Source organism: Ahaetulla prasina, chromosome 2, assembly GCF_028640845.1.
Source record: "Ahaetulla prasina isolate Xishuangbanna chromosome 2, ASM2864084v1, whole genome shotgun sequence".
NCBI classification, from domain to species: Eukaryota; Metazoa; Chordata; class Lepidosauria; order Squamata; family Colubridae; genus Ahaetulla; species Ahaetulla prasina.
The window spans coordinates 135,417,480-135,561,658 of record NC_080540.1 but is presented as its reverse complement, the minus strand read 5'-3'; the positions used below and the strand labels follow the sequence as shown (position 1 = coordinate 135,561,658).

Sequence of the window (144,179 nt, the reverse complement as noted above, 5' to 3'; positions counted from 1 at the left end):
CTAGAAGCTATATTGCTTAGCTTTGATTGGGTGATAAATGTGAAAATTAAGCATGGTTAACTTTGTTCTGTTCCTTCGTCATTATTTCAACTTCTAAAATATACCATCTGGCTTCCTCTTGTGGGCAAGCAACTCTTGAAAACTCCACCCACCTGGAACACAACTTCCTAATGTTTAGCAAACATATTCTGGACAAGGAAGGATGTTTAGCTAGCCAGTGTTTGTACAGTGGCATTCTGGGGAGAACCCAGACTTTTGCTTGCAATTGCCGTAGTGACAGTCCGAGTGCAGTTTTTTCTAGCTCTGGAATTAAGTGAAATGAATAAGGACTCTCTTGTGAGCCTGAAGGCAGACTGCCCTGCAAAACTGTCTGGTGCCTGTCACCCTAGCGCTGCTTAATCCTGGCAAGGCTGACTGGGAGGAATATGGCGAGGGCAGAGAGCAGTGAGAATGCCTGGAGGCTCAGCACCAGGACGGAGAAAGCTGGCACCTCACAGGTTAATTACATGAGCGGCCAGTTCCCTTATTGACAGGGTAGCTTAGAAAATGCTGAGGCAGGACATACACTGCAGAGTGTCAGAGCCGCGGGAGCTTCTGCTCCCAGATGCCTGCCTGCTTCTCTCTCTCTTTCTCTCTCCCTCCCTCTCTCTCTCTCTTTCCCTTATTCTTTCTCACACACACACATCCCCACAGCACATGCTCATACCTCCCCAGCAAGTCTGTCAACTTAACCTGCTTTTCCGTCAGCAGAGGTACCTCTTCTGTGATGGGAGCTAGCCAACCAGCCAGCCCTACTCCAGCTCTGTGACAAGAACAGGTTTGGGCTGTGCTTCTTGGCCTTTTCTCTCTAAGCATCGGGTATTTTGTGCTCAACCCTCCCTAATCTACTGATTGTTGCTCCCTTACTTTTCCTGGTCCACCTGGAACACTTCACTCCTACCGTCCCTCTCTGCAATCCCTGCACGAAGCTGGCACATCGGATACCCATGGCCGGCTCAGAGGCACAGAGCGGCCTGCAGCCTTTGTCCAGAAGGCTGTGCCTGTGAAAGGGGAAAACCCAGTCGGCATCCCAGGACAGAGGACCAGGGGTGGGGGAGATATCCAGCGACCTGAGACAGATCACCTCTCCGTGGCTCTGTGGACATCCTGGCTGTCAGCATGATGATGTATTTCTGGGTAGGTCCCTGTTTTGGGTTGGGTAAATCCCGGTTAAATTTTTGTGTGTGTTGTTGGTCGCTTTCAGAGTTTTGCAGACTGTTTGGTGGATGATGTTACCAAGTAGGAGCTTTTGTTCCGACTTATTCTTCTGGGTGGGTGTGGATCCCTGAATTTAGATTCTGCTTGCCTGTTCTAGATCATGTGAATTTAAGTGGGTTTACTGCTTGATTCCATTTGCCTGACTGATGATACTTTTGATGTTGTTGCCCAGAAGACATTCCTCCATTTTTTTCTCTTTTGGAAGAAAGTTAGCATCCTATTTTCTTCGTCTAATTTATTGTCATGGAAATAAATGGGAAAAAAAAACTTCCTAAGTTGATAGTATCTACAGAGTTATATTGCATTTACAGGCCATTATGGGCAGTTGGACATTTATGGTTCTGCCTGCTACTCGATCTCCTTGTTTCTCCATCCTGAGCTCACTGAACTTGCATGTGATGGCAGCTAAAGTAGTAAATCTCTGTCTTCAACGAGAAGAGCCAACTCCAGTTGCATCTATTAAGTTGAAGTGAAATACACTGGAATGACAGGTGCATCGTCATCTGGTATCCTAGATGGACGTGGTGTAAATGTAGATTGGAGTGATATGGAATCTTACCGTAGCCAATGGCTTCTCAGCCATTTTTGTGAGCATCATGTCTGAATTTGCAGCACTTAAATCCACATGCCATAGATTGCCAGGGCCAACTGGAAGCCTGTCTAGCCTTTGCCTTCTGCTGCACCATTTTCCTTGTGCAAAAAAGGTAAATGGTTAAAACTGGAAGAAAGGCACAGTGCAACGGGATTATGGATGACCAGTCTGAATCGTCATAATTCACTCTTCATAATTTTAACCTAGAAAATAGTACTGAATTTTAGGATGTAAAAAAGGGAAAGCATTCTGAAAGCAACCAGGAATATACTTCAAGCTTGAATGTGTGCATGGTGAAAGTGAATCAAGATGTTGCTGGAAATAGCGTCTTGCTTCAACTCATTCCAAAGATGCCATAATGTTTCCTAAGAAAACGAGTTCCAGGTGTTTTGCTTAGAACCAGTACTTCCCTCCCTACCCATATTTTACAACTTCATTTCAAACAACATTATACGGCCTTTCTTTTTTTCTTTCTTTCTTTCTTTCTTTCTTTCTTTCTTTCTTTCTTTCTTTCTTTCTTTCTTTCTTTCTTTCTTTCTTTCTTTCTTTCTTTCTTTCTTTCTTTCTTTCTTTCTTTCTTTCTTTCTCTCTCTCTCTCTCTTCCCCCCCCTCTCTTTCTTTTTGGATGAAAATTATCACCCTATATCTTCTTGTAATATATTATTGTGGAAAGTGTGGATTTCCTATTCTAAAAATTGATTGGGCCACCTTGGAACCCATAAACTTAACTAATGCCAGTTAATAGGAAGAGCCACAGTGAAATTTGCTAAATTTTCGGAGAAGCATGAATGATCACTATTGTAGAGTGGGTGATAATGTGACTTGGGAATAGTGAGTTACACAGATTCTCCGAACAAGTCTGCCATAAGAACACCCTGTGTTCTTTCTGGTACTAGCAAATTGACTAAGAATTGCTAAACTTTGAGTTTTCTTGTTTGAAAAGCAGACTGCAACAAGTCCTGAGTAATTCCCTCTTTAGAGAACAGATTTTACTGTTTTGTAATTATTGTTAGAGAAAAGGCATAGGCCTTTCTGTAATCTCTCTCCCACGTTGAATGCATGCGTACTTCTGCCATTTTGTGTGAGGAAAGGCTGCCAGTTTGGTCTAGTGGTTAAAGCACCAGGCTAGAAATCATGGGATCGTGAATTCAAGTTTTGCCTTAGTCAAGAAAGCCAGCTGAGTGATTTGGGCCAATCACTCTCTCTGTCAGTCCAACCCACCTCACAAGATTGTTGTTGTGGGGAAAATAGGAGGAGAAGGTATGTAGGATATGTTCACCACCTTCAGTTATTTGTAAAACTTATTATTATTATTGTGTTATTGCTTAACACAGTGTAAGCCGCCCTGAGTCTTCGGAGAAGGGCGGGATATAAATTCAAATTAAAAAAAAAATCTAATAAACGCAGGATACATATTAAATAAATAAGTAAATTACTGGATTGCACAACAGATGCAAGAGTTCTGAATATAGCCAGGGAATGCTTCTTCCACAAGTTGCTTGTATCTAGTTATGAGTCTCATAGGTCACTTCCTAGCCATTCTCAGTGGATTTTGTGTCTGTAGCACTGATTGTGAACCAATCACTATCTGTCTTTTTAAATGGTAATTTTATTAAACATTACAATTAAAATGATATAAACTAAGAAAAATAAAAGAATGAAAAGAAAAAATAGAAAGTTCAAAAAAATAGAAAGGAAAATAGAAAACAATGTATAAGAAGATAGAAGAAAAACGTATAAAGTGACTTTCCCCTTCATCACATATATAAACAATTTTAGTAATTTATCACCTTTAGAAATACAACAAATGATATCTTCTTCTCATATCTCATTTTTTATCTATAAACAAATCTCACTGTTTGGTCCTGATCTGCAAAAATCCATTATGGATTACCAGAGGTAGAAATCTATTTTAAATTTGACCAAATAAACCAACTTTAAATTCCTTTCTTTCACTTTTAATAAACTTTAATCCCTTCAAATGATGTGCTAGAGTCTGATTTCTTTCTTTTTTTTCTTCATCCCTTCCAACAAAGTTCTTCAAAACTATAACAGATCCCTTTTGTAAATCCAAGTTAAGAAAGTTATCCAAGACAGTCTTTCAATTTGTTATTTATATAACCATTTTATTTATTTATTAAAAAAATATGGCCACCCAACTCACTCAGTGATTCTGGGTGGCTTACAAAGATAAAAAACCAATATAAAACCAGTTAAAAAGCAACACCCACCCACCCCAAGCAAAAGCAATCAAATAAATAAATACAATTTAATTATGAAAACATCAGGCTGTTTCATTTTTGTATCTGGTGAAGCATCTTTTTCTATATCGTTGTTGTAGCCTGGTACTTTTAAATATATTTTCAAATCAGTCTCAGTCTTGTCCGGTAAAATGTGTTCCTCTTCCATAACATAATTTAAAGATAATCTATCTATAAAGATAGACATTCTTAAAATTCTTAAAAACTTCTGGATCCACTGTTCACAAATATATTTAAATACATCTTATGTTAAAATATGTTGTTCTATTTTATATTTATATACAATATAATATATTTTATATTAATAAAATAAGATAAAATATATTAGTAAATCAGATCTGTTCTTCTCCTTTAATTGTAATTTTCAGTTCACACTAGTGTCCAACCTTTAAAATCCAATCCTATTGTATGTGGGTTTTTTTAAAAAAAAATCAAAATAACAGCTTTTCTTATGGAAAGGATTCTTATAATTAATTTCAAAATTTTATTTCAAATATTTCTTGACCTTTATCCATGTATAACTTTCCAAAAACAATACTGTAAATTACTATTTTGCTGTTTATTCCAAAAAGAAGAAGGAAGAGAGGGAAAAGGAGGAGAATTTTTTAAAAATCCTTAAACTTGTATTGAAAACTTCTTTCAGTAAGGATTGAAGGAAACTCACCTATAAAATTTGTGCTATAAAGTTTGTTGCTCCAAAGTTTTCTAATACCTGAAAAGCAGTTAACAAGCAATTTCCAAAAGTGACTAGAAAAGGAAGTATGTGAATCCTGTGTCCATAAAAGCACCAACTGCTGTTTGGGCAAAAATGGCGTTCCCTTGTCTCCGGGAGCTCTAAACCCATCAGATACCACTGACTTGTGGTCTCCTCGCAAGGAGTGACTGGAGCACTTGTGAGCAATTCCAAGTCCTCTTCCTGTCCAGAGGGGAATCCTGAAGAGCTGATCCATTTGCCAGCTCTTCATTCCACTTTTAACAGAGCTGTCTTCTGTTCACTAGTCTTTCCCTGGAAATCCTACCCTATATCTGCCTTAAGGTTATTTGTGCTATTTGTGTGTATGTACGGAGGAAGAGGTGCATAAAATATAATCTCTCTCTTGATTTGGGAATAACAATGAAATATTTCTTAGGAATAGCTTTGTTCAAAAAAGAATAAGGACATCAACAATCCTAGGATTCCTTCTGGGGAACAGTGGTGGCGTCCAGCTTCCGCCTTCACTATGAGAATTTTGATGACATCACTTCCCTTCGGCTTCCTGGTTGACTAACTGTACTCTGGACTCGTTGCTCCTGTGAGTGCCCCCTGGTGGATCCGGAGGAAATTACAAGGATACTGTGCCTGCCTGAGGATTTTGTTTTTTTTTTTTTTTCCTTAATGGCAAAAGGTCAGAGACCAACTGCTGGAGAGATGGAGAGAATTTTGGAAAAGTTATCTAATATGGACAAGAAATTGGATGAAATAAGAGCAGAAATTGTGACTATCCAAAAGGATTTAAAGGATACTCAACAAGTTTCAGCAGAAAACAAGCAGAAAGTGGAAGGTTTGGAGGGTGAGATGCGGGCAGTGCAGAAAAGAGAGGAGACGACAGGCAATGCTGTGCTTGGACTACAGATGGATAAAATGTCTTATTTCCTTAGGTTTCAAAATTTGGAAGAAGTGGACCAAGAAGACTTGAGAGATGTTGTGACTAAATTGTTGGGAGAATTTCTTGGGAGAGGTGTTGATTTCATGAATTGGGATGTGGATCGAGTTTATAGAGTTAATTCGCAATATGCACGCACGCATGCAGTTCCCAGAGAGGTTCATGTCAAATTTGTGAGAAGAGAGACGAGAGATGAATTGGTTAGAAAACATAGGAGTGGGGCACTGATTTACAGGGGCAGGGAGATAGCCATTCTGAGGCAGATTCTCAGACAGGTACGTGAAAAAAGAAAGAAATATTATTTTTTGTCAAGCAAATTGTACCAGAAGGAGTGGGCTTCAGATGGCTGATGCCAGAGGGATTGATGATTTTCCGGGAGGGCATTACGAAAAAATCAGTACAATTATGGAGGCTACGGCCTATGTGGAGGAACACAAAGCCCTCCTGGAATCAGATGACCCAGGAATTGAAGAAGGGGAGGTTATAGATCATGGGGCGGAAGCGGCTGCCGCTGTTGCGGCCCTGGAGATGGGTCAGGCTGAACCCAGAGTTCTGAGATCCAAAACTAGGAAGTGATAAAGATATTTGGGATTGTGTTGGTTTTCCTTATTCTCTTTAGTACGATATTCTGTTTATTCTTGACCCTTCTTTATTACGTATTTAAAATTTGTAAACTTAGCTACTTCGTGTCACCTGCTTGCCATATGGCTGTTGTATGTGTTAAAAAATTTGAGTAAAATTCTTATTTTAGATAAGAAAAATGAAAATTTACCATACCTGATATGTATTTGTATAAACTTTTTTTTTGACTAATAAAAACTTTTTGAATAGGAAAAAAAAAAAAAAAAAAAAAACAAACAATCCTAGGATTCATTAATGCCTGATTTTGGAGTTACCTAAGTAACAGCCATAGCCAACCATCCCTCTTTCTGTTTCTTGGAAAAGCATATTCAGTATGCTGAGTAGGGCAATTAATTAACCGATTGATTAAATTGGCCCTGCAGTATTGCAGGACTCCTCCTACACATCAGAGTCCCAGGAACTAAATCTTAGAAATTGAAGCCAGGATCCAATTAGGAGCCAGGGGCACACAACTGGGGTAGCGGTTTTAGAGATGGACAGGAAGCAAGAACTATTGAAGACTTAATGTCATTTACCTCCAGGCTGTCTGCATATCCATTCAGATGAATTCTCCTTCTGAGGAAACAATAATTAATAAAGTAGCAGGGGTGGTGATAGTTTCTGCTTGGCTATATAAGAGATATGGAGGGAGGGTAAGATTTTTATTCCAATACCTAATGGCATCAGGTTGAAGAAATCTGTGTTGATGGATCTGCTTACAATGGAATGAATGTTTTTTTCCCATGGGGCTTGTATGCTTGGTCAAAAAAAACCCCACGAAGTTCTGGGTGCCCACCCTTTCTAGAAGACATCATGCCCTGAGATATCCAAGTTACATTTGACAGGGGGGAAAGATTGAGAAATGCCTCTGCCACCCATAATAATTACCAACTGTGTTACTGCACCATTTCAGAGATATGAGCTTGACTCACCCTTTTGTTGGGTAGATTGCTGAGATAATGAGTTTGGACAATAAACATGCGGTGTCAATTAAGAATAGTAATAGCGAATGTGTGAAGAGGTCTGGGAAGGGCAAAACCTCTTTGTCTTGGTGAGACACATAATGAATAGTGGCGGGTTTAGGAGAATGCTATTCACAGGTGGCAGGAAATCATTTTCTAAGAAAAAAGAGATTGGCACCCAATTTTTTTCCCTTGCCCATCATACACACCTGACTTTCCTCAAACCGGAGCTTGCACTGCCTAATGCTATCTTCCACTTTGTATTATCACAAGAGTTGAAACACTTAGAAAAAAATGATCTTGGAAATTGTTCTGAATCAGACAGCGTACTGTGTTCAAGAAATGATTTGTATATTTATTTATTCAATTTATATTGCTGCCTATTCGCCCATGGCAACTCAAGGCAGCTTACAGAATATAAAATCACATTTAAAACAATAAAAACTAACAAAGAATCAAATAAATTAATATAGTACAATATAACAAAATTGCCCCCCACCTCCCACCCCCCACTCTGGCGACAGCAGATCACACGAGCCATTTAATGAGCTCCATCCCGCTCTGGGTTCCCCAGGTCCACTGGCAGAACCAGGTCTTCAGCACCTTCCAGAATACTATTAGAATGGGGGCCATTCTAATCTCTGGGGGAATGATGTTCCAGAGAGAGGGAGCCACCACAGTGAAGGCCCTTCTTCTGGGTCCCACCAGGTGTATCTCCCTCAGGGATGGGACCCACAACATTTCCTTCCTCCCTGCTCTGATGGATTGGGTAGATGTGACTGTCAAGAGATGGTCCCTCAGATAACGTGGTCCCAAGCCATGAAGGGCTTTAAAGGTGACAACAAGCACCTTGAATTGCACCCGGAAGCAAATCGGCAACCAATGCAGCTCCCACAGGAGACGTGATACATGTGCACAACACTGTCTGCACAAAACCATGTGGGCCGCTGCAACTGGAGCTTCCAGATGCTCTTCAAGGGCAACCCCATGTAGAGCACGTTGCAATAGTCAAGATGGGAAGTGACTCGTGCATGAGTGACTGTAAGTAGGGACTGCTGGTCCAGGAAAGGGTGTAATTGGCACACAACCCGCAGTTCCGCAAGAAGACCCTCCTGGCCACGACCGCCGCCTGCTCTTTGAGTAGGAGTCGTGAGTCCAGAAAAACCCCTAGATTATGCACAGGGTCTGTTTGGGGTAGTGCCACCCCATCCAAGACCAAAGGTGGATATTTTCCCTGAGCCAACAAACCCCAAACCCAGAGCCACTCGGTCTTGCAAGGGTTTAGTTTCAACCCGTTGCTCCCCATCCAGCCCCTAACAGTTTCTAGGCACTGCAAGAGGGAGGACATGCATTCAACTTAACTCACCACGGGCCTTGTATTAAGTAGTTCGTTTCCATATTCCAGCTTAAAGTGTATGTTCTTAGCAGTGTGGTTAATTGTTTTTCTATCAGTCTTGTAAGTTGAACAGGAGAGAGAAAGCTAATTTTCAGTTACATTTTTTGCATAGGTGGTCTTGTATAGAAGTAGTGCATATTAAAAAATAGCCAGCACATTTGCTTTAGTATTTTCTTTAAGAAGCGCATACTTACTGGTGTCCATTTTTTAAAAAAAAAATAGTTGCTATGGCATTAATTTAAATCATGCTTGGCTGGATTTAAAAACCCCAGGATTTGCTTTAGTTTATTATGAAGTTTCATTGGCAACTTGAATTCCTGTCAGCTCTTTATCTCTATATTGAGATGATTTAATGATAAAATTCTAATTGTTGTGCTTAGGTTTAAATTCTTCAGAGCAATTAAAAGTGAACCATAGCTGTGAGCAGAGAGTAAGGCCTTTCTTTAGTTATCTAAATGGAGCTGGCCACGTACTTCGGAAAGCTGCATGAATAATTGCAATGAGGTATATAGCGTAATTCTGATCAAAATTTAAAATTTCTTCTATTTCCCTTGCATCGTTCTCTGACGCTGGGCCAGAATAAGAGGTACTATAATTGCTTCATCTGCTCAACAATCCCATGTCTGGTCAGGCCCTGGAGACCGATTTGGCAAAAACAAGGTTTAGAATTAAGCTATGACTATATTGTATTTTTTTTCCAAGCTGCAACAAGTGTTAGTTCAATTGGCTTACGTGTCCAAATAACTCTATATGCTATGGAAATCTCTTCCTTTTTAATATTTTTTAAAAACAAGCTAAATTTTCCCATCACCACCACTGCCAGTCAGGAAAAAAGATGAAGCCATCAGCCCCAAAGAAGCCCTCCTCTCCCATTTCAATTCTTAGAGAAGGAGGCCACCCACAGAAGTAGTTGAATTAGCAGACCGCATAAACATCACGTTGACTCCCATTTCTGAGCTGCTGATGGAATTTAACAATAGCAATAGCACTTATATATATACTGCCCCGTGGTGCTTTACAGCACTCTCTGGGCAGTTTACATCAGCATATCGCCCCCAGCAATCTTGGTCTTCAATTTAGTGACCTTGGAAGGATGGAAGGCTGAGTCAACCTTGAGCCCCCATCAGGATGGAATGTGGGCTAAGTTTGTCTGCAATACTGCATTTTAACTACTGTGCCACCAGGAAATTTCATGATTGGTGATTCTGAAGCAGTTGCTGTAGTCATGGTTGGATCCAGTGTAGAGGATTCCTGTAGCCTACTGGAAAAGATCAAGTCCATTTTACTGGCTTAACAGCTGAGAATAGAACATCTCCAGATAATGCCAGTTGTTTCCATGGTACGATCAGCAATAAAATATTGTTACTGTTGTTAGTTGCGAAGTCATTTTTGACCCATCGCGACCCCATGGACAACATTATTTCAGGCCTTCCTGTCCTCTACCATCCTCTGGAGTCCATTTAAGCTCACGCCTACTGCTTCAGTGACTCCATCCAGCCACCTCATTCTCTGTCGTCCCCTTCTTCTTTTGCCCTCAATCGTTCCCAGCATTAGGCTCTTCTAAAATTTTCTCTCCATAAAATATATGGAGAGAAAATAGACAGGTTGGAAGAGTTAGGACATGTTCTAAGCCTGAGTGACAGACAGTGTTTCATGTGGACCTGCCTCTTGTATCAAAATGTTTCTAAATAACTCAAAGTGAGGTGACTATGCATGACTCTTGTTGCAGCATTTCATCTCAGAAATAATGCAGCGTAGTACCATTATTTACCCCAGAACAATGTTGCAGAATTCCCGTCCTCTCGATCCACTTCTAGCAAGCATAATACTTCCCAATGTCTGTTTTGAAAGGCTGTGTATGGGTTGCTAAATAAATCATGTTTCTTGATAATCCTGTATTGGCCAGAGCTGGTTTCGAAGGTCAGCATTTTCTATTCTTTTTTCTTTCAAGCTTTTCTCACTTAAGAGCCTGTCCAGTTCCTGCAACGTGCAATACATTCTCATAGGTGGTTTAAGCCAAGCTGTCCTCATTTTACCACAGTGCTGAAGTTGAACATTGTTGAAGCAATTAGAGTCATGCTCTGTGCATAGCTAGCCTTTTATTTCTAGTGTAGAGTTATCCCTGGAGAAAAGAGCCTTGCCTTGCCTTTCCAAGAACACACCATGTTGCTCTGCTCTTAGTTGTGGGCTATACTGTTCAGTAAGATGTTATGTGGATGTGTCTTAATGGATAGTTAAATGAATTTGGATGGCTTCGTCTGTTATATACTTTAGGGACTTGATCGTGGGAAATAGTTTGCAATCAGACAGCAGTGCTTTAAATGAGATAGGCTTTTCTTTAATCAGGTGGCAACTGCTTCAAAATGTGGCTTTACGTGTAGCATTCCAGTAGCTGGCAATGTGGGTTCCCATGATTCATATTTTTCTACTCAGAAAAGTCCTGTTCAACTTTAAGTAAAAGCTTCCTCCTTCTAGCATTTTTTGCTAATGGTTTCCTTTTTTAAAAAACTATAATATGGCATGATTAATGCACAACAATATAGAAAATCATTTCTGGTTTTAAAGGGGATATTAGGACATTTATGTAGTTCAATTTCTGATTAACTCATGGTTTATTTTGCTATAGAGATGTGCAGTATTTGGATCCAAAGAGGACTTCATGTCCAGCTTGGGTAACATTGCTCTGCCCGTTAACTGTTCCTTAAAAGAGCTTTATCTTTTTCTGAGCTTATTTGGTAATTATGTGGGCTCATGAAAATATATACTTGAGTATAAAAGATAGTAAAGTATTGGCATACAGCCTCCCTCTTAATTTTCAACTGCCTTGGTAATTTACTCCTTCATAATGGAGAAAACAGCAATGAACACAGACTGTTTTAATATTTGGTGGAATTGATCTCTATACTACTAAAACTCTCCTACCTTTGTCTGCTTGTAACCTTCAGTTAGCCCAAACAGGGCGTCATTGTGCAAAAACGTTTGAATCAAGGTACTTCAAATCTGTTAATTTAAACAATGCATATGCAACCTGGGGCCCATTAATCCTATATTATTGCAGTTTCAAGGGTCTTCACACCAACTGTATTCGCAAAGTTGTGATGTTGCAGTGTTGCCACGGTTAGCGGTGGTCACATGATCAAGATCTCCAATGCTTCCTGCCTAATTCCCAGAAGCAAAATCAATGGGGAAGTCAGCTGGAAGTTGGAAGTCACTCCAGCTAATTTTTTGCCTGCGCATTTTGTCATTTTGCTTGAATAGATAAGAAAATATCTCTGAAGGAATGACCAAATGGGTAATGGGTTGCCTAGTAATATTCTAAATTTCAGATTGAACGAACATTTCAAGCTAAGGTGAGGAGCATTATTTCTGTGGAGCACCACATTTTTGAGAGAAAAAGTTAAGAGCAGGATGGTAGTGCAGGTTATGGAAATAGCCAGAAATGGCCTTTGGTCACCTGTCTTATCTCTGTGTCTTTCTGTCAATTTCTTCTCTTTATTTTCTCTTCCTGACGTCTGAAAGAGCTAACTAAATCAAGAACTCTTCCATCTCTATCTCGGGTACATTTCAACTCTGTCTTTTCTGGCACTCTGAATAAATGTTTTATTTTTTCCCCCTCTTTGTTATGGAAAGATGCTTTTCATATGTTACATGGCACAAAGTTTTATATCGTGAGGATGAATGAGAATTTTGTTTCATTTATGGCAGTCTAGTAACTTCATATAGGAATTGTGGTCTGAAGGCTTTATAGAGATAAGACTGATAACACAAACAACATATTAAGCAAACATTACAATATAGAGTTCTAAAGTTATCTAGTGTGGAGAATAAAAATTTAAGAGGCAAATTTCTTTTTCTTTTCTTTTGAAAAACAGCAAGGCAAGTTAAAATAGCCTATAAAGGAAGGCTCATTAAAGCTCTGGGATGTTACAGTTACAATTTGTCTCTTTGTTTTTATGGAAAAGATAACCTAAGTTAAAATCATTAGAAAAACACAGTGTGGAGAGTTTATTTTATGCAGATTGGTGTGACTTTATCTTCTTCTTGAAGAATTCAAATATTAAGCTCTTTACATCTAAAGAATTGCAGAAGCATTCAGAAAAACTAAGTGTATTTTTTAAAAAATATACACACACAAATACACTTTCTAAAGGGCAATTTGGCATATTTTTGATTAAGGATTGTATGCTGTGTGCTAGAAGAGTTTGGTGTATATATAATAAGACATATCTTAGAGTGCCAGCAGCCCTTGTTTCAAGTTGATGGGGTTCCTCTCTATGGACCCCAACTCATCATGATGGTTTACTTCAAATATGTTTCCAAACAAAACTTTTAATGTATAATAACTCCAATTTATTGATGTAATTTTACAAGGGGCCCAGAAGCTATCATCGTTCATTTGGAACTCTCCTATATTTTCCCCTTATCCCTTCCCTTATTTTTCTTCCCAGAGGAAATTAGTTGGGAGTGGGAAAAGGTACTGCTGAACAATTTCAATTAGTACCAATAAGAGTTCCCAATTTGAAAAAGAAATGTCCTCAGAGTAGTGAAGAGGAGACAGTAGATAACACAACTTCAGTTCCAAGATTGACAGAGCTGGCAGAGTAGGATTTGCTTCTCTTCTATCAAGAAGGCAAGACCAAAAAGAAGTTCCTTTGTGTATTTTGGATGAAGGTTTTGTTCTTCTTTCTCAAAGAGATCAGGTCTATCTTGTCAGCTGCAGTCTCTGGAACTAATTCACCAAAAAGTGGGAGGAAGAAGGAAGTGGGGGAGGGAAGAAGGGAAGAGAAAGTCAGGCTGCAGAAGAATGGTGAAAAGGTCAAGCAATAGACCTATTGCCCACTTCTCCCTGGCTTTATGGGCAGCCATTGAATATTAGGGGCTGACCTAGATGGGATCGGGATAGGGTCTTATGGCATCTACATAGTATTGATTCCTGGTGACTCTAAGGACTCTCAGGAGAACTCTCCTAACCTAAAATGTGCCAGAAACGGCAGCCAACAAGTGTTTCCAGCATCTCTTCAGCAACCACAGGCTGGCAATGGGAATTCTTGACATAAAGACAGCTTCTAATGGCAACCAGCAAAAGTAGGCCCATTGTCAGGGACAAAGAATCAGGATGACCAGTTAGGTTGCAGCAGAGATTTATTCAAGTCTACACCCAAGAATCTAGTCAACTAAAGTTCTGCATCAAATTGGCACCAGATAAGGGTCCGTGAAATTGAGGACGGGTTGGACTTAGAGTGCTTGCAGGAATGCAATGACTTTAAGCTAATGATGCATTTAACTTCATCTCCCAGGTCTGCCTTCTCTTCTGCTACATCCATAATTAACTCTCCTCCCCACATTCTAGTTATGGTGGGAAAAAGAATGGAGAATAATGAAGTATCTGGAGAAGGGAAGAAAAGCTAGTGTGGGGGAAATGAAGAGCAGAGGAGATGCAGAAATATCTGTTTTATTGTTCATAGAAAGGAAGTCATAGATGGGCCCTTCCCCGTCAAAGATTGGAAGAAGTCTAGCACCATACAATCTTTCATGAACAGAGCTCATATTTATGATGAACTGGCTTCTCTTTTTGGACAGCTGCTGATCAAAAGAAGGGGAGAAGGACACTTGTACCTCCATAGAGCTTTTTATTCTTAATTCTTCTCCTTTTACGTAGTATCTTGATTACTTGCTCCCTTCCCTCTCTTCTTCCTGATCTAGCAGAACAGAGGAGAGTAGATTCTCATGCTGGCACTTCAAGAAAGAAGAATAGATGAAAGAAAAGAGGCCTCAACAGCAATGGAGCTTGTTCTTGATTCACAAGAGAGATCCAGGACTCTTCATCCCAAATGGTGGCTTTAGCTCACTCTCTCAGTGACATAAAAAAAAATCATTCTCCCCTGACTGAAGCAGCCCCTGTCTCCCTCCCAAAACCATCAGCTTTTCAAGACAGTTGGTCACCAGATAGCTTTATCAGATGACTCAGCAAATCTTCCAGGGATAATTTAAAAGGCAGTGCATGAAGACTGAATCAGCAAAAATTCCAGAATTCTTGTGTGAACTGGACTGAAGAGGGGAGTCATAGCAAATATACTTCAAAGACATATGGATGTACTGGGTTTGGTTTTTCCTAGGTTTTTAAGGGGTAGCCCTTTCAAACTACAAGTATATCATTTCCTCAGGGATACCTTTCAGAGAATCATAAGGCTGGAAGGGACTTTGGAGATCAATTTATTAATCAGTCAAACAGCTTATCTCCAAACTTGTGGAGTGCTCCATCACTGGAAGTTTTTAAGAAGAGATTGAACAGCATTTGTCCAGAATGGTATAGAGCAGGAGTTGGCAACCTTAAACACTCTAAGATCCACAAAGGTCCTAACTGGAAGCCTCCTGTTCAATTCTGGAGCTGACCGGAAGTCTGGTTCCCCCACCATAGAGTCTCCTCCTAGCGCAGCGTCCTTTTTCCTCTGCCGGCCGGAATCTGGTTCCCCCCACCATAGAGTCTCCTCCTAGGACGGTGTCCTTTTTCCTCTACCTGTCCTAAATGAAAGCCCTATCAATTGTGGAGCTGACTGGCGACAAGAAGCCGCAGCAGAGAGATGAAAGAAAGAGCCACATGCTGCTCCAGAGCCGCAGGTTGCTGACTCCTGGTATAGAGTCTGCTTGAGCAGGAGGTTGAATTAAAAGACCTCCAAGGTCCCTTCCAGCTCTGTTGTTCTGTAGTCTAACCCCCCCACCTAAGGCAGTAGTTCTTATACCATGCTGGACAAATGGATGTCCAATCTTTTCTTGGAAACCTCCAGCAATGGAGCACCCACAACTCTGGGAGGTTAATCAATCTCACTGTCAGGAAATTCCTCCTTATTTCCAAATTGGGTTTCCCTCTGATGTCCTGTCCCCAGGTGCCATGGAAAATAAATAGAAACCCTCTTCCCTGTGATAGCCCTTCAAGTATTGGGAAGACTGCTATCATGTCTCCACTAAGCCTTCTCTTAGTTAGGCTAAACATGCCTTGTTTCCTTAGCTGCTCATAGTACTATTTAGCCTCCACACCTCTTATAATCTTTGTTGCTCTTCTCTGCACTCTTTCTAGGGCCTTCTCCATCTACCGTGTGCTGTTTCTTTACTTTAGATGTAAGCCTTCATCCATACCATTTGAAGCATCAGGCAGATCTCAAATACGATTTTTCCGTGGTAGTCAACATTCCCAGTATGCCTAACCTTAGCAGGAAGAGTAGAGGAATTGGTTATACAGTCTGTAGGTATAACCAATGTTGTGTGTTTTCAGTTAGACAAGACAGTCTACAAAATGGACTGCACTAGTTAAACTTTTACAGATTACAGGAGATCCCCTTAATTGATTTCTATCTAAATCCATCTAACCTCATGTAATGTACTTGGTATTATTTGGATGTTTAGGATCTACCTGAAATATATGCTAGATTTGCATCAATTGTACCATTAGTTTCCTTTCTTTCCTATCAGCAAAGGGATCAGGGAAAAGGTATATTTAATGCAGCCATTAGCCTATGGGCAGAGAATTTATCACACTGGCACATTCCAGCAGTGCCAAGCAAACTCTTAGTTGCACCAGGTCCCCTAAGGTAAGGAAAGCAATGCTCTAGCATGGCAGTGACCCTGACTGCCATCTGGAAGACAGCAAAGTTCATTAGCATTACATATTAAAAATAGACAAATCCACTTCTGTGGATGAATCTGATACTTCAATTCTGTGGGTATTAGAGGTGGTCATGGCCTGCCCATGGATACTGCTACTACTAGAGAATATTCCCTGCTGTCATCTCCAGCAGTCCAAGAAAAATAGTTAGACTTCTAAAGTAGCCATCTGTCACTCGATAATAGACGTAATAATTCCACTCAAACTACTGTATCATACAGAACCAAAGTATGTAAAGGGGAACATTTATACAGTGCCTGCCTAATGATGGGAATACATTTCTCCTTGATTTATTTATTTTATTTATTCATTAGACTTACTTGCTGCCCATCTCACCAAGAGGCAACATTTACAGTATCTTAGTGTATCCATTTAAACTGGTTTCGATGTTGTGATTCTTGGGCACAAGTGAAGCTGAAGTCAGTTCCCCATGAAGGACGACTGCTTCCTTGCAACGGACAAAAAAGAAGTTATTGTTCACTCTGCCTTCTCTTTCGAAAAGCAGTTAACCCTCTTCTGTTGGAACTCTACCATCTGGTGACCAAAAGGCGAGGTAAAATACATTCTCCACAACCTGGCTTTGTTATCTGACTTCCTCTAGCTCAGCTCTCCCTATCAAACACATGCAGACACCTACACACACAGAGTCTACAGATGTTGTTCAGTCTTTCTTTGATCTTGGAGTTATGGGGTCTCTGCGAAACTCTCTATATCTCACTAGACGGTTGGCGTCAGCTATCCGTTGAACAAGCAACAGCAGGAAGCAATCTTCAATATGTATTGATGATTTTCAAGCCATTTGTGGAAGCCCCAAGTGCTGCTGCTAGATAGACACAAGTCAAAATAAGCAGTCATCTGAAAATCCTGAAACAACATCTAATTAAGTTTTGTCTATGCTCTTCCCAAGAGCACAGTGATTAAGAATAGAAAGAAGATAGCCCCGTTGAAAGCAATCATGGAGTCATTTGCAGGCTTGAAGTTAAAACTGTCAGTCACAGTTTCTGTGTCTCCTGCCTGTCTTTTTCATTATGAATAGCTTGAAGACACTTCCAAGGGTTTCAGAAATGTATGAAATTGGCCTACAAAAAAGTGCAGAAATGAATCTCCAAAGATTTCTGAAAACTCATTGCCATTTTGTAACCAGGTTCCCTGGTATTCCCAGGCAGCACTAATATCCTTCCTTGGGGCTATTGGTCTTAAATTCCTGTTTTGGTAACATTATTGTTGATATTGCATTGCCGTTTTAGACTAACTAGCATTCCAGTTGTATATTACTTTTAAAAAAAATCACTTCGAATCAGATCTGATGAAAAATAAAACTAAAAAAACCCTGGGAGACAAAATACACATGGCTCAGCAGCAATCTCATCATTTTTAAAAAGTTTAATGCAAAGGACTAGGGGTGACATGATAGCAGTATTCCAATATCTAAGGAGCTGCCACAGAGATGAGTGGGTCAACTTATTTTCCAAAGCACCTGAAGGTAGCACAAGAAGCAATGGATTGAAACTCATCAAGGAGAGAAACAATCTAGAACTAAGGGCAAATTTCCTGACAGTGAGAACAATTAATCAGTGGAATGACTTGCCTCCAGAAGTTGTGGGTGTTCCAACACTGGAGGTTTTTAAGAAGAGATTGGACAACAATTTGTCTGAAATGATATAGGGTTTCCTGTCTGGGAAGAGGGTTAGACTAGAACAGAGGTCTCCCAGCTTGGTCCCTTTAAGAATTGTGGACTTCAACTCCCAGAGTTCCTCAGCCAGCTTTGCTGGCTGAAGGACTCTGGGAGTTGAAGTCCACAAGTCTTAAAGGGACCAAGCTTGGAGACCCCTGGACTAGAAGACTTCCAATGTCCCTTCCAATTCTGGTATTCTGTATTCTATATTCTGAATGAAGATGGCACTTCAAGGCAAAAATAGTGTGGCAATAACTATTGTTTTCTACCATGCTGAGCAGGTATATCAAAGCACCTTTTTGAAATAGCAAAATTCTGTATATTTGTATTCTTCAGAAGCAATAATATTTGGCATTTTATTATTTATTTATTTTATTTATTTATTTTGTCACAACAATATATGTAAGTATCATACAGAAAGGTTATATAGTATATAAACATATATATGAGTAAATATTAAGAGGTATAAGCATACATATATATAGGAAGAAGAAAAGAAAAACAATAGGACAGGAACGGTAGGCACGTTTGTGCGCTTATGCACGCCCCTTATGGTTCCCTTGTTATGCATTGAGAAGACTACTGCTTTGGCTCAGTCCTCAGTGACCTAGCTAAGAAGTTTCTCAACTGACTCTAAGAAGGCAGTATTTTACCTTCTTCAATAGATTAAACATTTTTTTCCTCCGATTGATTCAAATCCTAAAACCTGTGCCCTCAGGTTTTCCTGGTAAAACTCCACATATGAAAAGTTATACAATGTCAGCATGTGTATAAGTTAAAGTTTTATTATAGTTGTATGCCAACATAGAAGAAGATATTCAGATAGCACTTTAAAAAAAAAGCGCGCTCCAAAAAGTAGGTAGATTCCCAACATGAGGAAAGCCAACTATATGTCAACCAGATCCCTGGGAGGCAGAGTGTGAAGCCCCGGAAAATCTGCTGCCTTTTTACTGTCTTTAACCATCAACAGGCTGCCAAGTTCAAAAGCAAAACTGAGCTTTGCATGATTTAATTGAAAAGGACAGAATACAATTATTCATATGAACTGACTAATATCTCTCCTTTCTCATCTCCTGCAGACTCAGATAAAACTTTCTACAAAACTCATAGCTATTTACTGGCTGCTTCAATGCTGGCAATAAGCTGCTAAACTGAGTATTTTTATCTATTTATTTAATTTTATTACCAAAGATCAAAGAACTCTGCTGATTGTATCATAGGGTCTTTTCCATATTATTTAGTGCAAAGAAAGAGGGAGGAAATAGGGAAAAAATCCACTGGTTACAGTTGTTAAAGATCTTATCAGAATATCACAGCTGTTTTGCCTTTATTGCAGGTAATTAAGACACTCTTCTAAAATATAAGTTTTTTAAAGAAATACTTTATTTTCTCAACACTTGAACCCATATTGTATAATAATAATAATAATAATAATAATAATAATAATAATAATAATAATAATAATAATAATAATAATAATAATAATAATAATAATAATAATAATAATATATCAGAGTTGGAAGGGACCTTGGAGGTCTTCTAGTCCAACCCCCTGCCCAGGCAGGAAACCCTACACCATTTCAGACAAATGGCTATCCAACATTTTCTTAAAAATTTCCAGTGTTGGAGCATTCACAACTTCTGCAGGCAAGTTGTTCCACTTATTGATTGTTCTAACTGTCAGGAAATTTCTCCTTAGTTCCAGGTTGCTTCTCTCCTTGATCAGTTTCCACCCATTGCTTCTTGTTCTACCCTCAGGTGCTTTGGAGAACAGCCTGACTCCCTCTTCTTTGTGGCAGCCCCTGAGATATTGAAATACTGCTATGATGTCTCCCCTAGTCCTTCTTTTCATTAAACCAGACATATCCAGTTCCTGCAACCGTTCTTCATATGTTTAGCCTCCAGTCCCCTAATCATCCTTGTTGCTCTTCTCTGCACTTTTTCTAGAGTCTCAACATCCTTTTTACATCATGGCGACCAAACCTGAATGCAATATTCCAAGTGTGGCCTTACCAAGGCATTATAAAGTGGTATTAACACTTCACTTCATTAACACATTAACACTTCATTAATATATTCTGCATTAGAGTTGTGAGTGTGTTGCAGCTGGTAGTGGTAAAGCATTTTCTTTTCTTTTTTCATTGAATATTATTTTATCTATATAAAAAATGTAAAGAAAAATAGAAAATAAGAAATTAGGGAAAGGAAAAAGAGAAAGGGAAAGGAAGTGTACAGTACAGAGGAAACAAGAAAAAAGGCGTTGATTTCTGACTCTGGCTAATATAGTACAAGATAAAAACATTCCAGCCTCAACTTTTTGTTTTTACACAGTAGTACATAACTAGCCGTTTCTCTAAAGACAAATCTATCTAATCGACAAAACCAAAGTCAATGTTTTAGGTTTTTTTTCATCAAAAGCACAAAATCCAGAAGTGATGCCTAAATGAAAAATGTACTTAAATATATTCTCCTCTTTGAATAGTCAAATTAACCATTTCTGCTTTATCTCCCTTGCTGTGGAAATAATGTTTTTCTATTTGCACTTAATAATCTTTATGAACTTTCACCGTTTACATTAAGCATCCTCAGTTCCTCAAGGGCATTCAGGTGGGGCTCAGAATGAAATGATGGGTGACTATGCAGTCAAAGCCCTGCCCTTTTTAACATGCATTGCTCAATTGTAAAAAGGGATGGTACTCTGGCTGCACCACCATCTTGGCTTTTTTTAACCCTGTGCAGATGGCCCTGTTTTTTACTTGGTTTTCTGCCTTGACCATCTCACCTGCTTGCTTGCTTCCTTTTCTGCTCTACCTCCACTCTTGGTGCCATTGCGACTTTCCACACAGCTAATGTCTGCATTTTTGAGGGAAAATGTACCTATGGGTAGGCCCTAGATTGATGAAATCACACATGTTCCTCATCAATAGTCAATAGTCATTATTTAAGATTGTGTCTCATAAATTGAAGGACCGATTCAGTGCTGATTCAAATTGATTCACTAAATATGGTTATTTTTAATGCATTGTTTTTAAAATTATTGCTTTTACTGCACAATGACACAATCAATATTAAGCAACATCTTGTTATTTCTGTTCAGTTGGCCAACTCTTGCCTTGACATTAAATTCTTCATGTTTCTGTACAATGTCCTCTGTATTCCTTCTTGTTTCTGTTCTCTGGTTCTTTTATCCTAATAGGAGCCATGAAATTTTGTACCCACTTAGCTAATATCATAGGAGATAGTGGAACATTACTATATATATTGCATGTGAAAATTTAGGCTGTAATGTTGAAAAACCATGAAGACCTAAAGAAAGAAATAGGATAAGTGAGGAATGACACTGGAGAACTCAAAGAGAAGATGAAATCAATGGATGGGAAATTCGAATATTTTCCACAACAAATTTTGAAGAATAAACAAAAACTACAAGAGATGGAGAAGAGAATGGGAAAGGAGGAAAAGAGAGTAGATGAAATGAATGAAAGATTGATACAAGCAAATAAATAGTTAGAAACGATGGTCATCTTCCTCGAAACAGAAAAGACAGCCCACTACCTACGCTTTCAAAATGTGAGAGAAGACAAAGGTGAGAATCTGCCGAAAATGATGGTAGACCTATTAGCAAGAGCCTTAGGAATCAGAAAAGAAGAGATGATTAACGAGATGGACAACATTTACAGAATTCACACTAACTATGCGAGAAGGCATAATTTATCCAAAGAAGTTCATATCAGATTTGTTAAGAAATCAATTTGGGACGAGATACTACACAGAACTAGAAATGATACATTAGAATATAGAGAAAGACAATTGGTAGTACTTAAGCAGGTGCCCAGAAGGGTGAGAGATTTAAGAAGACTTTATCAACACTTAATTTCCAAATTGACCAGACAAAACATCAATTTCAGGTGGTTGACGCCGGAAGGAATTATGGTGTCATGGCAAGAAAAAAGATTTAGATTGGACACGATAGATAAAGCAAAAGCATTCTACAGGCAAAACTTTGGCAGTGAGGAAGAGTTAGAAGAAAGATAAGAGAAAAAGGTGAAACAAGAATACAAGCAATAGAAACAAAAGAACCCCAAATTAGAGAGAAGGAAGGTGGGAGAGGAGAAAAAGAAGATAATGGAAAGCATGATGAAGGTAGATTCAAAGAATTCAAAGAGGCTAGACCAAGAAGGGCAATGAGATCTAGATATAGATAGAGGCCCACAGGAAGAAATAGCAATTCTATCTCTAAATGTCAATGGTTTAAACTCCCCATTAAAGAGGAAAAGATTTTTTTAATAAACTTAACAAGATGAATTTAGACATAATAATACTACAAGAAACACATATAAAGAGGCAGCATCAAGATTTATTAAATTACCCCAAGTTAGGGAATATGTTTATATCACTAGCTCAACAGAAGAGAGGGGAAATTGTGATATATATTAAGGAGGAAATTGTGGCAAAATAAATCTACAAAGACGAGAAGGGTAGGATACTAATAATGGAAGTAATTCTGAACAAAAAAAAGTGGTTCTTGTGGGATTATATGCCCCGAATGAGGGACAAAAGCAATTTTATAAGAAGCTACACAATATTATTGGAGAAAATGAAAATGATAATATTTGCATATTGGGCAATTTTAACTCAATAGTAGACAGAGATTTAGACCACAGAAGTGATAAAAAAAGGAAAGGAATCAGAATAATACTACCTAACACCTTCTTTAAAATGGCGGAGGAACTGAGCATGCCAGATAGTTGGAGAGATAGAAATTTTAAAAAAACCCAATACACATACTATTCGGGTCGATATCTATCATGGTCTAGAATTGACATGGTTTGGTTGTCAATAGAACTACATTTGGAAGTTGAGGAAATTATAATTGATACAAATTATTGGGCAGACCACAATCCTATTAAAATCAAATGGAAAGGACAGAAGAAAAAAAACTTTAAAAAGAGCAATTCTGAATCATAAAGAATTTAAATTAAAGATGGAAGAATAAATGAATCTGTTCTTGCAGGACAACAAGAAAGAAAATACAAACAATCAGAATTTATGGGACACGGCAAAAGCCTTTATGAGAGGGATTGCAATAGCCTATATGGCCAAGGAAAACAAACAAAAAAAGCAACGATTGAAGAGCTTAGAAGAAGAACTTAGTAAATCTGAGATAGAACTTCAAAAGGAACCACAAAGATGGGATTTGAAACAACAAATAGACGTAATTATGGTAAACATAAATTGAACATTATTGAGAAGGAAAACCTGGCACAGCAAATAAAAAGTACTAAATATTTTTTTTAAAAAATGCGAACAAACCGGGGCATTGGTTGGTGTATAGATTGAAAAAACAAAAAGATAGAAGATGGATTAGCAGTTTATGTACACCAGAACAAAGGGAAGAGAAATGTGATATACGAGTTCTTTAAAAATGTGTACAAAGAAGACGAATATATAGGTGAAGACAAGATTTTACAATACCTTCAGAAAGCAAGACTGCCCAAAGTTTCAGAAGATTTTAAAGATTTGCTGAACAAGGACCTAACACCCTTAGAACTAACGATGGCAATCAAAAAACAAAAAATTAACAAAGTTTCATGGTAGTCCTAATGGACTACCATCAGAAATATACAAAAATCATCAAGAGACATTAGGCCCCAAATTGTTAGAGGTATTTAATGAAGTGTTGCAAGACGCAAAGATCCTAGCTTCATGGAGAGAAGCAACAATTACACTGATACTGAAGAAAAACTCCGACCTGACACTGATCAAAAATTATAGGCCCATATCACTACTGAATTCAGATTACAAAATATTTACGACGATAATGGCTGAAAGACTTAAGAAATTTTTGGAATAATTAATTTATACCGATCAAAATGGATTTTTGCCCAAAAGGCAAATAAGAAACAATCTCGGGACCATTTTAGATATCTTAAGAGTATTACAAGGAAGCAAATGGTATTAATATTTGCTGACGCACAAAAAGCATTCGATAATGTTAAATGGGAGTTTATGCTGAATCAGCTATGTCATATGGATTTTGGTGTAAATTTTACAAATATGCATAGAGAAATTTATTCTAAACAGGAAGCTAAAGTATTAATTAATGGTGAATTAACTAAAAACTTTCAAATTCAAAAAGGCACAAGACAAGGTTGTCCACTATTGCCGCTATTGTTTATACTATCACTAGAAATTTTGACCAGAATAATTCAAAAGACAAACAAATAAAAGGGTTAGAAATCAAGAAAGAAATTTTTCAGGCACAGGCTTTCGAAGATGACCTTGTCTTTATCATAGAAGAGTCCTTATAGTCTGGAGTAAGGCTAGTGGAAGTACTGGGGGAATATGGGGAAGATAAATAACGATAAAATGAAAATGTTAACAAAAAATATGACTAAATTGCAAGAAAAGGAATTGGCTGAGAAAATAAACATTCAGACAACAACAAAAAATAAGGTATCTAGGAAATGACTGCAAGATGTAGTACACTCAAAGGGGGTAATTACAACAAATTAATTGAACAAATTAAAATTGATTTAGATAGGTGGAAAAGCTTGCAACTCTCCTTCATGGGAAGAATGGTGACAATCAAGATGAGTATTCTACCCAAAATACTCTTTTTATTTCAATGTATTCCAATTAGATTAAAAAAAGAATTTTTTTACAAACTTGAATAAAATCATATCAAAATTCATTTGCAAGGTAAAAAACCGAGAATTAAATTAAAATTATTACAGGATGCTAAGAAAAGAGGGGGGTTGGGCCTTCCAGACTGGGAAAAATATTATAAAGCCGCAACTCTTGTATGGGTGAGTGATTGGATACATCTAAAAAATAGGAGGTAGCTATGTTGGAAGGCCAAGATATGCAGATTGAGTGGCACGCTATTCTCTGGGAAGAGAAATACAAGGTTCACAAGTACTTCCAGAAGCACTTTATCAGACGGGCACTCTTGGATGTTTGGATCAAAATTAAGCAATGTACTTATATGGAAGTTCCGAATTGGATATCGAAATTGGAGATGTTCACACATCCAAATTTTATCAAGTTAGGAAGAGTTATTACATATAAAGATTTGTTAAATGAGAGAGGAGAGTTGAAATCCAGGAAAAATTTAAATGAGGAAGGAATTGAACTCAAATGGTGGGCATATCTCCATGTACAATCAAAATATACAAATGATAAAAAAGATTGGGGCATAAAAACAGAGTTAACAGAATTAGATAAAATTTTATTAAGAACAGAGGAAAAGGCAATAAAGAAAATATATCATCATTTATTGGAACAAGATATGTTAGAAGAACAAATAAAAGAAACTATGTTTATTTGGAGCAAATATTTTGGCTATAGCATCGATCTAGATAAGTGGCAGGATCTTTGGGAAAGAAACATAAAAATTACCTTAACTACTACATACAAAGAAAATTTATACAAGATGTTCTATAGGTGGTAAGCAAAAAACATTTGTCAGTGTTGGAAGTGTGAGGCAGTGCCAGGGACCTTTTAGCACATGTGATAGGAATGCCCAAAAGCCACAAAATTTTGGCACCAGATAAGACAATGGATAGAAGAGATACTAATGCAAAATATAGAAGCAAAACTGGAATTCTTTCTACTGTATATTATAGAGGGCAAATACAACAAGAGCGCAATTTACCTAACGTTACATATTCTAACAGCAGCAAGATTGGCTTTTGCACAAAAATGGAAAAACAAAGACCTTCACAGAAGAAGTGTTAGCTAAAATATTAATTTGTGCGGAAATGGACAGACTGACTTTGGAACTTAAAGATAAGAACGAATCAGAGTATTATGAAATCTGGAACAAATTTTACTATTGGCTGGAAAGGAGGAGGATTGCTGGGATAAAGGATCACTGACAAGTAAAACGTTCAGAAGTTTTTATGTTAATTTGTAATGATAGATACGATTGAATTAGCTATCAATGTAACCTATATGAATGAAAGGATGTATATATCTGAAATGTGATAATTAGTGTAGATATGTATAGAGATAAGGAAGTGTATCAATTATATGACAAAATTTGATGAAAATGTTTAAACCGGAGATGTCACGCTCTGTCCAGAGTTTTTAATTTGCATTATAAATAAAAAACTTTTAAAAAAATAATAAGAAAGCAAACAACGTGGCAGTTTGGACACCATCCCATCCAGTACTTTGTAACACTTCCTTTGGCAGAAATAACAGCTTCCAAACATTTCCTGTAGCCATATAAAAGTCCTTCTGTTTTGCTTGTGTGAGTCTTTTTTTCTCACTCTTTCTTGCAGAACTAGAGTAATTGAGCGTAGGTCTCTTTTCATGTCTAGATGTTTAGTAACACTCAGAGTATTCATGGTTCTGGGAACTGTGAAGATCATATCAAGACCTTTATCTTTCTTTCACTAAGTATTTCATGGTTAATTTGGAGGCAAGTTTCAAATCGTCTTACTGAAATGGCCAACTTATTTTCAGCTTTAATTTCTTCCCTGACTATGAGACATTAGCTCCTAGGATCGATTGATTAGTGGACTCCATTCTTCCTTCACTGAGACTGTATTTCCTGTACACTGGCTGTATCCAAAGCATAATTTTCTGTGAAAAACAGTTAGCAAGGTGTTCTTTTCTTCAGCTGCTTTTCCCTCTCTTCTAATGTATTATTGTGTGGATTGTGGATGAACAGCTCAATTTTTGTTTCATCACTCTAAAGCAGTTTGCTCCAAAATGTTTCAGACTTATCCAAGTTTTCTTTCACATGCCATAGGCAGTGGCTTTGTGATGAGGTCAGAGAAAAATATCCTTTTCCTCATGCAGATCACTGTAGTATAATAATGCTTTACAGCAGAGCCATGGAATCCTACTCCAGAGTTAGCTAAACTATTCAGCAGGTTGCTAGCATTGACCTCTGATTTTATTTTTCAAGTCTTGTATGTTTTCAGCCAGGATATTAATATATCCTAGAAACTTCACAATCAGAGAAGAGATTGAAATTAAAAAGAATGTAGCTATTTTACCAAGACAACATAATATTACTAACAATTTTGGAATGCCCTTCAGGGTCCTGAATATTAATGAAATATCACAATTCATACTGGGAGATTTAAAAAATTTCTGAACTATAAGTATGCTATAGGAAGGATGGGGAGGGGGAATACAAAAGCAATAACAGAAGGACTCCTAGTTAGTTTAAAAAAATTTTTTGAAGCTGTAATTTCTGCCCAAATAGATGTTATAAAGTTCTGCCTGAATAAGTGTCTAAACTCTTGTTATCAGTCAAATCCACAGTTGCACCTAAAAGTAAAAAAATGCATTAGGATTTGCAGGGATATGTCAGTTTTAACTCTGAATCCTATAGAGATTGTATCAGCATCTTGTTCAGTTAGAGATTCATTGAAACATGCAACCGGCCGTGCTTGTGCATGCAGCTGTTAGGAGCTTCACCAAATTGTCTGGTATTAGGTATAAGTTTCATTTTTCAGGATGAACAATGGGAGAATTTTGCTTGCCCTTGATTATACCATGGGTTAGCGCTATAATATGAACTTGTTCTCTGCAGGATCCCTGTAGGCACTGTGGCATTGTGTAGTAAAAATGATGTACAGGAGCAGAATATTGCTAAAGCAGGACTTTTTCAAGGACCTTTTTGCTTCCTTGAAGTCTGCCTTTTCATGTCAAAAGCCATACTCCACCAATTGGGGGGGGGGGAGCGGGGGAGGGGATAAAACAAAATTCAGGGTAGCTGTGTTCTAACTCACGGTGTTTCAATACAAAACAGTTATTTGAAAAGTTAGGATTCCTGGATAGTTGAAATATAGGCAGCCAGCTGGCTCTTGTCGCTGGAAATCTGTTTGCTTTATTGAGATCAGGAAGATAGGAATTACCTGCCTGATTCATTCCCCAAAACCCATCCAACCTATTATCCTGTCTCCAACAGTGGCAGCACCTGATTGCTTCAAGGGTTGATGCCAGACTTTCCATGTATGGGCAGATGGGGGTTAATCTACCCCAGGATGCAGTTGTCCAAATGGCATCATGCTGGAAGCCAAAGCATGCATCCTTCTTCAGAATTTGATTTCATTAATCCATTTTTAGAGCATTTTATCAGTTTCTTGGCCTTTCGAGTTAAACCAGACCTACAGTATGCTTTTCTGTGCATCCTTCTGTGCATCTCATTGGAGATGAATGTGAGATAAAACAAGGCACTTTCAGTTCAAAGATCTTTAAAAAGCACTTGCATTTGCCTAAAACTGCTAGGAAGCTGCAGCTTTTTAATTGGAATATTTAAGGCTAGTATTATTTTTGCATATTTCTAGTAGCATCTTATTACTTAAATGGAGTGAGAAACAGCAATGGAAGGGGGAGGAAACAACATAATTTTAATAATGCTCATTGAATATACTGTACTGTTTAAAACTGAACACCCAGATGGCAGCTATCTAATACTTACCACAGCCTACGTAAGGAGGCTGACCTATCGTACCAGCATGCCAGAGTTTAGCCAGCAGTGCTATAGGCTGTCAAGTAATAAATGCTTTTTGATATCCTCGTAACTCTTCATTTAATTTGGAAATGCTTATAAGATTGCGGTGCTAAGGGTAAAATACTGTGAACACTTACTTGCAAGTAAGTCTCACTGAATAAACAGGCACAAGATCAAGCTGTAACAATGCTTTATTCCACTGCAGTGGATCTTGATTTGTTTATTTGTTCAGCTTCTGACTGTCTAATCTCTGCTCTTAACCCCCATTCAGGTGGTTGTATGTCTTATGGATTAATTATATGCTTCTGCATTGACAGATTTATCCTTATGGACCTTTTCCTAATGCCTGTGTATGAACTGAGCCAAACAAAAGCAAGCAGACCCTCTTCTCCGTGAGCGTTTATTTAGCCAAGGGGAGGGGTGGGGAGAAAAGCATCCAAAACATAATGAAAGAGAAATTTGGTTTTATATAGCTTAAACTTTGCATAGATCCACTCTAAAAACCTGAGTTGTGAAATGCTAACTGGCTTTCATATTTCCGCCAATGAGAGATGAAGCTATTAGCTAGGTGGGAAAATCCATTTTGTTCCCATCCCTGTTGAATTACTACATGATTTGTGAATTAAACATTTATACTGCTTTAACAAACATAAAATGTAAGGAAACCTTTTCTTGCAAATCATTCCTTTAAGGAAAAAATCTTCCACTAAAGTCCCGCAATGTCTCTTTCTAGTAACTATGGCCCAGTGGTAGAAAATGGAGGATGCAACCAGGAATAATCCAGAGCAAATGGTTGAGGACTGAGAGCAGATTATATACCCACTTGGGCAACAATACAAAAAACAAAAATGGTCAGATCAGAAGCTTTGTTGAGAAGGAAATGTGTGCCTCATCAAGTGTAAACTCACACTTGGTCCTGTAGTATTTAGCTTGATGCTCTCAGTTCTCTATTGTGAGGGAGGGGAAGCTACTAAAAGGTAAATGTGAAGGTGCAGCTTTCTGGCCAGGATCCTGACTCCTTACCTTACTCCACTATTAATGTAGAAAGTAAGCAGGTTTACTAAGGATGCTATGCAGAGGTGTGTTCATCAGGTTCTGACCAGTTCTGGAGAACTGGTAGTAAAAATTCTGACTGGCCCTGCCCCATCTATTGTCTGCCTCCTGAGTCCCAGCTAATCGGGAAGAAGTGGGGATTTTGCAGTCATCTTCCCCTGGAGTGGGGAGGGAATGGAGATTTTACAGTATCCTTCCCCTGCCACACCTACAAAGCCATGCCATGCCCACAAAGCCACATTCACAGAACTAGTAGTAAATTTTTTTGAAACCCACCACTGGTGCTATCCTTAGTGAGGTTTGGCTTAGAGGATGCAGTCACTGAAGGTCCTGACTTCCTGCTTTCAGGATCACCCAAATGCCAATATTCCTGGATTCATGGAGGCCTGGTGCTTTTGTGACAGTACTACCAACATTTTGTTGCTCCTCTCATAAATAATCAGCATCCTGCCATGCCATTCACTCTGTTGTTGTTTAAATAAGCCTTGGCTTCACATCCCTTTCCTTTTACTTTTGGGATGGCCCATTCATGTTTCTGCTGCCATCTTTATCCGTCTCCCATTATAGTTCGTTCATGCCAACTCCCTGTGCCCTCCCTGATCATTAGAGGAACTGTAAGAAATGGCAGCAGCAGATAAACAAGATTTTTGAGCCAAGCAGTCTAAAGAAAATGGTCCAGATATTTTTTTTAAAAAAATACGCATGTGTTCATTTATTCATGTAGCTTTAACAATAAAAACATTTTATAGCCTCTCCCCCCTCCCCTCCAAGTAATCAGATTTTATGAACGGAGAGATGGTGATTTGGTGAAGGGAATTTAATGTGGTCAGATTTAATGCTTGGCCTCTCTAGACCAGGGGTCTCCAGCCTTGGCAACTTTAAGTCTTGTGGACTTCAACTTCCAGAGTTCCTCAGCCAGCAAAGCTGGCTGAGGAATTCTGGGAGTTGAAGTCCACAAGTCTTAAAGTTGCCAAGGCTGGAGACCCCTGCTCTAGACTGAGCAGGAAAATAACTTTTTCTGCTGCCTTTGAAGAACCACTGCCCGTTTGGAGAGATAGCAAAGGGTATGGTGGAACAATTGTTTGCAGGAGGTGTTAGGCAACTGCCTACATTGCCCTCGGCTTACGACCACAATTAAGCCCAACGTTTCTGTTGCTAAACAAGACAATTGTTAAGTGAATTTTGCTCCATTTTATGACATTTTTTTTGCTATAGTTGTTAAATGAATCACTACCATTAAGTCAGTAACAGGGTTGCTAAGTGAATCTGACTTCCCCATTTATTTTCCTTGCCAGAAAGTCACAAAAGGTGTCCACATGACCCCAGGACACTGCAAACGTCAGAAATACATGCCAGTTTGCCAAGCAGCCGAATTTTGATCCCATGACCATGGAGATGCTGCAATGGTTGTAAATGTGAAAAACAGTCATAAGTCCAGTTTTTCAGTGCCACGGTAACTTTGAACGGTCACTAAACAAATAGTTGTAATCAAAGACGACCTATATCATAGCTTCCAACTCCCTTTCTGTGCTGTTAACAAAGTCACCTCTAAGGATATTAGAAGGTATTCATTCCAGAAGAGTCACTGCCTAACAAGCATGCATAAGAAGGTAGCTTAAAGCCAAGGAAGAACCCGAAAGCCTAGGATTTACCTCAAAACTCAGGAAAGAAATCAGAATGTCTGCTGCTCTTCGCTGTTGCTTCTCAAAAATTCTATACCGTTTATAGAGGAGTGCATTGCATGGCTGCTGCTTAAATATTCCCTCTGTGCCTCAAGCAGACATATCAAATATGTCTTTATTTTTATATCATCGTTTTACATTTGAAGAACTTAGTGGGAGCAGAAGAAGCCATCTTTGTGATTGGCATAAGGGGAAAGCCAGTCAGAAATTATGTGTATCCAGATTTTGCTGCAAACAATAAGAACAACTTCTGTCTGCATTCAATCGGGGTGGGGTGTGTGGGGGGAAGGGTGTCGCTTTGATTCTGTGGATGTGCTTGCACAGCAAGTTTGCTACTGCATGTATGGATATCTCTATAAATACTTAAAATGTGAATAAGTGTTATTTTGTTGGGAGTGGGTTTTGTGTGAGACGATTTATTTCACATTAGAATCTGCAACCTACCGGACTCTGCTGCATAGAAAGAATAAGCAGAGATGTGTGTCAGTAATAGGTACGCGGGAGGGGGGCGATTATGGATTCATAATGATTGAATCATTGGTGATATTAACATGTTGAAAAGGTTCAGATCAAAGATAATACAAATTTTCATAAATAAATAAATATAGTCCTCTAGCTTTAACCAGAGGAATGTAAAAGTTTGAAGAAAAACTAGCTCTTTAGTCTCCAACCTTGGCAACTTTATGACTTGTGGACTTCAACTCCCAGAATTCCTCAGCCAGCGCATGCACTGGAATTCTGGGAGTTGAAGTCCACAAGCTGTAAAGTTGCCAAGGTTGGAGCCCCCTGCTTTAGGACCAAAGGTAAAATCCAGCAGGTTCTGACAGGTTCTGGAGAACCAGTAGCGGAAATTTTGAGTAGTTCAGAGAACCGGCAAATACCACCTCTGACTGGTCCCAGAGTGAGGTGGAAATGGAGATTTTGCAATATCCTTCCCCCAGGAGTGGGGAAGGAATGGAGATTTTGCAGTATTCTTCCCCTGCCACACCCACCAAGCCACACCATGCCCATCAAGCCACCCCCATAGAACTGGTAGTAAAAAAAAATGAATTTCACCATTGTTTAGGACATTCTGCTATGAATATTCTTTAGAATCCAGTAGTTCATATTGCCATCCTGCCAGGGAAAGGATAAGAAGGAAAGTTGCTGACATCTAGTGGCTGTCTGGGTTTTTTCAGTCAAGCTATGGTGGCCTTTAGTCTTGCCGATTTGAACTTGAATACCAGTGATAAAGTCTTCTCTGTTTGCCATCTATGACAAACAGGTTGGCTGCTCTTTTCAGCCTAGCGTTGAGTGTGCTGGATTGGCGACTTTCCCCACAATCTCATCCCACAGAAAGGTTATTATATTACAAATAGAATGCTGTCCATACAAACATCGACAGCAATAGGGGGAGCTGGGTGATGAACAAGAAGCATCTTCCCTAATATAATATACACGCTGTTGTTTTTGCCCGACATTGTTTCTTCTTTCTTTAAAAGAAAAGGATGGGTGGTTTCCAATTGCAATTATTGTAGTTGAGTCTGAGAGTTGTATTGGTATCGGTTTAATTCAAGACGTTTTTGCCCGAACACCATCACTCTGCTAAACAAATAATTCCCTCAACACTGTCAAACTAGTTATTAAGTCTGCATTATTAAACTTCTCATCGTTCCTATCACCCATCTCCTCCCACTTCTGACTGTAACCTTGTTGCTGGTATCCTTAAGATTTATATTGACTATTTCCCTATGACTATCATTAAGTGTTGTACCTTATGATTCTTGACGAATGTATCTTTTCTTTTATGAACTCCAAGAGCATTTGCACCAAGACAAATTCCTTGTGTGTCCAATCACACTTGGCCAATAAAAAATTCTATTCTATTCTATGTAAAGAAGCTTGCTGATAAAACTGGAGTTATGCCCTGTATGAGCAAAGCGCATTTTTAGGAGTTGGTGCTTGGTGTTGATATTTGGCTCAGAGTCTGCAGTGTCCTTCTTTTATATTCTGTTCATCTTTACCCGGCCACCCTTCAGATACCTAATCTTCAAAGGGTGAGGTCCAAGCCTCTTTATGCTTTTGCACATTTCTAGAATTCCCATATCCCTGGCTGTGCCGCTCCCAAATGCAAGTATCGCTGCTGCTGCTACCGTGATAAGTAGATTCTTAACTACTGAGGTGCCTACATCCTTTAAAGGAAACCTCTTTACAGTGACATTCGTCAGCTTGCTAGGATTAAAGAGAGAAGCAACACGAAGGGGCGTAGAAAGCTTATTTCTTTCATTTTCTCACAGTGAACTATAATTACGAGATTTTTAAAAACGGACAGCAAACTCTTGGAAATAGTCTGTGCAAAGAATGCAATGCAGTGTCCTGTGCTGATCAAGGAGGGCAAGGAGACCAGAGAAACCCTTCACTGCGTGAAGGTTTAGTTCACCCCGATCTAAGGGGTGAACTACACCCCTTAGATCAGAGATTCCCCATAGATGTTGCTACCTCTCGCACCCCCTCCACCAAGGAGCTCCAATACCTGCTGAATCCTATGCTCCCTTCTGCCAACTTAGAAGTAATTTGCACTAAAAGTTAATCTGCCTGCTGGGAAGCCACCTGTCCTATGTCCTGGCTGCCCCCCAGAGTGATGAGTAAAAATGTTCATTCTAGCCAAGATCACACTATGTGCCTTGTGGTCTGGAGAAAAGGCTACCCTCTCTTGGCTCCTGGCCAATTGAAGGTTACCTATCCTATGATCCAGAAGCAGATGCTCAGAGGCAGAGGTAGCTTTAATTAGTCACATAATATATAGACTTGCAATGGGAACCAAAAGAGGAAAATGGGAACCTCGGGCATGGGTGTCTTTTGCCCTATTTTGTGCTAACGTAATCTCTTCATTTTTCAAATTGCCTCCCAGGTTTGGAAAAAAACCGTAGTAGTCAGAATGCTAATCGATTGAAATAAAGAGACCAGAAAGAACATCCTGATCCTCAGTAGTCAAAGGTTTCTGTGCTTGTATATAAGTTTTACAACAGTTGTCTCCGATTCCTATTTAGGAAGTCAGAAAATGTAGAATTGAATTGTTATGAAACCAGAATGTATATCCTTTCTGCAGTTCAGCATTCATGGTATTTGAGAAACTGGTATATTTGAATTATGTAAAATACGATAAAATATACAGCTTGGAAATAGGCATTGAAAGCTGCAGACACTGAAAAACAAGTGGTTCATTCCTTTCTAAATGTGCTTTTCCACAATCTAGTCCTGCAGTAATTCTGCAGTGTAATTGAAAATACTCCAGTATTTAAGGTTTGTATAATAGCCAATTGATACAATCTTAAAATGTGAAAGTTAGAGATATTCATTTCAAAGGGAAGGCAAACACAGGATCTCTGAATATTTGATGTGAAAAGCAGTTTACCATCATATCTTGCTCTCTTTGCAGCTTTCCGCAGGAAAGAAATTATAAAGACTAAAACCAAGGCTGGCCAAGTGAAATACTCAGCAGCAATCAGGAGCCCATGTAATCTTAAGTAAATGATTTTATGGAATGTGAGGGATTGTACAGCAAAAATAAATAAGGACACCGTTCTGTGGAAACCTTAGCAATGCTAGGTAGCTGATGGATTTTGATAAAGATTTCTAGCAATTTGCAATATCCACAGAGTTATTCTTCTGTTGCACAATGGTTGCTGTAAATCTTCAGAAATATGTTAACCAATAATACTTAGCCAATCACAGCACCAATTTAAAGTACTAAATGCAAGAGGTTGATCTGACTGAATTAATAGTTCAAGCAATGCAGAGTGAAAAGTATGCTGCAGTAGATTATCTACAATATAAGCCTATTCACATGGAAAAAAAGATGGGCCCTATAGGCTTCTCCCATGTTGAAAGGAACAATCACCATCACACTACGATCCCTTTATATCCTCTTTAGGCAACATTTTTCCTTTGCAGGGAAGAGCAGGACTGGGGGGCGGGGGGGGACTGGTCTTTTTTTGTTCGCTCAAATGTTCACTCAAATACTGGGCTCCACAACCACCAGAGAGTGAGTTTTTGAAGTTTGGCTGTAACACATAAGAAGCCAACATTGCTTCCATTAGAGAACAACTGCCTTTTCACCCCTCTCCGTTTATGACAATACTTGTGACTTCAGGATGCCCTTCTTGGGCCAAAGAGCAGAAAAATAATTTGGGCAGGGATTAACAGTGTAGAACACAAGGGGAATATAGCAGTCTTCTGGAGGGCAATATAAGAAAAATTGAAGGAGGGAGGCCAGAGGCCAGCAAAAGAGTAATGAGAATGGTAGCCGATTGCAAAACAAGTGAGGCTTTTGCCATCAAGAAATAAGTAATTTTAAGGTTGAGATTTAGAAAAGAAGCTGGTGACTGTAAAGAATGAGATGATATCAGAAGAATGTGCAAAGAAGGGGACTTGTTCTGTTGACTTGCTCCATTTTGTTTTTATTTCATTCCTCTCTCCTTGATCCTCATTTGTTTTTCTTTATTCCTATGTTGACCCTTACATGTTTACAATTTCCATGCAAGGAAAAAACAAAGGTCAACAGCTAAAGAGCTGGCCGGAATGACTGTTCCATTCAAATTCTTGGGACTGCCACTTCTACAGTGCTCGGATGACTTTTGGCCCTGCTGACTGGGAATTTTGGCAATTACAGCCTCAAATTATATGAAAGGGCCAGTCAGAGGAAAGCTGGTAGAAAGTACGGCTGGCAAAGAAGGCTGAGGAAGATGAATATCTTCACCCTCAACCAAACACCATTTGATGTTGAAGTGTTTGTTTTCTGTTGTTCTTCTGTTCAGGCTTTTTTTTTTTTTTCGGCTGCTGCTTTTTCAGTGATATAGTTTGAAGAATCTGTAGAAAGAAAGCTTTGCAACCTTGTTTGTACATACAAACACAGAGAAATGAGATTTTTTTTTGTTTTATTGGAATTACTATGACACTTTTAGATTAGTATTGTTCTTATATGCCTTTGACATTGTGTTGTATTAGTATTAGTGTGAGGTGTCAGAAAATGACCCTATATTTATCATTAATCGTACAGATGTCTAGAACTCCCAAGTCCTAGCAGATGCCTTGGGTATAATGCAGCCTTGTGCTGTTTCGGGATTCCTGTGTATCAGGAGGAAGAGTAGAAAATATATCTTTAGTTTTAGTGGTAGGATTTCTTAAACTTTAAGCTGTGTTAAGCCCCATATAGAGAACTGTGTGGGCTTTTAGCAATGCTGGTTGACTGAAAATGGCAGGGATTCTTCCTATTGCCCTAAACTTAATGAGCTGTGAAAGTTTTGTTCCTTTCTAGATGCCTAAACCCTAGTTATGTGAAGACACTTTCTAGTTCCATACTTGATCAGAGAAAGGTAGAAGCTTTGGAGAGATTCAAGTTCAAAATAAGGAAGAATTTTCTGACCATGAGAACTATTAAACAGTTGGAACAGCCTGAGTCTTAAAGAGTCATGGGTGCTTTATCTCTGGAGGTTCCCAAAGGTTGGACAGCCATTTGTCTGGGATGATTTGGGAATTCCTTATTTGGGCAGGGGATTGTAGTGGAAGATCTTCAAGGTTCTTCCAAATCTATGATTCTACGTGCATTGAAACTCACTCCCTGCAGTTACGAGCAATATAAGAAAACCCTCTCCCTTCCAACTAGAAGAAAAAAATGTAGATTGTGTTGAAGACAAATTGTGGTTAATTATCAAGGCAAGTCAACATTTATTATGTCAGATATGGAGTGAAATTCGTTATGAAATGTGCTACTCTAACTGAAAATTATTCCAAATGTTTTTACCTGATCTAACCTCTCAGTACAGCATCATTTGTTGGCAGTACATGGCCAATATTGCCTGGTCTGAAAAGCTAAATGTAATTAGGTAAAGTTTGGAAGACCATTATGGATTCTCAGGGTGTAGACTGGACCTGATAGTCAAGAAGCCATGGCAGAAAGAGGCAATTGTTACCAGTTTTGTATGGCTGCAAAGATTATATATCCATGAAGCTACTAGAAATCAAGGTTGACTTGAAAGAGACTTTATTTATTTTTACCTTTATCATTGATCCTTATGACTTGGTTCTGTGAATTATCGGTATTCTTTTGGAATAGTATGTTGATGTCCATAAGTAGATTTATGGGGAAATCCTAACATTAAAGAAGTTAATAGGATGCTGAATTATAACTCTAAACTCCAGAATATGACTATGTTTGAGGAATTATAGTTGTACTGGGCATGAGAAGTGGCAAAAAGAATTATATTGAGGAATGAGGGAAATGGTATTTTTCTAGGCATTAAGGATTGGCTTTTGGTGTAATTTATCTATTCTGGAAAAAGTAATATTTTCAACTAATCAGAAAATGAAGCAATATGTTCTCCTCTGGAATAGATTTCATGAAATTTTACAATAATACAGTGATATTTCTAGGTAGGAGTATATATTTCTGTATTTGATTATAGTATTGTATTACAAGATATCCTTTGTAAACCCGTGACATTTATACATTTAACCTATATTTTAGATATATAGTATTGTGATTTGTTAAGTTGTGTTACAATCTTAACAAAGTTTGGGGAAGGGCCCTTTTTTCATTTATTTATTGACATGGTTTCAGGTTTAATTTTCATGTGGTTTATTAATTGTTTTTAATATTGCCCTTTTCTGTAGGCTATCTTTTCTATTTTGGTGCTGTGTGGGGTGTTGGTTTTTTTTTTGTGTAATCTCCTTATAATAAAAAATAAAGATTAAAAAAATACGACACATAGCAGTATCTTTCCATAACTTCTGCCCTCTATTCATCAATTGTGTGTGTGTATATACAAAGCTGTTACTGAACTATTAGTAAACCTATTCCCTCTTCTTGGGAAACCTGATAGATTTCTTTCTAATATATTACTGCATCCTTTGAGGCAACTCATTCAGAATTTGTTTCTAGTTGATTAGTTTGCATGGGATGTTGATTAAAAATAAGATCAGGTCCCCCTGAAGAACATGGCAGAGAAGAGTCCCTGTTTTGCTGTTGGGGTTAATTGTATTGGGGGGGGGGACAACAGGAGCCAATCCCGTTAAAGAAGCGTTTGTCTGATCCCCATCTGTTCTCAAAATGGGTAACCCTTAACATTCCTTCTTCTTGCTGTGGCTCTTGCCATAGATCCTTTTCACCAAGAGAATCCAGTCGACATCCATAAATCTCTGATTGTCTTCTATTCCCTGACCATGGATGCTGCTCAGGAGCCTGGGGCCTCTCTCCTGAATAGCTGCTATTTTGCATCATTTCCTGGGAATCAGAATATAGCTGGAAGGGACCTTGGAGGTCTTCTAGTCCAGCCCCTTGCTCAAGCAGGAGATCCTAGACCTATACCATTTCAGACAATGGTCCCTGTCCAGTCTCTTCTTAAAAACTTCCAGGGATGGAGCACCCAAAACTTCTGAAGGGAAGCTGATCCACTGCTTAATTGTCCTCAATGTTGGGAAGATGCTGAAGCTCACAGCAGCTTCTATTGCTTCGTTAAATCTGTTAAGTCCCTACACCCAGTTTGTTCAAAAGCCGCCCAATGTATTTTTGCTAGTATCTGTAGGGCTTAGAATGAGCCCTCTAAGGAAAGGATCGTGTTTTCTCAGGACTCTGTGGTTCAGCGAAAAGATGAAACAAAGCCATCCTTCCTCAGTCAGAGTATGGATTGTGCATCTGTATGTGAATCAGATCTGAAAATAATTTAAGTCCCCAATTTTATACTCTGCATTTTTCAGATGGCTGCTGCAGCAGGAAGAATCACCTAATAAAACTCACTTAGAAGCATCTCTGCCTGGCAGGGAGGATTCTGCCTGGAGCCTTGGAAGGCAGCCCAATTGCCGCGTACCCCACGTTCTGGCTGAACTGAATACTGGATTCACGTTTATGCTGCACAAGGAAGCTGGATACAGGTGGCTTTGCAGCTGGCCGGAAGATTTAAACTGGGCCCTGCAGAGAATCGGCCTTAAGCTGAAGCCCCAAGTGGGCTTTACAGGCGGGTCTAAAAAATGGATCATTTTTCAGACTCCTTTAAGTTGAGTTTACTCCTGGTGGCTGCATCCATGCAGAGGTTTCTGGCAGCGTCACAGTAGTAATTTGCTATTGGCTTCTTCTGGGATTATTAGTTTTTTTTCCTTCTCAGACTAGGCTATTGCTCTGGGATTCCCAAGCAGTCTCTCATCCAAGTCTAAACTAGTCCTGCTTAGTTTCTGAGATCACCAAAGGTCAGCTAAATGCTGAGGCATCCCCAGTTTTCCTAAAGCCTGCAGAATTCCATGGAGCAAGGCTTCAACGTGCCCTTGAGAAACAGGCTATTAGCTATATAACCAGGCCTTACAACTGATTTTCCTAGCTGCTGCGGAGTTTTCTTTTTCTGGAGCCTCCACAGAGTGTGTGAACCTGGGTATTTGTAAAAGAATATGATATACATCCTTGTTTTGTTGAACTATTTTTTATAACTCAAGCTATATTATTTAGATTTGGTGGGTTTTTGTGTCAATATTAGCAAGCTGTGGGTTATGTTCCATTTGCCAATATACTGATATAACAGGTATGATGATGGCTATGGATCCATTATCCTGGATAGAATCTTTTTATTACATAATTGAAATAACTGCAGCTCCTAAGCAAATAGGTTAAAAGAACTGATTCTGTTTATCAGCTTTTGAAAGGGTAAGAAACCTCAGTGTCTGGTCTAAGGATACCCTCGCTTATAACTTTCATGTGATTTATTTTTCTATCCTTTCCTATTGAAACAACCCTTCTGAAATTTACTGTGAAGGCGCTGATCAATACCAAAGATTTCACAGCAGGAATTTCTCAGAATTGAATTCACTAGTAATAGGTGTGCAACTATAAAGGCACGATTTAAAAAAATGGTCCAAGAAAATAGATATTTATTTGCAATTTCGGGGTGGTGTGTCGGTAGTCTGTAAAAACCCTGTCAAATGGCAAATGGTATTACTGATTTTTTTTTAATGCAGATGTATTTAAATTCCTATTTAAATGTGGAATTTATGAGAAGCGGGCTGAATTGAATTCACTAGTAATAGGTGTGCAACTATAAAGGCACGATTAAAAAAAATGGTCCAAGAAAATAGATATTTATTTGCAATTTCGGGGTGGTGTGTCGGTAGTCTGTAAAAACCCTGTCAAATGGCAAATGGTATTACTGATTTTTTTTTAATGCAGATGTATTTAAATTCCTATTTAAATGTGGAATTTATGAGAAGCGGGCTGAATGAGAGCACAAAACTTGGATAGAACTCTCACTACAAAGAATTTCATTATCTGGCTAAATGTTAACTGTTGGGCAAGAAAGATATAAAGTCGGAAATAATTGGAAACTTCACCAAAAGGACGACTGCTACTAGGGGAAGATTAGAATCTTCCATTACTGTACAACGTGTATGCTGAAGCTTTGCATTTTGCTGCAGATCCAAAAGTACAAGATCGCTGCCCAACAGAACTTGCATCAAAAAAAGATGGTTCTGGCAGCTTCCATTGTACATTACATTACAGCATCAGGAGCCTTGTGAGATGGAAGATGCTGTCTGTGACAAGCATTCTGGATTCAACTTGTGTCAGGTGGAGAGCCTGTACCGTTGAGTTTGATACAGGCAGAGCCCTGAACTATGTTACAGAATATCTCTGCCTTTTCTATTTCCTTTGATAAGATCACATTCTTAAACAGATCCTGGTTCTCTTTTCAAGGAAAAGGAAATGTGAAGTCGTCTTGAATTTTCTATTTTATCCAGACTCACAAGCCAAAGAGATTTCTCCCCACCCCACCTTTGAAATCTCATTCGGCCACACTATATACTTGCCTTTCTTTCTCATGTCTCTTGACCGGTACAAGTCTTAACTTTCTTCAGCTGCCTTGGCCTTGCTGGTTTCAGTCCCCAGGGATTGGGAGAGAGGTCGAAAAAGGAAGAAACAAGCTTTTAGAAGTCAGTATGCCGCCCTGGGTCATTATATCTCTGGAAGTGCTCCGAACATCTTGGCCACTTTCTCTGGGGTGATGCCTGAGTAGGCAGCAAGGCTGAGCTAGGTACCCCACCCTTACTGTATTGGCGAAGCGAAGCGAAGCTTGCTTAGTGGCCTATTTATCGCAGGGCAAGAAGCTGAGCTGCAGCAGGTGAGGGGTTAAGTGCAGGCTCAGCTGTTCCGGATTTTCTTGGTTTCCTAGCGAGCTGTTTGATATCTGAATGCACAGGGGACTCCCCCCGCCTCTCCACCCTCTCTTTCTTCCCCCTACCCCCACGCGCGCATACGCACACACACACACACACACACACACACCCTTTGCAGACCATGCGCTCGTTCAGCCGCTTCGTCTAATGGCACCGACTCTCAGCCGGCACGCTGCTCCTTCGCTGTTTGAGCCGAGGACACAGAAGGCAGCTCCTCTCATGGAGCCCTCTTAAATAGCTCCACACGAGGGAGCTGCCAAAGGGGGGCGAAAACGGAGAAAAAGCAAGTACTGTGAAGAGAAGAAGCAGAAGGAGCTGCCAACATCGCCGCTCCTGGGTTTGCTGGCGACCCATGCTCTGCTCGATGGCTAACTCAGGCTGCCTCCTGGTCTCCAACTCAGCCTTGCTCCCGCACTCTCTCCCTTGCCCCCCAGCCTTCCTCTACCTCCAGCAGGTAAGTCGCCTCTTTGTGCCTCCTGTTCACACGTGGTTGGCCTCCCCCCAGGGCTAAAAGATCAGGGCTTCCCGTCGCCCCTACCCCCGGCTCCCCAAAGGCAGGTCTACCTTGCTCACAGGTTGAAGATGGGCTCCAGGGTAACACCTGTGCGCTGTCTGGCTGCGGTAGGGCTGACTTGGCAGTGAGCTCAAGATCAAGGAGATGACACTTCTCTGAGCTTGTAAGGGGGGGGGGTGCAGCACTGTTCAACTTTACCTCTCCCCCCCCCATTAAGATAAATAGGTGGCTGTGTTGTATATGTGGAGTGTACCTGTTTGTGTTACCAGTAAAACCCCATTTCGAATGTGTTTAAAGCCTGATTTCTGCCAGCAGATGCATGTGGGCTTCCGATGGGCTATCTCGCTCTTCTTGCTGTCTTTCAGTTGCCTTTTTGTTGCAGTCAAATTTTATGCTTCCAGGGTGGCCTGAATGTGGCTGTTTTGTATGTATACATGTGAAGTAATTTCAAAGATAGATCTGTCTGTCTCAGCTTGGCCCTCCAAAGTGCTGCAACCCAATTTCCAGCCAGCTTTGGCTTTGCCAGGCGTGTCTCCCCTTAGCTGAAGCACCTCGCTGCAATGTGAGTCTAGTTCCTTAACTTCTCTCAAGGGGAGGGGGGCTTGTGATGCCCACAGCACCCTCACCAGCAGGGCAATGGCACTTTCTTTCACTTTGGCACTGTGATCAAGGAGCCGCACATGTTTCTCGCCTGGGATCTCCAGAGGAATGGAAGCCGTTGCTTCAAAAGTCTCTTTGCAGCATCGGAAATCCCAGTCTCCCAGCTGTGCTAACCCTTCCATTTGAGCTCAAAGGAGTTTTTAAAAATTCATAGCTTCCTAACCATTGGCACTAAGTAGTTGACGTGGCCAGCCACCTTTGGGGTAGAAGGGCAGTCCCAGCTTGTTCTAAAATCTTAAATAAAAGAAAGAAGGTTATAATCTTTTGCTTTAATGCTTCAAACCTTTGAACGGAAGGAGAAGATAATTCACACCTAGGACTTCCTTAAGTTTGCAGAGTAACGCGGCTGCTTTTTCCTCTCAGCAATCTGGAGAAGGGGAATTCTCTGAATCATGATTTTCTCTTTTCTTAGTAGGTGTTAGTCAGAGAGCCAGAAATTGAATGGCTCCTGTTCCAGAGGAAGCATGCGAGTTTGGATGAGAGGCTTTTTGTAATTTCAGTGTCTTCTTGCTAAGGCATGGAATTCCCTGGGAAAATGAAGACTCATTCAGAAAAATATCACAGTCAGCTGCATGAGGGATTTATGAATACTTGAAGGGAATACTAGGGAAGCCTCTCTTGCTTTGAACTAGAAGACAGACTAATATGATTAAAACACGGAGGGTATTCTGTTAGGGGAATCCTTTGGGGTTTTGCTTTTGGTCGCACTGCGTAGCCCTTCAGCCAGCTAAGACTTCAGGAAAGCTGCATGGACGTTTTGCCTGGTGCATATTGCATTTCCTGTAGACCGGGCAAGGGAATATTGCAAGGAAGTTCATTAAATGAGTGGTTACAACCCAAAACATCAGCACAGGGGAATTTAGGGGAAGGAGAAGCTTCACTGAATAGCTTGATTTTCTTAGCTTTTCTCAAGCCTCCTTATTTTCATCTGACTTCCCCACCCTCTGCTTTCTAAACCTCTCCCACTTTGTAGGTATTAAGTGTATTGGAGGGGGGGGGTGTTATATAATTTTAGGGAGATTGTTTGTTTGTTTGTTGTTTGTTTTGTTTGGAGAACAGGCTGAATTTTCTTTTACACTGGGCAGGAAACAATCTGCATCTCAAGTTTTTATTCATTATCAAATTAATTAAAAATTAATTTAAAAACCATTAAATAATATTTCAAAACAAGAAAAAAATAACTGGCAAAAACTATGTATTGTATGCAAAGCGCTTAAGGAGAGGCCTATGTGGAAGCTGCAGCTTGTTACACAATTATTCCTGTCCTGTCCCCCACCATTTTGATTCAGGTTTATTCCTTTGAGGCCTTGCTGCATGTGGCATGGAGACTGAATGTAGGCTCGCTGACTTGGTTCATTTTGGGGCATTCAAAAGTAACTTTAAGATTGAATGTTAACCTTAATTGTGGCTTGGTACCTATGGTGGGGGAGAAAAAACCCACACATTCGATAATAAGCAAAATATCTGTGATCTCTACTGCCCAAGGAATTTTTACCCAAGTTAAAAACCTGAACGCTATGAAAAGTTGATAATGAAAACTAAATTATTTAGACCCATCAACATGTTTGTCAAATATCAAGAGTGTCCAGTTTCAATTTACCTCAAGCTCTTACTTAATTAGCAGAAGTTTGGTGACATTCAAATGACAATCCAGAGCCAGTTCAAGATTTTTGACTTTGGCGAGAAAATGTGCAGATGCCATGCACGTGTGCACATGCACACACACACTCATATTCCTATATTAATTAGATAATAGGCAATTTTGCGAGATTTTAATGGAGCCGCCAGATATGGCAAATTGAAGCTGCCATTTCACTGCCTCTCCAAAGGGATATGTTTGTTTCTTCCCGTTACTTTTATTTAATTTTTGTTCTTGTAAACACCTTTTAGAAAAAGAATATTTTTTAATAGCTGGGGATATATATTAGCTAAATGGATCCTTGGCCTAACACAATACCTTTATCATACTAATTTATCTTGTTTGCAAAATAAAGATTCGTCATTCAAAAGTTTAAAAATTGAATATTTTGGCCCAGTTTTAATAGTGATGATGCTAATATATTCAGTCATAATAGGATTATTTTTGCACATTTTTAATATTTGATTACATGTTCACAGATGTTAAATGTAAAAGGATCAGTTGTGCAATCTCTAGTGACCCTTTATCTCTTATAGATGCGTTGTTCAGAGTTTCTCCTCTAAACTTCCAAGATTAAAAACCATAAAAATAAGTGTCTCCTTCATTAGTCCTTGCTAATTGCTTGACACTTGATGTGCATATAAATGGATGTGTGTAATATTGTATATGATATTAGTTTAACTGAGCCATTTGGGAGTACATAGCCAAAATATTGCATTGATTTTGGTTAGCAAAAGTATAATCTTACATAGCATTTACAGGCAAATTCAGAATGGGTTTCAGAAACTAAAGCTTTAAGAAACAGGTTTAGGAAATAGTAAAAAAAATTTCTGCATATAGATAAGCAATATGTGTGGAGTTAAATAAATTAGAATGCTTTTATAATGGATACCTATCCATAGATGTTTGTAATTATACATATAAGATGGGTATATATTTTAGATGTTTAGAAGTAAATTGAAAATGTGGGGCTTTATACTTGGAGCAAGCTGAAAATTATTGTTGTGTGTGTCCAATGACAAGCTGAATTGTTCACGTGAATTTCCACACTATTGGCAGGGAACATTTTTAGTAAATGGTAGGGCTGAAATTGGATTTTACCACAGTTCAAATAAAATTTGAACGTTTGTTTCATTAAGTTTGATTTGCTCCATCCCTAGTGAATGTCAGAGTTTTAGTTGAATTACTTTAATATTAATTTACCGCTTATATAGTGAGGTATTAAGATGTGTCTGTCCCATAATATGCTGTGATCCACTGTCACCCGAATCCCATTGCAGAGGCATTGTAATTTTTTTTAATTTGGAGATGGGGAGATTAACATGCCTACCACATGCTAGCTGAAGTCTGAAGGTTGCTTCAGATTCTGTCAAGATGTTGAGTTACTTTAAGTGTGTGTGCCTTCAAAATAAAAGTGCTTTCCTTCTGATAAAATGCAGATTTAGCTCTTTCCAAAATCCTATTTTGAGTTGCTGTTCCAAAGTCTGCATGTAAAATTCAGCTACTATTCTAGTCACAAAACTCTCACACACATTCTGTCTTAACAAAGGGGATGAAAGAGTACAGTAGAGTTCAGTCTATGAAGAGGACTCAAAATTTCTTCCACACATGGTGACACATTGATTTGGAAACTGATTATCTGTTGACAGAAGCCATATAAAAGGCAAAGTTTGCCCTTTGCTGGAGTTTTATTAAATGCATGTGCATAAACTGTCCCATGTTGAGTAGGACTTTTTAATATTTCATTATAATCTCCAATATTTGGAAGATAATGATTTGCAAAGATTGGTGTCAAAAGCTGCCTCAAAGAGCCTAGACTGTGGTGTCATCTTCCCAGCCCCTCCAGGTTCTGCTGCCCCGGTTAGCATTTGGATCTGTATGTGGATCTCAATAGATATGATAGGCAATTGAAGCTGGCAAGTAAGAAATTCTTTTGGTTGCAGATGGGAAGAGGTTGGGGAGAAGAAAGAGGTGAACATCAGGTGTGTGCAGGTTGCATTGAGGGTTGAGCCACAGCATTGTGGCTGACCTAAATCAAAGATAAATTAAAAAGAAGCTACAAAGCCACCAAAGGCTTTTCCTGGTGCAGCAGAATTGACAGAGATCACCTTCTTCCTGTCCAGTAGCTTGGTGCTTAAAAATTAAAAATCTTCCTGTCCAGTAGCTTGGTGCTTAAAAATCTCATCGTCATTAGACGTTGATTAAATGAGGACCCAGATTGTTGGGGGCAATATGTTGACTATGTAAACCACTTACAGAGGGCTGTAAAGCCCTGCGAAGTGGTATTACTATTGCTATTTATTTTCTGCTGCAAACAGCTTTCTTTTGCACCAGTTAGTTCAAGCTACACTCCACTGTGAATCATCTTGCTGAACTGGTTATGTGTTCAATGGATCCTGCAATCAGCACTGGACAGACTGTATTAATGTGGGCTGGTTTGTGGAGAGAGAATCAAAACTTCTTGTAAATTTACTCACTCTGATATGTGTTGTTTGAAGGCAGCAAGAATCCTATGAAGTTTGGGGCAAGCACAAGCACAGTTTGCTTCCAAAAGGATAGAGCCTTCTTGAACTCAAAAAGACTATAGCTTAAAAGGAACTTGGAGGTAGGAGAATGATGTCAGCAAACTAAAAACATCCCTGGAGAATAGGTATTCTTTCGTCACCAATCACATTGTTAAAGATGTAATTCTTTCTTAGTTATTTAGTCTTATTAACTGCCTCTTCAACCCTTTCAATATTTTTCCCCTTATTTTTAATAGTCTCAGCCTAGCTAGGATCCTTTTTTGTTCTGCTGCCCTAAACCTGGAAGTAGCTGGTGGATATTAGGTCCAGACAGTCTACAGGAAATGTTTTACATAGAGTTTTAGACAAACACATCAAGACAGGTTAATATAGCAGCATTAGTAATTCATTTAATCTTAGCTGCAGAGGGGGGGACAGAGGTTGTAAATTAAGGGGGAGAGTCAAAGCAAAGCAAAAAATAAAGACCAAATTAAATGGAAGTTGGCAATTACAGGTAGTTCTTATTTAACCAACCATAGCCAGGACTAACAACTCTGTCACTAAGTGACATGGTCATTAAGCAGAACATCACATGACTATGACTAGTGTTACAATTTCACTTCTACTGCATTTAATAAGCCAACACCCATGATTGTTAAGTGAGATACCATGTGACCACAACTTGCTACTTCCTGTTAGCTTTCCTATTGAGTTTGTTTTTGGAAGCTAGCTGTGTGGATAACAAATGGCGATCACATGACCATGGAAAACTGCAACTATTGTAAATATGCACTGTTTGCAAAGGTGCCCAAATTGTGACCACATGATTGCTGGGATGGCTGCAAGTTTGAGAACCAGTTGTAAATCTCTTTATTTAGCATCACTGTAACTTTGAACAGCTGCTGAATGAGTCATCGGTAACCAAGGACTACCTGTATTGATCTATTTATGCCACATTACTTTTTTCTTATATGAAAAATGTGTGTGTATTAATTATAAGAAATACTTCTAATCAGACTAATTGGATAAGATTTATATCTTCCTTGCTTGCATATATTCACTTAAAGCAGAGGTATGAAAAGTGAAGATAGGGCCATACTTTTTAGGTGCCTAAAGCAGGGTGTCAAACTGGTGGCCCGCGGGTTGGATGCATCACGTGCAGGCCATGCCCACCACAGCTCCACAAAGGGAAAAACGTCGCGATACGGCAATGTGACACCATGAGTTTGACACCCGTGGCTTAGAGTGTCAGGTCCCCCCACCTCCCGTTGCTGCTACCATTTTTTAAAAAAACTAAGTAGATCCTTAAAATACACCTTAAACTTTACAGACTCCATTTCATCCTTTCACCTCCCCCAAATACGTCCTGCATGCACCCACTTGGAATGCAACTCTTGAACTGTGGCTCTTAGGTTGATGAAATTTGTAATATCCTGACATCCAGCCACCCCACTGAGGCTGTTTGGTTCCTGCATGTGCAAATACACGCCCCCAGCAACCCACCTGCTCAAACAACATTTTTCCACATTGTTTTATAATACAGCTCTTATACAAATAGATATTCAAGTGTTTTACTAATTCGGGACGTGCTGTATGTGTATCAATTCATATACTTTCATGTGTACTCATTTTAAGCACGTACTTAACATGCGTAAATACATAGATGTAGAGGTTTTTTTAAAAAATCCCTGCTTTCATTTTAACTCAGGGAACTTTATGCATAATAGACCAAATTCAATACTTTTGCTAGCAGTGATAAGCAAACTTTAATTGAAAGATTTGGTGAGTACTTTATCTGGACCTTAATTTTTATAGCTTCCATTTTGGCATCTATGGAGTCATTGTATTCACGTCTAGTATTTGCTACAATGGATAAAAGTGACTTGGATCCCAGATGGTGATGATGATATGTTCTTTTAACTAGAAACATCCTGTGGTTTAATAAATGGTTTAACATGTGAACATGTGTGTGCATACAAACATTCCACCTTCCTTGGTTTGAAATTATATGATGGGGAGAGAAATTTGCCAAGATGCACCACAGCCATTAGAGCAACCCAGAGCAGCTAATGGCACCAGTTTAGCCAACGTTAAAAGTTGACTGAATTCTCTTGACTTCATGGTTTTGTCATACTAGTTCAGAAGAACAAGAAAGAAAAAGGTGCATAAAAGGAATAAGAGAAGAACTATTAAACCAAAGCAGAGTTATTATCAAGGAATGTCAGAAAACCAGGAGCCTAGTAGCACTTTTTCTGACTTGATTGATTGATTGATTGATTAATTGATTGGATTTATTAAAGGAGCCCAACTGGAAAAAGACAGATACATTCAGGCTTGTCGTGTCCCACTCCTCCGCTGACGGCCGGGTCAGGGAAATCCGAATCAGGCGTGCCTCTGCAGCTCTGCCAAAGTCCTAGCAAAGTCCTCAGGGCAGGCAGGAGACCAGAAAGTGACTTCAGCAAGATATGTTTAGACTTTGCCTGACTCAGAGAATGCCAGAAAGCAGATCCTTTATATAGGCCATGGGGTGTGGCTCCATGACTCAGCACTTATCCAGGCCTGCCCCTCCCTTCCTTCTGTTGCCTCTGCCTATCAAGTCTTCTGACGCGAGGGTCACTCCAGTCGGCAGCTGTTGGCAATTGACCTCCCTCAGGCTCACATGCTGTGGAGGAGGGGGAGGGGTCTAGTTGCTCCATTTGCCTGGGCATGGAGCCAGAGCTGGGGGCTGGAGGTATTTCCTCCTCTTCAGCCTGTCTGGGCACGGAGCCAGGGCTGGGGCCGGGAGGCATACTAGGACATTCCTCCGTGTTCGGAAGCAGATAAGAAGGCCCTGGCTGTGGTGAGATCGGACGAGACACAACAAGGCTCAGATTTTATTTCTGGAATTTATAATATTTCTAGGTTGTTTTACGGTTGAAATTGCAGATAAAATTTCTTGTTCATGAACTGATGTGTACTTCTACTGAGAAGCCTGCTGTCCTTCTAATATGGTTAGACAAGAAAGGGGCAATAGCTTACTGATATAAGTAGTCCTCAACTTATATCCATTTGTTTAGCTACCATTGGAAGTTATGACACTGAAAAAAGTAACTTACAACCAATTCTCATTTTTATGACTGTTGTAACATCCTCGCAGTCACATGAGTGTGATCTGATTGCCTGGCAATTGGCTTGCATTTATGACCATTAGAGCATCCTGAAGTCATATGAATGCGACCAGGAACTTGGCAACCAGCTTGTACTTATGACAGTTGCAGCATTCTGCAGTCACATATCGCAATGTTTGACTTTCTCATCCAGCTTCCAACAAGCCAAGTCAATTGGGAAGCCTGCAGGAGATTGGAAGCTGCAATTGTATGATGTCTTGCTTAATGAGATGGCAAAAATGATGATAAAGTTTAGTGTTGTTACATGATGTCTCATTTAACAACTGCACCATGTAACATTGAATTTTCCACTCCCAATTGTGACTGTAAATAGAGAATTACCTGTTCTGCTTGCCAGAATTCCTTCAGAGCTTGCATTGGCTTAGCTTGTTTCTCTTTGTGCAGATCTGTGTTTTTGAAATAAAACCTTCAGCAGAGAAAGTCTGCTAATGTCAGATGCAAATAACTGGGAGCATTTGTTGAATTCTATGTATAGTAGAGTTTATTATTGCTACCTATACACAAAAATCTAGTCAACTAACAAGCAAAGCTAAATTAGCTGTAACTAAGGATCAGCAGAATTCACTGAACTTGGGTCTCTTGTGGTAACACAATGACTCTAAACTGATGACACATTTAACTCTCCCTTCCAGCTCAGCCTGCTTTCTCCTGTAACTATTTCTGTTTATCTCAGTCCAACTCTTTTCTTCATTTAAGCCACATCCACAGCTGTAAGCCAGCTCTCTTGAATTACTTGTCCCAAACAATGAAAGATGCAGCCCATCACTTTAGTTGTGAAGTCAACTTTTCCCTAAATTATTTTTTGTAAAAGGTTTTGTATTTTTTTCATGTGTGAAGAAGATTAGAGGTAAATATGTATACCAGCTACCTATTTAATGAATTAATGTGCTATTTAATATTAGTAATGACATCTAATCTTAATATTTAACATTGTTACCAGATATATGTGTCTTATTGTGAAAAGAGTTCAAGTATATGAACATAATCTAATTTTTATTATTTGTTAATAACATGAGATATGGTATGAACAGATCTTTGAATTATTACAGCAGGTGATTAGTTACTGAAATGGCTCGAACTTGTCTTGATGCAGGGGAAAGAAATTTATTTTTCCCTTATTTTTCCCTCCTACCCTTTTTTTCCTCTGTACTTTTTATTTTTCCTTTCCTTTTTTATCTTTTTCTTAGTTTACGTTAGGTTTTTATCTTTATATTTTTAAACTTTAATAAAAATTATTATTTAAAATAATGGAAAAAATTGAATTTTTCTCAGTATTGGGGCATGTACATCTGGCATAAAGTTTGCCCACAATATGATTCAGGGTAGTTCTGAGTTTAGCTCCTCTCATTTTAGAAAACATTGATATCTGGAATCCTTACTTGATGACCTCACCCCAGCTTTTGAATATAGTCCTTGGGGAAAATGCATTTTGTATACATTCAAAACTATTATTGATCCTTTGTTAACATATCCGAGTTCTGTGTCCGCAGAACAAGTATATCATTTCATAATCTACCAAGTATTTGTATCATTTCTGTGTTTGTGTGAACTTTGTGCTTCCTACTGAGATGTTCAGTGGGTTTTGATGACCCACGATAGTCGAGTTCAGATCTTGAAGCATGATATGTTTGGCCACATCTCGCACACTGGGAGAGAAAACAAAAATTTGCGTATAATAAAAGTTCTTTTTTTCTCTTTAATTTTAATTGAGCTGCAGGGTTTAGAATCCTACATTAAAATTCTGTGAGTAGAAAAAAAAATCTGCCGTAGACAGGAAAACAGTGCAAACATTTTGACAGACTAGGCTAGCAGAGGTAAAGGAAAGATAACACTTGTATTTGTAGACAACGAGTTTGAGGGAAGGATTGTGCTATGCAGATGTCCCTTTCTTTACTCATTAAACTAAAACCCTCATGAACTTGGTTGGTTTTGAGAAACTGTTTGTGCCATTCACTGTAAACATTAGGAATGGGAATTTGCTGTTTATAAATCCAAGGTGCCTATTTGGTGAGGTTGGTTAGATGACACAGTCCTAGTCCTTAGACTCTCTTCTATACAGGTAATTCTCCACCCACGACTATAATTGAGCCCAAAATTTCTGTTGCCAAGCGAGACAGTTGTTAAGAGACCATTGCCCCATTTTGCAGCCTTTCTTGCCACAGTTGTTAAGTGAATCACTGTAGCTATTAAATTAGTAACACGGTTGTTAAGTGAATCTGGCTTCCCCATTGATTTTACTGGTCAGAAGGCTGCAAAAGTGATCACATGATACTGCAACCATCATAAATACTGGTATGAACCGGTTGCCAGCATCTGAATTTTGATCACGTGATCATGGGGATGCTGCAATGGTGGCAAGTGTGAAAAACGGCCATAGGTCGTTTATTTCATTACCGTTGTAACTTCAAACAGTCTCTAAACAAATGTTTGTTGTTGTTAAGTCAAGGACTACGTGTACAGTCATTTTGGCTGAATGTCTGGCGTCATAAAAAGTTTGTCTCACTTTTGCAAGATTTCTGGAAAGAAAGTCGTCATAACAAATTCAGGAAATTGGACATCTGGCAAAATGCAACAGAAAAACGATGCCAGTGTAGCCCAGAGGAAAGTCCCAGTTCACTTGGAAGTACCCCTCCCGGTTATGTCCTAGCCTGGACTCTTCTTTGCCAGGTGTCTCACTTACTCAGATAATTCCAGCTGGCTCCTGGCTCCTCCGTCTCTAGAGAGCTTCTGCCAGAATTGAGCCACCTTCTTGCTGTATCTGAGATGAACATCCATTACTGATGGAATTTGCACTGAATCAGCAGGTTCTAGTCCAAGCCTCTGGATGATCTTGGAGCAGATCCTGCCAGGATGTAATCTCTGGCCCTAAGGGATCAGCTTCAAACAATGAGGCAATCCCTGGCAGAGAAGACAGTCTGGGGAGCAAATCCGGGGAGTGGCTCCAATGATCAGAGTGATGTTTAGAAAACCATAAGAAAAAGAAGAATTAATTAATTAGGGGGGTCTTGTTGGAACCTCAGATAAATTGAGATAAGGTAGAGAAGGTATATATGCCCAGCTCCAAGAGAGGGATAGAAAAGAAGCTATGAAGTTGACCAGATCAGGTTTGAGCAGACGGGCAGAGGAGCAATTATTTCTTGATTTAGTATGCTGCACCAATAAAATGTTCCAAATCTCCAGGATCGGAATTTGTTCCCTGTTTCATTTTTCACCGCTGCCTCCTCTCTGTTCATTCTCATTACTTTCAAAGTGCTGCTTCCATTGCCTTGTCTGGCTTTGGACTTTGCCTAACTTTTTAATTGTCAGGTGCTGGCACAAGATATGAAAATCTATGGGACATTCTTTGGTGTTATCTTCAGCTGCCTTTTAGGGGTTTTTTTTTAAAGCAGTGAAAAGGGGCTAATCCCTTTTTCCTACTGCAGGGCCAGCATAAATACTTAACATGACACTAGTCTTCAATGTCTGGATTTCAACGCCCTTTCCCAACCAAGATTCTGGCTAGGAGCTTGGGACATCCAGCATCTGATGCCTCCGCTACTCAATAGTAATTAATGAAATCGTGTAATATTTATGCAACATGTTTTGTAGGACTCGAAGACAATTTTGCTGCTATGTCACTCATGGTGTATACAGACGGTTATTTGTCATTGAAATCTGTTTAGATTATAATCATCCTTTAAACTGACTGAATCAATTTTTAAAAACTATTTCAATTCCAAAACATCTGCATGGTTGATTGATTCACAAGATGAAGGAAGTGTGATGTTCACTAATTAAACTATATTTTTCATACTTACATCAGAGTACAAACTGCTTGCCCAAGACATTTGCTGCCCAAGGCAAAGTAGGAAACAATCCTTCTGTCCATCTCAAATCCAGAAACATATTCTGGCATTAAAGAAAAAGGAAAAGAAAAAAGACAGCACTAGTAAATTATATATCTGACAGTTTTCTACCCTTTTGTTATTCTCAGAAAAATCAGCTGCCTGAAGCCAAAGTCTCAATTTGACCAGTGGTCAGCCCAGTCCTGAAAAATTTAATCAGAACCAGAGTAAGTGCAGTCCCTCAATGAGCAGCTCCAGTAATTATAACTTGCCTTTACAGATTAAACAATGGATGTTTTAATTACCCAAATTGTAATTAGGCTACTTGCATATAAACTTTTTAGCAACAATGGCATTGGTCAATCAGATCTGGTACTTTGTACAGTATGTGTGCAGGGGGAAGTCCTTTTGCACTTTAAATTGCACCCGGGTTATATGTCTGATTGTTCTAGTAATGAGCATCAAACACAAGTGGGTAATCTTAGGAGCAACTAAAATGTCCCATTCTGGAGAACAGTGTTTAGAGTTGTTAAAATGAACTCACAATTAACATATTGATGAGTACTTTTTCATTAAACCATAACAAAAATGAAATTGTGTCTCTCTATGCCTTGCCCTCCAGTATAATCCTAATACGCCATCAACTATACAGGCTATTTCACTAAGTTTCAATGGCCCTGCCTCCCTAGACATAGAGGCCTGAAGCATATTTAGGGCTAAGAGTCCCAAAACCAAAAAGAGAGCTGGAAAATGGGATCCTTGGAAAGTGGGAGCCAGACAGTAAGAAAAACCAGATGGTTAAAAAATACAAGTTCATCCATCAATGAATCCTCTGGCTAAACCCCTTGCATTGGGAGAGTAGTGGGCACAGAGCTTCTCTAGCAATTCTCACCATCCCTCCAACTTTGAGAATCGGAGGCAAGATGCATGGGGTGGGAAATTTGTGTCCCTCCAGTTCATGCAGAACTACAGTTTCTAATATTCTTCCCACTGGCCGCGATGGTTAGAGTTGATGGGAATTGGAGTCCAACAATCTCTGGAGGGTTGGTCTGGTAAGTCTAGAAAGGCAAGTGATAGGAAGACATGGAATGAGACGGCAAATCGTTTGGGGACCTGCATGTTTTGAGGAGTTAATTAGAGTTAATTATACTAATTAGCTTGTAAATGAAACTCAGAAATTCCAACCAGATATATACAGTATTGCAATATCTTCGCTGCATCTGACTAAACTAGGTGCTTATCAGCTGCTGCGGCTGCAGTTTCCCATGGCTTTGCAGTTTTTCTTTCTACATGTGTATGTTCCAACTCATCCAGCCATTAGTCCCCACTTGCATATCTTGTTTGAGGAAGTTGTATCAGGCATTGTGTGAGAAATGGTTGCTTCCAAATGGAGTTGAAATGATGGCCACTTCCAAGTGGGACTAGTAGTGTTCATATGCATGAAATTTAATGGGAATAAGTTCAGAACTTCTTATATTCCCACCACTTCTGATGTATTAAAGAGGATAGCTGTATACAGATAGTCCTTGACTTATGACTACAATTGAGCCTAACGTTTCTGTTGCTAAGGGAGACTAAGTGAGTTTTGCCCCATTTTATGACCTTTCTTGTAACAGTTGTTAAATGAACAACTACCATTATTAAGCTAGTAACACACTCGTTAAGTGTATCTGATTTCCCCGCTGATTTTACCTGTCAGAACGTCACACAAGGTGATCCCAGGATTCTGCAACCGTCATAAATACGAGTCAGTATTTTTATCATCTGAATTTTTATCATGTGATCGTGGGGATACTGCAACGGTCATAAGTGTGAAAAAATGGTCATAATGGTCACTTTTTTCAGCGCTGCTGTAACTTTGAACGGTCACTAAATGAACTGTTGTAAATTGAGGACCACGTGCAGTGCTTTTCATTTGCTAACACAGTTTCTCCATCTGAAAACTCTTTTTTGAGTTTAGCCCTTCACAAAGTTCTCCAGGCCATAACCTTTGTGGAAGCCTTGTCAATATTTCCTGAATCTTTCCAACATTTACAAGTGCCCCAGTTTCTGGCTGTTCCTTTATGCATGTTCTTCAAACATAAATAAAGAAAACAGAGTGGAGGTACTTTTTTTAGAATAGTGGAGCCACTCTGGAAATTGCTACCTGTCTAAATATACTTAATTTTCTCAGAGTAGTTTTAAAGAATGGTTTGGCAGCGCTGAAGCAGAAGTTGTGCTGCTTCGCATTTACTCCATCACAAAAGTAATTTTGGGGTGGTTTTTTTTTTTTTTTTCAAACAAAGCCCTATTTTCTTTCAGCAAAGAACAAATAAATAGATAGATGCCAAAAACCTCAGTATGTTAATCAGCAAAGCTAGACTCGCTCCTCAGCCAAGAGACACACAATGAGCTTTATCACCTGCAACCTCAAAAGCAATCCTAATTGTTTTTAGCAGTGGGTGGAACTCCCAAGGCATCCTAGTCTCTGGTGTGTAATATAAACCAAGTGTAACTGTTTGCTGGTTAACAGTGAATCTACGAGCTAAACTGAGATGGTTTTTTGTAAGACTATGTGTGGTTTTATACCAAAATGGTGAGGCACCCATCCTCCTTTTTTAGGTGTTTCATTTGATGTATTGGGAGGGGGAGGGGGAGAGAGATGAGTGTGCACTTTTTATTAATTATGGCTTTTGGAAAAGTTGTGTCCTTCGCAACTCCTTTGACTAAATACAGTTGGATACTTCTATTTCACGGCCCCATAAAAACCATGCAATAAATGCAGGAGGAGAGAGACTTCTGGCCTGGGATCATCCCAACCCTTATTAGTTTGAGCTTCTACTTCCACAGATAAAGAGCTGATAGAGTTTCTTCAGCCCATGCTCGGTACTCCCCCTCACTGCCAATGCTCTACAGCTATAATCTCGTTCTATTAATCGCCCACCCCTTCCTTCCAAGTGGCCACTTCAGCATTTTCCTGCCTAGCAAAGCCAGAGCACATTCCCAGCCCTCATCAGACCATTCAGAGCCCCTGACAGCCACGAATACCTGACGCCGACACCTTCTCGCTCTGTATCGATCCCCTCTCCTTTCCAATCAGTGCTGCCAGGGTGATGGATCAGAGAGGCTGTGGCCTTGTGCACCCTCTTTCTCCCCCCCACTTTCTCCGCTGATGCAACCACAATGTGTGGGAACTAGGAGGAACACCTGATTCCTCCATGGAAGTCTCATACAGAAATTAAGCTGGACCTACAACTGCCTAGCTGTGCCATTACAGCTCCATGCTCTGCTTCATGTTGCTTTCTTTCTCTTGACAGTAGACTTCTCTCCAACTGACATTTAATGTCAATGTGAACTCTAGCACAGGAGTCCCCAACTCCCGGTCCGTGGACTGGCCACGGCATGCCTGAAATGGGGCTGTGCAAACAAATGAAGCCCCATCCACGGGATGCAGGCAGCTTCTGAAACCACACCCTCTCTGGGCCACGGAAATACCTCCCTCCATGGAACTGGTCCCTGGTGCCCCTGGGGGCCACCGTTCTAGCATATCTGGTGAGGACTTTGATCCAGGCCTTTCCCATGAGCTATGGTGGATAATATTTTAGGATGGTTGAAACCAGGATTTGTAATATTTGCAGTGCTGCTTCTCGTCTTTTCATATTGGTAAAGATTAATATGCAGAAGGACTGGAGAAATTAGTTTGCTCAGAATATTAAAAAAAACAAAACCTGCAATGTCCAATGCATTTTGGATTCAAGAGAACTTTAATGAGGCCATGGCAAGCTATATATCCCTGATGAAGCAAGATAGAGTTTATAGTGGAGATTGGTGGCTACGGGCACTCCAGTTTATGGTGGAGATTGGTGGCCACGTGCTTCTTGTGAGTAGACCGCAGAAATTGAGGTTTTTGTGGTGAGCTTATGAGTCAAGTGGCTGGGAGTCAAGGGATTCCATTTAAGTTCATAGTCATAACACAACTTTTATGGACAAAAAAGGCTTATCGGAAACCCATCCCTTAATAAGCATCTTTGGAATTACTCTTTACTGCTTTTAAATATTAAAAACCTTCAGAATGGAAAGTTTTACTCGCATTCACTATGTGGGTTTCCTTCTCCTTAGCTTTGGATACCACTTAAAGGACTAGAAAAATATGACTTCTTAGAATAAACAGCAAAAGAGTGTTTAGACAAGTGTTGATTTTGGAAAGTTAAAAGTGGACTAAAGGTCCAGATGGATTTGGAATAAAATATTTGAAATTATAAAAATCTTTCCCATGGGAAACTGTCATTGTTTGGATTATTTGGGGAAAAAACCCAACATAATAGGAAGGGACTATGAAAGTTAGACATTGGACGGAACTAGAAGATTTAGTTACTTTAACAGTGGAAATTTTGAAGAATATTTTTAAACAATGGATTCAGGAATTAATTTTAAGGATTTTAAGAATATCTGACACCATAAATAGATGGTGTGTTAATGATATCTCAGAAGAATAAGCTAAACTAAATAAGATTGAGTATGGATTTAAGTATAACAAATTACAAGAACAATATGGGAAAAGGTGATATACTGGACATAACAAAAAAAACTGGTTGGTGTCTTAATACTTAAAAAAGACTTACAAATATCAAACCAGAAGAGTGATTTGGATAACTTTTTTTTTTACTGGATGTACAAAGAGATCAGATACGTTTTGAAGGGGCAAAGAAAAAATAAAAAGAAATCAAGTTCTAGAACAGGCCAGTGAAACTGGCAGCCCATGGGCCGGATATGTCACATGTAGGCCACACCCACCCCAGCTCCATAGAAGCAAAAAAGATCGCAATATGTCATGATCCAGCTTGTGATGTGATTGAGTTTGACACCCGTGTTCTAGGACATTATTTGAAGGGATTGAAAACCAGGATTGTTAAAAGCAAAGGGGAAGAATATAGAGTTGGCTTATTTGTTCCAGATTAAAATAAATATATAGTAATCGCTGGTAATTCTTGATGAACTTTTGCTGATAAGGTAAGAATGATGAGGCTTTTGGATTTTGTTTGTAGCTGAGAGATGGGGAGATGGGAAGAAGAGAGCACTTGTATTTTAAGAGACGGTGCTACATTACTAACATTGGTTGTGATGAAGGAGGAAGTTACTTTTTAATCTTTTTTTCTTTTCTACATTTTCTGTCTTTTATTTTTTATATCCATAATTTTTATTTTCTCTAACTAATCTCTAATAAAATTAAGTGTGTGTTTGTCTGTGTGTGTGTGTGCGCGCGCCCACACACACACACACACACACACACACACACACTTTGGGGTTTAGAGCAAAAGTGGCAGAATCAGGGTGCTTTTAAGACGAAAGCTCAACCACAGAATGTACATTTCATCAGCCAGCCAGCCCTCTGTTTTTCTCCTCATTGCATCCTATGTCAACATAATTCTTTTCTCTCTTGTTTTTATCTATTGAAATCAATGGCCTGATAAATGAGAATGCATAAGGGAAGACCTCAAATAATGAAATATCTCTCGGGATTATATTTTAAATGATTAATTTTATTGCCTTGAATGAAAAAGGAGCAATCCAGCGAATCATTTCAAATACAAATCTATATTTTGGATGTGCCGTCTCCATGGGTGGGGCCCGGGTCGTGGTCCCTTTTCCTTTCTGTTCGCAAAAAGCTCAGACAACATTTATGTTATTCCACTTAGTTTGCCCAGGGTATATATAACAGGAAGGGCTGAATCCTCAGTAATCAAAATACCTTTGTACAGCTGTTTTGTGTTTCCCTCTCTCCCTTTTTATGGAAAGGCACAAGCCAAAATAAGCAATGGAAAAACACAGGAGGTTTACAAATGCCCCTGATCGGGCTTGCCCCCTTCCCAAAAAAGACAACGAACTTATACAACAAAAGTCCCCCTGGAATCAACTGTATAGCCAAGGACCATGCATTAAGTGTAAGAAATGACTTCAGAAACAGGGTGTGGTGTTGAGGAGAGTCACTTTCAGCTGTCCCCAACTTTGAATTTTCAGGCATTTCTTTAATAAACTTTTCAGGTGGATATATTTTTGCCACCCTTGAATAGATGTTCACTCTTCTGTTTCTAAGGAATATTGATCTGAAGAGAGATGGTACGCTTAGCATTTGCTGTAGTTGTTTGTTTTGAGTGTTTGTTGTTTTGTGAAGAGATAGATCTCGGCATTCTTTGTGTACCCTGCGCAAGGACAAACGGTGTAGGGATTTTTAGGAGTAATGTAACAAGAGAGCTCATCCGTCTCTTGACGGACAGAAGATATACGCCTTTTCTGCCACTGAATCAAACACTGGCTCAGTCATTGCTCCGTCTCCATGCTCCTGATGGGATGCCTGGTTTTTGTTGTTTTTGTTTTTTTTTTAAATTAATGTCTGTTCCTCTACTCCCTTATCAACAACAATAATGAAGCTACTGTTTTAAGGGGCAAAATTGCTGGGGTGATTTAATGTGAGAGGGCATCTAAAGGGGCTACATTGCACTAATGGTAGGAAAGATTCTTCCAGGATAATCTTAATGCACCAAACTGGTTAAATCCAGGTGACCTTATGAATTCTTCCAGATTACTTTATCATGACTCTTGGCTCAAAGGACCAACCCTGGATTCATAATAGCTTATAGCTAACATTTGTTCACCATCATCCAGCATCTCTCAAATAGACAGGTATCTCTACAAATCGGATTAAAAATTAATTAAATAAATAACTGTCTCTTAGAGATCTCTTAGATAGTACCAGTGGTCCCATCAGTCTGAAGATGGACATGCAGAGTTGGCTCAATGGGCAGACAGACTGAGAGATGAAACAAAGTAGGAGGACAGCCCAGGAGGTTTGCTGCTGTCTGCGGGTAGCAAATGTTTCTTTCCTTTTCTTGGCAGTCAGTTTGCAAACTACCCAAGGTCAGTGAAGTTGCCTTGGTATCTGAAGCAGAAGATCCCTCAGCGGCTTCTCCTTGCTCCCTTCGTGTAAAGGGGTGGTGGTGGTGAGGCCATTTACCTCCCTTTTCATGTTGGCTGCCTTCCTTTACTAAGGCTTGAAGTGTCTAAGAAGGAATCCTTCTCTGGAAATCCATCACTTAGTGGGAGAACTAATTATAGGTGAAAGTTCTCAAGCTTTCTTAAGGCTTTGGAGATTTCTCTTTTCCCAAGTGAAAAGCAACAGGAAACCGGATATACCATTTGGATAAAAGAAAGAGTGTGGCATTCCTATACGTTGTCTGAAATGGGTGTGAGGAGAGATGAAAGACTTCAAGAGCCAGGGGAAACAATTTTTGCACCTTCTTGATTTTGTCTCTTTGTGTCATTCCCTACTACCTCAATTTTAGAAGGAAGGGGGGGATTGATTGGTAGAATCTACTATTAGAAACAGTCCTAGTCTCTACAACGCACTCTATATGGGGCTGCCCTTGAAAAGCATCCGTAAATTCCAGTTGGTTCAAAATGTGGCAGCCTGCACGGTTTTGTGCAGACCTAGGTGTGTACATGTGTTACCTCTCCCACAGGAGCTGCATTGCTTTCCATTTTGCTTCTGGGTGCAATTCAAGGTGCTGGTTGCAATCTTTAAAGCCATTCATGCCTTGGGACCAGGTTATCTGAGGGACCGTCTTGTGCAGGTCACATCCACCTGACTCACTAGAGCAGGGGTGTCATGTGCAGGCCATGCCCACCCTAGTTCCACGAAGGGAAAAAAATTGCAATACGTCACGTGACTGTAATGTGACACACGTGACGAGTTTGACACAGAGCATGGAGGCAAGGAATGTTGTGAGTCCCTTCCCCTAAGGAGGTACATCTGGCAGAACTCAGAAGAAGGGCCTTGTCTGTGGTGGCTTCCTCCCTTTGGAATATCCTCCCTTCAGAAATTAGACTGGGCCCCACTTTGACACTCTTTTGTAAGGCCCTGAAGACTTGGTTTTACCAGTGGGCCTGGGGAACCCAAAGAGGGATGGAGCCCATCAATTATCTCATTTGACTGTGTGTTGTTGCCAGGGCGGTGAGGAGTTTTCGTTTCCAACCCACCCCCCCACCCCCATATTGTGTTTTTATTGCTTGTAAGCTGCCTAGAGTCTCTGTGAGCGAGTAGGCGGCCATATCATTTCCTAAATAAATAAACTGAAGTACACTAAGTAAAATGCAACTGGAACTAAATATGGGTGTGTTGACTTATAATGGGCTTTTGTTAAGTACTGTTTTGAATATCAAAGATAAAATAGGCAAACTCTGCATCTCTGCTATAACTACAGCCTTCTTCCATTTCATCTCAAATAAGAGAAATGGCAGCCAAATTAATAATTCCCCTTTCAATAATAATCTTACAGTGCATAATTATGTTTAGCTAGTTATGCAACAAAACTGCCTGAGATGCTGGTGAATAGATGCTAGCAAGTTTCCAGTATAGTGCAGATACTCTTGTTCTAGTATATAAAACACATCCGTATGATGAAATCGAATTTTAGAAAATCCTTTATGTAGGCATGGCTTCTTTGCTCATTTGGTGCCCCACTTTATTGCTACACAAAGGTTAGTTTTAAAGGTTTGAAATTTACGGGAGGCTACTAAGAGGGGACCTTTGCAGTCTTGATTTATTTACCTAATTTTAATTTCCAGGTATTTCCTCCCAGAATGGTAGGAAGGTAGCATTTCCTATATGAGAGTTGAGTTGCCTGCTTTCAACAGCCAGTTCGGTACCCAAGTAAAGATAAGGTCAGCTTTATGTTAAAGTCATCCTTAGCTGGCAGTTTCTGTTGTGTCCTGCAAGGCTTCCCTCACCCTAGTTTCCTTGTGATCCTTTCCTAGCCCCATGGTGATTCTTCTCCTCCACCACCACCCCCCGGCTTCTTCCCCCAATTTCTGCAGCAGCCACAGGCTTTGTTAGCACACTGGGGTTCAAAAGTCCGATTCGTCGTTAGGAGAGCAAAGGGTCAATTTACTAGTGCGCCTTCCTCTCCATTTAACTAATTTAACAGTGGAATTGTTACAAATTCCATTTTATTAGAGACTTGTTTCTCAGTCCAGCTGAATTACCCAAATCTCATTTTCTCAGAAGTGCTGAATATGTAATTAGAGGAAAAATTATGCTCCTGTTTCCTATTAGCATGGAGCATGCATGTGAGAGAGAGCGTGTCTGCACGGGGGTGGATCATTTTGTGTGTGCGTGTGTGTTTGTGTGTGACTAGTTTGTGGACTCTGCTTTGGGTGTATATGCGAGCACACTTCTTTATCTAATCTATAGACTCACAGATACGATTCCTCAAATCCTTATCTGGGCTTAGCGTTTTTTTACAAATTGTGTGAATGTGGATGTCTCTATTTCCATGTGCCAGAGTCTGCATGTATATGGTTTTGTACGAGAGCGCATATTTTATGAAGCAAAGCATTATTTAGGGAACATGTATTATTTAGAGTACACAAATATCTTAATATTTTGGTATTATTTTAGAACTGGCTGCCTCCAAACTTTCTAACTGACAAGACATCCTTTCCCCCCTCCCCCCAGAAAAGGAAATTAAATTTCTGCTTGGGGTGTACATGAATAGGGGGGGAAAGGATGGTTGGTACCTTTTTGTTTCCACAAATTAATAGACAGGAAGCCTTCGTGCACTTCTTTAAGGCTATTGACCCCAGAGCGAAAAAACCAAGTTTTCCTTCCTGAGCATTTTGGACCCATATGAATTGTTGAGATCAATTTCTTTTGTACATCAAGTAATTCGTGTGATCTCCTATGTCTGAACATATAAGACCATGAAATTGAAGGAGGTAAAAAAGACAGGTTGGAATAAAGCATAACTAAGTAAAAACAATGAAAATAATGACATGTAGTTTCAAAGTCTTCACTGCCCCTCCCCCTTCTTTATTCCATTAACACATAAGGGGCCTGGGATGTGGCATTGTCTGAGATTTTACAATATATCCTTCAAACTGGAAAAGATCTCCTTGTTACTTGTGTCCTTTTTTTCAAGTCAGACATACCAAGAATTGAATCTGATGCCTTTATCCTACTCTGCCATTAGGCTTCATTCCATGATATGTTTGCCAACTTGAATTGATTTCCTCCACCACCACCAAGTATGGATAAAAATCTGATAACTGCAACATTTTTATCCCCTCAGAGTTCATCAAGAATCTTCCCCCCCCCCTCGCCGCCTCTGTTATCCTTGTGACAGCTTCTATGTTCTTCTGCTCTGAGAAGAAATGCCTGATCCAAGGTCATTCACTGAATATTTTGAACGGGGGATTTGAGCCTAGATTTTATTAATGGTATACCTTTGATTTCAATGTCAAATAAATATGGAGGACCTGGACTCCTGATTTATACCTATATAAGCTGATCTTGGAGAATTCTCTTTAATTTCATAGATTCTGCAGTCTTGAGTTATCTACAACAGACAGTAATATATCAACCATCTAGACTTCCTATCCCTACTCCTGCCATATTCATTTTGGTCACCCTCCAGTTTCAAAGCCAAGAAGACATAAGCTTTTTATGAGGGACTTATATATCATTGTTTTTTTCCCCTCATCAAAGTCTCCTTAAATTATTTGTCAACCTGGGCCATAGAGAGGATTTTAAAAATCCTGTTTTAAAGATAACAAACTCCCCTGTGAAAATATATCGATCGTGCCATTTCTCTTTATTTTCAAATTTAACTTCCAATCTTAGTTAAATATTCACTTTCCATGAAATCCTAATTTCCATCTATAATTTAACAATAAATAGCAGGATTAAATATCTAATAAAAGGAGCAATAGAAAGTCTAGATAGCATAAACAGCCAAAGCTGGGCTTTGAATTTCAATTTGTTAGGCCAACGGGTGCAAAACAGAACTGAACGGAACTATACCTAACAGGTTTTCTTTGTCTAATGAGCAAATCAAGGCAATAATATAAACACATGTTGCTGTCCATAACATAGTAGATTATCCTGAATCTGTAGTTTTGTGAAGACAGTTGGATTCCTCTGGAGGTTCTTTTCCCAAGCAAGCAGTCCCTTCTAATGATTATTTTCCTATTATTAATTCATGGGGATAACCAAAAGAAATAGTCTTGTCCAGTGGTGAAATCCATTTTTTTTACTACTGGATCTGTGGGCGTGGCTTGGTGGGCATGGTATGGCTTGATGGGCATGGCAGGCGAAGGATACTGCAAAATCCCCATTCCCACCCCACTCTGGGGCCAGCCAGAGGTGGCATTTGCCAGTTCTCCGAACTACTCTATATTTCTGCTACCGGTTCTCCAGAACCCGTCAGAACCTGCTGGATTTCACTCCTGGTCTTGTCTTTTTGACTATTTCCCTTTCTTAGTTATCTGTCATAAAAAAAAAACTGTCCCAAATAAGACCAAAGCATTTTGTTGGAATCAAAGCTGCAACTTGAAGGATGGTCCTATCGGAGATATAAATGTATTTACCTTGATTTCCAACTCACTTGATCCCCAAAGTTTAGGGCAGGCAGCATCAATAATCCAATAACACCTATGAAAAAATACCATATGGAAAAGTTTATTGGGTTTTTTTCAGGTGGCCTACGTTAACACCAGCAATCATACATAAACTTTCAATGAATCCTTCCTTATGGGGCAGATGGTAGAATATGGCTTGGTGGGGGAGACGAATAGCCTGTTTGGATGGAGCATGTTCTAAGACTGTATCTCTTTTTCTAGTGAGAATTTCCTGCAGGCAGAATACGGTAGAGGAGTGATAGGTAAAATGTTTTTAAAGCTTTACATTATTTTATCCCCACATTTAATCCCTTGTACCATGTGTAATGCCTTCATTAGGAGGTTGAATGTTAGAGGGTGGGAAATTCCTATTCTTCTCACACACACATACACTCACACCCCTAGGAAATAGGAGCACCTGAGATCTAAGTTAGAGACTGGCAAGAGGAGATGAAGTAGCCTGGAGAAAAGGTGAGATAGTTTTCAATACACAATGGGTCTAATTTTAAGGGTACTTTTCCCTAGCATTCATCCAATTGCATTCATCCTATTCAGAAAATGTCAGGGATAGGTTATTTAGACTGCTAAAACCCAGTTAAATTGTTTTATAGCAATTGGTAAACTATATTGAAGTTCCAACTGAGAAGTGTTCAAAGAAAAAAAGATTTGAATAGGACAGCTTCTCCATATCCTATCTTAAAAGCATTATGTGAATGCATGGCACAGAAGTTGTCATGGAACTGTAAATTAGGATTGTACATGGAAAAAGTAACGTAACTCTGCCTGGATCTCAAGTCCAGAATCCACAGCCAGGTTAGAGGGGCAAAATCCCCTGTAATGAATGTTTACTTAGAACAGCAACAAATAGACTTAGAGTCAATGCCGTAGTTGTCCTGACATATTATAGTCCATTGGTGTTGATAGTGGTGTCTCCAGCATTCTTCCCTGTTTTCATATTTCATCATCACAGTACATACAGGCGTGTATAAAAATACATAGGGGTTACCTTACTCTTTTTAAGTTTAAAAACATATGTTATCTCAAACAAAATGGCATCCCCAAAGACTACCTTAAAGTGGGAGAGGGTAGAAGATTATGAAGTGTGGAGCAAAATTTACTTGGCTGCGTCATTGAGTGGAATCTTTGTCCATTGCTGCATCTCCATGCTAAAGTAGTCTTTCCTGGATGAATTTTTGCTTGTCATGCAGCTGTTAAATGGCTTTGAATGCTTGCCAGATTAAAAAAAAAGTTAGCAAAAGTTGGCACTTCAGAACAATTACTAGATGATAAGGAGGGAGGTTATTGTACCTTTTCCACTGGGTCTCATCTGTGAACATTCTGCCTGAACGATATTCTCTTATTTTAACTTATTTTTGCTTTTTTGAATGATCCTGCTAGACTCTTTGATTTAAAATCTGGGACTTATCGGTCTTTTTTTTTTTTTTTTGCAAACCTTTCAGATTTGATGCACTGCTGGGTTGTTATGGATTCCTTATCATGAGTCTGAGCTTAACTGCTCCAGAGTATTCCACCATGAAAAATGGGGGAATTCTAGGTCATGCCTGAAGTGTATGATTGAATTCTAAGGGGAAAACGGAGGCTAAACCTGGCTTGTGGTCACAATTTAGGGTTGCATTCGTGTTTTTCCACACCCCTGGTGGATCCTATAATTTCTTCCATAATGTGTCAATTGCAGTCAAATGATCTGCTGGAATGAAAGCAGAACAACATGTGACAGCAAACTTTTCAAACATAGTGCTTTCTAATTTAAAGGATTAAATTTCATCCTACCTCACGATATGTGGTTGGAAAGATTGTAAGATAAGAAACTCGAGGTTACTGAGCAGAAGCAGCAGCCCTGTGTCAAATTCTCCCAAGCCAAAATATGTAGTGAAACTTCCCCCAATCTCTGGATGCCATTATTACCTCCTCCTTTTCTAGCTATAGAACCTGACAATTTGAGGACACAGGATAAGTTTTTATATACTTTTAACAGTTAAGAGGAAATTTGATGAGGAATTATGACTTTGGGTGGGTAGCTGTCATATACTTTTTGTAACATGAAATCCTACAGAGATTATATGGATGCTTGCTCATCTAAATCCTGAGGGGGGAATAGACAGCAGCCCAGAAATGGCTGCGGTATTCTTCTCTTATATAGTGTCTGTACTGTGTCTTATATAGTATAGAAAGTCCTGTTGTCTCAATCGCTCTTTTTTAAAAATGCTAGCTTTTCTTAAATTAAGCACATAAATTTGAAATCAGTTTGAGACTTATGGTTTGGGACTGCAAGGAAGGCACGTTCAAAGATGTGCATTTGTAATCTTAATCCTTGCAGAGAAAGAGACACATAATAATCTGTACTCTCTTGATCCAAGTATCACAGCATCAGAGCAGAAGCATTCAGGATTTCGGGATTAGAAGGATCCTGAACATCTGTGTCTCAGTGCAGGAGAGAGAAGTGCTTTTATTCGCCATGGCTGATATATCCTGAGATTCTTGGTGCTGTGCTCAGTAAAACTGGGACAATGCCCCATTGTCTGAGCTCGACCCTTGCAGTCCGCACTTATATAGAGCTGAGGCACCCTCGTGTTTTAGAATACACACCTCTGCACCCTACAATCTGAGCATCCCAAAAGGAACTCATTCCTTCCTGTAAGTCTGAGGCCCTGTTGATAGAGCATCTGAATATGCCAATGCTGGAGAGTCCAATTCTGTCCCCTTAGCCAAAGCCTTTGTCCGCCATTTTGCCTCCGTTACACAACAGTATCACCCCATCACACTCTGAAATATACATGAAGTTGGCTGAATGCAGATGAAATTGCACCATTTACAGCATTAATATTTCATGCTCTCTCAGCTCCTTGCTTTCTGGCTAAGGAAGACAAGTAACCAGACCCCTTCCCTCTAGACATACTTACTTATACATAGGCAGTGGCTAATTCCCAGTCGCCATCTGGCCATGGGTGTAAGAGCTGTATGTATGGAGGGGTAGTGTCTGTACGTGTGTGCATTCATGTACTCAGTCCAGAGAATGAATAGGTGCTTGGTCAATGCGGGAAAGCCCTCTGATGTGCTTTTAGCATGCAATTTGTACTTGCGATTTCTTTCTGTCATTTGGTTTTGCAATAAACTTTTCGGATAGGAAACAAAACCAGACACAATATTTCTGGGTTGAAAGGCACCGTCTCTTTGGCTTTGCTTTCTGAACACCTAGATTTCAAGGCAGAGTTTTAACTGACTTGCTTGTTTAGCCTTATTCCCAGATGGAGGGGCAAGGAAGACAGTGAGGTAAAAAGAGTCTTATGAGAAGGCAACCAAATATGGGTCAGCTGCATATGTGAGGTGAGTCTAGATGGATGGGAATGTGTGAGTTTGAGTAAGATGCTGAAATACGGTGATGCCAGTTTAAGGAGGAACAAAGTGTTCCCCTGCAAACTGAAAGGGTATAATAGATTTCTAATTTCAGATTATGGTGAAGGGGGATCCTGTTACAGGTTTCAATACTGGCTGTGAGGAAATTCAAAAGGTAGACTGTATGTCATCTTTGCTAGGTTAATCTATACATATTTGTGTGGAGCATTTGAGGGACTAGATAGGGCAAAACAATCTCGGATTAAATCCCAGAAAGATGGAGTTGCCATCTGTAGATAACCCAAAGGTGACCTGGATGATTGGGAATCTCCATAGACATTCATCTGTAGAGGATTGATCTGGCTTGATCCTGGTTCCTAAATTAACTCCGAGTAAGATTATGCTTGTCCTAAGAAAGCAGGTTTGTGTTCAAAGTCTTCTTGTATAGGGCGGGCTGTAGCCAGGGAACTGTTGCCCAGCTTCAGGTAGTCAGCCACTTCTAGGTCTTTATAGATTTGGTAGCATTTCCACTTAGACCATTGCAAGTATTCTACATGGGGCTGCCTGTGAAAATGAGTGAGAAGCTGCAGCCCAGCTATTAGCAGGGAGGGGTAAGTAGTGTTACATCTGTTCCTTGGTCACTGCACTGGTTGCCAAAAGGCTTCTGGGTCAGGTTCAAGGTTCTGCCTGTTGTATGTAAGTCCATGCATGGCTTGGACCTCATATCACCTCTTCTGCTTATATTTGACCTTCACTGTATATGCATTCTTTTTAGAACTACTAGACTTCCCATTCTACAAGAGATAAAAGGATTGGAAGCTTGAAGTCAATCTCTTTGGTGGTGGCCCCCATGTTATGAATAGTTTTCTCCTTTTGCTCCAAGGGTCTTCCATTCCACTTGCCTTTTGGAGGACTTTAAAAACTTTGTTCTGACCACCTTTTGATGTACCTTGTGGACCTGGTATGTCTTAATAGGTTGATTGCAATTAGATTTTGATTTATTTATTTTTTTCTTTTTGTTATGTTTTGCTTGTTACTTAAACCATTCTAAATTTCAAGAGGGGTATATAGAACAAATAAACGAATCTACCCAGTGGTGGGACTCAAGTAATTTAACAACCGTTCTCTGCCCTAATGATTTATTCCAACAACCAGTTTGCCAAACTTATCAGAAAGTTAACAACTGGTTCTCCCGAAGTGGTGCGAACTGGCTGAATCCCACCACTGAATCTACCCCTCATAATGGCAATAATAAAGGTAAAGGTTTCTCCTGTCCAGTTGTGTCCAACTTTAAGGGAGAGTGCTCATTTCCATTTCTTAGCCGAAGACATTTCCGTGATCATGTGGCCAGGCTCACAGAATGCTGCTACCTTCCCACTTAAGTGGTACTTATTTATCTACTTGCATTTGCATGCTTTCAAACTGCTAGATTGGCAGGAGCTGGGGCAACCCCATCACATGGCGCTTGGGTCTCAAACTGCCAATCTTCCAATCGACAGGCCCAAAATTTTTAACCACTAGGTGCTGTGCCCCCAATCACCTAAACTCATATATTTGATGGGTTGCGGAGCAGTTAGTTTAAGGAACTAAATCAAGTGTGAGATGAGATCTGAATAGGCTTTCCTAACTGATGCTGTCTCTCACCCATCACACTATTGGCATCTGGCAAATCAAATCTTGGCAACCCCTGGGTAACTTCTCTCGACAATAATTGCAATTCTGAAGAACATATTCATTCCACGCTGCAAGTTCATTCCCATATGCTGCAAGCAATAGATTTATGGCCCAGCCTGCCTAATCCCACCGCAATATTTCCAGGGGCATAAATGAGCTGTGCCAATCTAGGGGGGTTGTTGGCAGAAAGTGCATCCTCTATATTGGCAGAACGGACGGATGGAGGCTTCCTTCTGTGTGGTGGACCGAAGGCCATCCATAATTAGCAAATATCCCACAATAGACAAGTGTGTCCCTGGTTGTCTTCTCCTGCTTCTCCCTGTCTTTTGTCTTTGGTTCTTTAGAAGAGGAACTAGCCAAGAAGCATAGGAGAGAACACAGTTGTCGTTTTTGTGCTCTCACCGGGGATGTGGCAGCTAGTCTCCCAAGGCAGTTTGGGGAAACCTAAATTTAGCAGCCAGCTTTCCCTGTCCCCAACCCCATCAGCTCCATCCACCTTCCCCTGTCAATGTGACTAGTTCTTGTTCCCACCGGTTGGGCTCCCTGCTTTGTATGGATGGTGCATTGTTGAGGGTAATGAAATATTCACAGGTCAATGCTTGGCTGAATGATGGCGTGAGCCGTCAACTCCTTCTCAGGGAGACAATTGCTTCCCAGGCGCAACCTCAGCTTCCTGGTGACTGGCATCAGTGTGAAAAGGAGGCCAAATTGGAAAAACAGCAGAGGCTAAGCCACCTAGAGCTGAGCCCCACTTGCATCCAGGCTGGGGTACCAGGGCCAGATTAGAAAACGGGCAGAGAAAGTTAATTGACAAGCAGTGGCTCTGTTGGATGCTGGCATTGGGAAGTCGCAGCAATGCTCATAAGAGGCTTTATATAAAGTTAAATTAATGCTAACATTTTAAAAGCCAGCCGCAAGGAAAGCCTCTTTCCAATTTGCTTCTGCATGTACAAGTTGTGTTGGTCCCATTTATGGTTGCAGCCTTTAGAGTTCCTGGGGCTCAATAGAGGGACATTTCCAATTAGAGTTTCCTCCCCTTGGACCTCCCAGGAAAAGCCTGTGGGAAAGAGGCTTGCTCTTTTCTTGCAGCCCTTCTACTTCCTTTGTGATGTGCTGAGATTTGCACAAATGGAGTGGCTGTGGGGCACTGAGAAGTGGGGAGGGGAGGGCGCTTTGGACGAAAGCTGCTGCTTAATAGGCTTTGAGCTGGGAACATAACACTCTGAGTGTAGTTTTATCTGGCAGCCAGCTTTGTTCTGGCTCAGACCCAGCAAACACAGGCAGGGACTCCTGTGTGTGTGTGTGTGTGTGTGTGAAACCCTTGACATATCACAGTATAGACAAATTCCACTTTTCACTGTCTATCCCACCACCACTATCTCCCAAGCCTAGCAAAACCGCTGTAATCCACAGAGTAATTTCCTTTCCAGGAACTACCCTTCACTGTTCTCTTAGGCCTATCCATCCAAATTGCCACCCAGATACCTGGTGCACCTATACGCATATATACGGCCTCTTTGTAGGCATGCCCAAATGTGTTAGCTATTGGCATCGATGCAACGTATTGTTGCTGTATAAGCAATTGTTTCTGCTGGCTTGAGTATTAGCTGAATTTGTTTGCAGTTGTGACATCCAGGGGAGGTGAGAATGAAGAGCAACACATGGCTTTGATTTGCTAAAAGTAAAGGGAGCTACGGATTCCCCAATTCAGCACTTCCTCTTCCATTCAAAAGGAGGGTGATTTAATCTCCCAATAGCAAAGAAAACATACCCAGGCAATACTGCAGGGAACCAGCCTCCTGGTTATAGCAGGATGCCCGTTAGCATGCCAGGATATCATCACCCAGACAGATGCTAACTTTAAGCACTTGGCAGCTGCGGGACCAATTTAAATGAGACCGGGAGGGGGGCACAAGAGGCTGCACAGGTGTGCTCTTCTAGATTGCCTGGCATTGAATTGAAGTGGGCTCACCTTAAGGTTTAGAAGGCATGGCCCCCGATCTTAGCAAGAGATTCTGTGTTTTTTGATCTGACTTTTAATCATGACTGTCATTCATATTTGGGAGGGGGGGAATTTGGGGCAGCAAACAATGGTGTATGCATGATAACATCATCATGCAAATCCCAGGTACTTGGCACCAGATTTGCAGCATAGAAGCAAATAGCAACATTTGTCTGATAACCTCACACTTTGCTGATAATGCTGCTGCTTCTGAGACCTTCTCTGCTGTATGTCGAACTCCGTGGCCACAGTTCACGTTAAACCAGGTTAGGCAGGCCATGGTTAGGCAGGCCTTTGACCTCGCAATGTCTGATTTAGATGGCCAGAGGGAAGATTTCAAGGTTGATTTTTGAATTTTTCAAGGTTGATTTTTTTAAAAATTTTATCTTCAGGGTACAGACCTTTACAGAATGCCATCAAAGAGAGAGAGAGGTCTTGCCACAAAGCGACTGCCGCCTAAATTCAGTGCAAGAGGAGGCTGTGGATGAATGGGACGCAGAGAAAGAAAGAGTAAACGTGGGCAATCCATTTAATTCAGTGACATGCCCTTAGTCTCCGTGTCCCTGGGCAGTGAAAGTAGAGGAACCTTCAGCCCATTTAAGGAATTAGATTGGAAATACTATCGATAAATACTGGACTGCTAGGACAGCAACTCAGTTTAGAGCCAGACTAATTTGTTTGTCATCTTTTAAATGACAGCATGCTTTTATGGTTGCTTGGCTCATTTTTAAATCTCATTCTGACAATAACTGTGGTAAGGACAGACTAAGAGGTGGCTGATTGATACGGCCAGAGGTGGCCAGATTAAGGCAGTCTTTATATTTAACCCAGGGGAGCTTTTCCTTCAGTCCTCAAGCAAATACCCAATCTTCTTAGTCCAGCCCCTTCCTGGACCTCTTTCCAGTGGACTAGGAAAGGGAACTATTCCGTCTCCCTCTCAACCTGCTTTTTTAAAAAAAACAAAAACAAATCTGGGAGGCCAGGGAATAGGTTTCAGGTTGGTTGCTTCAGCAGTGAAAGCTTGGGAGCGAGCAGTGAGCTCAGGGCAGATGCCATGGCTGTAGTTAGTCATAACCAGCTGCTGGTCTCCACAGCCTCTTTGGAGCCTGATGTTGGGGCTGTTGCCCTGATAGGAGGCCAGCCCAGCTGGCAGACAGATGGCATTTTGGTGGCATGGCTGTGAGGGATATTAACTGACTGACCCACCATTTTCACGTCCCTTTTATGTTCAGGGCTGCACGGCCTTGTACTCCATGTTACTCTAGTGCAGGGGTGTCAAACTCATGGGCCAGATGCTTCACGCATTGGCCACGCCCACCCCGGTTTAGCGAAGGGGGGGAAAACTGTGATATGTCACGTGACCACAATGTGATGCCGCGAGTTTGGCACCCCTGTTGTAGTGCTTTCCAATTGAATGAGGATGTGAATCCTCACACCGGTTATCACAATAACATCCCAAGAAAAGGCAACATGAAGACTCCGGAACAGGAAGACTTCCATTTTCTCCATGTGGAAACAAGGGGGAATCAACTATGTGGTAGCAAGAAATTTTGCTTCCCCATCCAAACTAAAGAGGTCCTTGGATGCTCAGGAGGTCTTTATTTCAAGACCAGCAGCCTGGTCTAAATGCAGCTATCCTGGAAGACCTGGATGGTATCTTGATATTTGTATTGTGAAGTACAACTTCCTTGAGATTTAAGGTCATGGACTTTTTTTTTTCCCTTCCCAAAATAAAAGGAGGAAATGTTAAAAATGGAGTCATCAAGCAAAAGGCGACAGGCGCCACTGGCAAAATGCGGTGTCGGCAGGAACCAGCCCTACTCACTAAATGACTTGAGAGGGAATGGCCCCATGTTTGTGCTGAGGTGGCAGAGACCAGCAGGGAGAGAGCAATCCAAGCAAGCCCAAAAACTCCATTAATTAAAGAAACTCGTTAATGAAGGACATTTAATCAGTGCAAGATTAGATCCAATTCTGAGCATTGCCAACAAGGCAGATGAGACAGCTTGGGCCAGGCGCTGCAGAGGTATCCAGAGAGCAGAATGTCCAGCTCCAGTGGGTGGATAAGAACCAGCAAATGGGCAGGAATAAGTCCGAAGGGAGATTGGAGGTGCAAGGAGGGGGATCCAGTGCAAGTCTCAGCTGGAATGGCTGCCTGGTCCATGTAGCAGAGGCTCTGCTTTCCTCTTTCACACGAGAGATGCATGAAAATGGAAAGTGAAGTGCAATTGCATGAGTGATTTGTGGCTGTATTTATTTCTTGTGTTACTTCATCCTGCCCATTTCTGATTGACCATTTCCACTCGAGAGAAGACAGAAGTCTAACAGGAAAAGCAGAAGTTGGAAGAAGGGAGGGAGGCATGAGCCAAGATATCTCTAGCATCCAGACATCATGTCAGCTGTTTCACCTACCAGCAATTCTGCTGCCCGCTTCTGCTTGTCCTTAGAGGCATTTGAGAGCCTGGAGGCTGCACTTTGGATGGATGGATAAGGCATTTAATAGGAAACAAGGTTCAAGAAACTGCAGGAGCATTTGGGATGGTGACACTTTCAGCTGAATGATGAGGCAGCAAAATCCTGCAGTGACAGAAAGTATTATATCAACTCAAACTTTCAATTGACATTGTTTCTAAATGCTCTCCTGTGTTATAGATAGATAGGGAGGGAGACAGACAGACAGACAGACAGACAGACAGACAGACAGATATCCTTGCCTCGTTCTTCTGCATTGTGGACCTGAGAATGGCTGTAGAATTCCAGGGTCTCGTCCTTTCCTGCTGGAGGTGGTATTAGGGGATGGCATATATTGAGAAGTTTACGCACATGAAATAAGCCTGTATTCTAAAAATCAGTGCAGGAGAGGTGAAACAATGATTCTCAACTTCTTTGTTGTTCTGGAATAAGCGAGTATTTCTGTTTTGTTGGCCTTTCTGCTTTGGAGGCTGGACAGGCAGCTCTGGGAATAGGATGTATTTACGCAATTATGCTTTCCTCTGATCTTAGCTACCCCGGTGAGATTTCTTTCCATTAATCTCACTGATAGAACACCACATGGTCAAGAAAATGTTCCTGTGTTCTTCCAAAGCCACACTGAAGTAGCAGTTTGGTGGAAGTTAAATGTGTTCATCCTCTTTAGGGCAGCCATTCTCATGAAAGCAAAAGCCAGTTCTGGAGACAAGAAAGAATGGTAGGTTTGCAAGAGAGCGGTGGATGTGCAAGAGAACCAAGAGAGTATTCTTAATATTTTTAAATTTTTAAATCTAAATTTTAATAATCAGCCTTTAAAATTTGCTCTTTTTAAATGTTGTTTTAAATTGTATATATTTTGTTTTTATTCTCCCTGAGTCCTTCGGGAGAAGGGCGGTATAAAAATTTAATAAAATAAATAAATAAATAAATAAATAAATAAATAAATTGTGGGAAATAGAATGGGAAGCATTATTGTCATTTGGGGAGAGAGAAAGAGAGAGGTGGGGGGGTAGGTAGGTAGGTAGGTAGGTCTGATGGAATCCAAGAGGTAGAAGGGATTTTCTGCAGGAGCAAACCTCAATACCCTTTCCTTAACCACTAGAGTGTGGGTGAGGGGAGAAATGAGTTGGACATTACATTCAGCCCATTCACATGCACATAGCATGATAGTGCCCTTATTCCTTTACCAGGAGATTTTTTTTCACTTGGAGCTACAGATCAGGCCGATGAGATGCTTTGGAGATCAGGAAAGCCTAATAAGAGATTGATCCTTAGGATAGTGAGTGCTGCTGAGGCGGGCCAAGGGATTAATGGAGATTATTTGTATTTCAAAAGAGAAATTTGAGCCTGCAACAACATTAGATGTTGAATGGGGCACAGTTGTATTTTTTTCTGTCTGGTTCCTTGCCCACCAACCAACCAACCATCCCACTTCCCCTTTCCGTTCTGCAGTTAAAGAAGATTCCATGTTCTCTAGAAATTATAGAAATGCTGAATTTTGCTTTCTGAATTTTCCCTTATGCCCACCATTTGCCATCCGTATCCCATCTTCGCTATCTGGTTACTGCGGTTTCCAGTAACTTAACTGTGTGATGGCAAATCAGTCAGTCAATCTGGGTGACACGTGCAAAAGCCATTTTTTTCCTGAGATACAGTTCCTATTTATGCTATTGCCTCTAATTCTAGACTGTCAACCCACCGTTAGTTATACTGACAATCACTAATTTCAAAATATTTAGTCGTTCTGTCCAGTGTGTGTGTCATATAAGCTGAATGAACCATAGTTTTCAGTGGAGATGGCAAAGAGACTTTTTTCTACAGTACAAGGAAGCAGCTTCAGAAAACAGTTGTTAACGAAAGGAAGAAAGCCAGAAAAATTGGGAGAGAAAACCATGACACACCCAGAATGTGATTTGGTCTAGCTTTATGCTAGGAAACCTGGTTGATTCAAAAACAATGTATAGGCATTTCAAATATGTCTGGGAAATATTGTTCATAAATGCAGTATGATAGAAGATATTCATCAGCACTTCAGGCAGAGACAATCTGATTTTGTATGGTCTAAGTTGAATTTGTTGGTTAAAAAATGAGTAATGATGAAATTAAGGAAAATTATAAAATTTTAATAGCCCGATAGATATTTTTCCATTTTTTTTGTTGCTGTTTATATTAGAATTAGATGCAATTTAAAAGGGATGGACTTTTTCAGGTTGAGATATTTTTTCAAATTAGTTGAGATATTTTTTCAAATTTTTATTGTTTTCTGCAATTTTGTCTTTTTTCCCCTGTTGTTCTTTTCATATGCAGAGAGTTGTGCGTGTTTTCTGATTGTCTAGGCTTTTTTAATGAAACAGCTAATACTTTTGATTTTAAAAAATCAGGAGGAAGCCCTTTGATTCCAGTATTTATAGTGACATTCTTAATGCATACTTCTATATATTGACCAGCCATCCTTCCCATTCATAATTATGGACATTTCCTTCTTTATTTTTACAGATTTTAGGTGAAATATTTCTTTACACCTTTTCATACATTAGATATGGCTTTCTCACAGGGCAATCCTGTAGGAGTCTACTCAGGCATAAAGAAATTTGACCATGGTTTAGGTTTAAATGAAGACCCATCTCTTCCTTATGCCAGCCTAAAATAACTATGTAAAACAATCTATTATTTTTGCATAATGTCCCTGCCTCCTCAGTTTATTTGGTTTCATTCACGGAGAGTAAGAAAATGTTAATTATGTCACTTTCAATGATGCAGTTTTCATCTATTCTCTACCTTCCTAAATAAATGGTGGGGTAAAATGTGACTTGATATTACCTCATAATCTGGCTTTTGTCTTAAATGGGATAGGATCATGTGCCATTTAATTTTTCTGTTTCACTTCCTTTAAATCTGTATTTTTTTTTATAAATCTTGTGACTTTGGGGGACAATAAGAATACTAGAAATTGACCTATCTGTTTTATATTTAATACCTTAGCAATCCAAAATGTTGAAATTATGTACTAGTTAGTTTAGTTTAGATTAGCCCATAGGCCATATCAAAATACAGAGTTCCAAACACAATTTATTAGTAAAATCCTATAAAAACAATTTGACATGAAATAGTAAAATGCAATAATTTAATATATAGATAACTAAAATAAGACAAAATTATATTTCAGTATCACCCCTACAATCTACTCCAATCAGACCCACATATGCTGATCTCAGCCAAACCATTTTACTCAAGTACTGTGCCATATTAAATGTTGTTTTCAAATTCTGGCCACACAAAAGGTATGTTGTTTTAATATGGGGTTCCCAATGGGTCATTCTTTTAATATATGAACCAAGGTAACAGTCTCTCACCCTCTTATACAAACACCAGTCAAATAGTATGCGAGCCAAGTCTTTGACCTCTACTACTCCACAAATGCAGACACATCCATTATATGGTATAAATTATGTACTAAAATTCCAAATATCTGGAAAAGTTGCTGCCCATTCTGGGAATTTCAGAACCATTGTTGCTTTTCCCTATGGCATATACGGGTAAAATCATGTAGGATTTGGACCATAATTAAGCCCAAATTTTCCATTGCTAAGCAAGATAGTTGTTCAGTGAGGTTTGCCCCCTTTTATAACCTTTCTTGCTAAAGTTGTTAAGTGAATCACTGCAGTTGTTAAGTTAGTAACATGATTGTTAAGTGAATCCGGCTTCCCCATTAACTTCGCTTGTCAGAAAGTCGCAAAAGGTGATCATATGACCTCCAGGACATTGCAACCGTCATAAATATGAGTCAGGTGCCAAGCCTCCAAATGTTAATCACCTGACCATGGGATACTGCAACTGTTGTAAGTATTAAAAATGGTCATAAGCCATTTTTTCAGTGCCATTGTAACTTTAAACGATCACTAAATTCAAGGTTATAAATCAAAGACTACCTATAGATATAAAGTATTTTTCAATGGAAGGGGAAACTTTCTTCAGGTTGAGCTTGACTCCTTAGGACTTTGTGGACATATCCAGGTAACCTTCTTGATGTCAAGATGTCTGAACATTCTTCCAGGATCTTTTTTTCAACTCTCCAGCCTGCTCCGGGATTTTCTAATGGTTTCCCATCAGATTATTAGGTATTCTGAGTCTATTTATCTATTCAAGAAAAATCAGTGTTTCTCAACCTTAGCCATTTTAAGATGTGTGGATTTCAACTCCCAGAATTCTTCCAATCGGCCTTCCTGGCTGGGGAGTTCTGGGAGTTAAAGTCCACACATCTTAAAATAGCTAAGGTTGAGAAAAACTGAGTTAGACTATGGTTAGTTGGGTGCTGATCCCTGCTGTAGGCCAAAGTGGACTATAATAAATGAATTCACTTCAGCAAAAAAACAAAAGAAAGAAAAAACCAGAATGGGTGCTATGGAAAAATCAACTTAAAAGCATGATTAAAAATAACGTCTTTCACCTTAGTCATTAAGAAAGACTGTAACCATAAGCAAATTTCCAAATATTTCCAAAAATGATATGGAGACAAACATGTGAATGGAGATTCGTGTCTGCCTTCATTCCAGTCTCAGCTGGACTCTGCTGAACTGCCTGTGTGTTTTGATGCATCTGGAAATGTTAATTCCATCTCTCTCATTTGGGACCATCGCTTAAGTGGCATGGTTATCTTCAGCAAACATGGCATTGAGTTTTGTCATGGCCCAGTCCCTTTTGCATAGCAATCTCATTTGGGTAATTAGAATAGAGCTGTGCTGAATACTTGCAGCCGATTTTTTTTTTCTCTATGAGTTCACCAGTCCCTCGATCTTCAGTAACCCAGATTGACTGCTCCTGCACTTCTTCCATCATTTTACATTTGAGTGGATGTTTGATCTTACTGAATAGAGATAAAGCTAATTCAGAGGGAGGGCAAGCACTGGCCTCAGTGTAAATTATCTTTATTTCCTTTTTGTCGCAAAGCCAAATCTGATTGGCCAAGTGAAGTTGTTCCTAGGAATAGATATTTAAATAAATGGTAGAGTTAGCAACCATTTAAATATGTAAGATTATTCTGGATGCCAAAATAAAGATAATTAAAGAGAAAGAACGTTCTGCCACTACGTGAATGCTTTGTATTATAAGGGGCCCTGAATGTGTTCATAGGAAGTATAACTGAAAGCATGGTACAGTTTCCAGAGAACTGACGATGAAGTGATAGTGATGTTTGCAAATTGTAAAGATAGCTGCAAAGTAGAAGAGATCATTTTGGCATAATTACATATGAAAGAGAATTCTGAGTTGTATAGCTGTTCCAGAAATATTGGAAGGGTCTTCTTAATAAAGGGGAAGGGCAAAGATGCATTTCTACTTCTCACAGTTATTTTATTTGAAAACCCTAGTTGCCTGTTTCTTATTCAAGTCCTGCATTTGGTGGATTGGTATATAGAATTCATAAAATTGTGTTTTCTCACAAATTCTGTTTTGTTGCAATTTAAGACTTGACTCCGGTTGCCTGGGCCATGTAGTCATTTTTTAAGTCAGTGGAGCAGGCAAATACGTCCCACTCAGTTTGGTTTTTCTGTGTTTAGTGATGAGTATCTATATTGTAAAGATGTGGCCAGGAGGAAATCAATTTCATGTTCATGGCTTGTTTTGTGTTTCCTTAGGTCAGGAGTGGTCAACAGAACAATCCATAGAGCTGTCTTTTTATGGTTCCCTGCCTGAACATTAGTTGTGACCTGTGTTGATGCGCCTCCTTTCCCTGCAATGTGTTCTCCAAAGTGCCCATCCGCACTCTTCCTGCTTTTAATCCGACTCATTTCACATGATGCAACATCAGGATGGTTTCTCTGCAACACATTAAGTGATTGGAGAAAGTCTCCAAATGCGAGCAATGATCTGGTAAACCACAGTGAAACATATTTACTTTGATTCTTTTGGCCCAGTTAGGTGGGATTTAGTAGGGAAGAAAGCTGATGAGCCAAAGAAGCTGCCAGCATTTACATTAGATATTGCGTTATCCTTTTATTCGGATGTTGCAGAGTAACAGCTTGCTGATGTTGCAGCTGGGGAAAATTGCAAGCACCTCTTGCTCATCATTAGTGGCCCTACATTCCAAAGATATTTTTTTTATTATTACTCTTTGGGACCTAAACTTCGTGTTCTGCTTCAGTATGATGCTCGTAATTGATAACCCTTTTAAAATCTCTGCTAGGTTTCCTTTATCACCCAGACTAGTTTCCAATTACATGAGACTTCTGTTTCCTAGACAGTACAGACTAGTGCACATGGTCAAATTTCTACATTTCAGCAGATAAGAAATTATGGTACAGATAGGCCTCGACTTACAATAGTTCATTTAGTGACTGTTTGAAGTTACAACGGCACTGAAAAAAGTGACTTATGATCATTTTTCACACTTCTGACCGTTGCAGCATCCCCATGGTCACATGATTTACATTCGGATGCTTGACAGCATTTATGATGGTTGCAGTGTCCCAGAGTCATGTGACAAGCAAATTTGCGTCCTTCTGACAAGCAAATTCAACAACTATGTCCCTAACATTGATTCACTTAGCAAACGTGGCAAGAAAAGACATAAAATGGGGCAAAACTCACTTAACAAATTTTTCACGTAGCAACATAAATCTTGGCCTCAATTGTGGCTGTAAGTTGAGGACTACCTGTACTATCAACTGTTATGCATTTATTTGACAACAGGCAAATAAATACATGCATATTTACTGTTTTCTAATAAAAACATGGATAATTTACAGCAGTGTTGAAAACAAACAACTGAGACTTGCATATTTCTCCTCTGCCATTATCACTAGCTTCACTCTCAGATGAATATTTTAATGTGGTCTTCTTCCAGTAACGGGGCTTTTAACACAGTACGCATTACAAGAGGGAAGAATGTGAAGGATTCACAGGTAACCTGAATAAAGTTTACTTTTGGAGCGAGAGAGACCAAGGGAATCGGGAACACCAAAGTACATAACTCACAAAATTGCCAAATGTGGTCCCTCACTCCACGGAGCCTGAACACAAGAACCAAAACACTTCTGAATTCAAGTCATTTAAATCAGGACGGGCAAGATTCCCAGAGGAGCTAGAATTCTCTCTCTCTCTCTTTTGCGATTGTTCCCGAGTGCACTGCAGGCATGTGCCAAAAGAAAAGTTAAGTGACGCAAAGAAACATCCGACATTAAAGGGATTCTGTTCTCCTCTGACATGATTAGGGAAGGAGACAGAACTTCCCCAAGGAGGAGTAGATTAGATAGATGGGATGAGGTATTATATAAGAGCAGCACCCAGGCCTTCTTGGAACAAGTAATATTTCCTTTAGGTCTGCCTTGGATTTTGACTCCAGCACCTGATCCATTAATTAAAACACATCCAAAATATTCTGAAGGCATCGTACTTTTTATTTAAATAAAATCTGGATAAAAATCATAATTATTTAAAATATTTCTGTATCACTTTCAGGCAGAGCACCACATTACATGCAACACAAATATATAAATGCACAGCAAAAGCCAGAAGCAGTTCATTAAAAATGCAAATAAAAGAAGGCAGCGCCATAAAACCTGGAAGATTGTTCATATATTATCAAGAAGATATCAATATTAAGTGACCACATTGACTTTTCAGGATGATTTCTCCCCAGCCTGGTCTTCTGATAGTAATCCAGTTCCCAGTGTAATTGAATCCATCCACCTTGTTGTTGGTCATCCTCTTCTCTTTTCTTCCACCTTTCCCAAGAGCAGAACCTTTTCAAAAGGGTTTGTTTGTTACATAACAAAATATGATAATTTGAATCTGGCGTTTGTCCCTTAAGTGAGAACTCTGATTGATTTGTTCCATGATCCATTTGTTTGTTCTCTTGGCCAGTTCTTATATCCTCAAGAGTCTTCCCCCAACACCAAAGTGAAAAAGCATCAATACCCTTTCTATTCTGCTTCTTCAGTGTTTGCTTCCGTGGAGTATCACAGGGTAAATCATTCGTTGTATAATTCTGTTCTTTGTGTATACAGACACTGCACAGCCTCTGAATGACTTTTTCAAGGTCTTTTTTTCTACCCTATCAAATGTTAGTCTGTCCTGGTACCTTTACTATTCATAATCAGAAAGTTAGAAACTATTCACCACCTCAGTATCTCCAGAGTCAGTTCTAAATCAGGTTGCCATTCCTGTTGTGAGTAGCTTTGTCTTTTTATAGTCCTATTACAGTCACTGGACTCCTCAAACTAGAGTATACAGCTAACAAGAGTGAAGACCTAAATCTAACCCAGATGTATACTGGGTGTTAAAATATCCCTTATATAATAATCTGCATTGTAGCCACTTCTTGTTGATCCCTTATTTTTGTCACCTACTGCATAGTACTGCACAACATGCCTCTTTAAATACCACTAGGGCTCAGATTCACTCCAAAATATTCTGAAGGCATCGTACTTTTTATTTAAATAAAATCTGGATAAAAATCATAATTATTTAAAATATTTCTGTATCACTTTCAGGCAGAGCACCACATTACATGCAACACAAATATATAAATGCACAGCAAAAGCCAGAAGCAGTTCATTAAAAATGCAAATAAAAGAAGGCAGCGCCATAAAACCTGGAAGATTGTTCATATATTATCAAGAAGATATCAATATTAAGTGACCACATTGACTTTTCAGGATGATTTCTCCCCAGCCTGGTCTTCTGATAGTAATCCAGTTCCCAGTGTAATTGAATCCATCCACCTTGTTGTTGGTCATCCTCTTCTCTTTTCTTCCACCTTTCCCAAGAGCAGAACCTTTTCAAAAGGGTTTGTTTGTTACATAACAAAATATGATAATTTGAATCTGGCGTTTGTCCCTTAAGTGAGAACTCTGATTGATTTGTTCCATGATCCATTTGTTTGTTCTCTTGGCCAGTTCTTATATCCTCAAGAGTCTTCCCCCAACACCAAAATGAAAAAGCATCAATACCCTTTCTATTCTGCTTCTTCAGAGTGCAGTGTTTGCTTCCGTGGAGTATCACAGGGTAAATCATTCGTTGTATAATTCTGTTCTTTGTGTATACAGACACTGCACAGCCTCTGAATGACTTTTTCAAGGTCTTTTTTTCTACCCTATCAAATGTTAGTCTGTCCTGGTACCTTTACTATTCATAATCAGAAAGTTAGAAACTATTCACCACCTCAGTATCTCCAGAGTCAGTTCTAAATCAGGTTGCCATTCCTGTTGTGAGTAGCTTTGTCTTTTTATAGTCCTATTACAGTCACTGGACTCCTCAAACTAGAGTATACAGCTAACAAGAGTGAAGACCTAAATCTAACCCAGATGTATACTGGGTGTTAAAATATCCCTTATATAATAATCTGCATTGTAGCCACTTCTTGTTGATCCCTTATTTTTGTCACCTACTGCATAGTACTGCACAACATGCCTCTTTAAATACCACTAGGGCTCAGATTCACTCCAAAATAATATGTCAAAATTGTGTCTTCTATCAGTCTTCACTGCAGGCCCTTTTCTCTTTCCATCTGTCCGTGTGAAGAAAGCAGCATAAAAGGAATACAGCTATGATTAATCTTAAAACAGGAATGTAACTCTTATCTAACTCAAGGCTTATGGTTTCAAGAGCCATGGAAGTCATGTTTCTTTTTTTCTACAGCTAATGTTCTCAATTAGTTCTTGCCCTATCTCTGTTCTATTGTAGGAGCCAGATAAAAATATTTATTTGTGAAAATATTTGAGAAGGAAACTCATTCTTTTTGAGACTTTACAAAATTCTCTGCCTGTACTATGAACACTTTACCCAGTGTTCTTCCAGTAACTTCTTGGACTTTGTTAGATTCACTTCCAAATAACACCATTTAATAAACACCTTGGTCACAAGAGGCACACATCTTGAGAAGTAAATCTGAATCTATAATAGGATAGAACACGTGACAGATTTCAGCATTTTCTGATTCTAAGATTTCAGGGGGGAAATAGCCCATGGGATATCAAATATGTTTCACAACAGAACTACAAGATTTTATTTGTTGCAGGCATTAAGTAAGACAGCTTTCCCAATATAGCACCTTTCAACTATATAGCAAATGTGTCTCCTAGAGTGGCCTCCCTAAGTACCATTTTTGCTGGGAATACAAGGAGTTGTAGAGCTGAAAATAGTGGGATAAAGCTCAAGTGTAGATAACATGTTCAGTGGCTAAGGAATGGGATTTTTTTTCAACTGTCATCTGAAGAAAATAAAATACCGTCTGCCTTCACAGGAAACTAGTTGCTGCCATCCAGAGGAACATGTGGCTTATATATTTGATGGCACCACAGCCACCTTCTCCTTGCATTTTTCCAGCATAACAAAATATTTAAGTAATGGAATTCAATTCTGTATATATCAAACACATTTTACAAATTAATAATCCAGAAATTTTCTTAATGTAATTGAAAGGTATAATATATGACAGCATAGGTCTCTGGAATCCAGTTAGTGAGCCTTTCACAAATGAAGTGCCTTCCAAATATACATACTTAACCTCCGAGAATTTTCAGCAATAGCCCAGCTGACTGAAGTATTCTGGGAATTGCAATCCTCACAACTGGAAAGCATCCAGATTGGTTTATTACTGATTTGGCTGCTATTGTTATTGCTTTATTGAACATATAGTCCACCTTTCCTTTAGGGATTCAAGGTGATTTACATAGGATCTCCCTTCGTTTTATCATCACAGTGTTTACCCTATGAGTAGATTGGGCTGAGAGGAAATGACTGATCCAGAGTTACTCATTGATTGTTCATGGCTATCAACCTGAGTCTCTCCAGGTGCGAAAACCATCCCATCAAATGGACTGTTACTATTTTCAGAGTGGAATGTTTGGGGATATTTTGATCAAGTGTTAGGCCAGGGGTATCAAACTCAAGGCCTGTGGGCCAGATGCGGCCTGCAGGGTTCTTAGATCTGGCCCGCAGGGCCGCCCTGGAAACAGTGAAGGACCAGCCCATGGTGCCTCTGCCAGCAAAAACGGAGCTTCATTTTCTCTGGCAGAGGGCTACAGGAGGCCAACACAGCCGAAAACTGAGCTGGAGACAATAGATCACCCCCAGTCTCACCCGGGCCATCACAGCTGCCCCGACACAAGTGATGTTGAGCTGGCCATGCCTACCCAGCCCGCCCCCCCCAGGTCAAACACAACCTGATCCGGCTCTCAGTGAAATCAAGTTTGAAACCCCTGCATTACGCTATTGAGATTTAGTACCATGGAGAGCACCCACAAAGTCTGAGTTAAGCGAGATACCAGATTCATTGAGATGCCTGAACGTTAGTTTGTAATAGGATTGAACAACCTTTATTCACTTATGCGTACAAGTGTACATACATTCACATGCTTCATCCCTCTTCTTCCCCTGTCTCTGTGTTAGAAGCTCATTTGAACCAGGAATTCATTTTCTTCTGGCCAGCTAATTCAGCTGATCAATTAACTAGTGGATAGATCTTCCTGCATTTTTTTTTCAGCCTAAAATCTGCTTCCTACCCCCTAATTATTTTCTGCATAGTTTACATGAAGTCGTCCCTCCCTCTCTCAAGGGAGAATTTCTGGAAATTCAGAATGTTATGCAGATATGCACTAGCACTAGGATATGTTCCTCAGACTCTGGGTTTCAGAGACATTATGAACTGCCAGCACTTTGAGAGAAGAGTTATTCAACCTTGAAGAAAGGAATAGAGCTGCCTCCCTTGGACCCAGGGATGGAGACCTAATTATCTGCTGGAGTTCCCTTCTATACGTGCCTTTATTGAGGTCATTGCTTTAGACATGGTCTCCTGGAGAGCTTCAAGGACCAATTATTTCTGCCTGAATAAGTTTTCCTTGGCTAAGGAGTGGGTGGTAGGTGGTCAGATATAAATTTTAAAGGGACAATATCTTTGGTATCAAAGGTGTCTCCCCAGTGAAGATTGCTAATTTGGGACACTAAGATCAGCTTTCTGTAAAAGCATTGAGCTTAGTCATCTACTTCTTCTCCAGTGTATAGCATGATTAGTATAAAATAACTTAAGGTGCTGCCAGGAGCCCCTCCTAAATGTATATTAGCACCTGTCTTCCCTTTTTCCCATTCCCAATGAAGCCTAATGCCATGCAGGAAAAACCCAAGGAGTAACAGAACAATTCGCAGGTTCAGAAATGGCTTTTCCCCCAGCCCAACTTTCACTGTCACAGCTTTGCTGCATCCTCCAGGGTGTGATTGGGAATAAAAGAGCCTAAAGACAGAGCCTGGGGCGGAAAGGTTTCTCTCTTCAAGCAAGGAAAGCCTGCCTGCCCAAGCCTGTCCCACTGTGATGTTGCCTTGTCATAAATTAACCACACACACAATTAAAGAGCCTGTCTCAGCTCCAGGAGCTGTGGATGTATTTCATCCCAAGAGAGAGAGAAAGGCACTGTGGTATACAGCTATAAAGCATCTGAATGCGGAATCTGGGCTCTTAGCAGAGGGCTGGTGGCTATTTGTCAGCACAAGGCAAGGAAGAAGGGATTGAAAGGAGGCAGGGGTGTGGGGAGCAGTCAGGTATGAAGCTGTGTTGGTGGGCAAGTGAGAGAAAGTGTATCTGCAGAGGAGGATGGCTCGGTGCAGGATATTAGATATTAGGACGGTGAAGCACTGTGGATGTGTGCTTGAGAACCAATTTGGCACTGTGGTTAAGGTGTTGGACTAGGGATATATGGGAGATCACTTGTTCTAGTCCTCCTTTAGACATGGAGATTGACTGAGAGACTTTGCCCAATCCGCCTCAGAAGATTGTTGTGAGGAAAATAGGAGGCAGGAGGATCTTGAACAGTACCAAAGAAGGTGGATATGCATCCAATAATAAATAAAGATTACTTACGTGATGACTGTCACCTGAAGATCAGTCGTCACATAAGCTGTCCCTAGCATATGAGTTACAGTACATTCCCATCAAATATTTCTAGTGGTAACTAGTGGCTGAGAGCACTTTTTTTTTTTTTTGCATCATGTGGGAAACACACAACAGCGATCATTTACAATTAACATGAGGCAGAGAAGGTGGAAACGTCTTCCATGTATGAATCGTATCTTGAAATTCCCTCATGACAATTGACGTGTATGCATCAACCCAAGCTAGGTGCTTTCATGGGATTTGGAGAATTGGGAATCTCTTCCAAATGATTTCATGTTGTCATGGATTTTGATTTCTGTGTCCACAAGGGTTGCCTTTTGGTTGATGTCTTGCTTGCGGTATCCCTATCAACTTCTGATTCTCCCCAGAATGTTGAACAAAAGAAATAATAGTACTTGGCCCAATCCAACACAACTCCCATCTACCTATACTGACCATTCCTTCCTATCTTCCAAGTTGGGTCTCCTATTACAGATGGAGTAATTTTCTACTGACTTGATCTTTATTTATTGTCAAATGTTCAAGATGAACCAAGTTGCATTTTGTCAGTACTTGGAATATAGAGTCCACTACTAGAACCTTTGTCCATATGTATATGAATATTCCTCACTCTGTACAGAGCATTTCTCTCTCAACATTATGTCCATTAACAAGTACAATGTAAGATTTAGGGCTAGCCAAAGGATTTATAGTCCAATAATTTTATTCAAAAATTTATTTAAGGAATATTTGAACAAAACATAAATTTAGGCATATTAAAATAATAGACATGGGTTAATTTGTAACAAAAATTTGAAAAATAGTTTAGGTCAAGGAAAATTTATTAAGAATTGTTTGAATTCTTCTGAACTAGACTTTTTTCTTTCCTCTCTAAGAATGCTCTGGTTAGTTCACTCCTCTTGAAAGAGAATCCAGTACATTGCAATCCAGTACATTGCAACATTTTCTATGTTGGCATGCCATGATTTTTTTCACATATAATTTATGATGGGTGAGGGGCAATAAACCTCTATGAGTTACAGCAACAGCCTGCCCTATGGGAACAAGTAAAATGGTATTCAGATATATATATTTTTTTAGGGAAGGAGGTGTCCTGTGCTCTTATAGAGTTGTGGCTCATTTTGCAAAATCTTACAGGTAGTCCTTGACTTACAACAAACAGTTCATTTAATGACCATTCAAAGTTACAATGGCAGTAAGAAAAAAGTGACATGATTATTATTTTTTTCACACTTATGCCTGTTACAGCATCTCCATGGCCACGTGATCTGTTGTGACCCAGGCCCAAGTTATAAACTGAGTCCATGGAAAAACAAGCTTTATTCGAACAGCTGGGAATTACTTCATACCCAGCGTCGTTCAACTCAAAGTAAAACAAATGCCTCCCAACACAAATTCTCAGTTATCTCACAAACTGCAGTACAATTAGGCCAACTGCCAAAGGCCCTTCCTGGCAAACATCCAGAAGCCACAAAAATAAAGATGTATACCAAGCAGAAGACGCAGCTACAATGTTGTTTTCCAGCAAAGCTGAAACACCGTTGCTGGTCTTTTAAGCCTTATGGGAGGGGCCAGTCATCTCTGGCCCTACTCCCAAGTTGTCCTCTCTGCTTGAGCTGCTCTTGCCTTCTGGCAGCTCTTCTCATGCGTGCATTAGGAACAGTCTCCTCCTGTTCCTCTGCCTTACTACTATCAGTCTCTGGAGGCTCTGGAGTCCGCACCTCACTTCCCGATGGCCCTGGCCCCACCTCAGCCTCATCGCTGTCTGACTCCGTTGTCAGGTCCGTAGGCTGCTGACGGACCACAACATGATCCACAACTCTGCCTCCCGAGTCCCATCTGATTGGCAGGAAAGGTGGATTTTGCAGTAACCTTCCCCTGGAGTGGGGAGGGAATGGAGATTTTATAGTATCCATCCCTTGCTATGCCCAGAAAACCGATAGTAAAAAAAATTGAATCCCACCACTGGGCAGAATTCACTTAACAACTGTCTCACTTAGCAAGAGAAATATTGGGCTCAATTGTGGTCGTAAGATGAGGACTACCTGTATTTTTCTTTCTGTGTGATACGTTTCGGAGGGGTGGGAAACAATGATGAATAGCCAGTTAGTAATGATAAATAGCCTTGTTTAATAGTCTCAGCATCAGTTTTTGTTCCCATAGGGTGTAGTGGGGTAGTTTAAATGATTTCTTTGCTCAAAACCAGTAATTAAAGCCTCTGGAATTCTGGAACAATTAAGAGAGGCTGTTCAAGGGTCAATAAATTGGCTATATATAAATGGGGTAGTCATAAGTAAGAAGAAACAATTTAATGATAAGGATTTGTAAACTGGACCAAAAAAATCATGAATGTTCAGAAAGCCCTTAATAATAATAATAATAATAATAATAATAATAATAATAATAATAATAATAATAATAATAATAATAATAATAATAATAATAATAGTAATAGTAATAGTAATAGTAATAGTAATAGTAATAGTAATAATAATAATAATATTTTAATTTGTATACCGTCCTTCTCCCGAAGGACTCAGGGCGGTTTACAGCCACAATAAAATACAAAAACAACACATACAATTCTAAAAACAAACATTAAAAAACGTATTCCATTTGGCCCCATTTTAAAATACAATATCAACCCTGTAAAATTAATAAAAATTTAAACCCATAAAATCAGTTAAAAAATTTTTAAAAAATTCAAGCCAGTCCAGCAAGACGGAATAAATAAGTTTTAAGTTCGCGGTGAAAAGTCCGGAGGTCAGGTAGTTGTCGAAGTCCAGGGGGAAGTTCGTTCCACAGGGTAGGAGCCCCCACAGAGAAGACCCTTCCCTTGGGAGCCGCCAGTCGACATTGCTTGGCTGACAGCACCCTAAGGAGTCCCTCTCTGTGAGAACGCACGGGTCGCTGGGAGATAGAAGATGGCAGTAGACGGTCCCGTAAATATCCCGGTCCTAAGCCATGGAGCGCTTTAAAGGTGGTCACCAATACCTTGAAGCACACCCGGAAGACAACAGGCAGCCAGTTGAATGGGATTTAATTCTGAGTAAACATTATAGAAAAATCTAAACCATGAAAGAATATGTGGATAATATAGTGGTATATTCAGTGCTGGGGGGAGCTTTGTTTTTAATTCCAATTCCAGAAAATTGTGGGAAAACAGTGTCTCGGCAGCACTATGTGTATCTAGCAACCACAGACATCTAATATACAGTAGTTTTTTTTTTCTTTTCTAACTTTCATTGAAATTAACACATTTTTGAGGCAGTATCTAGGAAACTGAGCTGCTATCATTTGTTCTTCATGTTCTTCTCTAGTTCAGAATCACCTTCCCTTTTTTAAACCGGGAAGATAGGCCAGATTTAGGTGTTGATAATGCCACCGCGTATCAGTGATTCCGAATAAATAATTTTATGTATTCTTACAAGAGAATGGGACATGTAGGTTCAATTTTTGCTGGAAGGCAGGAAGGGTAAAATAGCAAAAATAATAAAACCCCTGCAATAGTTCATCTTAAATCAGTACTTAGGTGACTGCCCCATGGAAGGACATTTCCACCTCCATTTGAAAGTATAATCTTTGAATTTAGTAGGCCCAACATTTAGAAATATGGCTGACCTTTGATCAAGATAATTGTTTATGTTAATATACAGAAACACATACTGTGTCTTACAAATATCTTGCTGCTTTCTTGGCCCCTTTACTTCCCTTCCAGCTGGGATCAGCATGAACTGGGGACTTTCATCCTGTCCTAAAGGCATTTTTTTCCAATCTCCATTTTTTTCCACCCAGCAGCCATTTACTTTCTTTCTCCCATCTCTAAAAGACAAATATCAGTGGACAAATTGCTACTCTGCTTAAGTCCATGGGTGTCCAGGTGATGTACCCGCAGTTCAGATGCATAAGGATAAACGTTGGTAGCTGTTGCAATGTGTCATGGCGAGAATTTTTTAAAAATAGCTAATCGCTTTTCAAAATATACATGACAAAGAATGCTATAAAAGAAATATACTTTTGATCTTCCGTGAAGTTGCTGGGCAGGTTATCTAGAGCAGGTTTTTATTTGTTCTACACATAATTTTATCTTTTCCTTGTAATTCCAACTTGCCTTCAGTGAGATGCTTTTTATGTCTCTAATTCTCCCAGAAGAGAATGAGAGTCTAATCAAATCCATTGAAAACTAAAATAACGATGGGCACATCTACCCTGAAGATTTTATCATCCCGTGTACACTGCTTCCATTCTGCTCCTATAAAATGATGTCCAGCAATTCTATGGCAGATAAAAGGTGTGTGTTGATAGCATTCTTTCTTGCCTTGGTGTTGGAAGCAATTACTGTTTTAGCCAATATTTAACTGCCTTGTGTTATGGGAAGATTAACTGGAATTCACCTGAGCTGGTGGACAGAGAGTGAGGAGCTGATGAAGGTTCAGGCTCAGAGCCTGGCTTGAGATTGTCAGCCATGAATAAGGAGTATTCTCTTGTCCTATCTCTGCAGGGTAATCAGGACGCCACGGCTCCGCCTGACGCAATGGCTCAGCCCTATCCCCCGGCAACATATCCACCCCCACCACAGAATGGTATCCCTCCAGAGTATGTTCCTCCACCACCACACCCGCATCCAGCACAGGACTATTCGGGGCAGAGCACAGTACCCGAGCATGCCTTGACGCTCTACACCCCAGCACAGAGCCACTCCGAACAGCCGGGCACTGATGCCAGCACGCAGTCCATAGCAGGCACACAAACGGTACCGGTAAGAGACTTTCCTTACAGGGCCTGACTTTGCTGTTGAGCCTGCCTGCATGGGGATTGGGGGGGGGGGCAGTGTAGGGCAATTCAGGGAAGTAGACATCCAATGAAGAAGGAGAAAGGGGTTTCTCCTCCTGGAAAAATGCAAACTGGAAGGATGGAACTTTGGGGGAAGATGTACAAAATTGGACGAGAAGTAATTTCTGTTGGAAAAATGGACCCATTTGGGGTCCGTGACTGAGAGGCTGCATTATGGGTAGCAGGGAAGACCGAGACTGCAGATCCAATGCCCTCTCTGCCTCCATTCCTAGTTTGTCTGCTTGGCTTTGTTCCACTTCCATCTGAGGCAAAGGATTGAAAGAGAGCAGGGTGAAAATAACAGAGTTCTGATGTAGCAGGAGGCCAGTGCAGAGAAGCCATTCCAGCACCCTGCTACCCCCATGGGCATTTGTGGCTCAGCACTTAAGTTTCCTGGCTCCCTTTGTGTCCCTAATCACTTGTAATCTACCTGCTTGGCCGCTTGCCAATCCTATCGTGCCAATGATGTGGTTGTAATGCAGCTCAGCGAGGAAGTGCTGAGTGAGCAGTTCCCAGCTGCTCCTCAATCCCTGAGTGCCAGGCTGGCTGCTCGCCACCACGCAGCTCTGAGAGTGAGCTCGGCCTCCCCACCTAGTTCTGTCTGTGCAGGAATGCATGCAAATCCAGGATGGAGCCAACGCATCGCCAGCCTCCTTTTCCCGGAGCTGTGCGTTTAGGTCCACGCTAGTTCTTTATTCTACTTTCTCGGGTGATACTGTTCTCCTAGGTAAAGGGATAAGACTACGGCCTATATTTTGTATAAATGGGGAAGGTGAAGCTGAAGGATGGTAGCTGGTCTGAGACCAAATGAAAGAGCTGAACTGGGGACTTCTGGTTTCACAGCTCACGTTCTTAGTCCCTAAGTGACAGCATTCATGCCACCGCTCCCTGACTGGCTTCTCACATTGCACTAAACCATAATGTGATTTGTTCGTCTTTGGCTTGCTGCATTCTGCTCACCTAGTTATCGTGCTTCTAAGTCATGGTTTATGGCTTGAGTGTCGTGTAAACCCAGCTCTTCTTTTTTTAATCAGTAAGCCATAGCTAAACAAACCATGCGATAGCACACTGTGTGAGCCTAGTCTCGGTATGACATTAAAAGTTGGCAATCAAGTAGCATCACTTTCATAGGAATGCATATTCCCAAATGCCTTTTGGGATCATGGGGACCCTGCAGCATGAAGTCCCTGAGCTTTGGCTTTATCTTAGGCAGAGAACAGGGAAATGCAGTATAAAAGGAGGAAAAAAACATTGGGGAGAGCTAAAATGAAGCAATGAGTTCAGACCACCTGCAGAACTGGGGGCGTAAGAAGCGAAACCAAAGAATGGAAGTGGGACACTATGTGATGGAAGGAACCCTCTAAGAGTAAATCACTTCGGAGCTGTATCAAGAACAACCTGCTTTCCAGGCAGAGAGGAAGTCTGGGCTGGTGGATTGGGAGCGGGGGGGGGGGGAGGAGAATTAGGGATAAAAGAGAAGGAATCAAAAAATTGAATACTTTAAACAGAGAAATGGCTCTAGCCCCAAGCACTGCGGAATAAGACTTGCAAAAAATGAACCCATCTTCAGTTGAAGAACAGATTATATACTAAACCCAAGAAAGTTAATATGCCTGCAGGCTGAAAACCTAATTGCCCCAAATCTCATCTAGCACTTTTTCTGGATTCATTTCATACCTTTGAAGTCTGCCTTTCGCAAGCCATGATGATGCCCTCCCTGCCCCACCCAACCACCCCGTACGCGCACAGTATATACACAGATACCTAGAAAGAATCACAGTGGTGCTTTAATTTATTTTCACTAGCAGACAGATGAAGCAGCGCAGACAGACAGACAGACACTACACCTACCAGAGAATGGTTCTGACAAACAGCAGCCGAAGCGGCTACACGTTTCCAACATCCCTTTCCGCTTCCGGGACCCTGATCTGCGGCAAATGTTTGGGGTAAGTCTGTCACCTTCCTGAGCTAAATAAACATAGAACTGTAGAAAGACCTATGGTCTTCTTGGGAAGGAACTGACTGTGTTCACTCTGTCTTTCACATTATAATTTAGTGGGGGGGGTTTTGCTTCATGTGATATGTGAACCTGGCATTGTGGTTAGTAAAACATAGTTTACAGTTGAATATTTTGTGTGAACCACTAGTGCTGACTTAAGAAACAACGGTTAAAACAGAGTAATATTTAGCACCATTTATAAATTCAGCAAATCAGTCCAAGATAGTGAATATCAATCAAGGTAACAATGTTGGGTCCAAACGTTGCCAGATCTACTTCTTATCTTGATACGGCTTCTACATACTCTTGTTATATCTTTTAATTATCCATGTATCTAAAGGGCCTGCTTCTTGCTTTCATTCCTCTTTGGCAGGAACTCCTATCTGTTCCCTCTGAGCCCCCAGAGCTCTGCAGGCCTTGTGGTGATCAGGGTTCAAGCAGGATTAAACTTGTTTCTCTAAGCATGTCTAGGACATCATGTAATTCAAAGGCTGAGTATTGCATAATGCAGAAAACACCGCCTGTACTTCCAGGAATGATGGTTCCTACCAGCCAGTGGAAACAAAACGGTGTCTGCCTAAGTATGAGTGTAGATCCCAGAAGTTCTTTCTGTGTATGTGTATAAATACTGGTAGTCCTTGTTTACCAAATTTACAACCGCAAATTTGAAAAAAGTAGGTTTACGACTGATCTTCGAAATTGTGGCGGTTGCAAGCATCCCCATAGTTATGGGACCATAATTGGACACCTCACAGCCAGTGTGCATTTACGACAATCACAATGTCCCACGGTCATGTGATCGTTGCCATTTGTAGCCTTCGCAGCCAGCTTCCAACAAGCGAAGTCAGTGGGGAAGCCGACGAGAAATGTCAACTCATAATCACGTGATTTAAAACTGCTGCAGAACAGATGTAGGTTGGGCACAATCAGGTGAACCACGTTGCTTAGAAATGATGTTGCCAACCCTACGTGCAGTCAGTACATATAGTCTTCGACTTACAACAGTTTGTTTAATGACCGTTCAGTTACAACGGCTCTGAGAAATGTGACTTGTGACCGTTTTTCGCTGTTACGACCTTTGCAGCATTCCCCATGTTCATGTCATCAATATTCAGATGCTTGGCACCTGATTCATATTTATGACCGTTGTTGTATCCCAAGGTTATGTGATCACCTTTTGCAACCTTCTCACAAGACAAGACAATGGAGGAGCTGGATTCACTTAACAACCGGCTTACTAACTTATCAACTGCAGTGATTCACTTAGCCACTGGGGCAAGAAAGGTCGTAAAAGGGGGGCTAAGATTCACTTAACGAATGTCTCACGTAACAACAGAACATTGTGGGCTCAATTGTGGTCGTAAATCGAGGACTACCTGTAAATGAGAACTACCTGTATTTGATACTCAAGGAATGTTGAGAGATGTCTGCGTGCCATGCCCTTTGGGAATAAATCAAAGCACAAGGGTTTTCCAAGCCGGGATGGAAAGAAATGATGTCTCCGCTCCCATTTTCACCTTTCCTTCTTCCCCTTTCCCCTGTCCCTCTTTTTCTCCCCCAGCAATTTGGAAAGATCCTGGATGTTGAGATCATTTTCAATGAGCGTGGTTCCAAGGTGGGTTCAACATGTTGGTGTCTGATACAACCCAAATGTCCCTGTAGATGGGTGTTCCCAGGGGCCAGTCTGTCTCCTCCGTTCTGCATCCCTGCCTTTACCACTTCCTTTCTCTGCCACAGGGTGCCTCCTGGTTTCTAACTACCCTTTCCTCACCATCCCTTCAAGCCTGGTGACTTTAGATTTAAGAATGACATGTTGACATTTTAACTTTCCCTCTGAAAATAACTGTGCTAGTTGAAAATAATTAACTAAAGCAATTCTAGATTCGGAGTCCTATAGAAAGAGGAAAAACTGTCAGCCACAAAGCCATCACTAAAAGTAATTTAATGCAGAAAAAGATCACCCTCTCATGGTGAGATTAGAAATTGCTCTAACCAGAGAGAGAGATGGAGGGAGGGAGAGGGAGGGAGAGAGAGAGAGAGAGAGAGAGAAATAAAATAACATAGCATGCTACTTAAGGCAACATGATATTAAGGTTTGGCGGAAACATGTGGATATTTCTTCTTCCCCATAATAGACATGAAAATACACTATTGAATTTTGGTTCCAGGAGATAATTCAGGTATTTTAAGTTTGAAAGAAACTTGGGAAATCCTTTCAGGGCTTAAACTCCTGCTGTTCCATTATTGACTGTAGGAGCTAAACTGAACAGAAGCTGAGCAAGTGTCACATAGTGGTTGAGCATTCTGGAGGGGGCACACCTGGATCTCAACCATCCCTGCAGCCTCTTCACACTTAGGAGGGCCACTGTGTCTCTCTAGCCTAGGTGATATAAATGTAAAGCCAATAGTCGGGGTGGGGGGTGGGGGGTGGGAATAATCCTACACATTTGCAGTCCTTTTGGGTCGTATTGCCCTAATGGAGTGGTGATGCAGATCTTGTCCTGTCCTCTTATTCCTCTCAGTCCTTATCCTCCCTTGTCCTCGCTCCTTCCCCACCCACCCCTGACCCCCTCGCCCGGTCTTTAGGGTGGCTTGGGAAGCTCACATCCTGCCTCTTTTCTCTGCTGCTCCTTACTCACCCCTTCTCTCTGTCCTGTTCCTCCCACCCCCTTTTTTCTTTCTTCATCCTTTTCTCCTTTTCCTATCTCTCTCCCTCCCCCAACCTCTCTCTTTTTCTTTCCTTTTTCCTTTCTCTCCCTCACTCACAGGGTTTTGGGTTTGTAACTTTTGAAACTAGTGCAGATGCCGATCGGGCACGGGAGAAGCTGAACGGCACCATCGTAGAGGGACGCAAAATTGAGGTGCGAACAAATGCACTGCCTGCTCTGCGTCGGGCATTAGGCCTCACACTTGCAACCGCATCACAACCCTTTAAATATATATATATTTAATTATATAATTATATATATCTGTCTCTGGGATTAGCCAGGACAAGCAGGCGGGCGAGTGAATGTTGCATGCCCTGTGCTTTTGATTCTCGTAGGTTGGTTGGTAGGGGAGGATGCAGAAGGGAAGGAAGGCGGAATGTCTCCACCAAGAATCTGCTACATGCAGTCATTTCAGACAATATTAAAGGAAGGAAGAGAAGTATAATGTCCCCAAGCCTCCAAGCTTCCAGAAAATCTGCCTAAATCATCCTGTGCAATTGTCACCTGTCAGAGATTCTTGCCCTTTGCCTTCCCAAAAGGAAGTATAGAGCAATTTCAGAAGAGACCGTGTAGAAGATGCAAAAGACCCTTCTGTGAATGTAGTTCTTGGTAGCTGTTAAGCCCGTTGTTCACACTGGAGCGCTGAATCTGAATCTCTGGCTCATCAGAGTTGTAAGGTAGAGAGATGGTGCTGACATCTGACAATGATGACAATGTGCTGACATCTGACAATGCCCCTGACATCCTCTTCTGCTGGAACTCCCACCCTTTTGTTCTACTGGTTTAATTTCTTAGGTCTCCTCTTGCCTGCATTGCTTAGCCTGTCCAGTTAATATGCATGAAAACTGTCTGTGCAGGGCCCTGCATGCTAGCTGTGAATACAACCCTGGGAAGATAGAGTTTCAGCAGTGGTCCCTTGCAACAAGCCCACCTGGTTCTAATGTTGCACTCCAGTTGATGGCCAGCACCCTAGGAAGGAGCTGTAAGATTAGGTCTCAGAAGGCTAATAATCCAAGATGTCGAGAATTGTAGCGTGGCAAGTAAATTGCCTTTGCTTAGGATGATCGGCCCATAAATCATAGAGGATTTGACAGAAAGCCTTTTGAATCCTGACGTTTTCCTTGAGGTCCAGGGAAGAGGAATTCCACTTGGACCCCCAAAGTCTATCAGTAACCTGGTGCTTGTTTCTCAACAGGTCAACAATGCCACCGCACGGGTCATGACAAACAAAAAGGCAGCTAATCCCTACACAAACGGTAATGGAACAAGGAAGGGTGGTGAAGTGAGTTCAGAGCCAGGCATTCCTGGAAAGGGGGCGGCTTGTTTTCCTCCAGGCCACCCTAGAGGTTGGGGTTGGGGAGGTGTTCTGACTTCTGGTGACGGGCGGGGTGTCTCAAAAAAAAAAAATGCAAAGCATGGATTTGGGTTGTATTTCTGGAAACAGAGATGGCAAGACCAGCAACCAGCCAATACACGAGCAAACAATAGATTTAAGCTTAATGTTAACCGCTCCAATCTTGATTGCAGAAAATATGACTTCAGTAACAGAGTTGTTAATGCTTGGAATACACTACCTGACTCTGTGGTCTCTTTCCAAAATCCCCAAAGCTTCAACCAAAAACTGTCTACTATTGACCTCACCCCATTTCTAAGAGGTCTTAAGGGTTGTGCATAAGAGCACAAGCGTACCTACCATTCCTGCCCTATTGTTTCCTTTCGTTATATCTAATTAATATAGTTATTACATACTCATACTTATATGTATGCTTATATACTGTATAATTATTTCATGCTTATGCTTATATATACTGTGTGATTAAATAAATAAAGCAAGCAAGCAAGCAAGCAACTGCTCCAAATTTTCCCCTTCAAGGGCAATGCCTAATGAGGCTAGCCCGCCCCCTCCAGCCCACTTCTTGGAATGCCATTACTCCCCCTGTTAGGGAGAGCTTAGGAGGGCTGGAGGAGCAATGCTTTCTGACTGCCTCCTTCTTTGTTACCAGGCTGGAAGCTGAACCCTGTAGTGGGCGCCGTCTATGGCCCTGAATTCTATGCAGGTAATGTCTGAATCGGGCCAGATCCATGGACAAGCGTTTATCTCTTAGGGATCTGGCAGGATTACTGACTCTCGTAGCAGAATCTGCTTATTCCTAGAGTGCCACAGGCTATTGCTTGCAAAGAAGAAAGCAAGAAGTCGAAAAGTCGGGGGGGTGGGGGAGAAGGCAGGGTTGAGAGGGGTGCTGGGACTGGGAAATATTAGGTTCAAATTCCTGCTTAGCCATGGGGCTTTCTGCCTAATTTTAGGCAAATCACTATCTTAAAACTTCACTCTAGGATTGGTAGATTATTAACCGGAATCTATAGATACATTATTTAGTAATTTATAGTCAAATGGCAAGGATTTTTGACTCCCCATTGTAAATTAGGGTTCTAGATTGGCCAAATTATAACAGTTCAGAACCAGATTTAGGGTAGTATAAACATGCCATAAAGCATATCACTGAATGTATTCAATGCATCCCACAATATTCTTGGCACAGCTAATATGCTTTTGCACAACATATTCAACACAGCTAAATGGGCCTATGGAATTTATAGCTCAGGATGCTGTGGTTCCTGTTACTCTCTCTCTTAGCATATTGTATGAAGCCAGCCCTCGCATAAAACCATAATCTCATTTGTTTGCTTAGGCCTTAGCATATAAGTAGAGGAATCCTCTACTTGTGGATTGTGTTCACAATCCAACTTGTGTTGTTAGCCTAGGTTTAGGGTTTAATGTGGTGTATGAATCCTGATGGAATTGGATGGGATCCGAGACATTGTTTAGCCCTCACCCCTGCCATCTTGCGCTGTGTTTAGCAGGTGGCTCTGTTTGTAGACTTTATACTCCTTGCAAACAGTTCATTCCTCCATCTGTACTTCACATAACCAGCTTCAGACACTGGTTTGGATAAAAGTAGGGATACAGTAGAGAGAGAAAACTATGTCTGCATCGGTAGTGGGTTGCTCCCGGTTCGCTCCGGTTCTGGAGAGCCGGTAGTAAAAATTTGCTGGCATTCGGAGAACCAGTAGTAATGGCTGGCTGGCCATGCCCCCAAACCGGTTCTCCGATCATCAGAGGTTTATTTTTTTTAACTTTTAAAAGAATCTTTTCTTCAGCCAAAAAAAGGTTTTTAAAAGTAAAAAAAATCCACTGATGATCACATGGCTGAGCAGGGATCATCAGAACCCTTTAAAAGTTTTTTTTTTTTTAACAACCTCTTTGGCCGAAGAGGTTGTTAAAACAAAAGGTTTTAAAAGGCTCCTCTGGCGATCCCAGCTGAGTTAAGAGCTTCTGGGCTGCCATTAGGCAACTTCAGCTGGGATCCTCAGAGGAGCCTTTTAAAATCTTTTTTTCCTCTGGCCCACCCAATCCCCCCTCCTCACTTACCTTATAATTGTTCCTTTCGGGCTGGCAAAGCCATGCTTTACATCAGTTGCATCAGCTAGCAACTGAATCTGCCTGCCTGGAATCCATCTCCTCAGTCAGCAACTGCTTTGCTGGCTGAGGAACTCTGGGAATTGAAGTCCACAAACCTTAAAGTTACTAAGGTTGGAGACACCTGATCTAAAAAATATAAATATAATAAAATAAAATATTTGTGCAGCTTTCTGAGATTTGGTGTGTTTTGGTAGTCTTTCACTCTAACTACACAAACACACAAAATCTCACAAAGCTGTATGTGGCATTTTGTGTGTGTGTGTCAGTTGTGTTGTGTGTCTGTAAAGTGTGAAAGTTGGTTTTTGAGCTTTTTGTGGCTGTGTGAGGTTCCTGCTTGTTGCAGGGGCCATTTTGGGTGAAGTGCAGCTGCTTTTACATTGTGTGTGAGTCTGGTGTGTGTGTGTGTGTATGTGTGTGTGTGTGTGTGTGTGTCCCTTCGCAAGGACTTGGAGGCAGCTCCTCTGAGGAAAAGAGTAGGCGAAGCTCTGGCTGTCCCCCGGGAGAAATCGCCCTGTCTCTGCAGCATTGGTCATGTGACTGAGTGGGCGTGGCCAACTTTATGTCACTCACAGCAAGGCGCCGCCCCACCTTGTCCTGGGTGACTTCAAGTTGGCCACGCCCACTCAGCCACATGCCCACCAAGCCATGCCCACCAAATAAGCCATGCCCACAGAACCGGTAGTAAAAAAATTTGGAACCCACCCCTGGTCTGCATCTGGATTTTATTCTGAAAAAAGAGAACAAATGTGTTTAGAACTGAGACATAATCATATTCTGAAGCTCTAATGCATAATTTTTGATAGAATTATGACAGAGGGTAAAAGTCTTGAAGGCAAATATTTCGAATAGGAACAGAAATACAGAATAACAGAGTTGGAAGGGACCTTGGAGGAATTCTAGTCCAACCCCCTGCTCAAGCAAGAGAACCTATATCATTCCAGGCAAATGGCTTCCAATCTCTTAAAAACTTTCAATGATGGAGCACCACAATTTCTGAAGGCAAGGCAAGCCATTGATTAGTTGTTTTCATTGTCAAGGAATTTCCCTTTAGTTCTAGGTTGGATCTCTCTTTGATAGCTTTCCATCCATAACTTCTTGTCCGGCTTTCAGATGCTTTGGAAAATAGATTAGCCCCTCCCCCTTCTTTGTCACAGCTCCTCAAATATTAAATAGGAAGGAATATTGAATTGATGGGTTGGGTTCATAGGTTATCTGCGAGGAACATACCTGAGGAAGGAGGTGGGAAAAGCTCATCCCTTATTCTTGGAAGGGGAAGGGGGAAATGGAGAACAGAGTTTAAAATCTGGGGCTATTCAAGGCTGGTCCTCATGGTTATTTCTTCCCCTCCTCCAGTGACCGGTTTTCCATATCCAGCCACAGGAACCGCAGTAGCGTACAGGGGAACGCACTTAAGGGGCCGAGGACGCACAGTCTACAACACGTTCCGAGCAGCTCCCCCACCTCCACCCATCCCCACTTACGGAGCGTGAGTATTGAGCAGAGAGGCTGCCTTATAAAGATGGGTGGTTCGGCACTACCAAAAAAGGGCAAAGTTAGATGTGCAATCTTCTCAAGACCCAGAAGATTCTTTCCCATGTGTCTCAGCTCTGGGCAGTGTGATCATTCATCGGTTCCCTATAAGCCATGTTAATTATAAGACATTCCTTCCTGAAGCTTCTCGGTTTGTGGTTCCAGTCTGATTAAGACATAAAGTCTCTGTTGTCCTAGATTTCTGGTCACATGGTTGGAAAATTCAGAGTTATCCTTGGATTTCTCATTGGCCTCAATTTTCCTATAGAGATTCCTACTGATCGTCCCTATTGTCTGGAAATTATGGAAATTATGGCATTTCCGGAGGCCACCATTTTGGTAAGATTAGGCAGAGAATTTACCCCGGTGGCACTGTATATTTCACAGTCAACTCATACAGCCAGAGAAGTCATGTTCCCAGTCATTTCACTTTTTCAACAGGAATTTTCTGTTTCCTTGGCCAGCATCAATTATGCAAGCCAATTAAGTACATGCCGGTGTACTTCGCACAACATATTTATTTTCGTGCTTCCTTCTGAAGCCGATCACCTTCCTTCTTGTGTGGTATAGGCTTCTTTGACTAATTAGACAAACATGAGGGATACAGGAAGGGAAGCATTGCTAGATGATATGTGGAAGCAAATAGATAGCCGTGTTGAAAATCCTATAGCCTCTCTCCCTATCGATCAGAAACCTGATCCTTTTTAAAATGACAAAAATGAAGCAAGAATGTGTGTGACTATTGTGCGGTGCTGCACACACAGCCAAGAGCAGCTATGTCCAGGTTCTCCCCGGAACACCTTGGTGATCTTCCCTGTTGGCTGTCAGGCAGACAGCTCTATCTGTCTATCGCATGAGGCTTGCCTTTGCACCTCTCCTGCTGTCAGGGTAGAGAAAAGCGCCAGAGCCACGAAGGCTCATCTGAGGCGCCTGATCTAGAGTTCCCATCTGGAAGACAGCCAGTCTTGCGGAGTGAGCTTCAAAGAGCCCTGTCCAAAGTAACTCTTTGTCACGGCCACGTTCTTCTTGCTTTTGCAGAGTGGTTTACCAGGACGGATTCTATGGTGCTGAAATTTATGTAAGTCCATCCTTCCAAAGTTTCCTTAGGAGAGCTTCTTTTTTTTTTCCCCCCATTTCCAGTCAAAGCATCCTCTGGTACTCAGGTTCCTGCAGAGACCTGGCGGACTTCGCTGGTAACCAGGCACAGGCCCTTCCAGGAAGGCTGTTCTGTCAAAGAGAAATCCCCCCTGCTTGCTCTTTTCATTAAGTGATGCAAACAGGAGCCAAGGCTGCCAAAACACAGTGGGGAAAACAACCCAGGGCCCAGAGCTCAGGAAGCAGCAGCAGTTGGGCAGCCCCTGAGCCTCCCCCCCCCACCTAAGCTCATCACTCTTCCAAGGCTCATCCCAGCACTTTCCACAGCTGAGGGAGGTGAAGGGTGGAAAAGGAAGGCTTGAAATCACACTTCCCTGACTGCTTGCCTGCATGTCTGGCAGCTGGAGAGGGGAAGCAGGCTACCTGTGAGGGTGGGGCGAGGGGTGCATCCGCTCCTACGAAGGGCAGGATTTATTTTCTGGCCTGGTGTCAGCCTGCCGGGTTATACAGCAGCATTTCCCCTCCATATTTAAAGTGCTCTGGGCAATACTTCAGGCACACACTGACAGATTTATCAGAGGCGACATCTCGTTAACACCGCCACCCACTAGGGAGGTGACATTCTCTCCTCAGCATGTTTAATTTCTGCAGGTTAATGGTAGCAAGGCCCCCAGGGAATGCTAATGAGATTGGAGAGGGGCTGGGCCTGTGGGTACATATCTCCCTCCTAGCCAGCACCTGAAATCCCCCAAAAGATGTGCCCTTCTGCAGTCGCGCCATCACCCCCTAATGCTTGTCTCTCTCATCTACTCCAGGGGGGCTATGCGGCCTACAGATACGCCCAGCCTGCGGCAGCGGCAGCAACAGCTTACAGCGACAGGTAAGCCGCCTTCCTCCTTGGTGTCTGGTCCCCTTAACAGCCCATCGCTTGGATGCAGGGATTCGCAATGGCGTCAGTAGGAATTGTTACTGATGCATCAGGGTGTGGAGAAAAGGGACACCGCTGCTTTCGCTCAGAAACGTTTTCCAACGTTTCCCCATGGACTGGTTTGCCCAGGGGCAGAGAGGAATATTGGAAGTCCTGGCAGACCCTGAAAAAAGCAGCAGAGTCCACAACACTCAAAAGGGCTGGGAGCTGCTTTGTCCACAGTGCAAAGAGTCTCTGGTCTGAGCAATGCCTCATCTTGGTCCCTGCTCTTGTTCCCCTCTCCTGCTCTTCACAAGCAACCATTGCCTCTCTCCCCCCTTTCTTTATACTTTTTACTGAAATGTGTGCGCTTTCCGGCTTGCCAGTATACAGAACTTCATGCTGATAAGATGAATGGTTATATTGAAGTGGCCTGCATTTGGAGAGGTTATGTTGTTAAACGGAGTCTCTCGGAGGCAACAAGACAACTCAATTAATCCTTTGTGCTTATCTTCCTTTTCTAAACACAATTATTACAAGGGGGAGGGGGGGTAGGAAACATTGAAGGGGCGTTTAGTTTTGATTGTTTATTCAGCCAAGCGCTTTTTCAATGTGGCTCCACAAAATAGGGGCTGGAGCAGAGCGGCCACACTTTCCGCAAGAAGTCACTTCCCTGGGCTCCAAGAAAATTCTGATCATGCACCAAAGACATTTCATTCAAAGCAAAGTTGCTTTTCCACACCGCGGGGCCTTTTCACTGCAGTTATCGAAGCCAAAACAATTCTGCAAAATCAAGTAGCACTTCTTCACACAGGCCTAGTTATTACAGTGGTAGCTGCTGAAGCTTTATTTGGGAAGTGGGAGAGACTATTTTCTTAATCAGGTATTTATTGACATGCAATATTCTTATCATCCTACTCCCTTTACATGTTTTAGCATCCTTTTAAAAAATGACTGTCATTTAATTAGGTTAGCAGTAGATTATTATTCTGCTGTTAATGAAAAACAGGTTAAAGATGCACAACAAAGTAATAACTGAATAAATAAATATGAAGGATGTGAAAATATTATGAGAAACAATAATTATAAGGGGCTTAAATAAGAAATATTGGGATAAAACTGGGGAGGAGTGACCCCGTGCAAGAAATGTTACTAGCAAAGCAGTACATTTTTATCAGTGGTACACATTTATTTCTGCTCAGAAACCTTTCCTAAAAAACATTTTTTATTCTCCTGGTTTCTATATTTGTATTATCATGCTCAGTAAAGCAATGTGTGTGTTCAGCTGTTCAGTTCCACTTAAAATGCACATATGCTGTGTTAATTCATAGGGAGATATCATAAAAAGTGTGCAGTACCCTCATTAAGAAAGGAAGCTATAAACTAAGGGTTCTTCCACATGGCAGCTTTTAATTGCTTGCCTTCCATGTAGAAACCTGCAGGAAACAAAACCTTTCCAGATTTCAAACTCCAAATTTCCTCCTTTTTGGCCATGATGGTGGCCTGGTGCTCATTTCAGGCTGTGTTTACTGTAGTCCCAGTTGGTGGATGTTCCCACTTCTTGACAACTTTCTTTCCATGGGGGATATTTCGGGACACTGGTTTCCATTGGAACATGTTTAATATGAGCCCCTCCCTTACGTTTGGACCAGTGGACCAGAAGAAAAGAGAAGTATCACAGTTTTCTCATTCTTCTAGTCAGTTGAAAGGAATCGCAACTCTTGCGAATTTGATCTAGTTAAACAAAAACCAAAAGATCCTTGTTTCCCTCCCATTCCACCAATTATTTAAAAAAGAAAAAAGCTTAGCCTTTCACCATTCTACTAGCCAGCTTCTTTTTAAAAAAAATGCCAGTGTTTCACCAGATCTCCTGCAAAAACAAAGACAAAAATTACCGCTTTTCTGGTCCAGACTTTGCAGAAAGGGGCAGCCCACCCAGCCACCCAGGGCAGAATGGTCAGGAGGAGTGCAGGATGGCCAGGGAAGCAGGATCATTCCTACCACCTGGCACGGTTTACCCTTAGAATAGAGGCATTGGCCTACAGTGAAATGAAGCTCAGCAATTGACCAACCAAATAAGTCAGAAAACACATTTAATAAGTGTCTGGGAGAAAAAACCAGGGAAGTGGCCTTCCTGGTGGATTGAGGGTGTTGCGTGTTTCTGCCCTCGAAAGATGGTTAGTGATTATACTTGCATTGGGACAAGCTGGTCTTGCCAATCAGATTTAACATTCACATCTGACAAGGAACATGCATGTGGTCTTATATGGTGACACTCTCAGCAGAGCCCTATAGCACTGTAGCCCTGTAAAGTAGGTCATTGTTAATACTCTGGTACTGATGAATACTAACCTACTGTACAGTTTCAGGATTAAAAGTTGACTCAAGCTTCCTTTCTGTGACACACTTCTTGATCTTAACCAAACGGTCCAGAAGCAATGATTTCTATGTCATACACATAATTTCCTTGGCAACAGTATAGAAGCGGATTAGCAGTGCCCAATTCCAGAATGTCTTTCTGATTTCTCAGTCTAACCTGGGAATTCCTGGTGGTCTCCCATCCAGAGAATAACAAGTTCCAATCTTTTTTGCCTTTTCAAAATCAGCCAGCACTGACTAGATGCTGCTACCTTCTGTTACATTGTTTACAGATAAGAAATCCTAAGGATTCTTATGATAAAATCTTCTTAGAATGTTAGTTTTTCCTATATTCGTGTTAATTCCATTCTTCACTTGAGGTTGTTGGTCAAAGAGTTTCTGAAATTTTAGCTGTTAGTTGTTTATTCATTTCTCATGTTTTCTTTCTCCCCCTCATAAAATCCTCACATACTGTAATTTCTTCCTTTTGGCTCATAAAACCCAATATTGACAAAAGATCTGCTCCAACTTCATCCACAGCCCGGAAACAATTATTTACATTTTGTGTGTACCTTACAAAACCAGTTCTAATCAGCACGACCCAGTCACCCAGGCACTCCTACTTTTCCTTTGATTAAAATAAATAGTGATCTGTGCCATCATAGAATTGCAGGAAGCACACAAGAAGTTAAACAAGGATAATGTGGAAGAGCTGCAGCTGGGATGACTCTACCCCACATCCTTTGGCTGCCAAATGGTTTTATTCCTTCCCTCCTGGGAAAACAAATACTCTTTTCCTGCTTCTGGGTTACACACTTTCTGCCCTGCAAATCCAACCTTCACAATCTCTGTTTGCACAACTAGAAAAGCAATCCTAAGGTAGTTTTCTGAGGTACAAAATGCACAGAACTGAAGAAGAAATCCAAAATTCCTTGCAGACCTCAAAGAGACAATCATAAGACTACACAGTTGGGGGCCCTGTCCTGCCAACTTCCCCCAACCCGCCAAAGAAGGCTTGGCCTCTTCTTGTTTAGGCTACAGTGATACCTGTACATTTGGGGGGCATTAATATCTTTCTAGGAAAGGACATCCTTACAATGACCTGCTTGTTCATCTAGAAACCGATCCTTTCCTTCTCCCTTCCGAAATTGCATCCCAGAGAAAAAGGGGATGAGGATTGTCAATTAAAAAAAGTAGTTTTTAAATTCTAGCCCTCTCCTTTTTGAGACGCTTGTAGTTTGAAATGATCTCTCTCTGGGGCGGGGAATTGGAGCAATTCACTACTGGGTCATTTTCCCCAATTGGCATCCCCCAAACAATGCTGGAAAAGCAACCGCTGGCGTTCCCAAGCAGCATGGCTTTAAGGCTGGGGATGTTGTCCTAGCACATTTGGTGGACACCCACTTGGGAAAAGTAACTTGGGGGGGTCTTTGCTAAAAGTTCAGTGAACATTTCTTGTCGTTTCTTCTGTGTTTATCATGACTTGAAGCAAAGTTAATGATGACTGGGGCCTGATTCATGGTTTTTTGAACACTTAGGGTTGGCAACTCAGCGATTCCTCAGTTTCTAACGCTGCCCCCTGTGTTCGCTCCTAGTTACGGCAGAGTTTATGCAGCTGCAGACCCTTACCACCACACTATTGGCCCTGCTGCCACCTACAGCATCGGCACCATGGTAAGAAGGGGGCCTTCTATCCCATTGTGCATAGCCATCCAGACCTTGGGGGGGAGGAATGTGGGCGGTCAAGTTGGGTACTTGGGAAAAGAGGAAGAAAGATTTGGGATGTCTCTGGGGGACACTGACACTCGGATCTCAGCTGCAGTCCTATTAACCAGCTCTCCAGGGCCAGAGAAACCCTAATCAGAAAGATTCTTAGAGAAGAAGCACACATCTAGGGCTGGGCCTAGCCCTGGCTTCCCTCATTGCCTGGGGGGCGGGCACATAATAGAAAGGATGGCTTCCTGAACAAGTGATGCCCTTCTTAAAAGCCACCTGAAGTGAGCAGCAGCTTGTGCAGGTGTAAGGGACCCTCCGTTCAGAAGCAGTGCTTTAAGGAGCAGATACTTTAGGAAGTGGGTTGGAGCTGAGCAAGGTGTGCCTGCACAGGGGCTCTTCCCAAAAGCCAACCCACCCCCTCCATCCTTCCTGTTTCTGAACACACTTCCACATCTGGTTCCTGCAGTGATGCCTCCTTGTGATTAGGTCTCTAGGCAGCATCAAAGAGGAGAAAGTTTTCAAGCCATCCTGTAATCCCCTTTGCCCATCAGGGCCTTCCTAGCAGAGGTGGGTTTCAGTAGGTTCTGACCAGTTCTGGAGAATCGGTAGCGGAAATTTTGAGTAGTTCGGAGAACTGGTGGTAAAAATTCTGACTGGCTCTGCCCCCATCTATTCTCTGCCTCCCGAGTCCCAGCTGCTCGGGAGGAAATTGGGGATTTTTCAGTAACCTTCCCCTGGAGTGGGAAGGGAATGGTGATTTTACAGTATCCATCCCCTGCCACACCCACCAAGCCATGCCCACTAAGCCACACTCACAGAACCTGTAGTAAAAAAAATTTGAAACCCACCACTGCTTCCTAGTGATACCACGAGAAATTCCACCAACTCACAGATTTGCATTGAACCCTCAACCCTCAGAAGGGGGAGAATACTGAGAGGGAGGCATCTGTCTAGATTAAGGGAAACTGAGGCATGGTTTTGCAAGGCCCTTGCTTCCTTTACCCATGGAAGGATTTGTAGCAAAGTGCTAGGCACCTGCCCCCAAAGCACCATTTTACTTTACTTCACTTTTTTAAAATGCATATCAGCCTCATCCGTCTGGATAGTTTTCCTGTGAAGTCTGCCCCAAGGCAGCTTTGCATTCTGGGAGGTTAAGCCCTACCCCCCCATCTCTCCCCCACTGCTCCCATTTCCTCAGAAGAAGTTCTCTGCCAGCCTCAGTGCCCACCCCCATATTGGCTCCAAGGACAGGGCAGGAATGGGCTGTGCCTCTCCTTTATACTGATTGGCTTTTTCTCCATCTTTGATGTTGCAGGCTAGTCTATACCGAGGAGGGTACAGCCGCTTCACTCCCTACTAGCAAGACAGACCCAGACCCTCCTCACAGTAGTAACACTGACTGCTCCTTAGAAATCCAACCAAAACCCCGTGGACATGGGCCCCTGTCCCCTGCTGCTGGCCCTCGGCAGCCTAAATCACCCATCTCTTTACCTCAAGCCGCCTGCCATGCCTCTCTTCCCACTTGTCTCTGATGGTGTATTGGCCACGTTTGTGTCATTTTGCAAAGCAGCCAGCCAGGGAGCTGGGACAGGTGCCTGCTTTTACCAAACAAACACAAACACACACACACACACACATCCATCCCAACAAGATAACCTCCAGGAACTCCCCTGCCTCCTATAGAGCCGCCCAGTGTCTGAGTTCTCCTGTTAGATCAAGTCCCATGACAGCCTTTGGGATACTATTGGAGGAGGCCCCTGTAAGGCCTCCTGCACCATTTCTGGTCTCACACTTCTAAAGGAGAGGCTCTGGCCAAAGGAACTCAGGATATCGTCCCCCCTCAGGTGCATTGGCCCTTCTTCTCCCTCACACAAAGGCAGGGCAAAAGTGCCAGGCGGGAAGCACCCCAGTTCCTGTCCATAGGGGAAAGATGGGCCAGCTTAGGCCTTGTGTCAATCAGAGGGGCATCTTTCTCCCTCTTTTGCAAGGGGTGAAAAACTGAGTTCCCCTCTTCCCATTGGGAAATGAGTGAGGGATGTACTGCTAGGATGGCCTTGGAAGAGACTGGGAGGTATTTTGGAGAATGTGCAGCGAATAGGAGACCCCACAGGTCCCCTCAGGGCCTAGCATGTAGGTCTCTGAGGGAACTGACTGCGTTCGGGCCCTGGGAGGGGCCGAGCAAACCCAGCTTCCTTCCACAATGCTGGCTACCAGTTCCATGCTGGGCTTGGGTAACTTTCCTCATCACTGATTTTGCTGAGCAAAATGGGCCCACGGCTGTGTACAAAAGGGACCTGCAAAGCTTAAAGATATTTGGGACCCCAGTTCCCAAATCTAACATTCTGGACCAGTACACACAGAGAGAGCGGAAAGCGCTTCCCTGCCTTCTCCTTCTGCCCCGTTTCCCCCCAGGCCACAGCCTGCAGGTTGCTCCATAGAACATTCTGCCTTTGTTTTCTGTTGTAGTGAAACCTTCAGCTGTTTCCTTCTGGGACCAGGAAGGGCACAAAACATTTTTTTTTAAAGCAAAGCAACAAACAATTACAAAACTAACAAGCCAAGCGACTGAGTGAAAGCCCCCTTCTGTCCACACATGCGCCCCAAGCGACAGGCCAGCCGGAGCGCAACTACCGACAGTCTGCCCGGACAGATGGACGGCAGGGCAGCCCCATGCAGACTCCACAATGCCGTCCGCATCAGGAGACCCGTGCCCTGCTCCTCCCTGCTGCAGACCACGGGGCCAGGAGGGACAGGTACTGACACAGACTGGAATCTGCAGGCCCCAGGCCATCACGTCTTCCTTCCAGCCCTCCTGAAGACCTGCGGCCCTTCCAGACCGCAGAAGACGCCATGAGCGCCCGGCAGGGCTAGCCGTCCTGCTTCTTGCATCCCAGAAGTTCCCAGTGTTTTCACGCTTAGCTGGTTCATCCGTTGGTCAAATCGGCAAGCCTTGGATTCCTGTACGGTGTAGGGCCAGGCTGAGGGCTTCTGGGGTACGCCGGTGGATGGGCACCCCAGGTTTTCAAGGGGGGTTTCTTTGAAGAAGTTGCACTTTCCTCTCCCCCTGAGGATCCCGGCTCCCATCGGCCCACAAGACAGCGAGCTCCACCCCTGCAGCTGTCCTTGGGGGAGGCCTGGCTGAACTCAGAGCTGAGAATGTCTGAGATCTCCAGGTCTCCCCCAGAACCTCCCACCCTGCTCCGGAGGGCCGAGAAACGCCTCCCCCTCCATCACACTGAAGCCAGGGTGCTGGGCAAGCATTTCCTCAAGGACTGTGTGGCTGGCAAGGGAGAGCAGCGTAGCCCCCAGCTGGGGAGGGGGCCAGGCTGGGCACCAGGGCATTCGGAGAAAGAACCGTTTTGCTACACCAACCAAGCTGCGCCACCGCCGCTGCTGCTGCCGCCACCGCCGCTGCCACCCAGGGTTTCCTCCCTGCCCACAGCCCTTCATGGGAGGAGTGCATGTCCCATTACCCGCCCACCCCACCCCACCCCACCCCAGAGCCAGATGGACTCAGGGCCTCCTCCCTGCTCCTGACCTCCCCTTGGCTTAGTCATCTCATGAAACCTCACTTTCTATTCAGCATTAAAGCTCCTGACATGCCAGCAACCAGATGATCCTCCTTTTCTATTCCCGTTGTATATAGCCCCACCTTTGCCACTCCTGCCCCCTTGTACAATCCCCCCCTCCCATTTGCTACCCCCTCTCCCACCCTGGGAGCATCAGCTACCCACCCCATTCTATATGCTTCAAAAGTGTGACCATTCAAATAAACAGTATTTATTATTATTATTATTATTATTATTATTATTATTATTATTATTATTATTATTATTATTTATTAATAAAGGTTTCTTTCTTCAATGAGGATGGCTCAAGATTTTGATTGGGAGGTGGTTAAATGTGATGAAGGGTGCAAACAGGGAGGAACCTGGGAAGTTTCAAAATACAGGCTGCTCTAGGAGGGTCTACCACAACTCATCATGGACAACTTGGCACAGACAACTTGCATGACCAGTTCACCACAGGACAAGATTTACACTAATAGCGAAGAAATAATGGAATAGAATCATTAAAGAAAGGATGCCAAAGGAGGGACAAAATGAAATGTGAATGACAAAAATTAAAATAAGGATTTATTTTAAATAATTAAATTGAATTGTGGAATTGTCCCATGGAAAGTTGGCCATGGCGAGTTGTCCTGCAGCGAGTTGGCCGTGAGTTAACTGTGGTAAGTTGGCCATAGCGAGTTGACTGTGGCGAGTTGGAAGAGGCGGATGTATGATAAAAATCCTAGACAGGAGAAAACCAGGGACAGAAAGCAAATCTTTTCTAGTAGGCAGTACAAGAAATCTTGCAGCGAATGGGTTCATGTGCCTAAACTACTAACATCCTGAAGAACATTTCTGGCTAACGTGTCAAGGCCACCCAATCGTCTTGCTGCATCCTTTTCCCTTCCCTTTAATCTAATTCAGGTCATTGGCTCAGCTTTGACCCAACTCATTCTGCTAATTTTACTGCAACCCTCTTGGGCTGGACAGAGCGGAGAAGCTCTGATTAGATGCTCCAAAGCATTGGGTGTATGAGATGTGCCTTTTAAAAATCCCACTTCTAAGCACTGTGGATCGACACCTTTTTTGCATCTATATTGAGCTCTCCCAACCTAATTAGGGCAGAAGACCAAGACTAGATACAGGAAAGGGGGACTAGAAGAGATATTGGCCACACTAATTCTCTTGGATTGAGAAAATCCTATTTGCCTATTGGGGAAATGATCTTGTTTACATTTGCTGAATCAAGAGAAATATTCTCCCCATTAGGCTTGTACACTAGGGCCAGTGATCTGGGAGCGCACAAACACACACACACACACACACACACACACACACCACCACACCACCTCCCATGCTTCCTCTGTCTGCTGCCCATGTCCAAGATAGGTGGGGAAAGGCATTGGGCAGCCCCAGACTCATTGCCCTGCAAGCATCCTTCTGGTTCACAAGTGCAGCTCCTTCAAAGGGATTCATAATATTTTGCATCCCTTCATAGCAAGGACTTTTTGCATCGATCAGTTGGTTATATGTTGACTGAATTATATTAGTCCCCATAAATAGCATTTATTTCCTTCTACACCTTAGACTCCTATCATTTCTATCACTTCCACATAAGTATCTGAAAGAATTGGGTTGCGGGGTGAGCTGGGCGGTAAAGTCAAGATGGCAACCACAACTGCACAAATGAAACAACTGCTCTCTCTTGTGTGTGGCATGACCTCACCCCTGCCCTGCAGACACCACTGACCTCCAACTGTAGTTCTGTCTTCGTATGGAAGTCATCTCACTCTGAATCAATTCCTATCACTCTGGAAATGCCTGGAAGTTGCAAGCCGTGCAAAATCGGGCTAGAAAACTTAACTGGTGCAAGTTACAAAGATCCTATGTCACCTTGTATGGAGAACATGGACAGTAGTGATCTGTTACTGGGCCCAGTTTCAGGGGCTGAGACTGATGGCTAAGGGAGCCAATTCTTTCCTTGCCCATTTGTTTAGCTATGCAGATCCGCAGGAGAAACCCTTTTAAAGGGACATTTTTAGCTGCCTTGAATGTTTATCAGAGTAGAAAGAGCGGGTGTAAAAGAAATACTCAGATGGGGCCATAGAAGGGGAGGATGAAAACTCTTAGCAGATTTCTGTATCAGAGTTCACTGCCCACCAGCTCCAGTCAGCCTGATTAGTGGAGAACTAAATGAGAATTGTACCTTAAAAATGAATACTCGGAACCCAAATACACGGAGAAGCTGTCATCCACGTCCACAGAACAGACCCAGTGGATTTGTACAAGAACTTCTCATCAATTAATGAAGATGTGCCACTGGAGGGAGAGGGCAGGAAAGAGGAAACATTAGAGATTAAAAAACAGCGTCTTCATTGCCTGAAATAAGGGCTACAGCTGAGCAACATGGGCGCCCTGGTGCATAAAGTTAAAAAGAGCAAAACTCCAAAACCAAGAGAGAAAATGTCATGGGTCCATCCCTATGCCAGGGCCGACATTTTTCAAAATGTCAATTTCTTGCTCTCGTTGCAGTCATGCCCATCTGACCAGCACCGGCAGCGTAAATGTCGCTGTATCAATTTCCTTTGCCTTGAGCCGTGGCCACATGTGGAGACAGGCTTGTGCAGCAAAGAGCCGAGATCCCCATGTGTGCCGTGCTTGGCCAAACTCCCAGCTGCTAATTGCCTGCAAGCCAGACTGCGAAGGAATAATTGCTGCTATCAATTCTCTCTTGCCAGCGCTGCATCAGGAATTCAGAAAGGGGGTGTGGTGGTGGTTTTGCGCAAAGCAGGGCAAGAGGGACTCCCCACATATACCCAGATCAGACCAGAGGAGGAAGAGAAGCAGGAGATTGCATGGTCAGTTCTCTGGCCCTTCCGTAAGAGTTTAAAGGCAACGCCCCCTTCAAACTGAGCTCAACTCCATGGACCCGTCCCTGTAGTCTTCTTGGCAGCAACCCAGATACGGTAGACCATGGTCTTCTCCCAGGTGCTTGCCCGTCTATGGGGCAGAATGGGAAAATAGACGTATTTCTATTACAGCGAACAGGAAAGAAATTACAGCTACCTGAGCTGCTGGAGACGCTTGCCGAGGTGGCAGTTGAGATTCCCAGACTTTTGGTCATGGGGGATTTCAACTTGCCATCGGCCGGCTTGTCGTCGACGGCAGTGCAGGAGTTCCTGGCTTCCATGACGGCCATGGACCTGATTCAAGTAACTGATGACCCTACACACACGGGGGGAGGCACACTAGACTTGATTTTTATCTCTGGACAGTGGATTAATGATCTGGAATTAGGAGATTTAGTGATGGAACCGGTGTCATGGTCAGATCATTTTCTCCTTTGCCTAGACTTTCGGACCGCCACTCACCACCGCAGGGAGACGGAGCCAATGCATTGGTTCCGTCCCAGGCGCCTGATGGACCCGGAGAGGTTCCAGACGGAGCTTGAGCCGTTTCCTGAGGATCTTGCCCACGGCACGACTGAAGAACTAGTTGCGGCCTGGGAACGGGCCGCGGCTGGGGCTTTGGACCGTGTCGTGCCTTTGCGGCCTCTGACCCGGCATAGATCTCAATTGGCTCCTTGGTTTTCTGAGAAGCTGAGGGAGATGAAACGCCGGACAAGACGCCTAGAGAGCACCTGGAGGTCTAGCCGTTCCGAGGCTGATCGGACACTAGTGAGGTCTTTTACTAAGACCTATCTAGTGGCAATGAGGGAGACGAAACGTTCCTACGTTTCCTCCCTCATTGCATCGGCAGATAACCGCCCAGCTGCCCTGTTCCGGGTGACTCGCTCCCTCCATCAGGAGGGGCGGGATGACCCCCTACAGGGACGGGCTGAGGAGTTTAACGGTTATCTATACGATAAAATTGTTCAGCTTCGGGATAGTTTGGACCAAAATTGCGATGATCCAGATGGGATGGCGGAGGCACGTCTTGTTGAGGTTGTTTGGGATGAGTTTGAGTCTGTGACTCTCGAGGACGTGGACAGGTTGCTGGGAAGGTTACATGCAACCACATGTTTACTGGACCCGTGTCCTTCCTGGCTGGTGCTGGCTACTCAGGAAGTGACACGAGGCTGGCTCCAGGGAATTATAAATGCTTCATTGTTGGAAGGGGTTTTCCCCGCCGCCTTGAAAGAGGCGGTGGTGAGACCCCTCCTCAAGAAGCCTTCCCTGGACCCAGCTATTTTGGCTAATTATCGCCCAGTCTCCAACCTTCGCTTTGTGGCGAAGGTTGTAGAGAGTGTGGTTGCATGGCAGCTTCCCCAGTACCTGGATGAAGCTGTCTATCTAGACCCGTTCCAGTCCAGCTTCCGGTCCGGTCACAGTACGGAGACAGCTTTGGTCGCGTTGGTGGATGACCTCTGGAGGGCCAGGGACAGGGGGTGTTCCTCTGCCCTGGTCCTATTAGATCTCTCAGCGGCTTTCGATACCATCGACCATGGTATCCTGCTGTACCGGTTGGAGGGATTGGGAGTGGGAGGCACCGTTTATCGGTGGTTCTCCTCCTATCTCTCTGACCGGTCGCAGACGGTGTTGACGGGGGCAGAGGTCGACCGCGAGGCGCCTCACTTGTGGGGTACCTCAGGGGTCGATTCTATCGCCCCTCCTGTTCAACATCTACATGAAGCCGCTGGGCGAGGTCATCAGTGGTTTTGGGGTGAGTTATCGTCTGTACGCTGACGATACGCAGCTGTACTTTTCCACCCTGGACCACCCCAACGAAGCTGTCGAAGTGCTGTCCCGGTGTCTGGAAGCCGTACAGGTCTGGATGGGGAGAAACAGACTCAAGCTCAATCCCTCCAAGACGGAGTGGCTGTGGATGCCGGCACCCCGGTTCAGCCAGCTGCAGCCGCAGCTGGCTGTGGGGGGCGAGTTATTGGCCCCAACGGAGAGGGTGCGCAACTTGGGTGTCCTCTTGGATGGGCGGCTGTCGTTTGACGATCATTTGGCGGCCGTCTCCAAGAGGGCCTTCCACCAAGTACGCTTGGTGCGCCAGTTGCGCCCCTTCCTTGACCGGGATGCCTTATGCACGGTCACTCATGCCCTCGTAACTTCCCGCCTGGATTATTGCAATGCTCTCTACATGGGGCTGCCCTTGAAGTGCACCCGGAGGCTGCAGTTAGTCCAGAATGCAGCTGCGCGGGTAATAGTGGGAGCAACTCGTTGCTCCCATGTAACACCACTCCTGCGCAGTCTGCACTGGCTTCCTATGGTCTTCCGGGTGCGCTTTAAGATTTTGGTTACCACCTTTAAAGTGCTCCATGGCTTAGGACCCGGGTACTTACGGGACCGCCTGCTGTTACCGTTTGCCTCCCACCGACCCGTACGCTCTCACAGAGAGGGCCTTCTCAGGGTGCTGTCCGCCAATGTCGGCTGGTGGCCCCCAGGGGCAGGGCCTTCTCTGTGGGAGCTCCCACGCTCTGGAACGAGCTTCCCCCTGGTTTACGTCAAGTGCCTGATCTTCGGACCTTTCGCCGTGAGCTGAAAACGCACCTATTTATTCAAGCGGGACTGGCCTAAAATTTTATAAAATTTTATTGGGGTTATTTATATTTTAATATTTTAATTCGTTTTAAATTTGGCCACCTTATAATATGTTTGTTTTAATTTCTTTTAATATTTATACTGTGATTTTTTACTTGGCTGTACACCGCGCTGAGTTCTTCGGGAGAAGGGCGGTATAAAAATTGAATAAAATAAAATAAATAAATAAATAAATAAATGTCACCCTGGGGCTGTAAGAGAATGTGGGAGCTTCCCATTCAACCTCCTTCTCATTCAGATCAGACACGGCTTGCTATAAATCTCACTGCCTAACCTGCAGCAGAGCCAAGCACGCAGCCAAAGCAAGCCACAACAAATCATTTCACCTGAGAGGTTTCTTCTGAAACAAATAGTATTGTCAGCTCTTGCCAAAGAGGCCAAGGGACCGGAACAAAAATTGTACAACATTCTGAAAGTGCAATGACTAGGTTAACTTTAATTCTGAACGCTGCAGTGGCGCACAAAGCTCAGTGGCCCCTTTTCGCCCTCGGTGCCTCAGCAGTGCAGCTGCTCCGTGTCACTTACAACTCGTGTTTTGCTCTGCGTGGAGGCCCCTGTTTTCCTTACATAGCCCTGCTTTTAATTTCAACTAAATCAGGAGATTTGGCTCCAGCACTTTCCACAAGTGGAAAGGGAAAAAAAAGAACTTTATTTAAAATTTTAAATTGCTCTTTTGTCCCCGGAGAGAAGGGGCTGATCATTAAGCAAAACTTTGAACTCTACTCACTCTTCGTTTTCTATAAAACCAAACTCTAAAGTGCACAAAAATGCTGTTGATATTTTTAGATTTTGGATTTTGTATGCTTTCCTAATAATCCTAGGGAAGGAAACGCAATTATTTTTTGAGTATCTATGAAAGAGGATAAATTCAAGACAGAAATTTTACTGCAACATTATTAATAGTTGCGGCAACCGCAACAAATGCCACGGAAGCACTACGCAGTTATGAATACGAAATTGAATAAGAATTTAAAAGTTAGCAAGCTTGCTTCCACAGCAGTAGAGTGAAAATCCAGCATTTGACCTTAATATTCAGGGAACCATAGGAATAATCCCATTGAAGAAATAACAGGTCTCACAATGTACTTACTTAGCCTTTACACATTTAGAACTGCATTCAGTACTGAGCAGCAAATGCTCATGCATCCATTAGATCAGGGGTCACCAACCTTTCGGACCTCAGGGACCATTAAATTTATAATTTTAAATTCCGCGGACCATTAATATGATCTGCCTAATGACCAACTGGGTGGGCATGTCATGTGACTGGGTGGGCGGGGCCAACTCAATGTCACTCATGTCGAGAAGTGCCTCGCCAGCCTCTATCCACCCCTCCCCTCCCAGCCACTCCTCCCCTCCCACCCGGGCTCCTTAGGGCCCCAATAGGAAGCAGTTGTTGGAGCTAAGCAGCCACCATGAGAAAGAGTTGGCAAAACAGCTCAGTTCAAATTGGATCTGACCAAGAAGGAGGCTCACTAGAAGCACCTCACTGAGGACTATGAGCATAGGCTTTCCAAGCAGAGGGAAGACCTGCAGGAGTGCAAGGCTAGGTACAGGTGCCTGGAGGCTCAGCGGGCTTAGATAGTCAGCCAGTTCCAGGCCATGATGCAGTCCCATTGGAACAAGGCCCTCCGGGTCTTTGCCACTAGCAGCATTTCCCTCCAACCTTTGTCCAAAGCCCTGCACCAGGAGACTAAAGCGGACCCCAAGTCAGAATTTCTGTCCCCCTCTGCCCCACACAAAAAGACCCCAGAGGGGTAGACTCTCTGCAGCAACACTGTTCTGTCTCCTTCCCCACTTCGGAGCAACGAGCTGGCCTTCAGCCAGTGGATTCACGGCTCTTATCAGTCCTGGCAGAGAAATCGCAGCTGCCTGCCAAAGTTCAAACAAATGGCTCACAGAGTAAGACTTTCAGCTCTCTTTGAAACGGTTCAGCTAATTTTTGTATTCCGTGGAATGAGAGCAGTCCCAAAGCTCCTTATATATCCTACCCTTTGATGACGCCGCCTCTCTAATCTTCTGAAGCGCGGGTCAATCCAAGCTTGATTATTATTATTATTATCAGCTGGGTTTGAAGGCGTAGCCTGGGAAAGGGAGGAATCAGGGGATGAAGGCCTCATTATGTCCTCTGACTGGTCTGGTTCTGGTTCCTGGCACCGGGCCAAAGGAATCGGTGCTCCCGAGGTAAGCCTTTCCGGCTCTTCCCCCTCACTCTTGGAGTCACTTTCGGGCATGGGGCCAGATTCGGGGCTGGAGTCACAACAAACACAAACATTCATTGCACGTATCTGTCCCAGGGGCTGTAGTTTGAGGACCCCTGATTTAGTGCAATATAAAAAATGCAAATAAATTTTCTGCAGACCTCCAAAATTTTCTCACGGACCACCAGTTGGTGACCGCTGCCTTAGAGCAAATCCCTATTGACTGCAGTAGTCCAGTTACCACAACCTAAGTAGATTCCATGGCAAAAGAATACTGCATTGTGCACCAACTCCCAACCCACTTCTGTCTATAGGGATGCATAATGAAATGCCCAGGGGTGTCTCTGCCATCTTCCCTTCTCATTATTTGCAGGCAACAACAATGGATCTGGGAAGAGGTTTCTAGGGGTGGAGAGGAAACACCACAAGTTTAAGGGTCCCTGGGTCAACTATGCAGAAATGCAGAACCCATGCCGCCTGGGGAATTCTGGAAGTTGAAGTCCACCCATCATAAGTTGCTGAGGAACTTTGTGAAACACTGTTCTGCAGTATTGGTTATATATTAAGAAAGTGAAATTTTCTCACACTTGCCTCATCCCTAGACTTCTGAAAGTTATCACCGTCCTATGTCATTTGAGAATAAAGCTCCCTGTGGATGAGAGGTAACGATTTTTCCTCTATCCCTTTTTCTTCATTAAAGGGCTCAGACTGGAATCAACAGATTTGACAACTTCCACCTGTTTCCATCTTAATGACACTGCTATTGGTACCAGTACAGTGAATGGATGTTTATATTTTAAAAGCAAGGTCTGTAGGCTATGCTTTCCATTAAGAAATCTGTTTTGAGCATTTATTCCCTGCCGTCTACACAGGAGCCGTCTACATCCAAATATCTTTGGCTCCTGAGCCAAAGTGTGTGAGACAAGAGGACCATGTCCTGAGCCAACGTGGGTTTCAGCAGGTTCTGACCAGTTTTGCAGAACCGGTAGTGGAAATTTTGAATAGTTCGAAGAACCAGTAGTAAAAATTCAGACTGGCCCCGCCCCCATCTATTCTCTGCCTCCTAAGTCCCAGCTGATCAGGAGGAAATGGGATTTTAGTCTCCTTCCCTTGCCACGCCCACCAAGCCACACCCACACCATGCCACGCCCACCAAGCCACACCCACCACCATGCCACACCCACCAAGCCACACCCACAGAACCTGTAGTAAAAAAAAACTGAAACCCACCACTGGTCCTGAGCAAAGAAATAGCAACTAATGAAAGCAACGAAGAAGCTTTATTAAAAGGATGTCCCCTTGTATACCTCTTAGACAGAAGCTTCACCCATCAAAAACTAAGGCTATGTTATGGTCATGGGCCTGGGTGTGGGTGTGGAGGAAGTGCGGCAGTGTTCTCTGGTAGCTTTGGGTTAGAGTACACAAAGATGAGTTTTCCCCACATGGCAGGATCAATGCTGCTCCCATGATTAGGGACTGGCTCCACCAGGAACTCCATGCGGCATGAGGATACAGTGTGCGGGTTAGGCACTGCCAGCTGAGTCACGCGGTACAGGCAGGCGTGAGCTTCCCCAAGCAGGAGAAGAGGCGGCTCAGAGTCTCTGACGCATGACCCGCTCCGGTGATGCACACGGAAGCAGGTGGCCTTGCTGGGAGGATAAGTCCAGCTCAAGGTGAGACTGACAGAGAGGTGTTCAGCTGAAGGCCGGTGCCAGTGGACATGGGAGGCATCCATGGGCAACATGGAACTGGTAGCACTGGGAGTGGACAGTGAGCGCAGGGAGGCAGCATCCAGCACCTATAAGGAAAAGCACAAGGGAGGGAAATAGTCACCAAGCAATTGGACAGATTCATAGCAGAGGACTGGAAAGCGGTGAGGAAATGAAGGGGTAAAGAGGGGCCCTTAGGTAACCTGGATCAAGTAATCCTTGCCCCTAGGTTGGCTTCTCAGAATAAGTGCTTGCAGGATCTGGCATGGTTTGCATTGGGTGTGTGTGTGTGTGTGTGATGAAGGGATTAAAGTCTGAAGAGCATCTGGTGGCATCAACCAGACGCTGCAAACATAAGAGAAAAACTTTGGTACAAGAAGAAAGGAGCGTACTGGACAAAGCAGCTGGGATGGCAACTTTTCAGCCATTCTGATGAGAAGCAAAAGCCTGCGGTGAAGCAACCGCTGGTTTGAAGAACAAGGGCCCAGATTGTAGAGTATCTCCCCAGACATATTGGATAACGAATGGAAAGTAGCTGACCCACCCACCCCCACTTTGGAAGCTATTCATGGCAGTTCCCAATTGCTTTCCATAATTTCCTCACCCAGATCTTGCCCAGGCGGCAAGTGAAGGGCATCTCCTCCTGTCCAGGTTGACGACGGGACACAGTGAGGGAGAGTTCATCCAAGAAGCAATTCTGGAGCTCTAATTCATAGCATCTAGCAAGGGAGTGATGGGAAAGGTGAGACACAGTAGCTGACGTGCTATTACTAAGTCCATCCTGACCGCCCACAATGCTTCTGCCAGCCAGGCACAAAAGGCTAACCTTTTGACCCCTCTTTCCATCATCCACATACATGGTGCTGAATGGGTAAAGATGACAGCAGGCTCCCCTCTACAGGGGAGCATATAATATAATGCCACGGAACAAGGGGAGAGCAGTAACCATAGGTAGCTGCTGCCACATATGAAACAGTTTCATTAGAGAAAATGAGCGGAGACAACATTCTGCACATTTAGCATTCACTCACCGATTTTGCCAGCCATGTTCCCCACCCTGTTCGCATCCTCTAAGTAACCGGGCGAGGTCGGGAGGAGGTGTGTGAAGCAAGGAGGGTGTATGTCGTGTTGGTTCTCCTGCGGAAGAAACATCCAACAGAACAAGGGAAAGAGAAATGAGCCAGCAAAACCTGGAAGTCACATCTGCTAGGCCACTTCAAGGACTCTGTAAGCATCCATGCAAGGAGTCCTCAAGACAAAAGGCCTTACCTGATAAAGTAGATGCCCCCCTGTCAGGACGCGACCATGATTCTCGGGTGGTGAGCAAAGGCGCCAGAGCCATGTCACGGAATTGGGACTCATGTTTAAAAATCAAGACCAGGAATAACCGTGAGGGTGCTGGCATCTGGAATGAGAATAGCCTGGTAACCCCCAAGCGCCAGACAGGGAGAGAGACAGAGAATACACCGTCACTGCCAACTCTGGGCCATGAGGTAGCACAGCACCATCTGAATTATGAAAAGGTCTTGAAGGCCCAGACCAATGACCTCTACCCCACCTGCTCCACTTTGCACAAGGGTTAGGATAACATAACAGGTTCAGATGATTAATGAAGGGACGGGCTAAGTGGTTATGCCTTCCCAAGGACCTCAAAGTTGACCATGTGACCTTCTGAAGCAGGGAGCTGAAATTAAAAAGGCCTCTGTAACTATGAAGATGGTTCCATAGGTAGACATGGCTCCGTGCCATCTAGGGCTTTACAGCAGGGGTGAAGTCCAGCAGGTTCTGACAGGTTCAAGAGAACCGGTAGCAGAAATTTGAGTAGTTTGGAGAACCGGCAAATGCCTCTGGCTGGCCCCAAAGTGGGGTGGAATGGAGATTTTGCAGTATTCTTTCCCCAGGAGTGGGGAGGGAATGGGGATTTTGCAGTATCCTTCCCCTTCTCCTTCCACGCCCACCAAGCCACGCCCACCAAGCCACGCCTACCGAGCCGGTAGTAAAAAATGGATTTCCCCACTGCTTTACAGGTCCTAGCCAACACCTTGAATATGCTTTGTAACAACCATTCCAAACTGTTGGTTCACCCTTGGACATTATGCTCTTTGAGACACAGTCACTTTATTTTGCCTATATACTGTAAAAACCTTGATGAGTTCCACCCAGTACTTGCTGCAGTTTTAATTAAATCATCCTCATTTTTTTATGCCCCTAAAATACGCCCTCGCCAATTTTTCACTGGACCGCTGTTGTTCATTCCCTTCCATCTCTCTCTCTCTTCCTCCCTTCCTCCTTCCCTCTGGTTCTATGTCTCCTTCACCAGATTACAGGAGTAGTACAGGAGTACAGCAATTTCTGGAAACTGTTGCTGTTACTAAAGACCTGGGGGAAAATTGGAACTTTATTATACGTTTTGATTGCAGCAAGAATCCTGAATGTGCAAAAAAGGAAAGATTCCCACTAATTAAGTATAAGTAAAAAAGTTGAGGTTGTAATTGTGTTTGTACTTTACTAACTTGGAAGTTCCTATTTTTTATTTCTTTCTTCTCCTCTCCCCATTTTCCTATTACCTTTACTTCTGTTTTTATTTTATATAAGATAAAGTTAATAAAAACTGGTGGCTCAGCAGACTAAGTCTGTTTATTATTAACAGGTGCTTGCAATTACTGCAAGTTCAAGTCCCACCAGGCCCAAGGTTGACTCAGCCTTCCATCCTTTATAAGGTAGGTAAAATGAGGACCCAGATTGTTGGGGGCAATAAAAGTTGACTTTGTATATAATATACAAATGGATGAAGACTATTGCTTGACACTGTGTAAGCCGCCCTGAGTCTTCGGAGAAGGGCGGGATATAAATTCCCAAAAAAAATTGATTTAAAAAATATGGAAACTGCTGCTGTTGTTTATGAGGGTGTTCATCTATTCCTGGCCATAACAAACACAGTGATGCCAATTTCTCCACTCCCCATATAATCAAATCAGAGTTTACATTCATGTTTCTTATTTTTCTTGTTTTCCTTATTCACGTCAGCCCCACCTCCTATGATCAAATCTATCCTGGGATCCCCACAGAATGAGATCTAATCCAATTTTATCCTCTCTTCAGAACAAGAACAGACTCTCAGCCTGAGGCATCCTGGACCGAAAAGCGCTTTGAGGGAGAGAGGGAATGAGACATTCTCCACAGAGAACACTCCAAATTCTCTGTTCAGCAGCCAGAAAGGAGATAGTCCACAGAACACACCCTGGTCTTGTAAACTCAAGAGTGTCTTTCTCAACAGGTGGCCCAGAGGCTTGGCTAGGACCTTGCGTACAGCCAATTCGAGGGATTAAGGGCAGCCCAGACAACATCGCAAAAGAATGTTTCTCAACAGATTCTAAAAATGCACAAGCAAAACAATGAGAAAATCATCTCTCTCGGGGTTGCTCCATCTGTTTGTTCTTTGTGATCAGGGGCACTTCAAGATGCGCAGGATCAGTGAAGAAAAATCTACACAAACTTCTCCCAAACACCTGACATTCTAGGGTTTGTTTTAGCTGGGATGCATACTAGCTCAGAACCAAAATAATATCTGAGCTAGTGACACGTTTGTGTCACTAGGTCAGATATTATTTTAGTTCTGAGCTAGTGTGCATCCCACGTTTGTGGTGGCACAGTGGTTAGAGTGCAGTACTGCAGGCTACTTCTGTTGATCACCGGCTGCCAGCAGTTTGGCAGTTCGAATCTCACCTGGCTCCAGGTTGACTCAGCCTTCCATCCATCCGAGGTCGGTAAAATAAGGACCCAGATTGTTGGGCGCAATATAGCTGACTCTGTAAACCGCTCAGAGGGGGCTCTAAAACACTGTGAAGCGGTATATAAGTCTAAGTGCTATTGCTATTTTGATTGCTTGGTTAAAAGCAAGTGGGTGGGTATTTTGTGACCAAGGAGGCAAAAGCACAACTAGTATATGGTTTTCCTTTGCTTGCCTTGTGACTCTTTCATTCAGAAGGTCTGGAGAGACTTCTGCTCCAGTGTTGTCTTTGTGCCTCCATTCTTTGATGGGGAAAGAGTCGATAAGGAAAGTGGCTTTCTCTTCTCACTTCCAAACAACCAATCCCGTCATTTCCCCTTCCGCCTGCTGCCACCCTAGTTCTGATTACCAGGTTGCTGTTGGAGAGCCAGAGCTGCAGCATACTGGACGTGAGGCAGCTCCACCAGTCAAAGGGACACATCCGGCAGTGAGGAATCCAGGCAATGGGCCCCAGGGCAGCTCAGCTCTTCTAATGATTGACCACCTCTTCCTTAAGCCTCAGAAAGGGTGAAAAATAAGAATTCTTCACCTTTTCTAGTTGTGGGAATGCAGGTAGTATTCCTTGACTTACAACCTTTCACTTAGGGACCATCTGAAGTTACATGGCACTGAAAAAGTGACTTATGACCATTTTTCACACTCAGGACCATTGCAGCATCCCCATGATCAAAATTGGCATGCATTTATGACAACTGCATGTTCTCACAGTCATGTGGTCACCATTTGGAACCTTCCCAGCCACCTTTCAACAAGCAAAGTCAATGGGGAAGTCAGATTCGCGTAATGACCGCATGATTCACTTAATAACTGCAGTGACTCGCTTAACAAAAAAGGTCATAAAATGAGGCAAAATTCACTTAACAACTCTTGCTTAGTAAGAAAACTTTTTGGGCTCAGTTGTGATTTTAAGTAGAGGATGAGCCACAGTGGCGCAGTGGTTAGAGGGCAGTACTGCAGGCTACTTCTGCTGACTGCCGGCTGCCAGCAATTTGGCAGTTCAAATCTCACCAAGCTCAAGGTTGACTCAGCCTTCCATCCTTCCGAGGTGGGTAAAATGAGGACCCAGATTGTTGGGGGCAATATGCTGACTCGGTAAACCGCTTAGAGAGAGCTGTAAAGCACTGTGAAGCGGTATATAAGTCTAAGTGCTATTACTATTGCTATTACGGTCGTAAGTGTGTAAAATGAGAAGCACCCTCTCTTGCCTATGTAAGTCTCCTTTTGCTCTCAAAGAAACGGTGGGATCAGCAGCTCTAAGAAACGCAGCCCTGCCTTCAACTGCACTGGAATAGAATTTGTCTTTAAGCAGCCATCAATCAGGTTCGCCAACTTAAAGCAGATTTGGCTAGTTGGGAGAAAAGAGAGAAGCCCAAAGACTTAAATTGGAGAGCACAATTCCCTTCTTCTTAGTTTGAAGTAGGTGTGTGCACATAAGCAGGTGACACAAGAGAACACTGACAGGATAGTTAAACATTTTGATGACCTATGAAAGGTAATATTCCAAGGGATATACATCAAAAGCTCCTTCAGCAAGAGGCCATTTATAGTCAGAAAAATGATTCAGGAGCCCCCTTGGTTATCATACTTGGCCAACACGGTTCATTGCATTGCTGTCCTGAAAATGCTACACTTTGGGGAAAGGACAAGGCGTCTCTGGAGGATTCTGCTTAGCTAACATCACTGAGGTCATCCTCTCCATCACCACCCCTAAGACTCAAAAGAAGAAGCTCAAAGTGAGGAGTCTGTTTAATGGCATAGGCTCACCCTGTGTTTTGCCGTCCTGCATAGTTAGGCCTCAAATAGCACTTAGAGGAGAAGCCTTTGAGTCTCCAGAGAAAATGATAGTAGGCCTTTGGAGCTCTGAAGGAAGAAGCACAGGCAACAGGTGGGCATCTGGTCTTCCTCACAGGTGTTCAGCACCATAAAGCCTTTTGGAATCACTGGTCATAATTTAATGCAGAAACTCTATTGGAAATGTTTCATTTTTAGAGCCCAGAAAGAGGATGGCAGGCCAGATGCTTGCCCTTGAATTTCCTTCCTTCAGTAATAGCTATGCAGATGGCATCTCTTCCACAAGGCACAATCATACCGATTGGCCAATTGGTTGCAGAAAATTAGTTTCTCATCCAACCTGGCCCTCTGCTGACAGAAAACTTTGTTTTTGAGTGGACCAGAGGTGGGTTTCAGCAGGTTCTGACCAGTTCTGGAGAACCGGTAGCGGAAATTTTGAGTAATTCGGAGAACCGATAGTAAAAATTCTGACTGGCCTCACCACCATCTATTCTCTGCCTCCCAAGTCCCAGCTGATCAGGAATAAATGGGGATTTTTGCAGTAACCTTCCCCTGGAGTGGGGTGGGAATGGACATTTTACAGTATTCTTCCCCTGGAGTGAGGTGGGAATGGAGATTTTACAGTATCCTTCCCCTGCCACGCCCACCAAGCCACATCCACAGAACCGGTAGTAAAAAAATTTGAAACCGCCACTGGAGTTGACCTCCCTATGCAAATCTCGCCACTCCACATTTGTGCATTGTTGAGATGGGATGACTGTTGTAGAGCTGCATCCCTGAGCTAAGGGGGTCTTGTAGGAGGGAGGAGTGCCCAGAAAGAGAGAGGAGGACTTTGGAGACTGATCTTGTAATTCCAACCGGAGAGTATCAGGTTTGAGGAAGGCATAAACTCTACCTGGGATTTTTGGGGGGCCCTCCCCCCGCCCAGCACTCACCTGGCTGTGATGTGATCAGCCTTGGGCGGGAGAGCCCCCTCCAGCAGCAAGGAGCTTCCCCCACACCAGGCTTCTTGCAGGCAGCACCGGATCCGCACCCAGCCCCTGTCAGGCGTTGTGTGTCTGCCATATATTGGCTGGATCTCTTGAGCACTTAAGTTGTACCACGGCTCTGTCCTCGTCTCCTGAGGAAAGGGAAGAGCCACTGCCGGCTGAGTTGGGACAGCTTGACTTCCAAAGCATGGTGCCCACAGGAAGGACTGCTCTTGCACATCCAAAGGCCATTTGCAACGGGAACCCCCAAACATTTTAGTAGCCTTTGAAGATGCGACTTTCAGTACACGGGCCCTCTTTCCCTGCCCAAAAGCAGCACGCCTTCAACACCAGACACACCCTTTCACTTTCTAATAAATAAGCCTCTTCTTTCCAAAAGTAATGAAAATATAGAGAGGCTCCCTCCAGATCATCAAGCACTTTAACAGTAACAGAGTTGGAAGAGACCTTGGAGGTCATCTAGTCCATACCCCTGCTCACGCAGGAGACCTATACTAGGGATTCAAACCGCTGAACTGCCGACCTTTCTGATCGACAAGCTCAGCGTTTTAGCCACTGAGCCACCTAGCCAAAGCACCTAGCCACATCATTCTCAAAAAGAGGGGGAAATGGCTATTCCCAAGGCTGTCTCATTTTCTATCCGGACTTGAAATAATAAGATGCAGAAGCTGAAATCCTAGAGCAACATTCATGGAGGCTCAAGGAAAACTTTTGGAAAATAAGTCTGCAAGATTCAAGACCAATAACTAGTCACAGAGCTCCTTTGCAGAAAATCTCCTAAAGTCCTCTATGATTTTTGGAAGGCAGCGATGGCCTTCATCTCTCTATGAGCCCACTAATCTGCCGGATGGTTATGAAAGGTTAGCTCTGGCCCCGAGAGGGTTAAGGAGAAGGATTGGCAGTACTACCTTCTGTCTGCTCATTCCCAGCTCCATTCCTCCTCCCCAAAGTGTCCCTTTTCCATGTTCTCCTACCTGTCCGTAATTGAAGTGTCGATTACCCACACCCAGACAGAAGCTGGTGCAAAAGGGGAGGGAGACAATGCGGTGAATAGATAGTAGCTGTGATAGGAGGGCCCAGAATCTACAAGAAGGAAAGAGGGTGTCATGGGAACAGTCTTTGCATAACCTCACAAGCCCAGAGTCCATCACATGAAGAACCTGAGGTGGCAAAGAGAGAGAAAAATGACTACATCTCCATGGATCTCAAAAGTTTTCTCCTGTTAGGCCTGCTCAGCCCAGAGCCCGGAAGAGATAATCTCCTCATTGTGGGTTCCTGAAGGCCACCCCTAGAAGAAAGTCCTTCCCCTTCATAGGCCTTACTTATCCTCATTGTTCAGGAAGTCTCTTGAGCCCAGGTGCTCATATACCCAGCCAGGTGCAAAGAGGGCCACTGAAAGACCCTGATCCCGAATCATCTGCAGTGACTGAGGAGACACAAAGAATAAAAGATTTATTCACCATTTTTCTACTATGGGGATTTAGAGCATGGCTGGTTGGGGGCTTCTAGGAAAACAGAATAGATATTTATCCTTCCCCAAGGACAAATATCTTGGTAGGCTGTCTTAGCAGGGTCATTTATGCAAAATGTGACAGGTTTTTGGTTCTTGGTGGTTCCCAGAGAGAATCAGAATAAATGCTGATCTCTTGTGCCTGGCGTAGCCAATGCCTGCAAGGCAGCCTCCCATTGTTCAGGCTGCCCGCCAGCCTACCTTCTTGGTATCAAAGCCACTGCTCACAACATCGCCTCGTCCAAACACATCAACGCCCACATAGATATCCGTCCGCCGACTATTGGCCAGCTCTCTAGTCCGCAGCAGATGTACCTCTTTCCAGTTGTAATTGGTGAAGAAGCCATCACAAGCATCAAAATAAACTCTGCAAATGCACAAGGAAGGGAGGCAAATTAGAGACAGTCTTGCCAACCAAAGCATAGACCCCATTTAGGGGGTCTCTAGGAAAAACTCCCCATGTCTCATCATTAAATATGCCCAGAAAGCTCCAACTCAGTTTTCTCCAACTTGACACCTTCCAGATTTGTTTATGAATCCAGCTTGAATAGCCACTTTCTATGATTTCCAATCCAAGCCAATCTGGACAGCACCAGACTAGGAATATATTTTCCACCTTCATGGTTTTTTGTAACTCAAGCCTGCTAATTTCTCCAATGAAGCAATTATGGCCAAGGCCAAAAGAACAACCCCACATGGCTAATTCCCTGGTGCTTTGTTCCCATATGGATCTGACTGCCCCCTCTACCACCACCACCACCCCAGGTTTTGGAGGGCAGACCATCATGCCTTAATCCCCAATGGCTAGAACAAGTTCCCTATGACCTTCACCAGGTTTTTCATTCCTTGCTAAGCACAGGACTTAATTTAGGGCTTGAACATTTAGGGTTTGCATTGACATTCGTATTTTGGCTTTCTTTCAAATAACAAAATTAATCTCCTCCTCCATTTTCAAAACAACCTTTCCGACTTGTTTGGTTAGAAGATAGATATTTGCCCAATGCAGTTTCATGTTAGCAATCCACTTACTGACTCTTGTAAGTGCCACCATATTCCATGTGATGCAATAATTGACTTTATGACTATGCCGCCACAATTGTGTGACTAGTATTTCAAGAAGATGCTATATGAGGGTGGAAGTTCAGTAGGGTTGCACAAAGTACTTTTAGCTTGAGTGCCCTGCTCGCTTTCTTCTTCACGACTTTTTTGGAAAGAAAGAGAGAGAGAGAAAGAGAGAGAGAGAGATCTGAAAGGAAGTTAATGCAGGACTCACTTGTTTAGTTCATTGAGCTCATTCTGCCACTTGAGCTCTCCATTCTTTAGGATACTGTCATACCACAACACTTGTCCTCCAGGTACCAGTCTGTGCACCTCAGCTGTCAGATGCTGCAAGAAATGGGGCATCTTCTGAGCTGCCGAAGCCTGCCAGGAAAGTTAAACATAGTCATTCTCTGCTCTGCAAACCATCAATCAATCATATCTTGCAGTTTTCAAACTGTGGATTGCAACAGAATGTCATACCTCCCTACATAAAACTATATCCATCATCTGTAGAACTTTTCCTTAAACTTTTAAAGTCCGTGGAATATCAGACAATCTATACAATTTTAATGAGGAACATTTATGACTCTTTCTAAAAAGAAAAAAGAAAAGGGAGTATTGAAGTAAAAAGCATGGTTTATGACCTTGCGTCCAACAATATTATTTCATCAATACATGGCAAGAAATTTATTCAAGTCTTAAAAATGACAGAACATTCAGTCTACTTTAATATTTCTTTTTAATTACAGCAAGTGCCGAAAATCAGTTTTTACTTTACTTAAGTGACTCTTCACGTAAAGTATCTTTGGGAGGATGGAACTACCCTCCAAAAGCCTTCTACTCAGGTTTCAGTGTGACTGAAAGATATCTGCCCCCATCTCTTTATTTGCAATAAGGAAGGGATATGGCTAAGGAAATGGAATGGACCCTAAATTTATTTATTTATAAATACATTTAAATTTATTTTATTTATAAATACATTTATTTAAATATACATTATAAATATGTGTGTGTACGTGTGTGTATGTGAGAATCTTGGAAACAAGTTTTCAATTGTTGTTGATATCCTGCAGAAAATAGTTCAAGAAGCACACAGAATACATTAATATGTAAAATCCACATTCCATTCACCATGGGGGTTGTTTTCACCCAAACCATTTCCATTAAAGGAAACGATTTGAAGGAAAGAATTCTCACAAATGAAAGTGAAAAGAATTCTGCTGGCTTGCGAAAGAAGGTGACTGTGGTCAGCAGATTTTTTTTTTAAAAAGGAGAATTAATGAAAATTGAATGAAATAAATGTCAACCTATGCCTGAAAAAAAGACTAGTACACCTAAAGCAAGGTGTCCTCATTACTTCATGGGTGGGGAAAAAATAAATACCTCAGATTTAAAGAAGCACCAGTAGAGATTTTGATCTAAATGAGGAATGCATCGCTCCTCACAATCACCACACACAGGACTTGTTTGGTACCTCTAAAACACTTTTAAAATTTGCCACCCAAGTGTCATTTTTAATTACATAGGATGAGAAAAATCTGGAATTTATGGGGAATAAACATATTAAACAAATGTAATTATTTTGAAATTCAATTAAATCTCAACATAATCAAATCAAGTTTTTGGACTTGGCCCCTACACCTTCTTTGTCCTGACTATCCCTGCTTTTGGGGAAAAGAGTATCAATGGCCAAATATACTCCTTGCCCCCTTCTAAATATGGATCCTCTGATTTAAGTTCAGAAACTTCCCTTGTGATTTGATCTAAACTTCACCTCAGCATTTGTTTTTCATTTAAGAAAATAGTGAAAAAGCATCTTGCCTCTTGATACATTGCTCCCTTTCTAGGTGTCCATTGGGAGGGAGCCATCAAAAATTTCAAAATGGCAATCACACCCATGATTGATGTTTGCTCACTTCAATCACTTATTCATAACTGTCATCTTAACTACTCTCTGCAAACAAGCCTGACTTCTTTAGTCTGACAACTGGACATCCACACAGCAAACTTCATTCCACAGACACTCATCTCCACTCACAAGACTTCCGTTCTGGAAGAATCTCATTTCATTTATTTACATCTTTCCTCTTGACTGTCATTTTCTTGAACCCAAGACCATCTGCCTTGCTGTCCTCAGTACTGCTCCACTTGTGAGCCTCAGCTTTGGTTTCTATTGGGCTGTCTTCCCTCTGGAACACCTAATTCCCCCCCTCCTCAAGATTCAGTGACCCCAACCTTGCTAGCCTTCAATTAGGCCGCCAAGACTGGCTTCTCCCCAGACAACCCACTGAGTCAAGGCAGTGGATGAGCCCATCTGAAATGGTCTTGAGCTGAATGATTGTGAACTGGCCACAACTGCATCAGGCCTTTTTTTTCTCTTTTTTTTAACAGAATGTGGTATTGGCTGTAATCCTATGGTATCCCCCAGAGTTATAATTTGTGGGTTGGGCAGCCATTTAAATTGATTTAATAATAAATAAATAAGAAAGCATGTCATAGTTAGTTCTAAAACGCATAAAGAGCAAGTTTAACAAACATCCTGCTTGAGCAGCTGAAAAAGAGGTGCTTCACAGGAACTAAGGCAAGAAGAATCTGGAGGCGGATGTTTTCACTGGAAGTCCCATCCTTTGCAACACACTGTCTCCCAAACTCCAGATGGCCCGTATACCTTTAGTCTTTGGAAACTCAGTTTTCCTAGGAACATTTGAGGCCTGAGGCATCTGTTCCCAGTTGGGGATGCTGATTCGTAATAAAGTTTTATATCTTTCTCTTAACAATGGGTACATTATGTTATTTTTAATTTGACATGAGTCAGAATTTCTGAAAATGGGCAGAATACGAATAATGAAAAATAGATAAACATGGAAGTCCATATATAGCAGTCAAAACTGTAAAAAGCTTTAACCAGTCGCAAAATGAAACGCCCACCGCCCTTTTGATTGTTGTTACTTTTAGTTTTTGTACAAAAACGGGAGTATGAATTGGTTGCTCCCCTTTATCTCTTGCAGACACCAGGATCTTTAAAGAATCAAGGCTGGAACTGACAAGAGAGTATCGAGCTACTCTATATAGAATGTATCCATGGTTGTTTAATACTCACATTATGTCTATAGCAGAGGTCGGCAACCTTAAACACTCAAAGAGCCACAAAAGTCCTAACCGGAAGCCTCCCATTCAATTCTGGAGCCGACCAGAAGTCCGGTTCCCCCACCATAGAGTCTCCTCCTAGCGAGGCATCCTTTTTCCTCTACTTGTCCTAACCGAAAGCCTATCCATTGTGGAGCCGACCGGCAACAGGGAGCCGCAGCAGAGGAATGAATGAGCCACATGAGGCTCCAGAGCCACAGGTTGCTGACCCCTGGCCTATAGGAATGCAGATTCTGCAAGTTTCAGGAACAGCTGTGAGGCTCCATCTTGGCTTAGTCCTAGCATAGATCCAGGTGTACAGGTAGAGGACAAGCAGGAAGCAACTCTGACTTACACTCAAAGGGTTTTCAATGTTGATCAACCAGCCATCAAAATGATAAAACTCTGCGATTGCAGCCAGCTGCTTAGCTACCGCAAGATACGCTTCCTCCTCGCCTGCCAGAAACGATTCGCACGTCTTCTCCCCCTCCGTCCATTCTGTGATGAATGTTCCTGCAAGCAAGAGAGGCAACACAGGAGACACTGACTCTCTTAGCTTCTGTCTGCTTCACAATTTCTCTGACCAGGCCAGTAGGAAGTCAGCACTGATCCTAAAGAAGGAATATCAACCAAAGGAGAAAATAAAGAGAGCCTTGCTGCATAGAAGTGAGCAGATCCAGTATTTTGCTTGCCACCAGAGGCCAATTAAATTCTGGAAAATCTACAGAACGTAAAAGTGACACCGAGCTAGATGTCGGAAAAGTCAGAAATAGACTCTGCCATTAAGCAAAGCCAAAAAAGAGGGATGCAATCAGAAGCATTAAGGAGCCATACCCCAATTCCTGGGTTTAGCAAACTATTCCCTATGGAGAGTGATCCAATTATTTTTTAAAATTGCATAATCATTATAGATACAAAATAGGAGCTTTTTCCCTGGGAGTTCAAGGTGGGCTATCTAGCTATCTCCTCTCGTCTTATCCCAATAACTCTCAGATTGGGTTGAGAGAGTAACAGGTCTTAGATCTTCAGTGAGTTTCTGTGGCTGAAGATGAGCTTGAATTCCGCCCTAACCCAGGACTTTGACCAGGGCCAGTGACAATTCCTGTTTTGCAGGAACTTCCAGAAAGAGGAAAGAGTAATAAGAATACATCCATCCAGCAACAGCTAACAGCACAATGCCAAAAACACAATTAATGGGCAGGAGAGTGATTCCATTGCTCCAGAAATGGAGCCCTCCATCTTAGAAGGAAGAAGGACAGGGAAGGATTCCAGAACGTGAATATCTCCATTTTTACTGCATGCACTAAATACGTCACTTTTCAGAGAAGGGCTCTGCTCCGGCCATTCACCATCTCCTTAAACCTACCTAGCATAAGGACGCCGTTGCGGTGAGCAGCATTGGTCCACACCACCGGGGGGATGGTGACCAAGTGATGACTGAAGTAAACAAAAATGTCAATGTAGCACCAGTGGTAAAACACGTAGGGGTCACGTACCTTCGCGCCCTGGATGAATCTGCAGAGGCACGGGTGGGGGAGTGGGGGAGGAGACGACAAAAAGAGAAATTAGCAAAGGCGGAAAGGAGTTTCAATGCATTCAGCTTTGCACCCAACAGGCCAAAGTTACTCTGAGTACTTTATCACTTTGTTCAGACTATTCAAACCAGCCAAAGCTGTTTCTCATTTATTTTACTCCACCTGAAGCAAGGGGGGCCCAGCTGCCATGCTCCCTTAGGAGGTTTTACATTAACAACCGGATTTCCCCTGTTAATTGTACAAGCCAAATGGAATTCCCTGTTCCCTTTTAGTGCAAGCATTCCAAAGCCAATTTCAAGGAGTACAGGAAGCCAATAAAACAAGAGATTGTTTTGAATGACACATAATACAGCTAATGAAACAACTTGGGGGCCAGATCCCTTGAGTGAAGCAGATATGCCAGAAAGCAGATGGGGGTGGGGGGAGGGCAAAAATCTTGAATCATTTTAGAACCTCGCTGTACTTTTCAGCATAGATCACGCCAGAGAATCCCCACCAACACCTCTACAAAGTTACAGCCCTTGGAGGCGGTTTTCACATTTTTTAAAAAAATATAAAACAATTATTTTCCCCAGCCATCCCCACAATTGGCTTGCAGAGGTGTGGACTTCAGCACCCAGAATTCCTAGGCCAACATAACATTGCTGAACATTCTTGGAATTAAAATCAGGATATGCGTAGGAAGATGTCAGGTTGGGGAAGACTAACTGACATCACCACTGATGTCACACATACAGTGTTTCCCGAAAACAAGACCTCCCCATATAATAAGCCCAATCAGGTTTTTGAGCGCATGCGCTAAAATAAGCCCCGCCTGAAAATAAGCCCCGCCTGAAAATATTTAACTGCATGTGCAGCCGGTCCCTGCCATTTCCTCTGGTTAGGGTTAGGGAGACAGAGCTGAAAATCAGGTAAGACGGCAAGACGTCTTACTTCATGCACCACAAAATAATAAGACTCCCCCCCAAAAAAGGCCAAGCACTTATTTCGGGGTTCAAAAAAATATAAGACAGGGTCTTATTTTTGGGAAAACACGGTAGGTTGGCTTTAAAAATGTCATCTGGGAAGCTTTTTTTCAAACCTCTACCTCAGTGGTTCCCAACCAGTGTGCCGCGGCACTAAGGGGTGCCGTGAGATCTTTTGAGGGTGCCGGGAACTTTTGAGCTACGGAGATTTTAAATATCTATTTCCTTATAAGGGTGCCGGGAACTTTTGAAAGGCTTTCCAAGGGTGCCTCAAACAAGAAAAGGTTGTGCCTCAAACAAGAAAAGGTTGGGAACCACTGCTCTACCTGAACATTCCTCCTGCACATTCCATTTTCAATATGAAGATAATAATATTCTGCTGGAGCACTGTCTCAATTATGAGACTACAATGTTATAAGATTATATGAAAAGCTTTGATGAGTCTTGATTTGAAAGCTGCATCTGCCCGCTCCAACTAACCAGGAATCCCTGGCAGGTGAGCAAATTAAATCCTATCCAGGATAGCTAGGAGGTATGGAATGGTCCCAGCAACTTCAGCAGAGAATCAGTTACAAAGCCTGCTTCATTCTCCACCTGTCTTCAAGATAGCCTCCCTTCAAGTCATGGCAGACCAGTGTGCGGGGCCGGTGGCTCTGAAGAGGGGGCTGGCGTTTAGCCAACGGTTCAGTAGACACATTGAAAGCATCATCCTTGGTGGGTTTCCAAGCAAGCAGCTCTTCCAATCCAGAGAGGTAGAAGCTGATTGGTTCAGTGGTGTGCCTGTCGTATTGCCTGGCTGGAAAGAGAAGTTCAGAGGTTACGGTTTCAAGCAGAGAAGTTTTCTGGTTCCCTGGGAGTGAAAATGCAAGCCACCCAACAGCAAATCATACCAGGGAGTGGATCAGGAGCAAAATTGACCACTCTATGGAGAACGGAAGATCTCTGGCTCTCCATATCCTGCTGCAAACTGGAAAAAAAAAAGAATTAGAAGGATCATAGAAATATAGAACTGGATATAACCTCAGAGGTCATCTATTCCAGCTCCCTGCTTTAGGCAGACACCTTATCCATCCTTCTGTCTGAAGAATTTAATTTAGAAGTCTAGATATTCATTAGAAGAATATCATATCAATGGCAGCCTGTTCCATTGGATGACAGTCTTTTTTTTTTTTTTTATTCAAAAAGTTTTTATTGGTCAAAAAAGGTTTATACAAATACATATCAGGTATGGTAAATTTTCATTTTTCTTATCCAAAATAAGAATTTTACTCAAATTTTTTAACACATACAACAGCCATATGGCAAGCAGGTGACACGAAGTAGCTAAGTTTACAAATCTTAAATACGCAATAAAGAAGGGTCAAGAATAAACAGAATATCGTACAAAAGAGAATAAGGAAAACCAACACAATCCCAAATATCTTTATCACTTCCTAGTTTTGGATCTCAGAACTCTGGGTTCAGCCTGACCCAACTCCAGGGCCGCAACAGCGGCAGCCGCCTCCGCCCCATGGTCTATAACCTCCCCTTCTTCAATTCCTGGGTCATCTAATTCCAGGAGGGTTTGTGTTCCTCCACGTAGGGCGTAGCCTCCGCAATTGTACTAATTTTTTTCGTTATGCCCTCCCGGAAAATCATCAATCCTCTGGCATCAGCCATCTGAAGCCCACTCCTTCTGGTACAATTTGCTTGACAAAAAGTAATATTTCTTTCTCATTTCACGTACCTGTCTGGGAATCTGCCTCAGAATGGCTATCTCCCTGCCCCTGTAAATCAGTGCCCCACTCCTATGTTTTCTAAGAATTTCATCTCTCGTCTCTCTTCTCACAAATTTGACATGAACCTCTCTGGGAACTGCATGCGTGCGTGCATATTGTGAATTAACTCTATAAACTCGATCCACATCCCAATTCATGAAATCAACACCTCTCCCAAGAAATTCTCCCAACAATTTAGTCACAACATCTCTCAAATCTTCTTGGTCCACTTCTTCCAAATTTTGAAACCTAAGGAAATAAGACATTTTATCCATCTGTGGTCAAGCACAGCATTGCCTGTCGTCTCCTCTCTTTTCTGCACTGCCGCATCTCACCCTCAGACCTTCCACTTTCTGCTTGTTTTCTGCTGAGACTTGTTGAGTATCCTTTAAATCCTTTTGGATAGTCACAATTTCTACTCTTATTTCCATTTGGCCTCTTTGCAAATCATCCAATTTCTTGTCCATATTAGATAACTTTTCCAAAATTCTCTCCATCTCTCCAGCAGTTGGTCTCTGACCTTTTACCATTTGAAAAAAAAATACAAAATCCTCAGGCAAGCACAGTATCCTTGTAATTTCCTCCGGATCCACCAGGGGGCACTCACAGGAGCAACGAGTCCAGAGTACAGTTAGTCAACCAGGAAGCCGAAGGGAAGTGATGTCATCAAGATTCTCATAGTGAAGGCGGAAGCTGGACTCCACCACTGTTCCCCAGAGGGAGGGGGGGCCTCAAACCCTCCCTCCTAAATTTCTCCATCACCTCTTCTCTCCAGAGCTCCACAAAACCGGTAATCTTCTTATTTTAAGTTCTCCTCTCTCCAGAATAACTCGTGCTCCTTCCAACCGCAGGGGAGAAAAACCCCCCCGCACTCCGGAGCACTCCACTCGCGTTTACCGATATCCCCTTCCCTTCTCCATTCCTCAATTCTTCTCCGTTCCCTGTTCACCACCAGGCTGCTGCAGTTATAAATCCAAAGCCCCGGTGTCACGGGCACAGCGGCAAGCGACGACCAAAGTAATGGCCGTGGCCCGTGGCCTCGAAACCCCGCCGAGCCTAGGACGCGCCAGCATCGGTCCCCACAGTCCTGTATGTCGGCTGGGAGACCCCTGGCGAGCCGTCCGTGCGGCAGGTGTCCTTTTCGGAACACCTGGCCCCTGAGGGCCTCGGCGGCGGCCGGATTCGGGCACTGGAGGCGGGAGAAGCCTCCAGACGACCGTTGCCGCTGGACACCGGAAGTCGTCTCCATTGGATGACAGTCTTAACTACAGGAAATTCTTCTTAATACCTAATTTGAATCTACTTCCATGAAGCTTCAACACATTGATTCTGGTCCTGACCTCTAGGCCAATAGCAAATAGGCCATCTTCCTGCTTTCTATGACAATTTTTGATTATCTGAAGGCTTTTCATGATGCTCCTTGTCTTACCTTCTGTGAATTAACTACCTTCAGGCAGGTTTCACAGGACTTTGTTTCCCAGTTACCTCTCTAAGTTGGCAATTATCCTCTAAACTTGGTCCGATTCCTCTATGCCTTTTTTGGATTGTGGTACCCAAAATTAGATTTGAAATTACAATATTTCAAATGGGGCTTGACTAAGACAGAGTAGAGATTACTTCTTGAGAATTGGATGTCTTGTTCCCATTAATACATCCCAAAAGAGCAATTTGCCTTGCTAAAAGTTCCCATCCTCACCCCTCAAATATTCTTCATACCATGAGAAGACATCTTCATTACACAGATGGCCATATTTATTTATTTCTCTACGTTCAACACATTGCATCCAGACACATTCAATAAATGTCTCTGGATACAAACAAAATTAGTACAGAATCATTAAACAGAAAAACATGCACAAAACTCCTTACTAGTTTAAAAAAAACTATTTCTTTCAATATAGTGATATAGAGATAGTCTGTATGAACAAATAAATAAATATTTGACTGTCACTGACAAGACACCAAAATAGGCAACTTTCTTGGTGGATAATTTGATGAACACAATATTTCCAGTAAAATGCTATAAAAAAGACTGTCTCCCCAGCGAAGGATTTATCTGAAGGATTATCTGAACAATTTAAATGCATAGGAACACATTTTCTGCAGAGACTGCTCTAGAGTTAGATTCTGAAGAGACTGCAATGGAATTTGGCCTAGAAGAGAGACCAATTATAAAATGACTTCAGTTCTATAGCAATGTGATCCTGATGTGGGCAAAAGTTTTGCCAATGAATTCAGGGCCTTATTTGCACCTCCAATCCTTAATCAGGGTCATGTCCCTGCTTGCACATAGCCGTGGCACAATCATTCTTGTCCATAGGAAAACATCATGGACCTGTCTACAAGATCAGCAGGATTCAACTTGAACCTCAAAATTTATGCCACTTTAAAAAAAGATCAGCAAGCTGAATTGTGATCAGATTTGCAAGGCTCGCTGTATAAACCCATCAAGCAAACTACAAAGTAGCATCAGCAAAAATAATTAGAATATTTTTGCCAAGAAAGCAACAAGGGTGTGGTAGCTTTGTGGTCACCACTTCAAGATCAACTGGATGGAGACTTTATTTAGCTTTTTTGAAGTAAATAACAGGTGAAAGGAAACAGTACCACTCATTAGCATTCAACCAGATTGGCACAACAACACTTACACTATAGCTGTGTGGTCTTTTCTGTTTTGGTGTTAGGCTGAAACAGCGTAACAGCAAAATGGTGGGAAAGAGAGAGATTCTAAAGAAAAGTAATCACACCCATGAAATGATTCCGTGCCTTATCTTGGTTCATGATTCTTCCTTTCTTTATTATACTTCTGTTATAACAGTTAATTAAATAAATAATAAGTGAATATTAATACAAACATTAAATTATAATTAAATATTTAATCATGTACTAATAAAGAATACTCGTAGCTCAATATTGAAATGAAGGGTCACTGGTGCTCTCTGAGCTTGGTTGCTTTCTTGCAGGCATTTCAGTGCTGATGAAGTTTCCTGGGAATGAAACGTCTGTAAGAAAACAACCAAGCTTGGAGAGCACCAAGGACCTTGCATTAAATTTTATATAAAATATAAATGAACATAATTATAAAATACCGTATATACTCGAATATAAGCCGATCCGAGTATAAGCCGAGGTCCCCAATTTTACCCCAAAAACTGGGGTAAACTGGGGACTCGAGTATGCCGAGGTGGAATGAGGCACCACCGGTTGGGGAAACCCTCCTCCCTCAGCTGAGAAGGCTGGCGGCCCCGCCCGCCTCTCACTGCACCGCAGGCTTCCGTCCGGTAAAATGTGAAAAAAAGAAAGAAAAAAAAAACTCGAGTATAAGCCGTATATACTCGAGTATAAGCCGAGGGGCTTAAAAAAAAACAAAACTCGAGTATAAGCCGTATATACTCGAGTATAAGCCGAGGGGCTTAAAAAAAAAAAAACTCGAGTATAAGCCGTATAGACCCGAGTATAAGCCGAGGGGACGTTTTTCAGCACAAAAAACGTGCTGAAAAACTCGGCTTATACTCGAGTATATACGGTAGATAAAATTTACTAAAATTGTGTTTTATTATTAAGAGGAGGTACCCAGAGAAAACCAGTCTTCTCCCCTTTGGGCTGTGGTGCTTCCCAGGTTAAAAAGTTTGGGATGTCAAAACATCAAGGAAGGCAATTCAATTGTGCAGTTCTGACACAAGACTGAATTTCTTTTCTTTCTTTCTTTCTTTCTTTCTTTCTTTCTTTCTTTCTTTCTTTCTTTCTTTCTTTCTTTCTTTCTTTTAAATGCAGATGCCCCTGGTGCCATGATTGGTAGATATTTTGCTTTGCAGTTGGTAATGTGCTAAAGAAGGAGGGCTGCAGAATTAAACCAATCACTCTGTGGATGCCATGACAGAGTCAGGATAAGAATCAAGAGTGGGAACAGATGATTTCAGGTCAGTGTTGGTTTCGGATGACTCAAAGTGTTTTAATTTTGTGGTAGGCAAGTCCTACTTCATCATCCCAGGTTTCTGCAATTCCACTGTTTCTGGAATGCAATTCCACCTGTTTCCAATGTTGGGAATTTCAAGATTATAATCTCTGCACAGTTTCCTGCAAGGATGTTCTGCTGGGTTTCATGTGGATCTCTCTTGCATCAGTGTAAATAATAGTGATACAGGTAGTCCTTGACTTATGACCACAATTGGGACCAGAATTTCTGTTGCTAAGCAATGCAGTGAGTTGCACCTGATTTTATTACCTTTTTTGCCGTGGTGTTAAAAGTGAATCACTGCAGTTGTTAAATAAATTGTGTGGTTGTTAAGAGAATCCAATTTCCTCCATTGATTTTGCTTGTCAGAAGCTGGCTGGGAAGGTCACAAATGGCGATCACATGAATCTGGGATGCAGTAATGGTTATAAATGTTCAAATTTTGATCATGTGACTGTGGAGATACTATGATGGTTGTTAAGTGGGAACATTGGTCATGAGTCACTTTCTCAGTACTTCAAATGGTTGCTAAACAAATGGTTGTCAGTTGAGGACTACCTGTATGGAAAAATCCTGCTGACTTAAGGATACGTAAAGTTACTGGCTAAGCCACCATAGATGTGTGAGGGGAAAACTCCATCTGATCCTCTCAGCAATGAGGTAAGACTGCCATTATTACAATATCAAGGTGCCCCTTAATATTGCCTCAAATTCTGAAAAGGATTCTGAATGAATCCCTTTGAACCAGATTACATCTGGCTTTTCTAGAAGCCATAGGATGCTAAGAGCATGGCAAGACTTTATGGGAAATCCGTGGATCATGCGAAGAAGGTTCAGACATATTCTCCATCCTCAGTCAGGCAAAGGTGCTTTCCTAGCAAGGCCTTCAGCCTAAGCTGGGAGAATGAGGGGGTTTGATGCAGGACATCAGGAGATGACCAAGTGAGGGGAAACAGAGTTGTGCCAAGGGACCTGCCCATTCCCAGCTCCTGTCAAAACTTAACTTGCAAATTCAGGATTCCCAAGTGACAGGACTCTGCTTCCAGACATGGGAAATAACACCAAGAGTTGAAAGAAACTTCTACCCCAGGGGGTCTGCAAACTTGGCTCTTTTAAACTTGTGGACTTCAACTCCCAGAGTTCCTCAGCCAGCTTTGCTGGCTGAGGAACTCTGGGAATTGAAGTCCATAAGTCTTAAAAGAGCCAAGTTTGCAGACCCCTGTTCTAACCCATGGCTGAAGACTCTGTGAAGCACCCAGGCTTGCTTTCAGACTTCAGAACCCATTTTTCCAGTCCAAATCTGGAAGGGCTAAAAAGGGAGTTTCCAATCAGCCAGAGGAAGCTCACCAGGAAAGCCGCTTACGCCACGAGGGGAGCGTGCCACTGAAGTCCACTAAAAATCCTCCCGCTCCAAGGATCGCTTGAGCAACACCACTTTACCATTTCCCGCTACTGTGGCAGAACCTTGAGGAAGCAGCCGGCATAGCCTCGGAGCGGGTGCAGAAGGCTCCAGCGAAGAGCGCAACCATCACCCGAGGCGACACGCTTTCCATCGGCACTCGCTTCATGCTGCCCCGTTACGAAACCCTCCCGCCCCCATCGCACTTCCGCCCGGCTCCCATCCCTTCCTTACCTTAGCCCAGGCTTGAAGCGCCCCTTGGCGGAAGCCCGGTCCTCTTCCAGCCCGCGCCCGCTCTCTTCCTGGGCGCGCTTGGCCCCTCTCTGCCTCCCGTCCAGCTCACGGCCCTCCATTGCTGCTTCTTTCTCTCTCTCTCTCTCTCGCGGCTTCCTCCTCCCGGTCACATGGAGCCACCTCCGATCCCCAGCCAATCCTCCTAACTGCTCGACGTCCGTTTAAGCAGAGCGAGCGGGCAAAATCCGCAGCCGGCCGCTGTCATCCGGAGCAAGCAAGCGCTTTTATAGTCGGCCGCGATCGACCCTTTTCCCTGGAAAGAGGAAGACGCCGGCCACTCTCGGAGGAAAGGAAACCACGCCTTCCCGTTTAAAAAACCCCTCCGGAATTAACTATGAAGGGCGGCAACTGGGACGAAGGAGGACGCGCTCTGCCTATTCTCAGAGGCTCTGCCGCTTATCGGTCTTGTGAAGTAGAACACAGAATAATAGAATTGGAAAGGGATCTTTGGCGGTCTTCTAGCCCCAACCTCCTGCTCGAGCAGGAGACCCTATATAGCAGGGGTTTCCAACCTGGGCAACTTTAAGTCTGGTGGACTTCAACTCCCAGAATTCCCCAGCCAGCTTTGCTGGCTGGGGGATTCTGGGAGTTGAAGTCCACCAGGCTTAAAGTTGCCAAAGTTGGAGACCCCTGCTATATAACATTTCAGATAAGCGGCTGTTGGCCACTCTCTTTTTGAAAGCTCCAGTGATGGAGCATCCACAACAGATTTAACAGAACAAGAGTTGGAAGGGATCTTGGAGGTCTTCTAGTCCAACCCACTGCTCAAGCAGGAGACCCTATTTCTTAAAAACCTCCAGTGA

General features: G+C 42.0%; 2 protein-coding genes across 2 annotated transcripts; one reads left to right on the top strand and one right to left on the bottom strand.

Moving 5' to 3' along the window:
* The first annotated feature begins 41,599 nt into the window (after window positions 1–41,599).
* On the top strand, window positions 41,600–109,653 carry RBFOX3 (RNA binding fox-1 homolog 3). Its single transcript, XM_058167190.1, has 12 exons — window positions 41,600–41,921; window positions 92,089–92,346; window positions 94,226–94,366; window positions 95,981–96,034; window positions 97,188–97,280; window positions 98,323–98,383; window positions 99,131–99,184; window positions 101,962–102,094; window positions 103,177–103,216; window positions 104,049–104,113; window positions 108,094–108,172; window positions 109,530–109,653. Exons 1-12 carry the CDS (start codon window positions 41,820–41,822, stop codon window positions 109,572–109,574), a joined length of 1,125 nt encoding a protein of 374 aa, XP_058023173.1. The 5' UTR covers window positions 41,600–41,819; the 3' UTR covers window positions 109,575–109,653.
* Window positions 109,654–120,776: 11,123 nt separating this feature from the next.
* ENGASE (endo-beta-N-acetylglucosaminidase) lies at window positions 120,777–143,661 on the bottom strand. The gene is made up of 14 exons (XM_058167189.1): window positions 143,317–143,661; window positions 136,862–136,938; window positions 136,566–136,767; window positions 134,838–134,986; window positions 133,827–133,984; window positions 130,578–130,726; window positions 129,506–129,671; window positions 129,117–129,220; window positions 128,769–128,877; window positions 127,741–127,925; window positions 122,494–122,645; window positions 122,256–122,361; window positions 121,829–121,943; window positions 120,777–121,313 (listed from the first exon to the last, which is right to left on the bottom strand). Exons 1-14 carry the CDS (start codon window positions 143,433–143,435, stop codon window positions 120,870–120,872), a joined length of 2,235 nt encoding a protein of 744 aa, XP_058023172.1. The 5' UTR covers window positions 143,436–143,661; the 3' UTR covers window positions 120,777–120,869.
* Window positions 143,662–144,179: the final 518 nt, after the last annotated feature.

What these genes read in the sequence shown, in the direction of transcription:
- RBFOX3 (XM_058167190.1), top strand. Translation starts at nt 41,820, where the DNA reads ATGCTCTGCTCGATGGCTAACTCAGGCTGCCTCCTGGTCTCCAACTCA. An exon ending in CCTTCCTCTACCTCCAGCAG is followed by an intron (nt 41,922 to 92,088) that starts GTAAGTCGCCTC and finishes CTATCTCTGCAG; the next exon opens with GGTAATCAGGACGCCACGGC. An exon ending in CCTACAGCATCGGCACCATG is followed by an intron (nt 108,173 to 109,529) that starts GTAAGAAGGGGG and finishes TTGATGTTGCAG; the next exon opens with GCTAGTCTATACCGAGGAGG.
- ENGASE (XM_058167189.1), bottom strand. Translation starts at nt 143,435, where the DNA reads ATGGAGGGCCGTGAGCTGGACGGGAGGCAGAGAGGGGCCAAGCGCGCC. An exon ending in GAGCTCAATGAACTAAACAA is followed by an intron (nt 129,672 to 130,577) that starts GTGAGTCCTGCA and finishes GTGCATTTGCAG; the next exon opens with AGTTTATTTTGATGCTTGTG. An exon ending in GGGGGCATCTACTTTATCAG is followed by an intron (nt 122,362 to 122,493) that starts GTAAGGCCTTTT and finishes TTTCTTCCGCAG; the next exon opens with GAGAACCAACACGACATACA.